The sequence below is a fragment of the Lagopus muta genome, chromosome 6 (genome assembly GCF_023343835.1).
Source record: "Lagopus muta isolate bLagMut1 chromosome 6, bLagMut1 primary, whole genome shotgun sequence".
NCBI classification, from domain to species: domain Eukaryota; kingdom Metazoa; phylum Chordata; class Aves; order Galliformes; family Phasianidae; genus Lagopus; species Lagopus muta.
This window is the reverse complement of record NC_064438.1, coordinates 21,530,637-21,652,059: the sequence shown is the minus strand read 5'-3', so window position 1 is coordinate 21,652,059 and position 121,423 is coordinate 21,530,637. Positions and strand designations below refer to the sequence as shown.

Genomic DNA, 121,423 nt, shown 5'->3' with positions numbered 1-121,423 from the left:
CGGGACTGTTTTCCATCTCACAGAGAAACGGATAATGCAGGTGCTGTTGCAAGCTTATCCATTCCTCTCACTTGCAGAAGAAAAATTCCTTCCCTCCCCAAGCACTCAAAGACAGATTCTCCAGATGTTGGCAAAGCTCTGACTATTGAGAGAATAAAGCCAGTTTCAGTAACATCCTGCTTGTATGGGTTTACATCAGAAATCGCTCCTGGCCTGAATGCTGCCAAAGAACTAAAAAGTCACCTCATTAACTCTACAGATGAGAAGCCCACCACCTTTTGCTGCAGCTACATTTTCCCACTAGCTTTACAGAAGTGGCTTATAACACACGGCAACATTTCTTGCTGGGAGATGTGGCTACAGCACCCAGGTTAACACGTTCCTTACCTGCTGAAGAATATGACTTTAAGGCAGGGCAAAGTTCAGGCAGTTTTAATGAAAAACAATTCTTTCTTCCTGTAAACTAAACAGATTTGCCATTTTTTTCTTCCTTTTTTTAAAAGCGGGTTATTAACCTTTAAGCAGATGTATGTACAATAATCTTCCCCGGCATGAAAGGTAACAGCCGTGCAAGGTGCACCTATTTATGGCCAGATGGAGCCCACATGTAAAGGTGTTGCATTTAATCTGAGGCAAACAAGTGTTTATTATTTGTGAAAGGATCTTCCACTTTCGCCTGCTTGTCAGTTCGTAACTTACTCACAGGGCAAAGACACATGCTCTGAATTAGCAATGAGCTCCTTCTGCTGCAGCCTCGCTGAATTCCTGGATCTCATTTCATGGTCCTTTCTGCTTCCAACCTTTTCCCCTGTCTGTCTTTGTATGAATTGTGGCAAATGGGGTATTGCTCCCCACCAGCCCTCAGCTGTAGGCACCCAGAACTATCTATAGCATGCAGCTGAGACCTGGCCCTCTCTTCTGAAGAAAGGTGCCACAAAGAAAGGCCAGTGACTTTTCAGATGGCCAGACCATCAGGCAAGAAGCAGCATTTCTCTGGACTATCATCTTTCTAAGGGAGTCATCTCCCAGATGAGCGGTAGAAAGTGAGATGTTCATCCTGGGCAGGTGAATATCCATGAGCAGCACTTTACCATCGGTCCAAGCTTTGTCATTAACTGTCCAGGTTCTCACTGCTGCACAGAATAGGGGCGGGGGTAAAAGAGCTAAGATTCATCCTTAAAAGCAACATTAACAGCAACAAACCTCAATCACACACCAGAAAAAAACTTACATGGTTCTGTATATTCTAAGCATTTCACATCTGCCTGTCAAATGATCCAGCTTTCATCTTTTTCCAACCCTCCAACCAACTGATATTTAGGCTACAAATCCAACAGATGATATCATAATTCTTCTAGTATTTTCTTATAATTCTGCAGAAATAGTCACAACACCAATTATTTCTCTTTACAGATACTTTATTCCCACATGCCCATCTTACCTGCTGTCTTTCCTGTTCACACAGCCTAGTACTGAGCACTGATTCAAGATTATAGCCTTAATGAAACCATGACCAAGTTGCATTGATCTTAGACTACAGTTATTGTAGAGCTGTTATTCTAGACTGAACAGGAACACTTCCTATTTAGGCAAGAAAACAGGCAAGTGGAACAAGTAAGAGAAATTTGAAGTGGAATTACTGGATCCTTTTCCAGACAAATGAAAACAGCAAATAGGCAACTTTGCAGGGAATAACTTTGAGCTGTGCTGTCTGTTTTCAGTCGGAAAACTCCCTGTGTTCTGCTAGCTCCACGCCACTCCACTTAATTGCATCAATTGTCACTGTTATCCTTTAATGGGAAACATAACTCACGTTCAAAGCAACCATGAGAAGCTGCAGACAGGGGAATCCTGAAGATCAGCAGAGGTGGGACTGCATTACAGCCTTTTCCATCAGGCTGAAATTACACAGAGTGCAGCAGGAATGTCTCTAAATGGCTTTAAGCCAGAACAGGCTGAAGCATGCTGACACTCTAAGTCAAGGCTAGCAGTCCACTACCTTGGTATTGAGCTACTCAAAACTCTAAACAAACATCCCAGACACTGTAGCAAATTTGCTAAAACAGAGGCTTAGGATACTGGTGTTCAACTCTGTTTTTACCCACACAACCTCCTAAGGCCATGGGTACACAACAGCTTCTCTCCATTTGCTTATCTACAATACTAAGATACTGGTCTTATTCAAGCAGGAGGAGCGCAATGCTCCACTTGTCGTTCTGCTCATACAGCAGTGATGTGCATCGCAGAAACAGCTTGCTTACACCGTGTATTTGTATGCTCACAACAGCATGAGATACAACCAAAACACTTTCAACTCATCAGTAAACCAGAAGGTTTCTATTTCTGCTAAGCAAATGCACGTCTCCATGTATACCAAGGTTTGCAAGAGGGTTGAAGTGACCACGTGCTCACAGGATAACTTTCAGGTGCTACAGAAAGACACAAGGTCAGAAACACATTTTCTGAACCTAATAGTTAAAAAAAGAAGTCAATATAGGTGGAATACTGTTTAGTATTTACTCTGCTCTTCTCAACTTTTCAAAGGCAGTTAGCAATTGGACCATCTCAGTTTCCAGCACACATTTCTTCTATAATGGCTTTGCAGAACTTTCTTTTTCCTTGCTCTGAGTACATGGCAGAGATTCTATGACAGCAAGAACTACCTGTACAGCACAGATGGAGCTAAACTTGTTTACAGACAAATTAGCGTGCTTTGCAGTAGCTCCAGCAAAATTTTAACATGTGAATCATTAAGAATTGTGAAGAAATTCATACTCACTCAGTCTTATCTCTGGCTAAGGCATTTAAAATCCTTCCTCTCATTGGTACTGTCAATTTGTTTTTCTTTCTTGTGCTGTAGTCTTGTTATGACAGTAGCTTCCATGTGAAAGGGCTGAACAGGAGACTTATGCGGTACTAATTAACCATTCTGAGATTCTTCCTGATCAAAACATGTTTTACCTGTTGTAAGTATGCAAGTTACAAGACACTCATTATGGAGCTTCCAATACAGGGAAGAACTAGTTGCTGCAGTAAGGCAACTAGTGTTTGAACTGCACCACCAGAAACAAGATAGGCAGCAGGACATCCAAGAGCAGGAGATGGCAAAAGAGAACAATGCATGTTAGGGCTTGAATTGGCACGTCCTGCAACGAGTCAGTGTGGCTGTGAGGAAGGAAAGAGTCCATACAGCACATGGAGAGCTGGTGATGCTACACATATACTCTTAAGACTTACCATGACTAGGAGGGCACACGGGGTTGTCCATCATACCCCCCTCTACGCACAGGTAGGAGGGGTGTTTCATTCATAGGCCATTTTGCACTATGCTCAATACAGAATGTGATGGAACAAAGTGCTGCTACCACACCAGTGGATTCCACCATTATGATGATTCAGTCAAAGCTCTATTCTTGAAATCACAACTCTTCGAAATTTGCTGTCTCTCTTCACGAAAGGAGAAAGGGTCTGTTCCCTATTTCTTTAAGATAAATGCTACTGTCAAATCTTGGCAGAAAATAAGAGTAACAATGATTTGTTCAAAGAAGGTGACGGGGATATATTCATGCAGAGCAAACTTCTGCTTCAAAGAACCATCCATTCTGCTTATGGGCAAGACAAAATACCAACAGGTCTTGATGACATACATGGTGGAAATTCAAGTTCAACATAGACCTGTGTAGCAAATTAGCTCAGCACTGCAATTCTCCATTGTAAATGCATTCATACTTCCTTATGAATACCAGTGCAGCTCTGAAAGTGAAATACAACAAATGCTCCTTGGATTTACCTTTTAATATATCAATATTAAACTCTTTTGATAAAATATATACAATGAAAAGTTAACAGTGATCTTAATTTAATGACTAGCAATAAAACCATTCCAGTTATGTAGGTACATCTTACCTTTATAGTTTTAGCATCAAGAACAATAAAACAATTAGAAATGAAATGAGGAAGTAGGTAATTTTACACCTTTTTTTTTGTCTTCGGTCAATTGCCCAATTTTTTCCATGGCATCAGCAGAGAAAAACTACCATTTAAGTGAGATAGAGTTACTGGGCATTTCGAGGACAGAGAATCCACTCTGACACTCTGGGATGCAGACACAAATACCTGCTGCCTTTTAACAGACCTGAGACCATAGACCAGTTTAGAAGGGTTGGTTAAGTTGTCCCCACCCAAAAATATTTGACCAACCAGCTGAAATCCTCCATGTCTTTTTACACTTTGAGCAAAATGTGTAATATTGGCATTCCTTAAGAAAAACCAAAAAATCACAGCTTCACAACTCTGTACAATGTGCAGTTACACTGCTAAGCTGAGATCCAAGCCCCAAAAGAAAGACTAAAATTCAAGTGACCACTACACTGTCACAGCCACCCTTTTGAAGAAAATTTCTCAGAGGAAATATGCTGTTATCTCTTGATGCTCAAGCACCATGACATAAACAGACAGAAAGATGCAGAAAGAAACTTCAGAACACACAAGACTGCAAAGAAGAAATAGAGAACAACAGACATTCCTATATCTTGTGATACCCACTGTGCAGCAGCAGATGTTGTCACTGCTAAAGCTATCCTCCTAACTCCCTAACATCCCTCTCACAGCAAGTCAGGAATGAAACAAAGACTACAGTGAAAAACATTTACTAGTAATTAAACGTTCCCAGAGATTTGGACGATGCAGTTTACAGGCACGTCCCAGCAGAGTTATGAAGTGAAGCATCCCCTCAGAGCTATTGTTCCAATATGATTTTCATTCACAGCATATCCACTGCGTTGGGCAATAAGATAAGTCTTAGTGGGGGTGAGACAAATAGGAGCAGATGTTTCCTGTTTCTTGCCTGACTTTCATTTGGTTTCTGTCATTGCTGCCTACCCAGCTTAGGAGAGGGGGTGAACTGTGATGCCTAACACTTGTCCTATTGTTTGAGGTTTGGCAAAATCTGAGAAATAAGGTTGTTCACAGTGGAATGGAAAAATGGCCCAAAGAGTAGGCTAACCCTGTAACTGGCAGCAGTGGACATTTCAAAAAAACAGTTAAATCACCCTTATCTGCTAACAGACATTTTATCTGTGGAGCTGGAAAAGAGATTCTTTTCTCAGCCCAACTTGAGATTATCCTTAATATCAAAGGACAAGAGGCAATAGTCCAGGCAATTTTATTTCTAACTTTACTGAATTTAGTTTTCTAATTCAAGTTAATTTCAGTGTTGAGAAATATTGCCAAGGCTTGCAAGAAATGTAAGGGATCTCCAAAGCTCTATATTTCAATGGCAGCCTGCAGCAATGGGTTCCTTAGTTAAATTACAAACTAAGATCCAGCAGTTTTTTTCCAGCAGGTTACAGTGTGCATTAATAGTACCTTGCACATGCACATAACCCTGCACATTAAAGCTGTGAGTGAGAATTTCTGAAAATTGAAGTGGTTTACAAATCAGTATTAAAACAGACTGTTTGCTGAAGAGAATCCAAACATTAAACCTTTACTTTATAGCTGCTGTTGCAACATACGACCATGATGTAAAATTGTTACCTGGTTGCTCTGCTGAATAATGAAAAACAAACATAGAGAAAGACACGTTTCTTTCTGTACAATACAACTAGTTTTGACATAGACTCCCAGTCTCTTGCATTGATGCAGCAGAAAACCTGAGATTTATGCAGAAAGGAAGGCTACAGCAAGTGGAGTTGTATCCTGCAGCTCTCTGCATTAACGACCATCCTGCTGCATGCCTCAATTTGCATAAAAAAGAAAATGCTTTTTTAAACCACGTAGCAAAATTCTGATTTTTGTTGTTGACATTGTAAAAGAAATAAACATTTGTCCCACTAACCAGAAAAAAAATGTTTGTTACGTAGGTATGTAAGACCAAAATTAAGCAGAAGTCCACCAACCACCCAGAAAATAGGCTCTCCCAAAAAAGCACCACACATGCAGAGACAGTTGCTTCAGATGGATGGATGCTTACAAACCAGAGGGCCATAGCACACTGAATTGAAGAAGACAGTCACACCACAGAGAGAAACTCAGTTTTATTCTCCCAGGTGCACAGCCTCCTTTGCTGTTTGTTTGACAGTTCTGATAGGACTTGTCAATAGATTCAATCCTCTACGAGCAACAGAGAAGGAGTTGTCCAGCTTTCCACTACATCTTAGTGCAATATAAAAGGAGGACAGTGCACCAGAATACATTAATTGCCATCTCCCTCAGATGTAACCCACTCTCTAGCTTTTTTTTTTCCTTTTCCTTCTTTCAGAGCCCTATATTCTTCTTAGTACCTCTTCTGCTGGTGTTTTCAGTGCTCAGGTTTGTCACACAGCTGCCTTTACAAGCTGCCGATATTGGGAAAGCTCTTCAGTTTCTCAGGAAAGTCATCTTTATACAGAACAGGATCAGCACGGTGCTCCACCACTTTCAGAGGCATGGTCCCAAAGACAGAGGCAAACTTATTGATGCATTCAGATCTGGTAAAAGGGAAAGCAGTGTGATTAAGAACCGCAACAACCAGGCTGGTTACCAGCTCCCACACCAACATAACTTGTAGAAAAATAACTCGGTAACCTTCCCTCATGTGTTTGGAAGTATTTTAGCCATGTTGGCTATCAGTTCTCTCATCACAGAGAGAACTGAAGAGAAGTTGGTGTTTTTTGATTTATCCATTTAATCACAGAGAAGAGCAAGGGGATGCCGGCAGCAGCACATGTGCACATGGAGGTCAAAGCTTCCCCTTTCCCTCCCCCTAGAATTCCAGTCATTCTTCAAGCAATGTACATGCTGTAAACCAGAACAGATTAACTGCCAACATGTCTCTTAAAGGGCCACTATTGGGTTGGTTTGGCTCCTAACGAGAGTTTTGCAAAAAAAACAAGTCTCCCTGAAAATGAATTTCTACAAAAAAATCTCATTTTTTTCAGACTTCTTCAGAAGCTTCCCAGAAAAATAAGCATGCTGTATTCTATATGTGGCATTGATACATATACTGCAACTCAAAGGTAAAGCTGAATAAAAACTAAAACAAAATCAACTAGCTTATTTTCCTTGTCTAAATAATGACATTGAGCAGTGAGGCACCACATTAGCACAAAGGAGATCAGATCACTGACAATACTTCCAGTTTTAACAATTTTAGGTGTCAGTAATGCTGTGAAAGGGAGCAGCCATGTGTTCCAAAAGCCAAGCAAACAGATGTTTAACCTTACAGTGCTCCTTTAGCTGTTTCACTGAAAGACGTGCTACCTGTGGCAGCAAGGCAAGGAAAACGTGGCTAATCTCACCTCAGTCGGCACTCAGCTAACATTACCTGCCTACTTCATAATGAAGCTCTTAAAAAATTCAGACAATTAGAACCATGATGACAGTCCCCAAGATGTAATACTACAACAACATTTCTGCTGCCGTTCGGAAACGAAGAGAGAGGAGTGCTCTGATTCAGCTGGAGAGGCTGCTGTGCTGCAGGCATCCTGGAGCAGGCCTCTCTCTCTGGAATCACTGCTTTCCCTTCCCGACCCCTTCGGAGGGTTAGGGGGTCACGATGGCTCCGAGATCACTTTCTTGAGCAGACCCAGTCAATCACACCAACTGAGTGTGACAGTTTTGTGATGGAGACTGCTCAACACTGATCCAAACACTCTTTTGAAGTAGATTGGGACAGCAAAAATGCTTTTCAAAATTAATTCCTCTGCCTCTCAGCCATTCCATGGCTCTCTCCTTAGCTAGAGCAAATGACTGAAAAACACAGAGTTCAAGTTGTTGAAGAGCTACATCTCCACACAGCTATTTTTAATCTCCTCCCTGGCCTGAGTCAGAAAACGACGTAATGGGCGACACATGAATAAAACACTTAATACAAACAAATACAGATATTTCCCTTTCTGCTATCTTCTTGTGTCCTCACACTTCTTCCTACTCTACCTCTGGGTTCAAATCCTTGTGCTAAGAAATAACCAAAAAGGAGCTCAGAGAGGAAGAGGAAACCATGCAGTGGCAAACTGCAGTCAAAGTTGTTTCATAACAGGAAAGCCCAGACTTCACAGGCTAGGAGGTAGATGTGCATATGAGAAGCCTGCACAGCTGCTGTGCCTCACTGGTTTCTGGAATACAAGGCCTTTTACTTCTACTCCACTGGTTCAAATCTGCCTCTGCCAAAAATGACTGAAAGACATTGTAATGTAACAGCTGCTTGGTGGCCTGTGTGAAATGAATTAGTTATCTCAGCCTGCTGCCAGGTTGGCAGGTGTCCATGTCACAGCCAACATTGTCACAGGCGGAACTAAGCAGCATCCTCCGAGCAGAACATAAAACCAATTAGACAGTGGAGATCCAACTGTTCTCTTCTCCCAGAGGTCACAAAACTAAATTGAATTTGAGGTCTTGGAGAAATACTAAGATGGACACCCTCTACAGCCAAAATCATTTCATGGTAAGACCAGGCATACCAGTACAACATCTTTCACCAATGAGAAATCAACACTTGGTTGTTAAAGAAATGTTAAAATGAAAAAATGGCAAAATAACTACATTCTAATCAGAAAAGTTAGTCCTCAAGAAACATCAAACTCAAATAGCAGAGGCAGTTTTTTGGGTGGAAGAAATGTCGCACGCAAACCACAACATGTGTTTGAAGGAAAGTTGCCTCTTTCAAGAAAAATTCATCTCCTTCACTGAACTAAACCACTTGAATGCTCAAGTATTTGCCACTTTCAGATAATATAAAACAGAAAGGACATCTAGCACATTAAACATTCAGAAACAGGAAGCCAAAAAACATAACATGTTGTCTTATATGGAGTGTAGGTGTTTTTCTTGGCTGTGTTGTTAGCTCTGCAAATTCACACTAACAGAAGCATCTTTTCTTCCCACAATTATTCATTTTTCCCTTGCTCTGCTGACAAGGTGCAGTTGCACTCAACAAGGAATTCAGTTAGTGTGAACCAAGAAACTGGGAGCCCTGTTGTCCCTGTCAGACTGGATCAACTTCGTACCTGTTAAGGTCTCCCAGCTTCCTCAACTTCGCAACTCAAACATTTTTGGTGAGGGTAACTCCACAGCCACACTCTTTGGGTCTACTATCTGCTCAGTTTGCCTCTTGAGGGAACGTTGTACTATTTTGACTTCAATAAATAGAACACCACAGTCATCTTTGCTGCAGAAGCACCTCAACTCTTTGCTACATTTACTGTACATACAGTTACCATCCAAGCTGCATTTTATAAAGTTCTTAATTTTTTTTGAAAACCAGGTGCAAAGATGCTAAATGCAGAAAATTTGTTGCTGTTTAAACAGCACCTGTACGTACAGGGATTAAAAGATCTTTCTAAAGCTTCTTCTTCGATCTGATGTAGAGGCCAACCTAGGGCAAGCAGGTGACTTGTTGTTCAAAGCTTTCTTGAGCTAAAGTATTTTAATGATGGAGCTCAATAACCCTGTGGTCTGAAGTCTTTTATTTATTGCAGAGAAATTACATAGCAGGAAGAATAGCTGTGTTGCCTTTCCAGTTATTCACTGTTAACAGCCATCTGTATTAGTGGAAAGAAAAAAAATAAAAAAAGAGAAAGTTCATCTGTTGTCATCTTTCCTTTGTCTCTGCTGGGAGCGACAAAGCACTCAACAGAACCGACCTTCCTGGACAGATCTCCACAACTAAAATCTCAGCCCTTTCTTCACTTACAAAACAATCACCAGGCAGTTGCTGTGCATCTCTTGCTATTTCAGAAACAAAAACCCATTTGTTTCACAAACAGCAGGATGATCCCTGGATATCTGGGCAAGAAACTAGCTCAGGCTACTCACAATCTGTGCATGATAATAAACAAGAGCCAGGCATTTGGAGAAGCTGCAAGTGAAGCTGATAACTGCTCTTTGCCTGATGCCCCAGGCATTGTTCTGGGTATCCAACATTGTAATGTACCAACTTATTGTTTCATAATATGACAAGTATTCCCTGACACATATACCTTCTCCATTTACCCTCTCAACTAATAGCAGAAATAACATATTTATATGAACATTACTCAGGAAATAAGCTATTAGGAAAATTTGCTTTAGAAGTCACTACCATTTTTATGCACTTTAAATGAAGAGTTAGCGTAGAAGATGAAAGAAAAATATAAGAAAAAAAGGAAAAAAAAAATTTCAAATTTTCGAATAACTTGCACAAATTGAAGGCAGGTAAAAATAGCAATATGGGATGAAAAGCTGCTAGGTGTAGCGTGTGCTCTTGGAATTATGATTTTCACAATGAAGCATGAATACATAAACCGTATACCACCAGCTTTCTCCTGCACCCAGACCCCATGGCAGTATTTGCACCTTTGAAAGGACGAATAAAACATGTGGTTGTGCAGTCAGTGTAACATTTCAGTTACATCTCAGTTACTGTCACTGTCAGAAACTACGGTGGAGAAGCAATGCAACAGTTTAAACATGGTCTGGATAAACTGTCAAAGATACTTTACTTTGAGAACACAAGAATTGCCGGAGACATGGAAAAATGACCTTTACCCTGCATCATAATGCACTCTGAGGAAAGATCGCTTTTTCATCTTCTGTTTTTATAGTGCTAACCTTAATGAGAACCTACTTCATGACTGAAATTCCTACACACTGTTGTAATGCTAATAGCATGATCATAAGAAAGCTTACCTGGGTTCTGGGAGTCTATTCTGCAAGCCAGCACAGAACAGCTAGATAAATGACATCCTCCTGTTCTTCTTTCAGCTAACATTTAAGAGCCTCCTGATCCTTTCTAAAGGAGTCCACTGCAGAATAATGTTTACTATCTCCACGGGTACCTTTTACAACTGACTTCCAGATTTTTATTTTTCATTTTTTTAAGCTAGCCTTATTATACATCCAGTCCAAATATCTAGGCACTAACTGTGGTAGTTACAGTCTTCAGTGCCTGGCACCACACTTGGTTATTAACCAGCCAAACTATGTTTGTACTTGTGTGCACTGTGCAATGCGTGTTTATACATTAAACAGATGCATGCATATACTCTTCATACAAATAGGCCTCCAGCCTACTAACCAGTTTTACATTAGTTCACTGGACACATTTCAATATGTATCAATTCTATATCCATGACAAGTAGAATAAACTACTTGTTTCACAAAGAGCAGGATGGTCCCTGGATATCAGCACACGTAACTAGCTCAGCCTATCTGCTCACAATTCCCCCAGCAATTGTATGGCTGCACAAAATTTTTCCACAAAGCTTGTGGAGGAGATGCTACAGGCTAAGAAGCTTGAGGGGAAAAGCCTTTGTCAGCTGCTGGTTAATTTTACCTCATAATAATTAATGTACATCTATTCTCAGCTCTTTTCAAACAGCAACTCAAAGAGCTTTGTGAAAGGGAGCAATGTTTTCCTTATTTCAAGTATTTAGTAGCCAGTGTAGAGGGAAACTTAGTGCTTGGCCGTGGTTAGGAAGCCATTTTACTATAAAGAGAGAAATGGAACTCTTACAGTTATCCAACTTACAGTATTTCACTAAGCATTCGCTGCCCTTTGCAAACACATACTTCATTTCAAAATAAAATTCTCACAAAATATAATATTACTGCCATTGTTAGAAAACACCACATGCAATTGTGCAGACAAATGCCTTTCATTAATGGAAACAATGCAATTCAGAAAGATAATGTACAAACAACAATGCAAATAACATTATTAGCAATTTATATCCTTGTTAGTCAACCATTCTTCAGTAAGCAAGCAAACTGGCTGGATTAAAAAAAAAAACACCTCATATTCATTACTGCTCCATGATACAATTACATTCCCTGACAAAACAGAAACGTGACATTACTGAAAACACTGCAAACAACCTGTATTTCATATACGACCAATACACTTTACAGCAAATCTGCTAAAAATAGTACCCTTCCTAAGGTTCTTTCTTGCATTACTCCACTTTTCAGTGCCCCATTATCCACTGTGGGAATGACTTATGTTGATCAAATCCAGGAGACATTCTTTAAAAATAGTATTTTACAGAAATACAATCAGCGAGTGTTTTTGATCCTAATTTAATGCAACTTTGGATAAGATTCTAGCAATCAGAGGAATAAAGAGTGGTCACTCACCTTTCCACCATGTGTGTCTGGTCCAGTGATAACCCATCGATTGCTGTGCATTCTGGACATTTGAACTTCTTCCGTGGGGTCACCTGCATAAAGGCATGCCAGATACCATCAAATATCAACAGAAGGGACATTAATCTCCTTGCACAGAGAGCAGTGCAATACTTCTGAACATGCCTGCAGTGTAAACTGAGCTGTCTCATAAAGGGAGGGGGGGAGAGGGGGGGGAATTAAAAAAAAAAAAAAGAAAGAAAAAAAAAGAAAAAAAAGAAAAAAAAGAACCACTCCATTCCCCCATTCAGCTCCATCTGGCCTGGCTGACTGCAAAATTCACAGGGGCCCAATAAAAACGGCTTGGAGGGGTTTTTCCTTCTGTAACTGAAAAGAAGTGGCGATGACAAGCTCCTTAATTCCTGTTTAATGACTGTTTTCTCACTGCCAAGGTCCCTGTATAAACACCATTTGTTCTTGCAGCCATAACAGCGATGAAATATAGCTTCCCATACTTCACCGTAACGTTAATCCAACAGACGCTCTTTTGCTCACTCCAGTTAATAGCTGACTGGCAAACTCTGCAAGGCTCTCCAAATCGCACAGAGGTGCCAAATTACTCTGCTGTGCCCTCATACAGCTCAAAAACTTTTTTCAGCAAAAACGCACGCTTTATCTTCTAAAGACTTTTCTAGGAAATGCAGCCACCAGTCCCAGTAAATGATGATGGACAGAAGGGAAAGCAGACCCTGCTAATTGAAGTAACGCCTGGTGGCCTCTAAATCTCATTCCAGGTTGACACACTTTGAAATGAACGTACAGAGTGAATGTCCAGACTTGAAAACGTGTCGAAACATGTCAGGAAATTAATTCAGGGATAAAAAGTTCATTTAAAGCTGATCTTGCAATTAACATTCTTGCAATTAACATTCCTATAAATCAGCTGTCGCTAGACCAGGACAGAGAGCTGCAGACAGTTGGCTGTTTTTTTCCTTCAGTGACCTCAAATAGTTAAATTGCACGCATGTTGGCTGGTGTGTATGCATATATATAGCTATCATTTAAATTACCTTCTTCATACCTCATCTGGTTGTTCAAAATAACCACCAGAAGCAAATGGTAAAAAAGAATTCTATGTTTCCAGTTAGCATACATTTTTTACTAAAAACAGCCTTTCCTGCTATGGAAGTAGAATCAGGAACCATACCACAGGCAAAGGAGAGAAGAAGATTGAGTAATATTCAAATTTCCTAAGTAAACTAAGAATCACAGAAACTTTTGAGTTGGAAGGGATACTTAAAGGTCATCCAGTGCAACTTCGCTGGAATGAACAGGGACACCGACAGGTAGATTAGGGTGCTCAGAGCCCTGCCCAGCCTGACCTTGAACATCTCCAACGATGGAGCTTCCATCACCTCTCTGGGCAAGCTGTTCCAGTGCCTCACCACCCTTATTGTAGAAAAACTTCTTTATTAAGTCCAATGTAAATCTCCCCTCATTTTGTTTGGAACCATTTCTCCTTGTCCTACCACAGCAGCCCTGCTAAAGATTTTGTCCCCTTTCTTCTTACAGCCCCCCTCTAGATACTGAAAGGCCACTATCAGGTCTCCCCAGAGCCTTCTCTTCTCCAGGCTCCAGACAGCTCTCTCAGCTTGTCCATGCAGAAGGGAGGTGTTCTATCCCTTGGACCATTTTTTCTGGATGTGCTCTAACAGATCCTCAGTACGTACTGAGAGCTCCCCATCTGGACACAGTACTCCAGGTGAGGTCTCACCAGCACAGAGCAGAAATGCGGTATCACCTCCCTCACCCCACTCATCACGCTTCTTTTGTTGTAGCCCAGGATATCACTGGCTTTCTGGGCTGCAAGAGCACATTGCTAACTCATGCCCCACTCACCATCTACCAATACCCCCAAGTCCTTTTCAGCAGAACTATGCTCTATCCTTACATCTCCCAGCCTGTACTGAGAGTGGGGATTGCCATGACCCAGGTGCAAGACTCTGCACTTGGATTTATTGAACCTCATGAAGTTCACTCAGACCCACAGCTCCAGCATGTCTAGGTCTCACTGAATGGCATTCTGTCCCTCAAATGTGTTGCACCATGCAGTTTGGCATCATCCAAGGTGCACTTGATCCCACTGTCAATGTCATTGACGAAGATGTTGAAGAGTACTGGTTTCAGTACTGATCCCTGAGGGACACCACTTGTCACTGATCTTCATCCAGACATTGAGCCATAGACAACATTCTCTGGGAACGATCTCACAATCAGTTCCTCATCCATCAAACAGTCCACCATCAGATCCATATCTTTCTAACACGGAGAGAAGGATTTATGAGGAACCAGTTGAAAAAACAGAAAAGAGTTCTGCTTCTCTGCTCATTTCCATGAGTGCCTGAGCTCAGAGCCTCAGCCTCTTTGTTCTACTGTGAAGGCTGATGCTTTTTTTAATAATCAATCTCAAAGATTAAGTTAGATATAGAGAAAAAATCTTTTACAGTGAGGGTGGTGATGCACAGGAACAGGTTGCCTAGTGATGTCGTTGATGCTCCATCCCCAGAGACTTTCAAGGCAAGACTGATAAGGCCCTGGGCAACCTGATCTAGCTGCGGTGTCCCTGATCACTGCAGAGGAGTTGGACTAGATGGCCTTTAGAGGACTCTTGCAACTCTAAGGATTCCAGGAAGAACCATGTCAAAGGCCTTACTGAAGTTCAGGCTCCTCTCTTGTCCACTGACACAGTTAACACCATCATAAAAAGCATTAAGTTTGGTCGGGCAGAACCTACCCTTGATGCAGCTATGCTGGTTATCCCATATCACCTTCCTCTCTTCTGTTTATCTAGCATAGCTTCCAGGAGGATCTTCTGCATTATCTTCCATGATCTTCATTTACATGAATATGTACATGTTTTTGAACTTTGTAGAGTTAAACTGTGGAAAAGTCTTACCTTAATGACTGATTTGCCAGTGACATTTGCCACTAGGAAATTCATGGCAATATCTTCACAGTTCATATGGGCATCCACCCAATTCTTGATATCTCCAGGCATTTTGTAGGTGTAAAGATAGTTGAAATACTGCAGAACAGATGGAAAAGGAGAAAAGATAATTTTAAATACAGATGCAGTAACTATGAGATACTAAATCTTTCAGTCTCTCAAACAGCAGGCAGCTAAGGATGGATTATGGACAAACTGTGATACCGCCTTCAGCCAAAGACTGCTCTAGCAGATGAGAAACATTTTTGGATATTTTAGGTTCATAATTATTCCATTCCTGAGCAGCACACTGATTCCTGTACAATTAATTGTGGGGTGGCAGTTGTGTGTGTGTTTTCTTTCCTTAAACTCCTAGTTACAAAGCTACATTCATTGCAAAATATGTTATGTTCTTACTGGTCAGGCAAACCAACAACAGTTCTTCTGTATCTTTCTGAAAGTAACAGTTGTTTTTTTTCATAGAAACAAACCAGTTGTTTCTACAACTACACGAAGAGTAGAAGTCTTAGGAAAAGATGGCAACTGGTTTTCTGTTTGTTGCAGAACACTATTATGGCACCACAAGACACAGAATACAGTTAAGGAGTGGTTCATGTTGTATACCATGAGCTGCATGTTACAGATACCTTGTGATAAAATGCTGCCCCAGTGAGCACCATTGAGACTTCATTGGTCCATTCAGATTCATATTTCCATTTGTTCATCTCATGGTCCCAAAGATGCAGTCGACCTGGATATCCAACCAACCTATCTGGGAACTCACGCCAAACCTAAAGAGAACAAGAAGAGAAGAAGAACACTGTAGTAAATTTTCTTGCATAGCAAATATGAATGTCCAGATGAAAATGTCTACTTCTGGGAGGGTGCCAGTACCGTGGGGCAAAGACCATTTCAAATCTCATAAGTCCTAATTCTTGAAATCAGAAGATGACTGGAAAAAGTACAAAAATCCCAGAGTTTGCTCTGGAAGGACCCAGCACTTCAGGGATGCTGTAGTTCAGAGCAAACAACCTCTAAGCCATATGACTTTCTTCTTGTAGAGAAATGCAACCAATTATTCAAAAAGATTTTAACACTAATTAAAACCAAGCACGACTAAAATGGAACTTCTGATGTTAAAATCAGTAGATACGGCTGCAGTCTAACTACTTTCACAGCTGGCTTTGGATCTAACCAACCTGCTTCCTTTAATAGGAATAGGCTTAAAATCAACTTATGTTTTAATATTTCTGGTGTTCTTTAATGGGTGCTTGGATGGATCTACTGCTACATGGAGGGCCTCTTTGCCCTTGACTTGTTCCAAACAGCTGGATACAATCAAAATACCATCCTTGTCACTTCATACATTATTTTGAAGCTGACTACAGGATCAAACACAGTAGACAAGAACAAGGAGAAGGGCATCATTAATGCAACCTCAGTTCTCTACACTTCTGGCCACATTAAATAATGGATAATTTTTGCATAAGAAAAAAGAGAGAAAGGATTATGATTGTTAAGAGGAGTCTGAATGCTGATTGCTTGCTAAATACACTGCATGCCTTTTAATAATCAATAGCAGAGTCAATATTTATCTGCATTATTTGTAGACGAATTATTCAAAACATGTCCTTTATTTTGATCCAAAGAACTGCTAGATTTGTTGGGAAAATGTGTGTCTGGACTCTTCAACACTCAGTGTTAAGCCACAAGAGTTTCTGTTTCAGATTGGTAATGCGTAAGTAAACAAACACATATCCAAATTTCACTGAGTATGCCAGATCAACAGCAACAATTCCCAAGAGTCACTTTACATGCAAATTTTTTTTTCTCTGAACAAAACACCAAGAAACCCTACAGTTGAATTTGCGGTAGAGAAAGCGTCATCTGGAATTCCACAATACTGCAAACCTAACTTTGCCAGCACAGTTCACTGAGGGCACTTGCCATGTGCCACTATGTTTCAGCTAGAAGCCTGGATTGTATAGGACTCTGTGCAAGCGTATCCAGTCAAAGCAACACAATAATCAGCATTAATTTACTGCTTCTGTATCTATGTTTCTATGCTTCTGCATTAATATATACCTTTTCATCTGCACATCTCAACACATTTTTATTGCTGTCAGTTAATATAGCTTCAGAATCCCGTGATGAGAGAGGTTATTATTTCAAACATACAGATGAGGAAACCTGCCAAAAAATTGCATGGGAAACAAGAATGGGAACCAGATCTTCTGACTCTCTGTCTTGTACTTTAACCAGAAATCAATCTTTCTGGACAGTTCTAGGGCACAGGTACTGGGACAGTATTTAGATAGGACAATCATCTAACAGATGGCTCTTAAAAGCAGAGACGATTTGGAACTCATGAAACATTGTTATGTTGTAATGAATCGTTGCCACCAACTAATCATAAACCAAGAAACAAAAATAAGAAAGAAATCCAGAGAAGACAGTGAGGACTTGAGATACCTATTGTGACAAGACATGACACTAACAAAGAGCAAAAAGACAAAGGTATAGCCACTCTCTTTTTTGAGATTTTATTCCTTACTCTCTAGGTCTAAAAATTTAATGGTTATATTTTGCTGGTTTTATTATTATTGATTTACTGTTAAAACCCTCATTTCACAGCTGTTAGAAGACACCACCACCAAAGCTACTGAGGATCAGCAAAGAATTTGACAGAACACTACAGATCTGTACCACACCGGGCTAAGAATCCTCGTAAAGGGAATGACACGCATATTAAATGCAGCTGAAGGAAAGATTAAACTCAGCTACTGCTCCCCAAGGGACTTCAGTGCCTTCACAACACTCAACAGCAGATTCATACTCTTTCCAGTTTTAGCTCTCAGTGTCATCTCAAAGAGTCCAAACAACATAAAATAAAAGCCGATAAAATGCATGTTACTAATACAGATTCCTTTGTATCACCATAAAGCTCAACATTACCCCAGCTCTGGCCTCTGAAAATTGTCAGTTTGATGCACTTTAAAATAACTTAGTTGTATTAAACAAAGATTCCTTTTAAAAGTAATGCTATCTAAGTCAGTGGAAAAGCTTGGCTTCTTCTTAATGCTCATCACTGGCTCATTCAAAGCTAACTCTGGGAAAGGCTCCAAATAGCTGCATCCAGCTCACTGCCCAAACCCATACAAATGTTTTGTGCCAAAATTATTATGTACGGCTACTGCTTATAAGAAAGCTTTCAGAATAGGAAAAGTGGTAATTTTTCTTATACTACTCCCTTTTTTGCAGTCAATTTTCTTGTTTGATGGTTGCCTATAAATTTTTAGTCTGTTAGGAATACATTCCATGGCAGACAGTGATCTTATTAGCTTTCACAGGCTAAAGAAGGATGGCTTGAGTTAATACTGCTAAGGGACACAGCCAGGGAAGAACATATTGCCAAGTGAAGAGGAGGTATACTTCTTTGCAGACAGTGCTATTCAAAGACTCTGCTGGACAACAGCAAAATTAAATATTTTTGGATGAACCATCTCCCAGATTAAAAAAAAAAAACAACAAACAATAACAAAAAAAACCTAATTGAAATTCTTAAATTTTCTAGTTGTATAAACTGAACACAGCCACTGTTTCCAACGCTACCCAGCAACACTTTAAGAATGGAACACTGGCTATCCTCCACAATTTAAAGAAAAATTGAGCTCTGAGACAGATAAGATCACTGAACGGTTTTGAACTAAAAGAGGGGTGATCCAGGTTAGATGTCAGGGGAAATTTTTCAGTCAGAGGGCTGTGAGGCCCTGGCTCTGCTGCCCAGAGAGCTGTGGGTGCCCCATTCCTGGAGGTGCTTTAGGCCAGGCTGGATGCAGCCCTAGGCAGCCTAACTTAGTGGTTGGCAAACTTTCTCGTGGAAGGGGGTTGGAACTGGATGATCTTTGAGGTCCATTCAATGATTCTACTTACAGTAGGCAAAAAGTTTCCAACAACAACAACAAAAAAAAACAGAAATGTAGTAATGCACTAAACTATTTTCTCTACAAGGAAAATGCACTCAACAATCCCAATTTTTAAAAGATTTTTTTTTTTTTTTAATATTGTTTTAATAAAAATACTTCGTAAGGATACCGAACAATAACTTTGTAACTACCTAATAAGATATCTTCATGAACTTCGTACTTGGAAGCCATTATCCCCTTTTTCAGATTGACATAAATGCCAGCAATCTGCCCTGGGGCCAGCTGAGGCTCAGAGGTGGGAATACTAGAATGCATGCTCTCAGTCTCTCATTCAAACACCAAACACTTTAGGAGCAGCCAACAATTCTGCTTTAATTTTTTAGGATTACGATATTTTACATATTTGCTCCTTTTCTTGGCTCTCTGATACTCTCTCTGTGAAAAACAAAGATTGGTAATTATGAAAAATGATCCAGCCCCAGCAGATTATTTCCAGTGCCTCAAGCCATGTCTGTGATTTCACTATGTAACGTACAGAAGTAGTCTTTTTTCATAAGTCAGAACGTCCTGAGTATTCTTATGCTACTTTAATGCAGCAGCACACAGGGACTATTTTTCTGCTTGCTCCAATAGATTTACGCTCTGCAATAAATCACTGTACCATAATAGCTCACTTTTAACAAGTAAAAAATGTCTGACACTTTGAGTGTTACTATAATTTTTTATGGCTGAAAGTGTACCGAGATCAAAGCTTCTGGTTTTTTTTAGGCTTGCCCTGTACATTCAGACAAGTCTGTGACAGAGAGGGTTTGGCCATATGTTTAAATGTAAGGTCTAAGGATGTCAGGAGGAGAAGAGAAAATTACAAAATGTCACGTTTCCAACCCTTCTTGTAACCAAAGCAGAAGCAGAAAAACTTTTAAAAGAAAACTTTCTAGTAACATTATATGCTGCTACTGTTCCCTCTGGATTCTGCTGCAAATGAGTCAAGAGTCTGAGAGATACTTTTCTGGTAACACACATAAACAGATAAATAAATTATCACAGGCTGAGGACAATTCAAACATCTGGGAGCCAGCTCAGGCTTGTCAAACAAGTCACAGACACTCAGGGACAGGAAAGATCAATCTTCAGCCCCCGATTTCTGTGCCAGAGAGTAGGAACTACATCACTCACCCTTCTTAAGAGGAAAACTGTATATTTATAAAATAATCCACTGTGCTTCTGTATTCAAAGACATTTTTACTCATTTATTTTACGGGGGAGGGGGGAGGAAGCAATCTCAAAATGTAAGAGTTTAAGCTTCCCATGGGTTTGTCTCGACTATCAATAAGACATTTCAATTTTCCATCTACGTGGCTGTGTACTAAGATAAATTCTCAAAATTAAAAAGGAATAAGATTTATAATAAAAAAGTTTTTATTCTGCCAGTGTAAGCAATTACGTGTCCAAGCAGACACCAAACACAAGGCCTGTTGCTCGGGCAGTGCCTGCAGCCAACAGGTCAACAAATCGGCCAGCACAGCCCAGCAGTCAGGTCCAGGGACGTAGCTGTCACCTTGTCACACTGGCCACAGGGCAATTCACTTCAACTTTCTCTGCCTCATCTTTTTGCAAGAGGATAACACTTTCCTGCTTAAGGCACCAGACTCAACATATACGAAGTCACAGATATTCTCGTTAGAGGATGTTCTAATTAATGTTTCAGACACCTGAGCATCACAGTACTAATTCATTACTTCTGGCTGACACAACTGTAACTCAGCTGCAGTGGTGCAGTTGAAAATTCTGCTTCAAAGCCCTCCAAACCTGTTTTGCCAGTAGTAGAGATTCATTTGTAACTACTTACATTGTTGCTTAGGTTTATTCTTATTTACTTCGAGCCAGCTCTAGGAAAATCAAACTGGAAATGGAGCCAGAATTCACACAGCATGCACGTTATGATTTTATTATTTTTTTTATCACACCAGTTCACCCTCAAAGTAGTAGTTAGAAGCACCAACATGGACAAAAGTAAAGTGGCTTGCAGAACTGCCAACACTTCATTGCTTTGCTGCTGTAATGCAGTGCTTAAAATGTTCTGTGGTGTGACCAGAGTAGAAAGAAGAGGCATATGTTGCCGCAAAAAAGCCTCAACTCAGTTGTCTTCCCTTCATTCCATCTTTCAAACTTCATGCACTAACTCATTACTATTAACCTGGCAAGGGAAGTATTTCCTTTCTTGAGACACACAATAGATTAAACCTCTGCCTCCTGTTCCTAACATCTTTGTTATGGTATCAACATACCTGCATTACCACACGCAAATTCCTGAGTCCAGAAACTTGTTGCTTGCTAAGGCTCTTTGACTTGAGAGTGAGAAGCATCTTACCACATAAATATTCACATTGAATACTTCCATCATTTCTGAAAAAATATCTTCTTTTGTTAACAAATGCATTTGAGTATTAGAAATGATACAACTATCACATTTCATTTGCTTTCTGCCCTTTTGGATAGTAGTTTCCATTATTACACTCAACTTACGTAATTGTTTTATGTTCTAGCTCTCATATACAAAGCTCAGTGTTGTTTTGCTCTTGATACTGCAGATACAGGTGTGAATGATATATTCTTAAGCATAACTTACATTCTGTAAAGTTTATGATTTATTCACAGAGCATGTTTGTCTTACACATGTGCAGGACAGTCATGTCGTATTATGGACTGTGTTACATACTCAGAAACTGAAGGCAAAATTTATTCCAGTCAAAGTTTTGCAAGGAAATTAACAGAGTGGCTTTCAGCAAGTGTACTTTTGGACGAACAACTAAAACGTGTCTATGAAGACTTTCACCTCTTCATACTGTTATGGGATTTGGAGAAACCTTCTCTTTGTTGACATCCTCATTACAACAGCAGCTGTTGAAGTTTTGCTATTTCAAGCATATGATACATGTATCTCCTTGACATTCTTCACTTCTTCTTTTCACTGCACTCCACCTTACTTTGGCATGTCCCCAAGAGACATCCTCTGTTCCCAACACTTAATCTCTCAAAATTGTCCTGTCTATCAATGTGATGGAAATGTACCCCTACCAACACAGAAAATGCTGCTTTACAGTAAGGAGGCCAATGAAAAGCAGTTATTTTTGTTTTAAGGTGTATGAATGTTAACAGCTTGATAATGGGACAAGCGAACAAATAATTTATTTTAAGAGACTACATCACAGCAGCCAGCAAGGCAGAGTCCAAAGGTATGGAACTTCAACCCTTGTAATCCCTGCTAAATCTCCTCTGAAATATCTGAAATATTAAGCTACACAGCACTAAAGTCATCATATCAGGAAACTTCTTGAAATTGACTAAATGAATCCTATTCACAGTTTCCAGACCACTTCCATTACAAATCTACACAACGCAAATTAGGCAATGCTTTCTAGAAGCTCTTGGTTTCACTGCGCCAATTACTGAATTTTTTCTGTTAGCGGGCAGTGTTTTCCATGAAGTAATTGCAATCTGTAAAAACACGTCAGAGAGCATTGAAATGCCACAATAAACTGAGATGCAACAAATTGAATCAGCAGTACCCTTCCTTCACTTTAAAAACACCGTGTTGCAATGGACAGTGTAAGAGAAGAGAAAAAAAAACAGAGTTCTCTTACCTCATAGCCAAATTGGAGCTCATCTGAGGTTAGCATAATGATATCATCATCAATAGCCAACACTGCTTCTGTTTCGATCTCATCATAGGGGAAGAAGCGGTTACTGAGTTTGTTTTCTGCAGTCCTAACAACTTTCAGAGGAACACGAATCTTTGGCCAGAGGGAATCTAGAGAAAAGTGTTAGAGGAAATATAATTCAATATGATAACTTACTTCTAAACAAGTCTGCACTTCTACCTTTGTTTCTCTTTATGATCTACTTTGAACTCAAAAATGCAAATATATGAAGGCAAGAGACAAAGAAAAGTCTCTTTTGTCCACTGCAGAGAGCTGCACTAAGCTGTTTGGGGGATAGCTTGCCCCAGACAGCAATCTGAGATAGTTACATAACAAGAATCAGTGAAGCCCCATATTGATTTAGGATGTACAGCAAGAAAACATTTTACTCATCTGCAGCTACTTAACCATTTGAAGAAGCAGTATACAATCACCGGCTGCAGCCCAGTCATAGAGAATGCAAAAAGCAATGTCAGTACAATTAAGTACTCACAAAATTAAATTTTATTTTAATAAATAACGACCTAGATGTACCTAAAATGCTAATCACTGTTAACAATTTAGGAGAAGATCCGTGTGTGTGCGAGTATACTTGAGTAATTTCTTTTATCTTCAAAGTTCTAAGTGACAGTGACAAGTAAGCTAGTAAATGTATGAAGAGCCTTACTGTGCCTGACATCATCTTTACAAGTAGAACATAGCACTAGAGTACAGAGGGATTAAAGACCTCAAGACAAATGGTGTTTTAATTAGTCACAAGAAACTGTAAATATAAAATTCACTCTAGAATGAGTTACATTTCCATTTCTTGCTGTTTTCAAAATGTATCACTTTTAAGGTTGCATTAATGGTCTCTGCAAACTATTAAATACATTGAAAAATTTCATAATCATATTCTATTCCTAAAAAAGCATGACTGGAAGCTTAAGTATAAAGCACCAAGCTAAAGTCAACAAAATAGAATAACTGAATATAAAATATTAATTCTAAATGCACTCATAATCATTTTCCAATACAAAATATAACAGTTTTTATTACAGTTTGATTCATCACAAAAACATCAGCTCATCAAATGGTAGCTTAATAAAAAGATAGACAGCCATCAAGTACAAGAGTGATACGTTGATTTCTTCCTGCTCTCATAGTGAACATTTATTTCAATAAGAGTTTGAAGGAAGAGAGCTTGGGTATGGTAAGAGGAGCCTAAGTATTTTGAAAGGTACTACTGCAGACAAGAGACAGATGAAGACTTGAGTTTCTCTCGCTAGTGAAATGGAGGGGCTGACAGAATGGTATATGAGAAGAAAAAAAAAAGAAAATACATTAAAAGAACTACAAAGAAACTACTAACAGATTTTGTCAGTTGCTCTCTGTGTCAAATCAAAATGTATATAGGTAGGGTCTGCAAGAACTGACACAGGGACTGAAATTTTCATCAGTGGTCTGAAATAAATATAAGGACTGGGGACATGAAAAATAGTGAGTACAATAAGGTCATACAGAGTACTCTGGACCACTTAGTAAATTTAGGTATATTTAAAATAATAATAATAATAATAATAAAAATAATTTAAAAAAAAAAAAAGCTCAACACAAGATTAAACAATTGGAAAGGCAACTTTTTTGGTTTTTTTTCCCCCCTCTAAAAGTAGCTACTGAAAAGAATTAAGAAGTCAGAATGGACAGCGTTCTCAGAGTGATCCTAGGGGAAAATAGACTGATGTAGCTCTTGTATGTGTAGATGGGTAAATAGTAGGAAATGTTGGGGCAAGAGTGGAAGGCAATTAAAAAAAACAAAAATAAATCTGCTTCTGTAAGAGTTCTTAGAAGAATTATCTGAAGAATTAAACAGGAAACACCAAAAATAAATGAACTACAAACTGATACTTCCAATTCCGTAACAACCCAGAATCAGTTCTGTGTCCCAAAAAGGTTCGCCCTGTTTCCACTGTCATCAGGAAGACAGACAGACAGCCATTTTTGGAGAAGAACAAGAGCTGCTTCATTCCAACACGTACAACTACCAAGGAGCAAAGTGTCCACACTCTCCCTGCCAGCAAACCCCTCAGATATAACTGCTTGCCCAATACTCTTCAATAAAACACAGAGCTACATGCTCCTTCAAGACTTTCAAGAGCTGCTTCATTAGGAAAACAAAATCCTCCTTCCAAACCACAACAAGAGTCTTCAAAAGTCAGTTTTTTTCGGAGCTGTTTTTTAGAAGGAAGGATTGGCCCGTGCGGGTGGCCAGAAGAAAAGAGAAGAAATTGATATTTAATGGCAATATTTTAATTCAGTTTCCTATCCTGGGGTTATTCCTGTGAGACTCAAAAAGTGACCATAAAATCTACCTTTATCTGGGTGGTTATGTAGACCATGGCTTCTACCTGACATGCATGTAGCCTCTTGTTGAGTTTTACTCGTGTATTTTTCCTCTAGCAGAAACAGAACATTGCTTTCTTACTGGCTTGCCATACAAAATGCAAGCTGACAGATCTGCTAGACAGTTACAAGTGCCTTACAAAGACATACATCACACCTCAAACTCAGTAGACTGTTTAACATTTGCAAGCTACTTAAAGACCTTAGGCTAATTGCCAGTAATTACCCAATTATCAAGTGTGTATTGATACAGAAGAATTTTAAGTAGCTTGTGAGATCCCCAAGAGATTCCCCTGCCAACTTTTCAGGAGCAATCAGAGCTGTTATAACCATGTATACATATGTACATATTTATTTATAAATACCAAAAACGTGTCTCATTAATAAATGCTAATTAATTTTTTATTTGGGATTGTTTTCTTCCTCTTGTGCTTTCTACACATACGAAGAAAAAAGAAAATGACAACCAAACTGCAACAGATCTTATTTCAGTGCAGGAACACTGTGAAACAAAAATTAAAACCAAAAAGCCAGTGAGAATGGGAAACAATAATTCAGAATATCAAGCAAGCAACAACACTTTAAGCTTTAAGCTCTTTGGAAAATCAGCTGCTTGATAACTTACTAACAGTTATGGCATGTGCATAAAAATATGGCAAAAGAAGGAAAAAAGAAAAAAAAGAAGAAGGTGAAGGTGTAATATAACTGTAATTGGCACGCATCTCAGATGTCAGCAAATCCTGTTAAATCCACATGATTTAGCAAGGTCTTGGAAAGTCTCTCAAAATGACCAATTCTCAAAATGAGGTAAGTTACTCTACAGCAGTTGTGCTTTGAGAAACATAATACAAAGTGTTCAAATTTGAGCTGAAATGAACAGAAAATACCAGCATTTTGGAGCAACTCCGAGGAATACATTAAGGTATCAATTACCCTGCAGTATGCAAAAAGAAAGAAAGGGTCAAAACTACTTGCTGCCTAGAGGCTGATCAGATACTAAATGTTGTACAGAGCTGGATGCATATGGGAGATGTCAAGACACAAAATAACTTGGGCTGCCACTATCCTAAGTACCTGAAGAAGAAGTATCATTACAAAGGATAGCAGGCTTCACTCAGAGATACAAAGTATTTCTAGTTCAAAATTAGCACTGCTACAGGAACTCCAATGTAAGTGTGTAATCAATAAAAAGACAACAGTTTCTTCAAAAGCCAAAGTTTCCGAATTCATCAGGAAGGTTAAATTTGTCTATAATTATCTTAAAAGACACCAAAAGATGAGTGTACTTCTCCTTTGTACACACAGGAGGAATGAGGCATAAGAAGTCTGAGGCAGGGTCTGACACCACACTTTTAACTTTGAGATCCTGCTTGGAAAGGCAGCGTCCTGAGAAACCTGAGCACTAGCAAAACACATATGGGAGAAATCCTCATTTTAGTAGGCTCTAATTACAACCTAAGTAAAAGTCTGTGCTTTAATTCTTATTGTAAGTGGGCGCAGTATCACTTAGCAGAGTAGGACAAAGACAAAAGAAGCCCAAGATGAGAAGTGATGGAAAAGACAGACGACACATTACAAGATGATATGAGGACCTTAAAGCATACAGAAGTAAAAATGCAAGTTTGCACCAGGAAATACTCTTACCTCTTTTAAATTTAGCGAGGGCTTTCTGTGAATACAGCAGAAGACAGAGGTAAAACATTAAAATAGAGCTCCCTGCAGTATACAAAGTTTATCTGTACGTGGAGACTGAAAAGAACGACAGGCACCTCCTGTTGTGTATCACACTGAAATAATTATGACAGACTAGTGTTCAAATAATACTCACACTTGCTCTTTGGCAACAAGACTCCGGGCATTCTTGGCAGTTTGCACTATTCAAGACTACTGATCTACTGACTGCAGAAGCTACCACAGAAAACAGCATGTGGTCTTCTGAAAACAAAATCAGCTCTTTCCACATTTTTCCAAATGCAGCTTCCACTTCTAATAGGCTTACAATCCCTAGCAATATGACTGCAGTTCTGGCCAGCCCACAGTTCTGCCATTAAGTCCTGTAACTCCGCATCTCACAGCAAATTTTTCAAGCATGATTTCAAGATGATTTCCACAAACTACAGGATTAAAATCAGTGTTTACCTCCACTACTCCAAGAAAGAAGTGCTGTAATTATGCTCCTGTTTAAAACACTCCATTAATAATGAAGAGCAACAATAAATAAATAAAAATGATAATTTAAAAATCCCCCAAATACACATTTTTCTACAATTTTCAATTACAGGAAAGAAATAGCAAATAGAAGGGATGACAGTTATGAGAGTCAATTTTCTCTCCCCCTATGAAGCTTCCTTTTCCATATCTCTCCACGTTTACCATCTTGCCATCAGATGTCTGTAACGAAAATGTACACAGGCTTGCAAAACGTGTAATAATGAATTACTGTTCTCAAATCCAGACCTGTTTCTCAGCTCAGAAGGAACTGTTAAATATTATATAGGAGAGAGAGATCATAAAAAAGATAACAGACAATGATATTTCCATCTAGAAGTATTATCTCTTTCCAAAGAGTGATGGCAACAGCATCATTTACTGATTCCTCACTTTTGAGAAACTGGTAAGTCTTTTAGCAGTACATATGTTATTTTCTATCTTATCCAGAGGGGAAACAAAAAAAAAAAAAAAAAAAAAAGACTGTCTGCATAGGAAATTACTTGCTCTAATTTTTAGGGACTATCTAATTTCTATTTTCAACGTTCAACCTAGGGAACAAGAGTCAGCTATTGTAAAGAGTTAAATAATATTTTTGGGACACTCACATTCAAAAATAGCAAGCAATATTTAAATGAAGATGGTCTATTGCATTTCCAGTTGGAAGGAGCAGACAGGGATAGTAAGGAGGAGCTGGAAATAGAACACAGTAAAAAGCACCAAGTGAAAAGCTCAAAGTAAAGCTCAAAGTAGAAAATTCAACACTTGTCAATAGTAAGAGCAATTTGACAAACTGAAATTTAAAAAGAAGAACTTATTGGGTAAAACAATGGCATTTTGATGACTTGCATAAAGGCGCTCATACAAACATGTTCATGCAAACATGCTCTGTTTTATTTTCTCAGTAAGAACAGCCAGGAGAATCTCATGACTGCAGATTACATGGCACCAGAGTATTAGTTCATACACAGCTCAGATTTCCCACAACTCCTAAGTAGTCCTCTGGGAACTGCAAAAAGGAAAAACCTTTCAAGTAGTTGTGCAAAGTAGACAAAGATCAATAAAAAAGCTGTCAGAAAACATCTCTAAACATGCTTCTTTGTATGTATCTGTAATTGCTCAGATGCTCAACTCTTAAATCTGATCTTTCACAAGATGTTTCAGTTGATAATCATTCTAATTGGCCTACAGTAGTTTGTGAGAATTCAACCACTTGAAGCTGATGAAGAAAGCCTAATGAAGAATGTTTTCCAGTCTGGACTTAAGGACAGAACTTAGCTGGTATCTGAAGTTTCAAAAAATTGTCAGAATTAGCAGCACGTTACAACTATTAACTACCAGCATTCCTTCAGCAATGGCTTACTGAAAGTCTGTTCAGGTAGTTCAACTGCTTAGACTTACAATAAACCATCTAAAAAAAGTTGCTTCCTACCAACATCACAGTTCCTGTGTTGGTCTACAGTAATGCGCAGAATTCCTCTCATATATAAAGAACAGATTACTGGTTTCTGGGACATTACTGAGAGCCTCTGCTCTGGTTTTGTTAAAACTAAATTTCTGGACCTCTTTCAGAAAAAAACAACCTTAAAATGATTCTTAGAAGACTAGAACAGTCCTCAATTAGTGACTTAGCTAATCAAAGAAAATGGCATAAAGTACGCTGTGAAGAAGACAAATTAATTTAAAGCCTAAAAAGAAATTCAATAGAATATTCCTACCAGTGCCCAGTATTAAAGGCACAGTACGATAAGAGCTGTCATTTAAGGCTTCTTCTTTTTTTTTTTCCCTTAAGATACAGTGATCTATAGGGCCCTCGGGATCTTTATCCCCAATGGTTTATATCAGTGTTGTCTATTCATACTATCAAACCAAAAGAAAGACATGGTTACTGTGGTAATATACAGTCTATACCTTATTCTGAGTTTATCAACAACTTAGGTCCAGGAAACTGTGCTTACAGAACTATGCAGAAAATACACATTCTTAAAATATACTTTTTATTTTGATAAAAATGAACCTAATGAGGAATCAAACTGTAGGACATGATTTCTAGCTTATTGTGCATTTATGAAGTGTAATGCATTTATATACCATTTATGTGGTAGACAAGATGATTTCTTCAACTGTCTGAAACGTGAAACACACGATGAAATGTTAGTGGAAATTACTATCACAGACTATTTTTCTGAACATCAGAACTAGTAATTTAGACAAATTCAAATGAAAGGGCAAAAGTATTTGGCTGAATTGAGAAAATAAAAAAACATCCTGTCTACACAAATATTCCCAGCAGCAGACACTTGGACCACAATGTTTATTATATTGGATGCAGAGTGAGTGAGAGAAAATCATTTTTTCCTATAGTATTTCAAAGCTTTTTTTTTTTTTATTAATATCATACATGGAGTCATGGGATGTTATGGCTGGGTTAACAGACTTCTTATACAACCCATATGGGTGAGTATATATACAAAACTGAGCCAAAGACACAGAACAGAGATCACATCCCCCCACATTTAGAAAACACTTAAGATTAGCAAATTTATTCCCTAAAGCACTAAAATTCTGGATTAAAATTATTATCATATGCAATACTTCCTCTCTGCTGTTTCACACATAAGATCCAACATTTTTACCGCTGGCTCTGTGAAAAATTTGAGATGCCTCCACAAGACTCCTGCATTGCTCATACTTGCCTCTGCTGAAGCTTTTTTTTCTTCTCCTAAGATACCACTCATATTTTGAGTCCAAACATAAAATTAGAGCCTTGATTTCCAGTCTCACCCATAGCACAGTGGTCCTATTTTGGTGCACACATTGAGCAATTATCTCAAAATATACAGTAAAGCTTCCACCTCTTCATTCACATCCACGTCTACATATCTCTCTCAGATAGAAAGCAGGGGAAAAGAGTGCTTTCTACCAAGCAAAAGAAAGACTTAATCACAAGACCTTCCTGAATCTCTTCATTGCTCTTGAGTTGAGTGATGGTGAAGATGTCACCTCTGTGACCTCAGTTTCTAAAGCTGCAAAATGGGAATAAGCAGTTAAAATAGATTTTTATTAATGCCCTAAAGGTTCTCAGATGAAAATCTTACTGAAAGCAGTTTCCTCTACTTCTTGATTTTGATGTAAAAGTAGATTACAATTACAGATTTCAGCATCTTCTTAATAATAATGCCATGAATAATGCTACTTACACAGCAGTTTTAAACTACGGATCTCAGTGTTGTATGGAAAACAATATTGTTGTATTCATTTTACAGCCACGGAAACTGAGGCACAGTAAAAAAAAGAGTTTCTCCCACTGAACAGGTAGAGCATGTGTGTCTGGTCAGTGTCCAGCCTTAAGAACTATATGCCTAGGAAAATTAATTGAAGCACTGTTATTCAGTGCTCACTAACTTATGTCTCAAAAATCTTGAGAGACAAGATATGTGTTCCTCATTGCATTCAGGTGCTTTTCCACATGGAAAAACAAACTGGATTTAGAGCAGACAGCTAAGTGGCTAAGACCAGTCATTCAAGTTTGTACTGGCCACCTTAAATTTCCTTCACACTCAGTGAAAACAAAAGGGTACTTCTGCAAGGATGCTTTATTTCATTGTAAAATAAATGTCATGCAGACCTGATGGAGGTGCTTTTTTTTTTCTCGTTAATTATAAAAGAAATGTATAGTTGTGAGCTCAGACTTGCACATGAAGCTCTTAAACATTTCAACTTAGGAGTCATCGTCACAAATTCATAGGACAAGGGGAAAATCGCTCTTTAATTGCTTGTGCATGTATGTGTGTATACATGTATACATATGTACACTCTTTATCTCCAACTTATAATTTTGTATTTTATTTGGGTGAAATTTTCCAGTCAAGTATTCAATTTATCAGTTGACCTCTGTTACTTACATAAGGCAGTGTGATAAAGAGTTTGCCAGTTTGTCAGCCATATCAGAGCTGCATTAGCCCCTGACACAATTAGATCTGAAAAGCGTATGCTTTATGTAGATCCCACACTCCTGCTTTACTGACAAATGTACCTCCTAACTCAAAATTTACTAAATATTGAAGAGAAGCAAAAAAGATTTCAGTCTTTATGGAATTATCCATTTCTTGAGGGGAGTAGCTTCTTAAATTTCACACAACGTTTTAATTCTCTTCTTAAGTTCTGTATTCACTGAATTTTGCTTACATAAAGGCATTATTACAAGCATGTAAGTATTCATTTTTTAAAAATTAAATACCAACATGAATTCTAGAATTTGCAGGTGTTTGAAAATCTCAATTCCCAGAGACAGATTCTCTCTGTTTACAACACATACTTGTTCTGATAAAAATATCAAGTGTAACTGGTGTCATTTTCAATTATAATACTATTCCTGTGATGACAAGGCGAAGGAGCAGCCCATGTCATACTTGTGCAGACTGTGCCAGCTCCATTTCAAGAGATTCAAATCCAATTCACAATTCACTGCCTATAATCAGTGCTAAAGACAACCTTGATGCTGTCCACTCAGCCCTCCCTCTTGTACACTTGGAACAAAAGCAAATCACAAAGTGTTGCAGTGCCAAAAGCCAAGACTTGCTTCTGTACAGAAATGTCCTGTATATGTAAATGATCAGGAAATACAGCTCTGGGTGCTTGAGGAGGTTAAGCACCTCAGCTTTACTACAATCAATTAAAAGAAAATGGCCCGAAAAGCGCAGATACTACTGTAGGGTAATAAACTAGACTTTATCAGTGACAGTGGTGCACATTACAAACTTCAAACTCATTCCTTGCCTTAATCCATCAGAAACTTCCTGGCTTTAACAGGCTATAAACAGCAGAAGCTTTGAAGTCCACGGATTAGAATCACTAATAGACAGACTGAAGGAGAGACTGGCTGAAGAGCCAAGTGGAATGCCCTGCATGGATCTGAAATGAAACAAGTTAATTTAATCAAACTGACCTCTCCTCAGCCATAGCCCAAGATAATAATGGTTATAACAGCAATAAGGAGACAAGAAGCACTGGAAACAAATGGTTATTTACTTCGATGCAATGCTTAGTCTAACATAAGGGCACAACTTCCTGGGCATTCAATTGCAAGTTTATGCTTAGAGGCAACAGCAGTTTTTTCTGAAGCTATTAGACTTCATAATAATTAAGATAGAAAAAATTAAACACTTCAATTCTCAAGAATTTCTAAGTTCAAGATTAATATGAATGATTTAACAGAAAAGATCTTGCCAACGTTTGTTTCAACTCTCCTATTCTTCTACTTTCCTTTTCACTCAAAGCAAAACATGGAAACAATCCATTTGGGTCAAATCCACCTGCACTCAGTAGATGTTCGCTCACAGCTTACATAACTGAATGAGTGTAACATTAAGCATTTCAACTTTCAGAGAAAAACTTCTAACTGCAAAAATTCCAGCATCAATTTATATGCAGCACTTCTCACTTCAAAAGTTTGCAAAGCATTTTATAAACCACTAAATTCTGAGATGTTTAGAACAGCAGTATTACAGAATGCTTTTCAAAGCAAACAATAAAGCTACTTGCTTTGAACTGCAACAAGATGCCAAAATGGCAAATGAGCCAAGTGGAGGGTTGCAATAGTTTGGCTCCAGAGAAGCTGTCAGAGCATGGCAGATTGAGACAAGTGGTCAGGGATTAATTTTTGCACTGCATCTTACCACTGTGCCAAATACCTAACTCTGAAGAGTGGAAAACTGCAGCAGCTGAAGCTTCTGCAAATACAGTTACAAAGCAAGGAGTCCTAACAGACTTCATTTGCTCCAGAAGACAGATGAATACACAAAGTTCTGCACCACCAAAGTTAGCATTTTTGAACACACATTCCTAGAAGAAGGCATTTATTCTCCCAGAAAAATATCACCTACATTTTCAGATGAGAATAACCAATTCATAGCTATGACATACAGGAAACAAACTCATTTACAAGTACTGTAGATACAGGCTTTCATTAAGAATGAGAAAAGAAGACTAACTGCCCAAAATAATGCTCATGTCTTTAGTACCAGTGTTTAGAACTTATGAAGATGGTGAAGGGCCTGGAGCATCTCCCCTATGACAAGTCTCCCCTTGAGACTGAGAGGGGACCTGATCCAGGTCTATAAATATCTAAGGTATGGGGGCAGAGTGGCGAGGCCAGACTGTTTTCAGCAGTGTGTGGAGACAGGACAAGGGGAAACGGCCAGAAACTGCAGCATAGGAAGTTCTGCACAAACATGCGCAAGAACTTCTTTACAGTGAGGTGACGGAGCACTGGAACAGGCTGCCCAGGGAGGTGGTGGAGTCTCCTTCTCTGGAGATGTTCAAGACCTGCCTGGATGCCGACCTGTGCGACCTGCTGTAGGGAACCTGCTTTGGCAGGGGGGTTGGACTCCATGATCTCTGGAGGTCCCTTCCAACCTCTACGATTCTGTGATTCTGTGAATGTCACCCTACATAGCAATGAGCACAAAATAAAGGTCTGTGAATGTACCCTCATTTTAAAATAAACACGGATTTCAAAGTTGGAGGGATCCTGCAGCTTCCATCAGATTCTGTTGTGCAAAGAGAAACACAGTATCATATGTGTTGGAAACAAAAACATTTTAATCAAGGCCCATATGTCTTTCTACAAAGAAATAAAATCAAGCATTGACAAAACAAATATGAGTTTCTCTTTACCTCTCTCCAAAACAAAGGTAAGGAAGCCAATGTCTCTGCAACTACTTCATGTTACCTTTGACATTAAGCTGGCAATAGAACAACTGGAAGGTTTCTTTTCATCTACTTTGGCCCTTCTCATTTCACTTTCAAAAGCGTTGCCACAAAAATCTCGGTTTACTGTTTTGAAAGTAACTACAGAACAGTTTTTGAAGGCATGTTACTCCCAGTTTCACCCTCCTCCACTACACCTAGACCAAGTCTTACCTTCAGGTGGATTCTTGTTCTGGTTGTTCCAGACAACGAGCAACTTGGACAGGCTGGGCACTTTGGACACCTCGGTGATGACTCGGAAAAGACTCTCCACCCTGTCATAAGTCAGAACAATTGCTGTGAATCCTTGGGACTGTGGTGGGATCAATGGAAGGAAGAGTGGATTGCTCACACTGCTCCATTTCTGTGAAGGAAAACAATAAAATAATTCAAATAAAAACAAGTGTTACAGCAGGGAGTAATTCACATAGTCAGCATTCAAGCATCAGAGGTGAAGTAGGCTCAGAGTAGACAGAATAATTCTCTAATTTCAGCAGAAGTGAACTTCAGCAATTTCTCAAAACTTTCATTCCAGCTCCTCTGTTAATTCAATTTTCATTTTTGCCTACAGGCAAAATTGCATACAGGAGTGGTTTTAGGGAAAAATCAAGTGGAAGAGACAGACAGAATTTGCAGAGAAAGAAAACTATGGTAAATTTTGAACTCAGACACCAAGAATCAATTCTCATTTACTACTCACTATTTCAAACACTTATATTTACAGTCAGAACTCATTAAGCAAACAGAAACCTGATCAGCCACACAGCTTCAGAAGTGAAAGCAAACAAAAAAAAACAACCAGCAAAAAAACATAAAATGGGAATCAAGGAAAAAAACACCAAAACAGACACTAGGAAGAATAATGTACTAGCTCCCACAAAATTTGGTTTGTTAAATGGGCTGAGAAAACCTATTCTGCTTAAAAAAAAAAAAAAAAAAAAAAAAAAGCATGAGATACAAAGATGAATTTCAGAGAGTTATTTACCCTTCCTGAATTTTAACTAGGGCATCCCTCTTAAGACTTTAAAGGTCTTATTTCAATACACTGCCAGCATAAGGAAGCCAGCTCAACTGGCAAGAGACAAGACAGTGAAATTCTCACTGCGTGTGCCAACCTCGTTTGGAACCAACAACGCAGGGGAGGAAGCAGTGAAGGGACTGCTCAACAGGAATGAAAGCGTCGGTGTTCTAGTCTCAACTTTTCCATTCCAGCTGACGTTCCAAGCAGATACCAAGGGTCAGAGAGAGAAGCAAAGGGAAAAATAAGACCCTTTGGGATGAGGTGAAAAGCAGAGTTGGGAAAGCAGAAACTGAGCAATGCTGTTTTGCAGGGAAGTTCTGAACGCCAGCCTGTAAAAACTATGAACACTCATAAGCAGCCAGTAACTGCCTGCAGGTTACAGAAACCTTGTGAGGATCTCCAGCTAAACTCATAAGTCTGTTTTTGTTAGGAGGAAAACAAGTTCTTGGTTTTTGTGTGTGTTTTTTTTTTTTTTAATTTGTAACAAATCAATAAATATTGCAATTTTCCATGTTCTGATTTTGTCTTTGGGCTACTTTTCTTCACATGCTCTACAGTCACCCTCCTCGTGCTCAGTGGTAAGACATTTCTAACTAGAATGTTTTCTAACTACGAGGACAGGGAGAACTGAGCCTATTTTGCTCAAACAGATCATAGCATTTTTGACTATTTTAACAAAGGAAAAAAAAATACAGTGTGAATACTATTTACTTCTACATACACATCAGCATGGAAGGGAGGATAAATACATGAGATAGAAAAGCAATTTTACTTTAAGCACAAATATTAGCACACTGTTTTATCTATGATGGTCTAAGGACATGTTCCAGGCAAGAATCTGTCAGTAGGAGTAATATCAATTACTAAACTTCTCAAAACAGCTGGAAAGACAGATTAGTCCTCAGCTGCAGACGCCCTTTATCATGTCTCGTGCAAGTAGTATTTGGTATACAGTGTTGCTGAGGTTCCTAATGGAAAAAAATGCAGTTTTTAGCCCACAGACGTAATAGAAATAGTAACAAATATATTCAACTTCAGTTCACGAAAGGGACGTGGCTACCTATGATAGCAGAGTACTACATTCAGTAACTCAGAATATACATATTCATTGTTTTAACAGTGGATACATGCTGAGACAAATTTTGCATGCCAGTTATACAAGTGGGCTAAGTGTCTGATTTTATTCCAGTTTCAAAAGTTCCTACAGCAAGTCACAATCACAATGCCAATAGAGCACAATCCATCCCATTAAAGCTTTACAAATTCATTTCCACACAACCAACCACCACCCCAAAATGATACTTGCATGTTGAGAAGCTCTTTGAAACAACATTCAGAACCCTCTTTTCATTAATACTTGTAGCAGAGGTTTAATTTCATTGTCAGCAGGCTACCAAGAAAATCTTATGTTTCTGCCCTACAAGGAGAAATTACTGGTAATCTATGTATTTATTCTGTATTCTATGTATTTAATCTGTATTTATTATTTACAGGTGAGTATTGCCACTTAAATTAATAGTCCCCGCTTTTTCTGTGGCCATAGCATCTGCTACAAAATTACTTGCTACAATATCCCTTGAAAAGGAGTATACTGTTTATATTGTTCTAAGACTATTTCAGTTACTCAAAGAAAAATTAAAGATGCACATGTACATGTAGCCTACAGAAATTATCATAATTTCTCTTAAAAACCTGTGTTTTATGTACATTTAAATTCCTACTTTTACTACTTTCAGAAAGGCACAAACATTTTCCCCTGTTGTTTATAACTTAGGAAAAATAAGACAACATTTCAGGTGTTTTTGCTCATGCATCTACTACTAGATGATGGAAAGGAAAAGCCTGTAGACCCACACTAATGGATGGGAGAACCAAGCCGCTCATTTGAGAAAAAACATTTCAAAAAGGCAATTAAGCATCTCTCAAGTGCCATTAAGAGCCAACCCCCTGCTGCCTGCCTGAAGAGTGTGTCTACAGTCTGAGACCTATTGACCCTGCTTTCTGCAGGAAATCGGGCAAATTCAAGCCTCCATAATTTACTAAAGTCTTCCAGATTTCTCCTCGGGAAAAGCAAACCATGCAGGCAATTAATTCAACAGCAATCTAATTAAATCTCCATTATGGCAGCAAAGTATGAAGTGGATAATGACACAGGGATGGGTTTTCCTAGTCGTTGATCAAGAAACCAAGGGTGAAAGAACATTTGCTCCAGACCCATCTTTATTAACACTCATGATGGAAATTCATAGGGACTTTCACTCTCAGAAAGAAGAGCAAGCAGCAGCATTGGACTGATTATCCATCACCTCTCCTTGACAAAGTGCTGACATTCAACTACGGATAAGACAATCCTTCACTCTTGCCCTCACAGCTAATATAATTAGAGGAGCCAGGATAATGAATCTAAGATTAATAGGTTGTTTGTTGTGAATCATTTTTATGGGCAAAACAGATCAAGTTCAAACACCAGTTTCCTTAGAGTAATTTCATGTCACTTAGGCTTGGCGGCCCTTTGCAGATCACATGAACAGCCAAAGTAGTGGGACCTGAATAACAGCAAGAACTCTGAGATGGCTTAATGCTGGGGAGAGAGGAGATTTCAAGCTTGGATAAGTATTACAAGGAAGGATTCAGGCTACTGCAGTTGTGCATGCATACTTGTATCTTAGAAATAAAGCAAGAACTTCCCAGACATTTTTTAGTGGGAAAAATCAGTAACAGCAGTTTGGAATGAAATTTCACTGTTACCATGAACAAGACAGTGGGTTTTCCTCCCTACATATTTTATTTTCAATAACCAGATTTAGTTCTTGTTTTAGTCAACATATTTTAGAAATCATACAGCTTGAATGACTACAATTCTCAGTTAAAAGCATAGAGACAATGGCAATAGAATGCTGAACTTATACAATAGCTAAGTAGTCTGTCTATACATCTAAGTAAAGCAGAGATGCATCCCTTGCCAATGTAAGGCTTTTTCAGCTGTGTTGTTCAGAATATCAATCCTAACCTCAATGTGGTTTCAATTATGAATCACTAGACCAAAAAGGCCTTGATTTATTCTATTTTTCTCCAATTATTCATGATAAGCTTTTATTGAATACTTTGAGAAAGTATTTCATCATGCTTCCCATCCTTGAGTGGTCATAGGGCAAAACCGAAGGAATTAACCTCTCTCCTTCTCTGGAGCCAACCACGGCACTTATGCTCCGCAGAATCACAAGGCAAGTTGCATGCCCAACATTTCACATTCTGATGAAGATTACAAACCTTCCCCAAAATCATTTTAGCTATGAGGCACACAGGAGTTTCTATCTATTCCTACTTGAGTGATGAAATGTGATACCACGTGAATCACAGATTACAAATGCCAAAATATATCATGCGACTATAATGCTAACTTATTCAGCATCTTTTTTTGCTTAGCTGCTTAAATTTTATTAGCTGTCCGAGCCCTTCTGACACTGAATCTATTGGCTGAACACATCTTTTGACATAAAAACTTAACTTCAGGTTCATTTCTTCAAGTCTTTAATTTTAACAATTTTCAGTGAGAAGAAAAGAATTATCAAGAATAAAATTTGTGTTCATGCTTTCAATAAGGCAGGTAGGTTGAAGAATCAAAGGGTGACAAAGATGATTAGAGGGCTGGAGCATTTCTCCTTTGAAGAAAAGTTGAGGGAGTTAGGCTTGTTCAGTCTGGAGAAAAAGCAGCTTCAGGGGGACCTCACTGTGGCTTTCCAGTACTCAAAGGGAGCTTAGAAACAGGAGGGAGACCAACTTTTTACATGATTTAATAATGACAAGACAAGAGAGAATAGTCCTTAATTAAAGTAAGGGAAATTTAGATCAGACGTTTGGAAGAAATTCTTTAACTCAGAGGGGGGTGAAGTGCTGGCACAGGCTGCCCAGAGAGCTGTGGATTCCCTATACCTGGAGGTGTTCAAGGCCAGGTTGGATGGCAGCCTGGGCATTTCTCATTTACAGGTAAATAAGTTCTATAAAAGTGTATATTGATATTTGGTTAATGTTCTGAAGATACCAGAATGTTAGTACAACTATAATATTGGCATCATCTGGGGAGTATGAGCTATAACATACTAGTCAAAGAGCTTAAAAGTAGTTTTAGAAATCATTTATAAAGTGTGATCTGCCTGGTAATTGGACAGAGCCCACAAATGAACATCCAGCATAGGATTTTCTAAAGCAATGGCATTTGTTGCACAAAGTTGTCTATTTGTTTTAGTTTAAGCCAAACGATGGTTCTGTTTCCTGTCTCACTGGGAAAAACTAAATCTAGTATGTTTAATAGTATGTGAGGCATGGTGATATTCTCAAGTGATTTATTAAAGTCTGATCTACATCACCCAAGGTCAAAACTCAAAAGCATCTACTTACAAACAAAACCTAATGTTTTATAGGCCTATGTTATAAACAGGCTTAAAAGAATTTCAGCAAAAGCAACTAAATAAAAACTGGAAAAAACTCATCTGACACATTTTCCAGAAACCATATATGTTAGGAAGGTATGTAGTACAGTAAAAGGAGAACTTAAATAATCACAAAATAGCTAGTTTGTGAAGTGAAAAAGTAATTTACCCCCATTAGTGCACAACAAAGTTCTTAATTGAAGATAACAGATCATGTCTCAAATCCACATCATTAGTTCTAATCCAGCCCAAATTGGTAACAATCAGAATGAACAGCATATAAGTAGCCATTTTCTGGCTTATTTGAACATAATAGATTGCTGCTACCCCATGGATAATGGCCAACCAATACAAAACACCACTTGCCCTCTCCTCTAAAAGGCAAAAACATAGTGTATTGCTATTGAAACTACTACTTCATTATGTATCAGCATGTTATACACTCACTGCTCTTCCACTTCCTTAACAGTATGAGTAGGAAACTACAAGTAAGAAAATCATCCGCTTTTCTTTAGAAAAGGACATCAGCCTTCAGTCAAATGATATGAACACATAAAATTGTTTGGATCCCATTGCTCACTCAGTGTATTAATATGCAATTAACTGCACATGCATTTATCTTCTGTGTACCTTATATCCCCTTCTGCTAGAAAAACACCCTCGCACTGCTGCTGTGCCCACATGGTGGTGAAGATACTCAGGCAACAGCCTCACTAACATTTTGAGCCAATATAAGCCAAACTCATGCCAAACAAAGCAGCCTTCCAGACACCCACTCCCTCCTTTGTTCCTTCCCATCTTTCTTTTATTTTGCTGGGTAAGTTTTACAGAAGGAAACAGATTTCAGTTAATTCACCACAAGTGATTTGGAAAATTCAAGAAGGAGGTAGCACAGGGAGAGGAAATCATCATCCAAATGTGGAAGAATGCAGGACTGCTTCTTTTGGCAACAGTATCTGCTTGGAGCAGTTGGAGTGTTTGGGTGACTACAGATTGAATACATGGTGGTGGGATGGTGTTTCTTTGTGCCGAGAAAGGAGGAACACCTGAGGGTAAACTCATATGCGAACCTCGTTATGAGCATGCCTCATTCATTTTAAATGCATGAACATCACTTCCATGCTGACTGTCCAAATTAACAGCCATCCCCTCAGATAAAAACAGCAAAGTAATTTTGCTAAAAAGAGAACATAACCATTATTACGTTTGTGGATTTTCTAGTTCCTGATACCAGTTATCAGTCAAGGTAAAGCAAAGAGAAAGTCTTCAGAAAGCAGTTGCAAGTCCTTAACAGTCCTGCTTTGCAAATGATGTCAAACTTGAGGCAGCCCTCTGTGAATGATGCACAGCTTCACCTTTACAGCTACTGTAGTTCCAGACCTAATCAAGTATATCAGGCCCCCAAGAACCTTTTGTCTATCATACTTAGAGGCTAACTCAAAATAGGCTTCATTCAACTGCACTATAATAAAAACAATAAAAGGCCAGCAATATATAAAATCATAGGAAATAGACCGAAATTAGATGACAAATCTTGTAACAGGGAAAATTCATGAGTTTGCATCAGCTCAACAAAATACAGAGCATAATACATACCTTGGACAGTTATGAGTTACTCTAATTGTTGAAGCAGAAATGCTTTCACTGCTTTATTTTACATCTGAAGCAGTTGGAACAACTGTGCAGCAAAATAACTAACAACCAGGGCATTTTATTGAGCTCTAACTCTCTGTTAGTTTTCAGGACTTTCTGCTAGAAAGGGGCCATTCTCCTAGCAATTAAGCACATGTAACAATTAATACAAGCCATTTCTGTCTGAATATTCCATAACCAAACCTATGCTGTCGTTTTCAAAACCTTATTGCTTTGAGCTCATTAACAGCTTTGTGCTGATCAGAGGAATCTCTAACTGAAGCAAGCCTGTTGCATTAAAATTGTGATTGTACCCTCTGCACCTCCTGCTAATCTGCCTACAGCTTTTACATACTCTTTCTGCAACTCTGCACTCTATTCCTATCTAAACCGTGTAATGGGAACAAGAGAACATATACAAGCACTACATTTAATCCTTACTAACCACAACATCATGGTGAACAACAAGGAGAGCTAGAGAACTGCATGCTGAGCCAGCCTAGTTCAAAGGGAAAAAATAAATGACAAGTTCTGGAGGTACAGTTCTGGCCAATAACACAAGAATTTTTGGCACTGAGTTACTTGCACATTTCACTGTGATATTAATGTTAACTTGCAGGTGCTTCAACAGTTACCTATATCCTGACCCTGAGGCCAACGTGAAATAACTTTTCTTTAAATGTTTCAATCTTGGAGTTTACCTAGATATGAATATGGCAATTTTCTTGCAAATGAGGAACACATTCAAGTCATCTTTAGTTATTTTGTCTTCTTATCAGAGTTTGAGAATACAGTTAACATCTTCGACTACCCCAAAAGCACACATGTACATTCTTTCCAACTACCATTTTTCATCCAGGCTAACTAGAGATCACAACAGTGCTATGAGTCCACATTAGGCACAAATTTAGATGAGAAATATACTTGGGCTCAAGTAGATTCCTTTTTCTGCAATGAGCAGAATTCTGACAACTGAATAACACAATTATTTTTTTTAATGTTCTAAAAGATCTCCACAACTTATTAAATTTACTAGCAGATATTGTATATATCATCACCTTCTAAACTGTCTGAATTCAGAAATATCTGAGTCCTGGAGAATATACTCCCTTATAGATCGCAACTGCAATACATTCTCATCTCAAAGAGATAAAACATAATATATTCAACTAACAAATAGTCTCAAAAATGGGCTGGAAAAGGCTCCTGTTATTCAATTCCATGGAAAGAACATGGTTCAAGACCCAACAGCATTAGCTGGCTAAAAAAAGAAAAACACCACAAAAAGAGCCTGATAAAATGAAATTTTCATGCATGCACAGAGCAGCTATCAAAAAACACAGTTAAAGATATCACAGGGTTGTGCACTTCTGTTCTACAAATTTAACTGCTTTTGAACAATTCCCAGTCTGAATTCTATTTTCTTTAACTGACCCCATGAGAAAGGGTCACAGGCACACTGTGCTGCTGGCTAATATGGAGCTTACACAGCCCATAAAGGAACTTTTTTATGATGTTTCTGTTTCATATTGAAGTGAGAAATGTATTCATGCACATATTAAGCAATTTTCATAGACTAGGATAAATATCAAATTCTTTCAACTAAGACATAAAATCACCAAGGAACTGACCATGTATGGCACGAGACTCATGATATGAGGTGTTAAACTCCAATATGCTGGACAAATTCCAGCCTGTCTAATTGCAGTCAGCCCTCTAACTTTTCTTAGCCATTACATATTGATCAAACATTCCTGCTTACTCCCCTGCTGCCCTAGCATGACACTGCTGTTATGTGTTCCACCGCAGCTTCAGTGCTCTGCTCTACACCATGCTCTGTCTGTGGCAATAAACCTGCCTAAGAGAACCTCTAGGTTGAAAAGCTAAGTATAAATATCTTTTTTTCGAAGAACGTATTTAAGAAGGATTAGAAAAAGCCTGCTTGTTGCCCAGACTTAAGTATAACTTCTCCAGAAATGGCTTCCAGAACAGAAGAGAACCATAAGAGCTTTTTGTATTCCTTTTAAAGCCTCCCTAAGGATATCCTCTTCATTTTACTAGACGCTTCTAGATGCTTGACCTGCTAGCATAATCTGAAGGTGTTAAGATACTTTGACTCCCCATTTATAGAACACATTCTTCTTCTGCAGCTAATTTGTTGCTTAAGAACTGACAATTGTCACATTTGTTCTCAAGTCAATGACAAAAGTAGACCAATGCCTTTGGCTAGGCAGCAGAAATTTGTCTTCTAGCCCTTCCTAACAACTCTTCACACTCAATCAGCCCGAGGAGTTCGAAGTAAAGCACGCTACTCTTGAGCACTCCTACACAGCTTCCAGAGAGACTCTCTTTAACTTACCATAAAGAGAGACAGTTAACAAGTTCGTTTTTATTAGTAACACAGAACTATTTTTTTATATTTTAACACAGAGAAAATTAACTGATTATGAGTGAAAATCATCTGCAGCCTTTATATGGTAAAAAATCAGAACCAGCTGCCTGGTGCAGAAGGTTAATTAATTCTCCAGCATTTGTTCTTAACAGAGGGAGGTTCAACCAGTGACACATTTAAAAAATAAAAATAAAAATAATAATAATAATTAAAAAAAAACCCCACAACCAACACCCCAACAAAACTTTGATCATCGGTTTCTGTTCAAGAGAAATTATGTAGAAAAAAGCACGGAGAAAATTGCAGGCACAAGACTAATCAGCTATTTCAGCAAAATTACGTTAAGGACTCTTGCAAATTAAGATCGTCAGTATTTCCCCTGACTATTTCCACTGCAGTTATTCAATCTTAGAGCTCTAAACTGACCCTAAATGCAAAATAAATAAATGTGTGTACGCATGCATGAAAAATAAATAAATATACAAATAAATAAATAATCAAGCATGCAATTTGGAGTGCAATAGCCAAAGTTCATATTTCACAGCCAGGACATAAAACAAACTGCTAGTTATTTTGCCAGTTGTCATAAAAATATATTAACTTCATCTGTTGGAGTTACCAACACAATGCATACACAAACACACACAGAATTATTACCAAGTCTCATTCCACATACCTCTTATACGAGGAAGAAAAAGTCATTTGTTTTATGAGTGAATCAAATGAATTTACTTACCACAGCTGGGGGATCATTCCATTCTTCATAAGAAATGGCAGCATATGGATAAATTCTATCATTGATAATCTGAAGAGTAGCAAGAGCGATTGCTTTCATCGATCGAAAATATGCTTCCCAGAACCACCTTGCCTGCAAAGAGAATAAAATTCACTTTCCTACTGAACAGATCCAGCACATAATAATCAGTTCAGGCTTGACGCACACTATCTGCTCAGTGTAGCCAACAAGTCAGGTGGAAATTAAATTAGGAGGCATGCTTACTCCTACTAGGATATTTCTGTAGTGCCAGCAGACTTCAAACTCAGATCCACTTCCATGTAAAAGAAGACTTACGGCCAATAAAAGGAAGCAACAGCATTACTTCGCAATTGATTAATAAGAATGAAAAACCTTGCAAATCCTCAAAGAAATCAGTCACTTTCACATTCTTATCATCAGTTTTCCTCTTGAAAAAACATCAAAAGCAGTTTGACCACTGAAAATAAGTTACTGTTATACTCAATTTTTCCAAAGCAGAGGGACCCACCGTGCAGCTAAGCAGCCTAATAAAGGCATGGAGCATAAAAGGTGGAACTTAAGTCACTTTTTAACTAGATCAACTGGAGAATTTTAGTATTCATGATCTCCATCAAATTAATAAGTCCCCTAAACTGCCAAAAAAAAATTATAAAAATAAATATCAAGATCTTTCATAACAGTCCATGCACTTTGCTTATTAATAACAAACATTCATCTGGGCCAATTTACAACAAAGGAAGTGTAAAATTGCATGCTGAAATGAAGCATGCAATTTCCTTGTACCCAGGCACACGGGGTTTCACAGAGAAGCCATTCTCAAGCCCTGTACGGTAAGTTTAAATCTTATCCCAGTTTCCACATAAGACACAAACATTTGAAGAAAAATAGGGTTTCAGAATTGAAAATGCTCACTTCTCTTATTTTCTATTAGAGATAAAAACATATTTTTAAAATGCCTAGAATCATCAAATGATCCTGAAGGATCACTTCCAACCCAAAAGGAAATAGGCATTGCCAATAAAAATAGTTCAAGTGTTTTGGCCCAAGAGACGTGACATTTTCCAACCTGATTTTTCTTCAGGAAACTCCAGCACCTTGAAGTGTCCAGAAAGTAATTTAATTTAAAATCTCCCTATGGTTCAGTATCAACATTTGTATCTAGATGGTAAAGCAATTAGAGGAAAACAGAGCAGAATGCAACAACTGAAGGAAAAAAATGTACTAAGTTGGGCAAATGCTATTTTACTGTTACATATTTCTTAAACTGCACAAAAACTCTACAGAAAGGCCAGTTTTAGACATGTGATCTGAGAATATTATTATTTAGAATATTGTATTACTGAAGCAATACCAAGCTTTTGGAGGTACAGACTTGAAGATATAAGAAAACTATAGTTTTAACTATAATTGTAAGTCACTTGTGTGTTTCTTTATGCAGGCTGTTGCCTTTTAGTAGAAGACAAAGAGTGGTTCCTGCTTGTATAATTTGTGCTTCAGCATCCATCAGCTAAAGAGTGGTGCAGAAGAAAGATTATGGAGAGGGAAAATGCAAAAAAATCTTTGGCCAGGATAGTGGCCCCAGCACCCTGCTCTGTGGGGAGTCTGTAAGACAGGCTCTTCAGAATAGTTTTGGTAAATATTTAAAAAGAAAAAAAATTCACGTTCCAATTTTAAAGAACAGCAACAGCAAATCTGACAGGAAAAGGGAGAAGCGTACTCGAGCACTGCCTTTATCACGAGAAGACATAAACATACAAGCGTGCACCACAAAAGATGATTTCAAAGTTTTACTAAGGAACATATCCAAAACGTTACAATTCTCTCTGCAACTCATCATCCAGAGAAAATGCAAAGCAGTTTCACTCCAGAACAGAATCACTCTCTCTCCCCTTGGTAAGGCTTAGTAGCTGGGTAACAGCCTGATAGTCTGACCAAGAACACACTTCAAAACAAATATTATATCCAGCTGTAATAGCAGAACAATTAAATGAACACATTAGAATAAGTTACATCTGAACCCTTAAAATATCAAAAAGACAGTAAATAAAGCAAGCACCACATTCTAAGAAAAAAAAAAAAAAAAAACATTCTTTTATTCCTGCCCCATTTCTTAATAAACCATATTATACACAACTCACTGCATGAGACTCGGAAAGAAAATAAAATATAAATTGAGAATTAAGAGTGACCAGATCAGCAAACTGAAGAAACTGAAACACAGAATGAATAGAGATTCCAAATATCATTTTCATATGAAACAACAGCTTGAGAAAACTACTGCTATAAGCAGTGCTGATCATGAAGTGGAAAGTGTTTTATGGAGTCTTTCAATATGCAACTTTGTGAGTAGATGAGAATGTGTATTTCACTGTTACTAAATGACAACATTCCTAATCAGTTCTGAGATTATTTGTATTGTAACTATGATTATTCAGCTTTGTAACAATCAACTCTTTAACTAAACTGAAACTCCTTTAGCACAACTAGGATGGATCTGATGTAGCATCTCTTTGCTGAAAGAATGTTTGTAATGTCAGGTAAGACTACACCTTAAAACCAGAAGCAACAGTGGAGAAGAGGGCAGAGGGTATTTATCTTTTAGGGACTAACATATATATAATTAATTTTTTGTAAGGAGCTAGAAAATGTTCCCACAGTTGGCGGTAATTTTTTGGAGTGTGTTTCTTTAAGGCAGAACTCAAAACCTTCTAAGGGGATTCTAAGTCCCCAAACAGATGTTTCAGGGTCTCATTACTTCCTCCCCACCTTGTTTGCTTTTATAAAGCAGAATTGATTAACATGGTTTGCCAGTCTCTGCTGCTCAGCATGGTGAGTTGCTAAACATTTTGGGAAAGTTCTCTATTGGGAAGATGTGTGTCAATTCCATTTGAAATGTATTTTCTGCTCTACTTGGTGTGGTTGAAAAGCTTATGTTGGAATGTAATGAATACCTAGGGGGAATAAAAATCCTATGAACGCAGACAGGGATATGGGAGAGAAAAACAAGAAAAGCAGCACTGAGATCTGTTCCTGCCTCCTATGCCAACTTCCTCAGTATTCTTACACAGTTTTTCTGAGCTGTCCATTTATCTTTCCCTCATCTGTGAATTCAGGAGGACAATAGTTACGTTCACAAGAGTAGCTTTAATATACTGGGAAATAGTTCTAAGTTTTAACAATTACAGTGTGTTGATTGTTGTCACAGCTGACCTGAAAAGGCTTAGAGAATCTTGCAGTAAGTGATCCACATTTACAGATCTTGTCTTTCACACAGTATTGATTATACAAGGTCTGCAACTAAGATACGGTCAGGATACTATTCCTTTCAACTTGACTGAAATCAACTAGTTCTTTAGGAGCCTGCTTGATTAGGCTTTGGAACTTTCTGAGAAAACACCTTATGTGGACCACAGACTTGGAGGAAATGCTAAATTTGTATACACCTAAATATTGCTCAGGTCACAAGCAAGCTAAATTATGAACAGAGATCAAACGTGTACTTGGTAAAACTGCCAAAACAGCACAGTTGAACACATGCTAACCTATAGCATGTTACTCTGGGTGTACAGCTTATCTGGAATTGCAAACAGGTATTTGAGAAACACAGCTTCTTTTCCTCTTCTGAGTTTCTAAATAAATAGAAAATATGGGATAGATGCAACACAAAAGATGGAAAAGTACTGTTTTCTTTAACTGTTTTACCAACATGCGGAAGAGTCAAGGAGGGGGGCTGAAGTATGTGAGAGGTCCCTTCCAACCCCTACAATTCTGTGATATGGAATGACTGACTCGATAGGGAATGAGGAATACAAGATATTATTGGGTTGCCTGATGGGTTTGAAGTGACTAGCACATCATATGAGACAACAGATTCCCCATTTAACTAACTCGTCTGAATCAGGAGAAAATTTCACAAAGCCAAGACCAGCTCACTGTAGAAGCCAAACACTGAAGGTACTGGAGACCAAACCCTCACCACTCTTATAGAGGTAAGATCTGCAGACCAAAGTCACAAACACAGGCATGCTAGGAAGAAACGGCTTTAAATTGTCTCTCTTTCCCCTTGCTTCTTTGAAGGATAAAAATGCTTCCTGTAATGTAGAGGTATTAATGTATCTCTACAGCTACATGTATACACTTTGAGTAACAGTTGCAACATCTGTAACAGTACTTAGGTTCTTTTAAGAAACTTGCAGATAGACTGAAAAACGTGGCATTTCATCAAACAAATCTTGCTGTCAGCTGCAGAGTTTTGTACAGGTGGGATATGAAGAGACCAGGCAGAAAATACTGAGCATATACTGATACAGGCAAGAGCTTGGGACAGAGCCATTTGCAGCTTTTTTTGTAGGAGACAACAGGAAAAGTGCAACAGGCATCAAGATTGAAGCCTAATGACAGAAAGTAACATTTATTTAGTTAAGGTGTTATTTTCCTAAGAAGTAAACACACTTGGGGGCCTAGCATCTCTTTATAAGCTCTTTACAAGCCAGCACAGCATCAGGTTACAGAGTCCATTCATATAATGTTTATAAGTTCTAGTGTTAATGCTACTAATGGTGCTCCAGAGTAGAGTGCAAGACAGATCAATGTAAATCTTCTGATTGGTTTGTGGAAAGAAAAACACTAGGAATAAGGAAAGGAATACTTTTTGTAACGTTTAGATTAAAAGGAAAAATATTCCTCTAAGCAAACTTTTTAGACTTGTTTTTTTCACAGCCTATGACTTGGTGGGAGTTAGGAAAATTAGTAAACAAGAAAAAACAAGATTCACAAAAGAACAGTAAAAGTTAACTGCCTATAAACCACTACTTTTCTCAGCTTCTAGGTCAGGAGCCATGACACCGTAAGATTTTGCCCAGTGCAGGAATTCAGTGTTCCCAAAATGCCTTGAAAAGGTTTATGATGCCTTTGAACATTACCATTTTCATACTACCTGACGTGACTCTCCTTCAGTGTTTTCCCTTCTTGATGGCTCCTAGTGTTCCTGGTTTTCACACCCTGATCAGTTGACTTAGTGAAGTTCTGGTGAAGAGAACATGATGTAGCTGCTGCAGTAGTTCTGGCCTTGAAAATCATATCCAGGTGATATGTGATTGTCTTTTCCATCTTGGTTCTGTTAGTTACTTTCAGCCAAATGTTTCACATTCATTTGATCCTTTTCCTCTACTTCAGCATCTCAGCAGTGTGTCTAATATCCATCTTAGAGACATATTGAGATGCAACTTTTTCAGACCTTTGTAAATTTGGGATTGGATAGAACCCAGCTTTATCCTTTCATTATTTGTAAAAAGAAACTTGAAACTAATAAAAATTATGTTAAGCCAAGCAATGCTTCCAAAGCAACTGACTGCTGCAGCCCACTCACAAAAATTGTATATCGGCAGCAAAAACATGCAGCACAGTCATAAAAGGCATTACAAAGAAATACCTACATCTCTGCTGTGTATCTACCAGCTCTAGTCATGGAAGTTCAACCACAAGGACCTTCAGGCTCTAAAGCTGCACAATACTGTGATAAAACGGAATGCTTTTTAAGTTACCAAAATCTAACTAATTATTGCCCATTAAGTAAGCTATTGTAACTGCTCACATGCACTTCATACCCTTTCTGTTGTGCAGTAAGATCAGATAGATGACTGAGGTTCAAGATAAACTGAATTATATATTTGCCTCATAATAAAGATGCATATGAGCATAGCTGATGCTATTTAACAATCAGATAGAAAGCCTGAGCTCTCACTCCCCCACTCCAGTCTATTCACTCAAGGTAAAATGGGACTAAAGAGATAAGACATAAGATCTTTTGCAGAAACAATCATTTAGTGCATAGTTTTCTAAATGAGATCTTGGGTTCTGATGGAGGACTCCAAAACCCCAAATTCACACATTTTTGTTTCCTCTTTCTGGACTACTACTTCACTGTGTCCACAGCTGGTTCCCTGCTCCAAAAACTGTTTTGCTACTCATATATACCACTTCTTCAGCAAAGCTGATACCAGCTGGGTCTCAACTAAAAGTAGAGACATCCTTGCTTCTTTAAATGGGTTTACTGAAACAAACTCAGAAGACTTCATGCAACTAAGAATTAGATGGCAATGTATTGTTACTGTACAATGATAATGATAGGAATTTGATTCTGAATGAGTGCTTGTTTGGTAGGGCCCTTGGGAGCAATATCATACAATCAAATTCAACAAGTCTAAAATTGGCTGGATCACTCTTCCCTCTCATCAGTGGGGGAAAAAAATGGGTTCTTCTGAGAGAAAGTGAGAAGTCTGGTGCTTTGAAATACATCCTGGACAGTCTGTGCCTCTCCTTTTAAATAAGTAAGAGAGGAGGACAGAAGTAAGCAAAAAATTCAAAATTGCAAAATTTATCAGGACACCTTTTTCCCAGGTACACAAAAAGATTTGACGTGAGGAGAAACAACAATGCATGTTTGTCAAGCATAATTTATGGAAGAGAAAAATCAAGCCAGCTCTAAAATCATGGGAGTCTTTTGGAATGCCAGTATAATTATGCCCAAACTCAAGATAAACCCTTTAGAAAACACAATCTGAAAGTGAAGATTTGATTACTGTCTCTACAACCAAGAATTTTAAGGAATTCTGTGGAATACTGGTAAGCAAGCATTCTTTTATATCAAATTGAAAAACTGTCCAGATGATTGTTATGTTTTATAGCAGATTGAATTAAATGCCTTTTTCAACTCTGACCTATTCTTATTGTATAGTTGCCATTTGCCAGCAAGTACCTATCTAAAAAAGTAGTTGTGTGAATATCATATGAAAAGCACTCACAATATCAGCATGCCATTTTAAAGGATAAGGAGTGGTTGAGAGCATCTAATCATTTCAGGCAAAAACTAATCCTCAATTCAACACTGAGTTTTGCCAAACCTCAAACTAAAGGGTTCTTCAGAAGTAAAAAGACAAATGAATAGTAGGACAATGCAGGGCACGTACATTTGTTTCCAGATAACTAAGGTTTGCTTCTATTGGAACATGATGTTGTTCCTTTAATATTATTCTGAAATTCCATTCTACTTTTGTTTCCTAATTGTGCTTGACTCCCAAGTAAACCTCCTCAAAATATTCATCTATTTAACTCATATAACCTTTATGATATGCCTATGGAGAAACATTTGTTAATGAAGACACTTCTGCAGGCTCACCAAGCAAAACGTTTATATCATTACGGTCCTACATTTAAAGAAAGAGATTCTGGATGGACATTTTGAGGTGCTGCTTGTCTATTGTAATTCAGTCTCAAAAACCATCTCTTCAAAAGTAAAATAGCTTGTGAATTTAATCCCTAGATTAATACTCTCAATTGTAGTAATTTCAAGTCCTAAAGCAAGCATATTTGCCTACTTCTGATACACTATGAAAAGTAGAACTAAATCTTTCCACTATCCAGATTTTTTTTTTTTTTTATTATTATTATTTTTTTTTTTAAGCTGCCAATTCATAAGGGAACAGAGGCCAGAGTTCAAAACGCTAGTCTTACCCTTCAGATACCAGCCACTTGGGAGAAGCTCACTTATACAGACTCTCAGTTTTATTGCTACTAAACTACTTGACAAATGCTGACTCACAGGAGCTAACGGTAAAGGAAAATGTTAGTGCAAGAATAGATACTAATGTTAAGCTTCTTGTACTGCAGTTTTCTTCAAATTCTCCTCTTCGGTGCTTTGAAAAGAATCGCTTATTACTTATAACCTATATGTAGAAAAAACACTATGCATATGTAAATGGTTCTCTGATGCACACCTGTTAAAGTTAAAATTTTAAGTCTTGCTTCCATACTTGTAGATAATTTGTGGCTTGGCTTCTATTTCTTAAAGTTTTCATCTGCTGTTACGAGCAACAGCCTGCACTGCTTAAAATCTCACTCAAATATAAGACAGAGAAGAAGCTATTCTAATAGAATGAAATAGTAACATTTTACATGGTTTTGAAATCCTACATTACTAAATAGATTTCCAATATTTCTGGTCCCAACAATAGTAACTGGATTCTAAAATAGCAAGAACGCAAAACTTACGTAGGTAATAATACCACTCAACACTGATATTTTTCCCTCCTACCGCAGATTTCTTCAGTCCAAACTTGCTTTTTGACTAAGGATTATGTCAACCTGATGAATCTCTTGAAGAAGGCAACATTGCACGAGCCAGGAAACCTGATTTTTCTGCCCTGGCACCCTATAAAGCCATTGTCAAAATAAATTTCAATGATGGAATCAAGAAATGGATATCAATGCTATGAGCAGCACAGAACCCATTCAATCTCAGCTGTAATTGGGAATACTGTTGCAAAGCAGGGAGACAATCAGTAAAGAAAGGAGCAGGTTTAAAAAAAAAAAAAGTTCAGATTAATGAAGCACTTAGAGCTTTAAAACAGCATGATGCAAAAATAACCACCATTTATTCCATTCCCTTTGCTCACAAAGAGTGTTCAGCGCTGTCCTCCTATTTACAAGTCAAGATGTGTTGTCATAACAGATATGAGAGAATAATACAGATGCTCAACTGGTTTCTAGATATCTGTGTAGTCATTGATAATGATGTAAAGACAATCAGTTCAGTTTCCCTTCAGTTTCCAAGATTTTGTAAGGCTCTCTAATGACTCCAATTTCAACAGGCTGTTACTGTGAAGGGGCAGGCATACCTAACCTGAGGAGCAGACAAAATGACTTGGGTGTGCGTATCATCCTTTCTACAACAGCTGGTCCTTCGTACACTCCCTGTTAACTGCATGAAACCAAACAGTGGTAACTTAGGTTTATGCTACCATTGATTCTACAGCAGTCCAGAAAAGAATAGAGAACAAATATGTGTATGCAATTGTAGAGAATGTTCAACTACACTATGTCCAAAATTTGGGGGCTGCAGGAATGTTTTAGCTGCGTTTCTTGACAAATGATGGACAGCTCCTGAAACTGAAAGCAATAGGTTTCTAGTCCCAGTGGTATTGCCTTCAAATATGTCTATGTTCTCAGGGTGGATCAGTTTTCCCTGCTGCAGGCATCCTGCTGAGAGGTGAGGTCCCCAGCAAAACACAGGAATCTGACTGCAAGCCTTTGAGGTGGCAGGAGCCAAGGGGGGTTCAAAGACAAGGCTGGCTGGTGGGCAGCACCTCTGAGTATTGTGGAGGTTAGAGGTTAGTAAAGCAGGAGCCACTGGCCAATAAAACAGTGTTTGGAGAGCCCACTCTACAGATAAATTGGGGATCTGTTTACACCTTTCCCAGCTTTCTGAGTTACACACACTGACGCTTCCCACTGCGATCTTGTCCTACGTCCACTAGCATCTCCCCTTCTCAGCAGCTGCCCTGTTCTCTGCTGGTTGGCTTTGTAACATGGCTAAAGGATGCTTGGAAACTTTTAATCAGCATCCAGCATCAAAAATAAATAAATAAAAGCACAAGCGCTTTTATTTGTGTCAACTGCTGCAACAAGATCTGTCTTGTTTGATATTTCCCATGACTGCTGTACTAATGCTGGGAGAATAGAAGCTTAAATTCCCTTGATTAGAGAATTTAAACATAAAGCAAGCCCAATGCCAATCACACACATGAAAGGACAGCTTTCTGAAGCAAGAAAAAAAATGATCTAGGTAGAGTTACCACCACATTATAGCATTCAAAAATCAGTGCATACCTCACTTCAGAGCTTAAGCCCTGTATGAGGAAGAACATGTCCTTTTGATGAAGACACGTTTTCATGTTTCCTGTAAGCTATATAGCTCTATTTTAAGTGAGCATAAACATATATATACCCCGCTCAAACAGTTCTAAACACTGAGCAATTTTAAGTGAGCATTACTGCTTGCTTTGATTCAATACAAATGTGTCTTACTAAATTCTATGAGGATAAAACCTGAAGGACTCGTAGTCGTGTCATTTTTTTTTTTTTTTCCCCACTGTGCATCTATAGGAAAAAAAAATCAGTTTACAACTTGGTGTTGACTTCTTCCTCAACATCTTAAAAATTAAGTGACATAACCTTAAGCTGTGTAAACACACTTCATCCTTTGTGACTCCATAATTGCTGGCTGTGTTAACACTGTCAGATGGTCACATTGCAAAGGAAAGGGGTTGAAAATAATTTTACATAAACAAAAGAGTTGATAGACACCAACTAAAGTCTTTCATTTAATCTTGGAGAACATCTGAAATAGTGTGCTACAAGAGGAATGTTCCTTACTACATGAAGTGGAGTTTGGAGAAAAAAAAAAGTAATCATAAAGATAAGCATGAAGTCTCTTCACAGAGTCCCTGCTATCTCAAAATAAAGATGGAAAGTACACCGCTGACCTGTGTTTGACTATTCATTCTGTATTAGTAAGAGTGTCAGGAAGTAGCTATTGTTCCCCTCTTGACAGATATGTAACGTAGCATCTGCAAGAGATGGAACTCAATTCTCAGGGGATTCCATAAAGCACTGGTTGCTAAACACAGGTAGCAATAGATCAGAAACAAATGAGTAGTAAGAGGAAGAGTGCACAGCCCAGGTTTGGTGCTGCTAGCTTACTGAAGTATTTCAGACAATTGGTTAACAGGTTTTTCACTCATTCTCAGGCTTAACCTAATCACCAGATTCAGGATCAGGAAAGTTTTTAACCAGTATCTCAACCAAGGACCATTGACATTTTCCTGTTACTGTTTGCTACAGTGTTGGGAAGCATCTTACAGTAGACTGTGCTGTGTGAGGGAACAGAGATGATGTATTCCATGGATCCTGTGAGACTAGAATTCCCTTACCCAGCTGAGTCGAGTTGCAGGAAACTATTTTTGAAGCTTAACAGCACTTTAACAAGAGGAAAGAACCAACCCTCACAAGTATATAATACAAGTTATACTGCTTGTCAGCTAAAAGGCATTACAGTATATTTCTAGCACAGTCCACTTCTTCAGTCCTAACAAAGATACACACACAGACATCTAAGTAGCTCTTAGATACATCTGCACAACTTAGGAAGACTAAAGGAAAAGGTATTTAAAGATTATCTGGCAGCAGGTTGCCTCTACAGAACATGCAAAGCCTTTGTAACTTAAAGCCAAACATTTCCACTGTGTTGCAAGATACATTTGATGTAGTCATTAAAACTGGATCCAAGACTTTTAAGTTCCATTATTAACACTGTAGTTTGACCTTGGGAAAGTTATTTATATCTCTATCCACTCATCATGAAAATGGATCCAAGACAAAGTTGTATTTACTATTAGCGTTTAACACACTCAAATGCAAATACTACAGTAATACAGAGCATTTACATCCTTATAACAGTTTGAATAACGAAGGAAAGGTTTAGAGAAGCAAGGAAATTTGATAAAGAAGTGTGATGTGATATAGACTATGCAGAGGGAGAACAGAGAGTAGTGAGAACCAGTGGAACAACTAATCATGTATAGCTAGCTACTTTATTGGTACAAAACAAACCACTCTCTAATACACTTTTAAAAGAAGTTCACGCTTCTCCAATTTTTGGATCACCTGGGTTTTCTGCAGGATATTCAAGCTGTGTATAGTGATCTGCAAGGGGTAAGTACCACAGGCCTACTTTACAAAAACATAAAGACAAACTTTTTTTTTTTTTTTTTTTTTGAGTCTTAAAATAGCATTATTTTGCTTCTACAGTTCAAGTTTAACCTTTTTTTGTTCAGAGGCTACAAACCTAGATACTAAAGCACCACAACTGCATCCTAGAGAAATTACTCAATATGGTGTTGACGGCTCTCAGTTTTCAGAGCTCTTTGTCAGCTATGCCATGAAGCCCACTCTGTAATAAAGCAAGATTAAAAACAGTTTTCTTCGTTCAAAAAAGTAATGGCAGAAGAAACAATAGGAAAAAAAGTCTAGGATAAGAATACTCGCTACAGCAAGTGAAGGGCAGGGGGGGAGCAATGAAAGTCTCATACACAAATGCCAAGGATTCTACAACTCCCCTGGTGACTCTGGCAGTAATCCAGGAAAAAGTTTTCTCTTTCCTTTGCTGTTTGCAGCAACAAATCTTTCCTCTGGAGGAGGGGTGAGAGGGCTGCAGCTAACTTCACTGCATCTGATAAGATGGCAAATTGTCCAGGTCTGACATTTATGGGGGACCTGGAGCTCCACTGAAGCACTCTGGGAGGATTAATGCAGGGTTAGCCTCTCCCATCACACTCCTTAAAATGCTACAAATGGCAGACAGATGAAAGTTCATTTAAATTTGATAATGATGAGTCTAAAGAACCCGAGACAGAAGTTGTCCCCTCTCAGGGAAAGAGCAGCAGCTGGAAGTTGAGCATTCTCACTAAAAGAGTTGTAAAACCTAACCATACTTGAAGAACTTCCAGTGTTTAGATACTGAAATGAGGTTCTGATTAATTGATTAATAAGAACTAAATCCCACCTCCTTCATGTGAGCTGTACCACCCACAAGAGAATTCCACCATCCATTTGCCTTAACTCTATCCAGGACTGTTTCACTTGAAGAATGGGAAATTTCACGCGCCTGCACTCATTGCCTGGAGCCAGCAGAAAGGCTCATATAGCTGTCAGCAAGCTGATAAGAGCTGAAATTACTCTGCAGAGCCCTCTTTAAAGAAGAGCCAAAGAAGTACATTAAATGAAAGGGAGGAGGGGTCAGAAAAGCCAGCCACTCATGTTGTCTTAACGTGGCACTAAAACAAGTCATTGATTTATGGATGTGTCTTCAGCTCTGCTTGACCTGGAGTCTGAAATTTTCTTTAAGTCAGGGCTGTGGGACATGGCACAGGCACCACAAAAAACATAATAGCTTGTCCAGATATTCTGACTGTGGGAAAAAACACTGCAAAATATATGATTCCTATTCCTAACTTCCCTTGATTATTATATTATTTAAATTGCACTTTATTTAAAAACTAAACTTGTATCTTTTATGAGCTTTTAATTGTCTACCTAGGCTGAAAAGACAAAAGATTGGAATCATCTAAACAATTAATCAAAATCAAGAATGTCATATTGCCATTATTTGAGGAAAATACCTTGAGGGACTTCAGGAAAGTGAGTTACTGATTTACGCAAAGGAGGAAAACAGACATCACAATCAAGATTTTTTGTCACTGAAGTGCCTGACAGTCACTGAAGTGGAGATACATTTTTTTTTCAAAAGAAAAGCACACTGAAAATCTGCAGAAGTTATTCCACAAGGCAACACAGAACCAAGGTCTCTGGCAAATCTGAGCCCTGAAGCTGGATCAGCTGCAACGCATCCAGCTGTTCCCACGTTCTGACAGCAGTCTGCAGCAGGTAGGAGCTCTCACCTACAGGCATCCCAGGCACAAGCCACCACTTTCCTAAGTACTCTCTAACTGCCATAAGTTTGCAACTTATGTCCTCTGGCTTAGGAAGTTCCTGTCTTTGCATTCATCTCGATTGATTTTCCTTCCCTGGATTTTTTCATTCACTCCCCTAAGCTGATTAAAATCCTTCACTCACAAGGTACTGAAGCAACAAGTCCCACAGACTACACTGAAGTTCTGTGACAAGGCCATCTCCTCTCATGTTTTTAATAGAACAGATTCTCAATAGTAAAATCCTAGGGCATGTCAGATGAAATTGTATCAAACAGTGAGTAGTCTTGGCCATTCACTTTACGCATGGCACTATATTCTAGCTCGCTATCTTATCCCCTATCATTCATGTTCAAGATGAAGAGTCTGGACTACTTGATTATCCTCTCATGAAAATTCTCATTGCCCCTGCTCTCATCCAGATGGGAGAACTGTAACTACTGCAGCCTATTAAGGGTGCAGGCATTCAACAGATTTATTCTGTGGTGTTCTCTACCTCTTTTATAAAAATTCTTCGTCATTTTTTTTTAATCACAGCTGACCATGGAACTTGTATTTTCATTGAACTGCTTATCATAGCTATAAGAACTCTTTCAAATGACTGCACCCAGCTGAGAGGCCAAAACTGCATATATGAGAGCTATTCTTCCTTGCACAAATATTCCTTTTTAAATCTACACTGAATTTCATTTGTCACTTATCATTCAGTTGTGCTGTACTCTAGCTTCTTTGGCCTAAGGAGGTACTATTTCCAAATAAAATATTTCCCAAAGAACAGCCATTCATGAGGAGGATGTGCAAAGAGCTTTTGCTATGAGCTTGAGCTGCAAGTTTTTCCTTAAAAGTAATGTGATTCCAGGATGCTTACCTTGCACAAAGTTATACAATTTTGTGGAATTTCTTATCTCCAAGATTTCCACCACAAAGTGAGATTGGAAGAAATCAGACAACAACAGAAATCCAAAGTGGAACGAAACAGCATTCAGACACTATGATCATGCCCTTGTTTCCTCAGGAAACCAGGATGAAGAGACTTCCTTCCTTCAAGAGCTCTAGCTAGCTCTTTGTTCTTGTACTGTTAGAATACATGAAGTCATTCTGCCTTCCAGACTGGATATTAATTCAAAAGTTTTACTTCTGGAAGGTGGAAAAGTGTTACAAAGTCACTAAAGAACACACTAAGCCTTCTCTGGAAAATAATCTCTTTACCTGAAAACCATTTTCCAAGAAAGAACATCTAAATAAATGAAGGAACGACTCTTCTATTCCCAACACTTGACTATTTTCATATTCTGATCTCTTAATTTAATGAGGCTTTCTGTGTTAAAAGACTTCCAAGTAGGCTGATATTCAATGGGGAAAAACATTAACAAAACACCTGTATGCTGGGACATTTATTTCAGAAAAAGAAAGGGGATAAAATGAAGATGGTCAGATTTAAGGTGTGGAAAACTGTTATACAAGTTGAAGACATTTCTGTATCAATGACAGTACTGAGGTATGTTTCTGTAGATTAGCAGACTTTCAAAGCAACAGGTTAGAAATACCTTAGCTGACAGGGAAACTATACAAGGCATGGGATAAGCAGACATCAGCCAAGTTTATTTTTGCCTTTTCTTCCCACCTATGTCAGTCCTACTGTTCAGGACAAAGAAACTTCTGTTCTCACTCTATTACACACATCTACAACATTCACTTCTATTTCTTATCACTCCACTTCTAGGACTTCGCTATTAAGTGGGTGCTGCTTTGTGGTGCAGGCAAAATGAAAGCATAAGGATGTAGTGTCAAGTCTGCTGGGTCAGTAGCAGTGCAGCTGAGTTGCTCATCAACTTGCCTCTGGGCATTTCAGCCAGTATTTCAGATTCCATATGGAACTACTTGTGAGAGGGGGACTGTTCAAGGAAGCTTCAAAGAAAACGAGTATGACAACATTACTGTACAAAGGAGACAAGACAGCAGTCCCAAAGATGGGCAGATTTCATCCAGACTGCTATTAACTTCAGAAGCTCAAGCAGTGGGGACTTTTTTCTGATGCTCAATGCATTGGAGAACTAAAACATGTTAGCTTCCAGTTTCTAGGAAATCAAATCAGGAATTGTTGACAACAAAATGTTCCACAAGTTCAAACAGTAAAAGCATATGTTAACATGGTTAATCTTCAGAGAACTCAATACAACCATGTATAATTGCAAGATTTCCCACACAGTAAGCTCTGTTCAAATCACTAAATGACATTTACTCTTTTTCTGAGCTGATACTACACACTGCCTTACGAAGCAACTGGACAAATGAAGTTGTTCTATAGGAAATCACAGCCCAGGTCATACCTGCAGTACATCCTCGCAGGTAGCTCCAAATCTAAAGCACCTGCATTAAATCCTTTCCATGACAGTACTTTCTGATGCTCATGGATCAGTGTACAAAGTGCAAGAAAATCTTTTTGAGTACGGGTTCCTATATACTGCAGTGGCTTATCTTAAAGTGTCTTCTTTACTTCAGCAGATGCATGGCTTAAAGTGCCAAAAACAAAGCAAAAAATACTTTACTCCCTAAAAGCAGTCAGTCTATTTTAACCTGGAAAAACAAAAAAAACAAAAACAACCAACCAACATTTGTATATATATCCTTTTGAACTAGCCTAAGCACCGGTCTCTTCAGAAGTTTCATTCCAATTCTAAATTCTCTCACCTCCTAGCATCATTTCATCTTTAGACTATGAATCTTTTTTGCTTTGTCCCTGTACACTGTCACAGAAATAAAGTCAAGACATTGAAAAAAACTGGCTGGGTATTTTGGCCAGTCAAAACACCCTACAACATTTTTTTTTTTCCTGAGTCATTCAAATTGTAAGAGAGTAAGTAAGACATGCAACTGCTCCCTATTGTGAGGCTGATGAGGAGGAAGGAAACAAATCTGTAGCACAGGTGGAATATTACTGCACATTTATCAATGAGGAAAAGCAATCAAGTTATTGGTAGTCAGCACAATATCAGTCCATAAGTAGCTTTTCACCATATGAGATTTCTAGGACATAGAACCACGTACAGCAAGGGAATTTCACAGGTACTTAGACTGAGATTCCACCTTGTAAATAGTGCTGACAGTGCATGAAACATATGGATAACATGCTCAAGTATTCTCAGTATACAGTCAGAAACAAATTGAGGAAGACAAGAGGAAGACAGACCTTATAATTTCATCGCAGTATTCTCAACACCAAAACATAAAACTATATTCCCAACTAAATTCATCAAGATGTGAGAGCAAGCTTTAGAGGTACTTCTCACCTCCAGTCAATTGAATCAGTGTTTCTGTTATATTCAGTGATGTTTTGGATCCAATGACAGTGACCAGTACAAACCACCTACAGTTCACAAAATTCTCTCCAGAAACAGACCAATATCATATTCTGCTTATTAAATATCTTCTATTTTAGCTTAAATTCAGGAGTTACCAATGATACAGATAATTTACTTGAATTAAGGTTGCTTAATTGGTTTGCTACAAAGCATCTGAGAAATATATATTGTGAATGCAAAGGGAAAAGTGAAAGAGAAAAATATACAAACTAGTGAAGTTTCCTGATTTCACACTTTAAATTTACTGTTTAAAGCACCTTCTCTGTAGGAGAATATTATCTTGATCTGATTATTTTATGACATTAGTAAAACGGACAAGAAAATCAATGTATGCTTTCATGAACTATTCATGTCAGTTCTAGTTTTATCAGGCTAAAGACCCCTGCGTTAGTATTTTTATGTTCAAGTCACAGAAAAACAAGAAAAATCAAGCAAAATATTGTTTCTAGGAGTTGCAGTTATGAAGCTACTTCTGCACTTCTCTGCAGCAAATTAGTGCTGCCAATGGGCCCTACCAAAACAGTTCATTTGTCTGTAGGGACTAAAGAGAAAGGAGACCCCTGATGGCTGATACGATATTTGCAGACACTCAGAACAGAGAAGTCAAGCTGGCAAAAAATCTCAGGCATGAAATATAACTACATTTCAGAGTAGTTTCTTCACCCATATCCATTATTAACGTAACTATGCAAATTTTAGCACTGCCTAGGTAGAAACAATTACACTAGTATTACAGGCCACAGCCTGAGAAACCATGCCTTGGGCCACCTTTTACAAGAATCACACAGAAGATGACTTCATCAGTGACATGCAAAGGGATTTCAGAAACATCTCCAAAGCCTGTGGAGAAATCTGAATACAGAAATCCCATGCATCTTTAAAAGTCATCTGAAATCAAGTGGTTTACTTTTTTCCCCACATACCCAGCACTTAATTATTCTTTGCCTCAGCTCCTCATCACAAAACCAGAAGCCCCCTACCATGCACTAAACATCATGCACTAAACATCTATCATGCCAATAAGGTGACGAGGATTACAGATCCTAGTTATGCGTTTACAATACATGCCAACATCTTACTGTATTCATCTCTGGCCCCAAAATGTGATCCATATAGCACAGCGATCAGAAGAACATGGCTGAATCCATGTAATTTGACAACAAAACTTTTCACACCATGAAAACCCTCACAGTGCCAATTCTGTTCAGTGTTGATATGTACGAGCTCTTGAGTTAAAGGAGCTGATGATGGCTGTGTCCACAGAAGCAAAGTTTTGACAGTAACAAACAAGAATCAGCATCAGCTGGAGCGAAATAGTTTCTTTTGCCTCCAACTACACAGAATTCAATCACAAGTTTGGACAATTTAAGATCTCTGCTCTTCAAATCACAAAATAAGTAAAGTCTCCCTCTCACAGCAATCATCAATTTAGTTAAAATATTTAAAACATTTTTCACTTGATATATCCCTCACATTTTGGAGGATTAAAATTTATCTACAAGACAAAGCTCCTGGGACACAGGTAGACTCAAATACTGTCTTTCAGACAATTTAGTTACTATGTAGAAAAAATACATATATGCTATAATTTCATCAAAAACATGTTAATAAATTAGAGTAGGTATTAAGTCTGCCTTCAGGCAGAGCCTCCAGCCCAGTGTGTATTAGGAAGCAGAAAGGAAAACAAGAAAGAAGTTTCTGAAAGTTTAGTTTGACTGGATTGGTAGGAACATGCATTCCCCACCCACTGTAAAAATCTTCATATGAAAAAGCAGGTTGTCAAAACATCAGTTTCAATTTCAGATGTGCTGCAACCCAGGATGGGGAGGCTTTGATCACTGTGGATACTGAGAATCCTATAATATATTTCACAATAGCATGTAAATTAAAATAGGTTGGTGAAATTCCAATCTGAGTAACTGGAATCTGCCTACTCAAGTGTTCTTCTGCAATTGCAATCACATGCAGTATTCTTAACTTCCTGACCTGAAGGATAATGTAGTACCGCTCAACAGCTGCTGTTTAACAGATTTAGCTGCATCAGTGAAGGGTAAAGATAAAATATTGAAAAATAATGGTGAATGCATATGCTGAGCATAAAGAAAGAAGGTAGAATAATCAAAATATTAACATGAGAGAACAATCAATGCCTCAGCATTCCAACAAATTACACAGTAAGGCAGACATAAACCCACATTAACTGCAAATAAAGGATAATCTAAATACAGTTCATTATTTTACCTGTCTTTGCATCTCTTCAATCTGTCGTTGGGGAACACTTTGCAGAATACTGTACATTTCAGGCATTTTTTCTTCAGGAATGACTACAGAGGCCCTATAAGCAAACAACCAGAAAAACAGTAAGATGAGAAAAAGTACATTCCACATTAAAAGAGATCAACAGCTCTTTTAACACAGAAACTTGTTCCACATCTAATATGATGTGCTCAGAAGATATCAGTAGAAATAAGCAGTATTGTCCCAGTGTAACTTATTATTCTGTAGCAACTCCCTCATGACCACAGCCAGCCTGCCTACAGATGACACGACAGAAGTCTATGGACTGATCTGCAAATCAATTTAGAAAATATGGAAGGGACGGAGACACAGAATTCCTGAAATCCCATCCCTGGACTGCCACTGACTCACTGACACCTTCGATCTTTCAGAGTGACAACTGATAGCACTTACAGTGTTATGCATACTAACTAGTAATTTTGTATGTATTATCCTAAGATCACATAACTGAACATTGTGCACATATGGAAAAAAAAAATCTAAACTCTTAACACAGTGTACACAACTGCAAAATAAATATGCTTTTCAGTCTCAAATGAACTTAAGAATCATGATAAAGTATAATAAATTAAGCATCCAGATGATGCCATTTTTTGGCACATTCTGTTCTTAAGAGTCTAAATGCAGATCAGTCATCATTAAATGCAAGCTTAAGAAAACAAAGCTAGTCTGCCTTGGAAAAGACATCATTGGCTACAGGATAAACAAACAGCTCAATCAACTCTGCCTCCTTTGTTTTCCTCTCTTGTTCTCAATACATGAATACATCAAAGGCCAAGACCACATTTATCTTATTCAGTATTCTCTTCACTGTAACTACCAGTGCTTTTGACTTATTACAGCGGTTTCACTCAAATCACTGAATACAATGGATGTCTCTTAGGTGCAAACTGGATGTACAGCAGTTATGGTACAAACCTCTTCCAGTCCAGAACCTCAGAGAAAGGCAGGATGTAGGAGTCAGCAATAATGACTGGGACACAGCCGGCTTGAAGAACATCACTCAGTACAGCCTGTCCGAGGCGGGCTCCACGTAGAACAACACAGAATGTAGCTTCCTGTCAACAAATGACACCCAACACAATGATGAGGGAAAAAAGAACAGTGTTAGAGTTGAAGTAGGTATGTACATATATGCCCTTTAAATTGTCGGGGGGGGAAGGCAAAAGGAAAACAGGCTTGCACTTGCACTGCGCTACCAATGTATTCTGAGTCACCAATAAATTCAAGTTTATCTACAAGTGGCTCATAAATATTAAGTGGAAAGCAGAGAAATCAGCTAACGAGATTATTCTAAGCTTTACTTTAATGTTCTAATTTCAGAATTCTAGTTGAGAAAATTCAGGTGGAAAAAATAAGTTTGAAAGTTGGCATAGCAAGATGAGCAAAAAGCAGTGCGAACTTATCAAGTGCAAAATGTACAATGCCAAACCAACTTTTTCCACTAAAAGGATAACAGGGACATAACAGATTTCATAGGCAATCTTAAAATGCACTTAGCATCTGATATTTTCATACGGAAATTAAAAAAAAATATCATGAGATTGATAAAACCCTTAGAGGCTTTATAGTTACAGAATTCTACATAAAAAGCAGTTAGCAGTGGCTCACAGGTAAAAACAAAGTGATGAATCAAGAGTTCAAAAAAAATTTATCCTGGTTGCAGCATCCAAAATGTCTCTTAGTTAAGGGAGGAGCAAAATTAAGACTACACTACTTATTATATGTGGTGATGGTTGACATTTTTTGGAAGATTAAGAAACATAATGGATAACAAGATTAGAGTTTGACACTACATGGAGAAAATGACTAAAAATACACATATAGCCTTCAACATTTAGGTAAAAATCAACAGCACAAATGTAGAGCATGAAATAATGGGCTATGTTTTGCATTTTGCAGAGAAGGATATTTCATACAAAAGGTATGAAGAATATTTATGTGCAACAACAATGTTATGCTACTGGAAAAAAAAAAATTTAAATCGCTCCACCATAGGTTGTAAAAGAATGTAGAAAGAAGCACAATCTAAGAGAATGGCAGTAATCTCTCACTCTGTTCAGTATTGCAGAACTCCAGACATCGCAGCATATTTAGTTTTAGGCAATGCACTTCCAGGGAAAAGAAGTATGATAACTTATCTCAAGAGCGTGACCAACAAGACTCAACAAGACTACTTATTCCAAAGGGGTACAAATGGGAGGAAGGTGGCTAAAGGGAGCTTCAAAGATATAAAAAGATTCCACAAAAAAGAATATTAGCAGCTTATTCATGCCCACGGCACACAAGATGAAAAGCCACAAGCTGAAACTCCAGCAGAGAAGGTATCTTGGCTATGCTGCAGATACGGTATTTAGTTCACTTCAACATTACTGAGGAAACTTGCTACAGATTCAAGATGACAAAAAAAACATACTTAGAGGGTTTAGCTCTACAAAGAAAAACTCCAAGTCAGTATTATTGCCAAATCTAAGAAAGAGAAATCAAAGTTGACACAAGGGCTTGCACAGATAAGAAAATATCTTTCCAGTTAACATTCTGTGGCCTGATGAAAAGGAGCCAGGAAGGCAGGGTAGAAAAACATGAAAATGAAACTAGGAAATACAACAGAATTTGCTGGATCTTCACTCGCTTCCTAGTGCAATTGTGAGCCTTGTGCTCATATTTGTAGAGTACTGAAGAGTCTGAGAATCCTGACCAAGAGAAGAGTGCTAACAGGAGGCAATCCAGAAGTCCAAGAGCCTGGCTAGAAAAAAATCTGTACAGGCAGTGCTGGAAAGGATGAACAGGGATCAGTCCTCAGGCTTCCTCCTTCCCCTACTCCCAGACAAGAACAGAAGGAAAAGAAGGGTGGGGGAAAATGGAAGGAGCAGAGAGAACAAACACACTTTAACCATTCACTTGCTGGATCACAAAGAAACAGGTGGAAGAAATCCTAGTAAGGTCTGGGAGAAGGGGGTGGGGAAGATAAAGAAGAGCCCAGATGTGGACACAGATGCTCATCTGCCCAGATAACCATTTTTCCTGTCTAGACAAAGGTTACTATAAATACATCTCCTCACATCACCACTGTTATCAGCCAGACATTCCAAAGGGAGATGCAGGGCTCTGCTAAGGAAAGTATTTTAACAATCTCTGCATGTGCCAGCTCTCTTCAGAGATATAAAATAATACATAGCAAGATATAGATACAGATCCTCTGACTTGCTATCCTTGAGCTATCCAGTCAGTATTTAAAGAAATACAGCAAAGAGATTTTTTTCCTCCCCTTTTGATTGGAAGTTTAGGACTCATTGTGACCCGTTGTTCCCTCTCCCTCTCCCCCCCCTCCCCAAGGAATTTTAAACATATTTCCTTCAAAACATAACAGGAGGGGTGGAAACTTTGCCTTTCTTCAGCCTGTTTGTTATTTTATCATCATTTGTTGAAGTTCAAAGACAAATTATGTGCTGGTGGCCACAGACAGAGCACAGTGGCCTATGGCATAACTCACTTCACCACACCACATGCCAAAGCACCTCTCTGTTAGAGAATTGCCAAGAGACCCAGGGGTCTGAGAACGCTACCTAGTTTTATCTTCACTGACACATCAAAAGGCCTCTGGAAGTTGGGCCAAGGCCATCAAACACATTTCACCTAGATATTTTCATAGTTGCATGCTGACAAGTCTTCTAGCTCAGTCCATTGTGTCTACAGAGAGTATTTTGTAGAGTTTAACTACTAAGTTGCATACAAAAAATGCAACCTGATGAACTGTATTTGTAGCAGTCTTTTTTTCCCCCCCAAAATAAATATATACGTAAGCTCTGCAAAGTTCATTTTAATCTGTCCTGCAACTAACAAAGCAGGCCACTGCTCTAAGCTCGATCTAACAAGACCCGAAGAATCGTTAAGAAATCAATTTCAAACTCATGCCTACTGAAGGCCACCTTACCAGTCATTCTGGAGGTGTAGATTCTAAAGTTCTTCCCTAGTTTTAAAGCAATCAATTTTGCCTGACCTTCAAAATTTTCACCTCTCATTACAGCTGGATTTTGTGGTATCTGCACATCCTTATTTAAGTTTACACCATGTTATCGTGTACTACCACAACCACCATGACCAACCCCATTAAGTTGTTACACTTAAGCAGTATTTCAGACTGCAGTGTATCCTCTATACCAGCTTGAGTACACGGTTCTTCATTCCCTTAAAAATCAGAATAAAGTTGGGATATAACATCCCAGCTCATCTAATGAACTGTGCATTTGCAGAACATTAAATGAAATATAAGCAAGTTCTCTATCAGGGCTAACTAGGAACAGCTCCACAGCTAAGACAGTCACCAAGAGAAAGAGAAATCTGCAGAAGAGACAGTCTTACCTGAAGCACTTGAGGATAATCAAAGATTTGATTGTTGTGACAGCGTTTGCGAACAGCAGGGACCCCATCTGACAGATTTGTACATTTGTCAAGGAGCAGCACCGATTCCCCATTCTCAGCCTGAAGAGCTTCCAACTCAGACTGGTATTCTGGGTGCAGAGACATTTGAGATGACAGAATGAAATACCTGCGGGGACTGAGAAAACACAGCTAGTTTACTTGACAGCAATGCAAGTTTACTTCCAAGGTGCTCGGCAACACCCCTTCCACTCTAGAAAAGTTAATCTCATTCTGCTAAATGTAGACATAGTGCCAAAATTGGATTTTCAGACAATGCAGGAAAGAATGCAATATAATTAAATTTTTGATATTAAATGACTTAGCATTATTTACAATATCAAATAAAATCATACACAGAAAAAGTGCTTGTATGAATAGGCACTTGCATTATAACCTCTTTTATAAATTGAGATTAATGTTACTTGTCTACATAATAAAACAGCTTGCTACTGATGCTTGATGTCTGTGCACTGTTACAAAGCAGACAGGACACAGAATGCTGCTACTGCTTTCCCCTCCCATATTATTTTTCTTTTATCAATTTTAATTGGAAAAAAAATGCTGAACTGTCTGATCTTATTCCCTCTTAAGTCCTACCACATCCCAAAACCACGAATATTCAAGATGTGCTTCAACACTGAATTATTTCACAGCTTTAATTAGACCTGGAGGTAAAACACACAACAACAATGACAGATTAGAAGCTCTCTCTTTAAAAAATGGGATTTGTTAATGCTGGAATATATCATGTCACACAAATGTTATACTCATTTAGTCTGATTTTTTTTTTAAGCAGATCGGATAAGTCAAACTACTCTACTGCTTCCCATTCGAGGGAACACGCAGTGAGAGCGTGCCCTCACGCAGCCAAAATAACGCAGGAAATAGGCGGCCTGAACTTAGGATTCCAATTCTGCTCCACATGATACTATTTTTAATTTACAGCTTTGAAAACACACACAAACACACACTTTATAAAGTCAGACCTTTCCTGCTGCTCTTCTCACCTCTTTTACTTATTTCCCTGCTGGCCACTTCAGCGGATCCAATTAGCAGAGAAGACTTGAACAGAATTTTTTTAAAGCCACTCTTGTTCCTAAGCCTGCAGCTGCTACCATCTTGCTACAAACAGTTTTAAAGAACATATGTTTCTTGCAGAGTTGGATTTAAAATATTTCAAATTATCCAACTCAAAAGGCCAGTAAATCACAAACTCTCTGTTCAACTCTGTAAGAGGAACAAAAATAGGATTTGCCTTTAAAAAAGGAAATGCCACCACACACTAGTGATAATGGACGTTTACGACCAGTGAAAGATTGTGTGGGATTGATTGGGCGTTTAAAATCAAATTTTGCCTTTAAACCTTCATCATCCTATGACACCCAAACCCAGCTATCAAATCTTGTTACAAAAGAAAGTAGATTGCAGCTAGCAGGCAATAACACTTCAGTGTAATGGAATGTGATTACTTATCCCAATCAAGCCTGAACCTGAGCTTTGTTCTCTTGTCACTGTCTTCCAGCATAAAGCAAAGAAACCTGTGAATGTTTCAATTAGTAACGCTAACTGGCCGCTAGATGGTACTCTGGAGACTGCAGTCTGCTCCTCACAAAAAGTTGTGTGTGTTTGAGAACACAAACCTCCCATCAAAAATGGGCTGACACAGCATTTGGTTGACTATATGGACACAACCAGTATGACAGCATCTCTCTCTGCAACAGATTCTACACATGCTGAAACTTATGATCATGTTTATACCTTCCAGATAGAAATACAAAGCATGCTCTCAGTCTACATTGGGCCATAATACTTGAGACGTGACGAATCAGTTAGGATTCAACCAGGTGTCCCTACACCTGCCAGGTCCAGAAGCATTATAAACAAGAACATAATGTGTGTGGATAAAATAAATTTCTACTGTACAGCTTTGTTCTGTAACTATGATTCCTTGCTCTGGAGCAGCCCAGAGCAATAGCAAGAATGTTGCCCTTACCAGAGGGGACAACTGTAGCCAAAGCTCCAGTTTTTGTCTGTTATCAGCAGCACCCTTTCAACAACAGTTTTCAACTCTGATAAATCTGTATTCTTTAGAGGACGCTGTTAGAAGAAATCCCTAAAGCTTCTGCGTTTCCAATCTTGAGATTCATAATCAGTAAGAGCACATTTACCCCACTGCCTCAATCTGCTCAGCTTTTAAACCACAACACTGGTAAGAACCTGCTACAGGGAAGCTTTCAGCTGTGTAATTAAAAGGCTTATTGAAAATGCTTCTTTTGTCTTTGCTATATATACAATTTATTGTCATTAGTTTGCTTTTAAGTATCTTAAGTGATCTGAAGGTATAATTTACTAGGGAATCAGTGCTACTTGGAATTACAGCTCTGCTTTACCTAAACTTTAAAAACAAACATTAACAACTATTTTTATTTATTTTCTGTAAGTTGAAAATATATTCTAGGTATATTGAATCTAATGCTGCTAGAAACACTGTTGTCCTGTTTCACAGTTCAGTTTCTGGAGTGGATCACCAAGAAACATTGTCAGACTATCACCTACCACACTTTAGTCTCTGAAGTGGGAAGACAGAATCATCTCCCCTATACCCCCAGCTCATAGGTAACCCACACCCTGGCAGATTAGCCCAGGCTACTAGCATCAGAACCATCACGTATTTTAACAAGAAGAGCCATACATGAGCCCAACACTTACACAAATTGACCCAGCCTGCCAAGATGCTAGCAGATATGTTTGTATTTTATTTGTATCCATATCACATGCAATATTCAATGTACTTTGCCAATTCATTGGAATCACTTTACCCTGGTCCTCTTTCAGGCAGATCCACTTCTGCAGACAGAGGGCTGTACACAGGAATACTGACATCGTAGCCTTGCCGGTAAGTCCACGTGGAAAAGCCTCCACCAGCTAGCAGAGCTCTGAAAAATACAAGAGACTATAAACAGAGAATGTAAATCATTCAGACTCAGAGCATGATTTACTGGTTATCATTACCAGAACAGCAATAACAGTTACTGAGATAACAGTTTTTCTCCCAACTTCTGTCAGTGGAATTTTTCATGCAGTTTTTAGATTCACTTCAGCCTTCCTGAACCAGGCTTACTGCCAGACTGGATACAGTCATCAGTGGAATGTTTGCAGTGGCATATGATCACTGAGGAAAGGACCATTTTTGCATTCTTATAGGGAAATGGAATCTATTGCTGTCATTACAATCACCCTACATTTTTTCAAGCTTACATGTGTCAAGTCCATTTTAATTTAAGGAAATACTTTCTTGATTATTTATATCAGTTAACATATTCCTCAATGCCTGCCCTAAAACAGTGCATAACACAGCTCTCAGAGTGTCAGACAAGCTGTATTTCGGGTACAAGTCCAGATAAAATACAGCATTTTGTCAGCTTGTAACAACTCAGGACTTCTATGGCAAATAAAATTAGTTTACATTTTGTTCTCAAAGCAACTGCATAAACTTTTAAGTTTCTTTTCACCTATCACAAGAAGAAATGCTGTAAGCAGAACACACCACAGCGAGAGCTCAGTATGCTCTGAATCCAATCTCCAAGAGTAGAGGCAGCTTGGGACACTGCTAGAATGCATGAGAATAACCAAGGATGGATAAATTAAGATCAATTTTAACTCTTTAGAGAGATGACTCTGTCTGTGGCCTTTCCTAAATGGGACAACCTTTCATAACATAGAGAGAAAGAGCTTTCAGAAAAAGAAGAGAACCATGTGTACAGAAGAAAGCAACGCACCATTCACAGTGCCAGAAGAAACTAATGTGTTATTATCTCTTATCCCAATTCCAGCTTCTTTGAACAAATGATTAGAGGCCAACAGCTTTTCAGTTACATTTCATCCCCAGTGACCAGGTGGCACACTGAACACATCATCTGATTCCAAAATATGCTCTCATCCAGCTTCTTCTGAGACTCCTGAAACGTCTGATCATACTTTTAGTCCTTCGTCACCAACAGCAAGGTGAGCTATTCCTAAAGTTGCCCTAGAGATAATGTGTTTGTCTTAATTACCACTTAAAGTAATTTGCAGAAACCTGTCTCCAGGCAAAGAAGACCAACACAAATACAGCTCTACTCTAGGCAACACGGAAAGGGGCTTGAGGAACGGTACCCATTGCAGCAGCTACAATTACAGCCTGCAGCCTTACCACAACCTTGCCCACTGTCACAGTTGAGACCGGAGCAGGCAGGTCTCATCAGTAACATGAGAAGAACATCAGTATGAGACCAGATGAGATGCTGAAAATACAATAGGTGAAGTAGTTTCCAGCTATCACTGAATTAAATGCATAGTATAGTGTTGAGAGCAGTTTTTCTATTGCTCTTACACAACAGATTATGATTTTACTTAGTTATCATCCAAGACTAATTATTTTTTCCCCTCAGAACTCATCAGCCTGGTTAAACACCAACATGTTCTGCCTCTTCTAACTCCCTTCAAGGTGTTCTGCAGGATAATTCACTTCCCGCTTTAAATTGCAGCGCAGCCATTTAGCATTCCTATATCCCATTTTGGTACAAATAAGACTTCACTAAATGTCATTTCAGAAGCTCTTGGAAAACCGTAGGCTCTGGATTAGAGACATATTTCAGTTCGATGACAATTACAAACTCAAACACTTGCCTTTCATTACTCTTCACTCAGAACACAAACCACTTGTAGACGCAAACTATTTGTAGCAGCAGAAATCAACTTGAGAACAGGACGATAAATCAAGAACGCGTCGAGTGAGAATTTACGATCCAAGTGCTTATTTGGGATTCCTTTCCAGTGCCTCCCCTTTGGTGACATATATGCGTTATGTGTATATTATGAGCAGGTCTCACCCTTGAAGCTACATGTTCCAGGGCTTATCCATCAACTCAACTACCAGCCAGGAGAAAAAAAACTGGCTTACACATTGCTGTTCTTGCACTTTACAACCTCCTCTTTTTATAACCCCCCTAATTGGGAAACTACAACCAGATTGTTTTAATTGGATCCGGTGAAAACATGACAGCACCTCATCAGCCCTGAGAAAGCAGGTGTGTCATACAGACATTTACTTAAATAAACCCGCAGGGAACCAACACCAGCTAAATAACTCCTCTCAGATTTTCATTCTGTGGTGCAGTGAGGGAATAGAGATATTAACTCCTAATATAGTCAAGGTGAATAACCTTCAAACAGCACTAAGCAATGAGCCTGTTTCAGAGCAACTTTTCACCACTTCTCAGATACTGATCCTGCTTGCTCTCCAGGAAGTGCCCCAACCGGTCTGCACTCAAGTGTTTCTGCCCAGCTGCCAACATCACCAGTTTTCTGCCAGATCTCACAAGTCACTGAAACCCAATTTGTCAGCTGAAGCAGAAAGAAAAGGTATCATCATCCCTACGTTCAATTCTACGGCTACAGAGTGGGTCAGAAAAAGAAGTCTCTTCAACCACACTACTATACTAGATTTAGTAATACTTATTAACAAATAAAGGGCTTATCTTTTAAGCTTTATGGCAGGAGATTACATATGTTACAGCAGCTAATATCAGCAACATAGGCTCCACACCCTCAAGGGAGACTTGCATTGTGGAAATTATGGAATAAAGCGCTTTTATCTGTCTCCTAGTAATCAGATTTAAAGATTTAATAAACAGTCAACTTCTCAGTGAGCTAGCTTAGCTAAAGACTTCTACAGACATAAAAATAATACATAAATCAATTCCCTTTTGTGCATAAGGCCTTTACCTGGATTCACATTCTGCAGCAAATCAGCAGAACATGATTCTATCACATCCATGATCCATTAGCGCTCAGTATGAGAAGGCGGGCCACGCTCCCTTAGGAAACTTCACAGATACTACCTGTGTATTTCACCAGTCACCCACAAAATCCCACACACCCACTAGTCCTTATGGAGCTCTATCTGTACAGTTCAGGCCTGTCATTCAAAATCCATCAAACTCTGCCAGAATACATGTATTTCAACCTGCAGCCTCACACCTCACAGCGCTACCAGTGCTGCATACTTTGTTAACTACCCATTCTGTACTTTGTGGATGTATTCAGATGAAGAAGGCATGCTGGGTTCTCCTGTTCTGTTAGATATGAGGTGAGACCTCCAGAGGTCTCCAAAACCATACTGTAACCACATGTGACAGCACTCAGGCCCTTCCAGAACTAGATCCTCACAAGTGATTTTGTCACAGATCATTTATTTTCACACCTGTGGCCAGGATTTACACTTAGTACAGTCTGACAGCTGGCTGCCTACAAAAAGGTATTTCCACCTTTTCCACCTCTCAAACATTGTTGCCTCTCTACTGTACTAGAGCTAGTGGTTATGCAGCTGCAGAGCAAGTCAACTCAGCAAGCTATGGCAACAGCCGCTTCAGAAAAAAAAGGTGTTCTTTGTTTTTTTGGTTTTTTAATTCAAATGACATGAATTCCTGTAGTAGCTTGGGAGACACTTACAAAAAACATCTACCAAAATAATGTATTTTCTGCACCCTAAGCTAGGGTCAGACATAAATGGACATTTGACAGAATTTTATTTTAACTGCATTGTGTAGTAAACCTCCTGCATTCACTTAATAAGTCAGCTTTTCCTATGGACACAGGCAAGCAGTCCAAGAACAGTCCATCCTGCTGAAAAGAACATTGTTAAATGAAAACCCTTGTTAAGAAATACAAATCTTAAAGAGTTTTGTAGGAACAGATTTACAGGTTTGGTTACACAAGAACAGTGCTTGGCTGCCCTCTTCAGGATAACCCACATCCATGTAACATATTCCATACGCTGGCAAAAACTAAGAAATCACTTCACAATCAGTGATGTGATTACAAAGAGTAAACATACTCTTCAAACATGTCAAAAAAAAAAAAAAAAAAAAAAAAAAGACAACAACCAAATGTATGTCTTCTGGTATTGGAGGATAATGTTTTAAACCATCTTCGGTGCAAAGAAATCAAGATAAGCTCTACACTCAACATTCTAAGTTACAATTCCATATCTCAGGGAAGATTTTGTTGACAGAGCATTCAGCAGAAGGCAGCTAACCTTGATCTTCAAGGGAAGGACTGATTACATGGGATCCAAATCAGCAAAGCTAAACGTGCATAAGCTAATCCAGTAGAAACATATTCAATAACAGCTTCTGAACTAATAAAGTTTCTCTTATTCCAACTTGCATTGCCTTACAACTTCCTTTTCTCCTTCAAAAGTAAACTGTTCTGCAAGTGAAAATTAAGCTCAGGAACCTTTTAAGCTCCTGCCAGATATCTTAAAAAGACAGAACAGCTACAAGAAATTGCCCAATTACTAGTGCAGTGTAACTGTTGAGATAACAAACGTTAATGAAAATCACCATAGTTTTAGTTTTGTCAAGTTTTATCTGTTTTAGAACATCCCATGTAAACGTTCTGACTTGTATCAGAAAGTTGAAGCTAGGGGCAGTCTTTGGATTTCTACTTTGCATCACATGAGACATTCTGTAAATACATCAGGTTTTGTAATACAATATACAAGCCTAAACTGAAAATTCTCCATCGTTACAGCAAGCAAAAGAGCTAAGACAAACAAATGCTACAGATCACATTGCCTGTAAAATTGAGAATGGGAATAAACTGTTGGAGCAAACACTTGGCCTGTACAAGACAGGGACTTCTCTACTTCTCTTGACAAAGCCATATTTCAGCTTTGTAAAAGCTAAGGAGCTATCAGCTCCAGTTCTGAACTTGCTGCTTCTCCAAAGGCATTTAAATAGAGATCTCTGCATTCAAACACAGTAAGACTCATACCTATCTCTAGGAACATCCAGCGCAGTGTTGTAATCTGGTGGCCCTCCAGGCAGCATATTGAAGAGTAAGTGATTTGTGCCTCGATCCCATCTAAAGCAAAAGAAAAAGCAGACAACAATTAGAAAGATGTTCTCTGTAAACAGATGATAAGTTCTGTCCAAGACTAGCTCCAGCACTGACTCACTGGATCCTCCCTCCCCTCCAACATAATTTTATTCCACTTGAGTTCTGCAGCGTCCTATGTGGAAGTTTCAGCAAGTACCTGGACAGCTGTGCCAAAGCCTGAGCTGTCTCCTTGATACGGAGTGTGTTCTGATTGAGGACATCTATGGATGGCACAAAAAGGCAGGCTCGGTTGACATCATCAGTGTAGTATTCACTGTCAGAGATGGCAGTCAGCAGCTCATTGTATTCCCTGGAAATAGTATTGCTCACTGACGTCCCATACTCATCCACATACTTTTTCAGTGAGTAGATGTATACTTTGATTTTGTTTTTGGGATTAAAGCCGCATCGATAGACATCAAAGCAGGTGTGCATCCGGCAGCTGAGGTCTCCCCGCTCAGGAATGGGGCTGTCAGCAGGAAGCTTGACCACAGGCACATCGTGGACACTGCGTTTTTCAACAGTCCAGTCACTGGACGACTCGATGGAGTGAGGCCAGAACTGGAACACTCCTGTGGCAATTAGGCCAAGCAGAACTATGGAAAAGAGAGTGATGTAGTAAATGCGATGCTTGGTTTTCATTCTTGGGATGAGGGCTGGACCCCGGGTGTTATATTTGGCTGACGCACACATAATGGCATCAATTATCTCTTGTCTCTGCAAATTAGAAAGAGAGAGATTTAAGGCTGAGCTCTGGAGGAGACACAAAGTTATCACTGTGCAGAGAAAAACATTAACCCATTCAAGACAAGCTCTTTGCCTCAGCAGATTTACAGTAAAACTCCTTCAGATGCTCACGTCCCTCTGGAACATAAGATGCCAGTGGTTGGTTATATGTTGTGACTGCCACTTGGCAACGACAAGAAGCCCACCTGAAGCTCTGATTCTGCACAGGTGGCACTCTGGAGTGTACACACAGTGAACACCAAAAAAACCATCACGCCCAGCTTAGATGTGAGTGAAGAGACACAATGTGGATAGCATGTAACAAGCAGAACTTGGTATCAGGATACTGTTTCTAACACCAAGTGACCTTCAAATCAAATTGCACGTGATCGACCAGAAAAATGCCAAAGAAATGGCATTTCCTAGAATGGAAACCAACTCAAAATGAAAAAGCTTTGCAGAATTCAAACTAAATGATTGTGTTCTAAGATCCTCATCCATGGAGACAGCCAGGTACACAAGCTTATTTACCCATAGCTGAGGCTACCTTAGAACTGACATTTTATCTCCCAAAAACATCCGATTGTGCAAGCAATCGTATTCTGGCACTGAAATAATTACTTCTGGATATCAGTTAGGAAAGAGGGAAACCTTACACATTTTAACAATCTCAAACCTCCACTTCCCCAGAAAGAGTGAACATGCATGCAATTACTACTACAGGCATTATACCAGCCAAGGGGGTTAGTTGGCTGTAGTCTTAGTGACACTTTTTTTACAATAAATACGACGTAACATAAAGTGTCACAAACACAGTCACATCACTGCTGCCACTGCTGACTGTTCTTTAAGCTTTCACATGCAGAATCACAGTTCCAGCTGTATGACTGAAGGATCAGCTACTTGTAGCATGCTGAAAGCTGCTCAGGTCATCTGCTCCAGCTTCCACATTAAGTAAAAATCCACGGCTCCAAGCTGCACAGCTGGTATGCTTCCATGCTTGAAGAAGAATGCAGGTGATGTAATTATACATTCTGGACAAAGATGGGACATTTTCTTGCCTTGACAGCAGTCAACTGCACAGCAGACAACAAATATGAATAAAAGAAGTACCACTAAGCACAAACAGTCATAATGAAATCGGTTGACACACTGACCTAGCAGTTGTTGACAAAAGGCTGTCAGGACAGAGTAAGCGAGCCGCGAAGCAGCTGTTAAAGCCCACCGTACAAAGTAACATCCCCGCGACCCCCCGTCTCGACGACCTTCGCAACCAAAAGCTTTCCGTATGCTTCTGACCGCTCATCCCGTTATCCCACGCTGGCCGTACCGCCCTCGTTACCTTCAAGGCCACACGTCTGCAGCAAGCTTTGCGTCACCCGACCCCACAGCCGCGGCACCTCCGCTGCTCCTCGCCCATCCGCGGCTCGGGGACGCGGGCGGAGAATGGCAGGACGAGGCAGGCCGCGCCTCCGGCCCAGACTCACCTCCGCCCGCAGTCTCTCGGGTGCGAGCAGCCAGCCCGCCGGCTGCCCCTCAGCGCCGGGCGCGCCGCCCGCCGCTCCCCGGGCCCGGACCGTCGCCACGCACGCGCACGGGCCGCCGCCAACTCGGAGCAAGAGAGGCGCCGCCCTGCCCCGACGCTGTGAGAGCGCCTCTCTGTGGCGGGAGGGCGCCGCTGCAGCGGCAAGGCAGGCTGCCGTGGAGTTCGTTGAGGCTTGCGAAATTGGTAGCGAAGAGCTGCCGCCGCCAGCCTGCTTTTAAAGCTGTCAGCTCTTGCTCGCACCTTGTCCAGAAGCGTATCGTGCTTCTCCCTCAGGCATCTGGAATTGTTATTAAGCACTGAAATAGGCTCCCCAGGGTGGTGGTTGAGCCACCATCCCTGGATGTGTTTAAAAACCATCTGGATGTGGTGCTCAGGGACGTGATTTAGCAGAGGGTTGTTTGAGTTGGGGTAGAATGGTTAGGTCATGGTTGGATTCGATGATCTTTAAGGTCTTTTCCAACCTGAGTGATTCTGTGATTCTATGATCTTGCAAAGGAAGGCCTGTATAGGAAGTGAGTGGAACAAAAAGCCCCTATCCCAAGGGAAACCATGAGCTCTCCTCCTGACAGGGCATGATAAATCCGTGGCACAAAACTCTGTGCCAGAACCACACACACTGGTGGCATGCCAAAAAAACAGGTGTCAATGAATTGCCCCTTTGCCAAAAACATGTCAGTGCTGCTATATCCCCTCGCATGATCCCCCTTGAGACCCTGTCACCACAGAGCCGTGGGGACAGCCCCTGGCAGAACCACATCCAGGCTTTCCCCTCACCCCCAGTGCAGCCTGCTGGGGCCCTTTGCCCACCCATTCAAAATGGCAGCCCAGAAGCACTTGCTGCAGCCCAGACACATGCCGGCATGCTGCCAGCCCCCTGGGCCGTGTGCTGCAGCCCATTCCTCCCTGTGCCGGGGGACATCTTGACATGCACGGAGGCTTCAGCACTACAGGAAAATTTGGGTGGTAGTGCCATTTTATTGAGAGCTTAGATTGAAAAGAATGCAAGCAGCATCAGCTTTTTTTTCTATCCAAACAGCAAGAAAAAATGGAGGACGTAGTCTGTCTACCTCAGGGAGCCCATTCGTATGCTGGTGATGCTGCTCAGCCAGACAAGTCTGCAGCACGGCACTATTTTTAGACTCTGTTGCCATTTATATCCGGTAAAAATATTCATCAGCATCTTGGGTAACAGGCTATCAATTTTTATAAATGTAGAAGAGAGGTGGGATATTTTACCTCACTTGCTTTGCCCTCTTCTGTCTCACCTTATCTGACCCTCCTGAGGTCGTGTGGGGATTTGTTGCTGAGTGCTTTTCCATCATGCCATACATTCACTGTCTGTCACACAGCCCCACGGATTTTCTGCTGGGACAGAAAGAAATGGCTGCAGAGCCTTTTGTGCTGGGTCTCCTTTCACTCAAGGCAGCTGCAGGAGAGGCTGCGAGGTACCTGGTGCAGCCAGTGCTGGAAGCAGCACGCTCTGAAAAACACTTCTCAATAAAAGATTGTGCTAAAAGGGAAATATGAAACTCAGTGTCTTGGGGACATCTTTTCCATCTTTGCTTTCATTCTATGGCATAGCATAAGTAAGTCATAGCTCATACTTCATTTCTGAAACACTCACTAACGGCTACAACAAGGAATCAAGGACCTGGGATGAATGAAGCAATTTGGCTCTGGTGTAAGAAAAAGCAGGATTTTGTACCAGCCAGAGCATTCCCTTTCAGCTTATGTCAGAACTGAACAATGAGCTCAGTGACAGCATTCAGCTGATGCCTGGGCTGAGCAATATCTGCATCCAGCATCCACCCGCACAGCTGCAGCCTCCTGAGCCATCGCACACCTCCAATGGGGCTGTGCTGTGCCCGGTAGCACTGAGCAGCTTGTAACATGCCAACCTCTGTAACCTGAGGTCCAGCCTTCCCAAACCCAAAGAAGGAAACGTGAAGAGACTCCAGCAATCTGCTGCTACAGCTCCCGCAGCAGGACGCGAGCCATGAGGAGATTCGTTCAAGCAAGCGTTCCCTGCAAAGAAACCCTGCTGTGACAGAAGCGCATGGATAGGGATGCTCTCCGTGTGCTTCCCTGTCCCCAGAGCCCTGAGATGTCATGCCGTGCGGAGGCATTCATGCTTCACCGAGCAGCACTCCCTGCACCGCGCTGCCTGCCTGCTCGCACCTCACTGACCGGCAGCGCCGAGGGGACGGAGCTGCTAAAAACAGCATTTCCTCACGGTGTTTTTCCAGACTATTTTTGATTCCCCATTTTGATAAGGTCGACTGGCTCACTGCTAAAAATAACCAGTCCTGGCAAAGCGAGGACAAAAGACAGAGTATTTATAACCACCTCTGAGTGAAGTGCATTTGTCGCTGGCCGGTTGCTGGTTTTATGTAAGCTGCACAGAATTAATTGGAGTGAAGAATGAGCACACCTTGCTCCTCCGAGCTTCTCCAGCAGGATACGTGTGTTTTGGTACATATCCTCGTAAGCTACCTTGTGCTTCACAGTGTGGCCTGAATTGCCTCCGGAAAAAATCCAAACCAATCCTCTCTTATGGGAGCCTCTCTCACTAAAATGGCTGCATGTATAAAAGCAGCTGGATTGGTTTGCATGCTCAATACTTCAGATGCAGGTATGGCTGGGGAGGGATTCACACAGCTTACTCCATGAAGAAGGTTTTTTTCACTATCTTTCTGATGAAATATAATCCTGCCAATGGCAGAAAGGTGTACCGTGCAGGAAATTACCTCCTCTAGCTGGAAAATTCTAAACATCTCTGTGGGATAAACGTGCTGGGAGGGGGGCTGAGAGGCTGGAACTGCTCCTGGCAAAGGCCAGAAACCATCCAGCATCCTTTCTCTGCTCAAATGAGTGGAAACAGGAAAACAGAAATTATAAGCAAAGGCAATTCTATCACTTATTAGAATTACAGTGGGTATAAACATGAAGGCTTGTACTCATCTTAATGTGTTATACTCAACTTGATGGCCTTGCATGTTTTATATTAAATGTTGCTTTATTTATTTATTTTAATGTAGCTCTGAGCAGCTTTATCATTTCAGATAGTGCTCTGTTTGCCTATTGCTGGAAAAAGAAACGCAGGGGGCATTCAGACCTTACTCATTTCTGTATGTATTTATTTATTTATTTACTTCTGCCATGCAGAAAAGAAACCAAAAAGTGTTACTGATGCTAAGGAGCAATAGCGTGCACAGCACGTATCTTGCGGGGAGGCAGCAGGGGGAAGGAAACAGTGACCAAGGAGCTCTTGCACAGAGGAGCCCTGCTGCAGCTCCCTGGAGCAGCAGCCATCCTGGCAGGGCGTTCAGGTAGCAAGCAGCAGCCTGCCATTGGGATGACTGAAACCTACTCCAGCAGTAGGCTCCTAATGCCACATTTCTCTACCCTCATTTCCAGTTATATTCCGAGTTTCCATTATCAAGCTAACTTTACCCAGCAGGGAGTTCCTCAGGGAGTTAAAGCTGAAAAAAAACCCATGAAAAACAGTCCAAGCAACAAAATATTCATCTCCCCTGCTAATTTTAGTTGCCATAAGCTCAGATAGAAGTGGCTTTGCATTGCAGTATGATAGCTGTGAGAATCTTGAAAATGTATTGCAGCCTCTGCACTGCAGAGAGGTGTGTGTTACTAGTCTTTTCCACACGGACAGTACAAAAAATCCACTTTCTGAACAGTAAAACTCTACATCTAAGTGAATGCTGGATAGCAATACACTCCAACCATTGGGATGAGTGGAAAGTCTCATGAAAAGAAAGGAGGGGGCAATTAATAGTTTGAATTTGTCCTAAGAGTCTTCTAAAATGCAGTTTCAGCAAATGGCCGTACAGTCTGCCTTTGTCATTTCAAGGAGCTTTCTCTGTACGTTTTTGTTGCTCAGATCCTCCACAGGATAAATAAGGGGGCAAGTCAGTAAGTCCATTTGCATTTTGGCTGCACGTCTCACCTCCCACTCGTGTAAGGACAGCTGCTATGTGCTGTATCTTTCTCTGTGGACAGTCAAGTGCAAATGCAAAATAAATGATAATAACCTCAGAGTGTGCTTAGAACCATTTTACATGGAAATGTAACAAACTACTAAGCAAATAGGATGATTCCATCTCTCCACTACCCTTGCCTCCCCTCACTGTTGTTGGAGATGGAGCAGTCCCTCTACCCACAGCACTGCTTGCTCCTCAGCCCCTCACTTTCCCCATAGACACATCACCAAAGTGCAGCTGCAGCACTTATTTGCTACCTATGCTGTGGTAACTCAAATTACGATACAGACACATGCTTTTGTCACTTTGTCTTTCTGCCCAAACCTACAAAGCCCAAGAACAAAATCAACAGAACCATAGAATAGTTGATCACTGACACATTATCTCACAAAATAATTGTAAAAGGAAAGCTCTTTTCCTTGAAGACTGGACCAAAGAATAACTTGAATTATTTTTACTCTGAATTTTGTCTTTCACCTCTCTAACTCATTATATTCAGGCTCCATAATGCTACCAAGATATAACTTGGTACTGCCAAGTCACAGGAGGAGTCATGGGCTTCCATTCACCTTTTATGGACCATTTCCTTTAACTCTCAATTAATAAGTATGCAGAAAAAAAACTTCCTTTAAGATATCAATAAAAGTAATATTCAAGAAACTAAACATTTCTGCATCTGAGCAAGAAGCTTTCCAACAAAAGTTCTTTGTCATCATCATACAGTGTCCTTCAGAATGGAAAACAGAGGAAGGACAGGAGACCAGAGAATACAGTTTAGTCAAGAAGGCTACTTTGCCAAATGATAGACTTAGTAGTTCAGGTAACAGTGGGAGATGCCACCTTGAAAGCCTGTGGGCATCAAGTAGGCACATCTAACACAGAGGTATAAGGAACATTCTCAATAGTGTCCTGTGAATAATCTCACTGGTAACCAGAAGGGATGATCTCAGGAGTTGAGAGGCTGCAGAGAGAATATTGTCTTTCCATCATCTCTCCACTCTTAGTTCTTTTGTGGACATAGTGGGCTAAGAAGCCAATGGGCTCTTTTTATTTATACAAAGTGAAGGACAAAAACAAAAACAGGCCTTTTACCAGCCAAGGGGGTTAGAGACTGTCTGACCTGAGAATAGAACGGAAACCAACTCAAAATGAAAAAGCTTTACAGAATTCAAACTAAATGATCGTGTTCTAAGAGCCTCTTCCACGGAGATGGCCAGGTACGCAAGCTTATTTACCCATAGCTGAGGCTGCCTTAGAACTGACATTTTATCTCCCAAAAACATCTCTTTGTGAAAGCAACCATACTCTGGCACTGAAATAATTATTTCTGAATGTCAGTAAGGAAAATGGAAACCTTACACATTTTAATCTCAATCTCAAACCTCCACTTTCCCAGAAAGAGTGAAAAGAGAAGTGTAAAAAAAACGACACCACAACACCACAGGACCTTATAAGAGAGTTAAGAGCACATTCATTAGAAATGAAATACAAAATACAATGATGCAGCAGGATGAGGGGCAGCAGGTGAACAAAACCCCCATCATTCCCTACCCTCACCCCAATCCAAGGAAATCACCTATATAATACAAATCAGAGACATCAAGTGGGGTAGAGGAGGGGTTTTACAAAGTGATTTTCTTGCTATACAGAAAATATATTATTTGCTGGAAGTCAATGCTGAGCTGCTGTTAGGGGCCCAGGGCCATTAGTGCTCAAGAACATGCCTAAAGGTACACTGGCCCCTACTGCTTTCCCATGAGTTTGTTGAACATGCTGTACATCTCTGGCTTTTTCTATGCAAGCTGTTCTGCTGTGTTTTTCTGTAGCCAATCAGATGAACGCATCTGCTGCTGCAGGAGGCCAATAAGGTCACTGAGATTGGAACTACCAGCACAGGAAGATTCCTGGTGGCGGGATACGGAAATGACTTCATCTGTGCTATGGGCTTTGCCATCCTGATCTGACTGACAAGGCTGCTCCTTTTCCTCAGACAATATCTCCTGCTCTCGTTCTTCCAAAACCTTGCGGATCCGCTGCATACCTGCCATGGTAAAAGGAAGGGAAACATTAGTGGGTAAGTCTAAGATACAAGGGTCTCCAAATTTCTATCAGATCCAGAAAAATTTGGAGAATTGAAGGGAGAAAAAATGGAAAGACAAGAGGATAATAATTATAGGGTAGTTTAGGACTAAGGAGAGGAGGAAATGGTGCTGCAGATTCTCTAGCGGAAGGAAAAACAAAAGAAAGCATCACTCACCCAGCTGTAGCCGGTGGGTCTTGTCAGCAAAGATGATGCGGAACCATCCAGGTTCACTGCACTCAAAGGCTTTGCCACACGACAGGAGGACCTTGTTATCAAGAAAACGCCTCCAGAGCAGCATCTCCTCCTCAAATGTTCCTGTCCTAAGGTACTAGGAGAGTCACCAGAAGGGCCAGAGGTTAGTCACCTATAGGCTAATTCACAGACACCCTCATCAATCTGTGATTCCCATGAGGTCTGCAGAGGCCAGGGAGACACCTTTTACCTCTGAAATACAGCAGTTGTGATAAAAAGGAAGAAATGGAAAGGAGAGTGGCTTGAGAGCAGTAAGATTCCTGCAAGGAGGGAAATGTACAGGCAGAAAAAAAGGAAAAGCATGCACAGAAATACCAGGCCACCCGTCCCTCTGCTCATCAGACAACAGATGGGGCTTTAACAAAAAGCTTATCACAATATTGAACTTTCCCCTGGACAAAGCTGCACCATGAGGCTGCCCTCAACCCAGGAGAAGCCTCCTTTCCTAACAGACCAACCTTTCGGAAATCAATCCAGACAAAGAAGCCTGCATTACGGTTGAGGAAAGGAACCCCAAGTGTCTTCAGCTCATCTGTCACATACGTATGGGCAGCTTTCAGGCGGGCATGGTTGGCTCTCAGGTATACCTGGTTGATCCATTCTAGCCAGGAGATTAAAAAAAATTAATCACAAAGTGACTAAGGATAACAACCACAAATTGACTAAGGTTTCTGAAACAGTCACAGGGCCTTTTTACATTTCAACCTTTTACAACTCCTTTTCTGTTTGCTCAAAAAGCAGAAATGGAGACAAGAATTCTGTAGCAGTTTCATGCATGTACATATCTTCTTTACCACGCTGCTGCGCTCGTGGCTGGAGCGCTAGCACCCCAAGACCAGGACAAAGCTACAAAGTCCCCTCCCATTTCCCTCTTCATAGAAGGTTGAGTTCCCTGCTCGGTACAACATCTGCTGCTTTTACACATATAGCTATCACACTTCTTCAGAGCTGCTCTTCCTGCTGATCTGCTGATATCTGCTGATGAAGAACTCTGCTGAGAGTTCCTCTGTTGTTGAACTGCCAGCCACAGCTTACAGAGGCAGCTTCAGGATAATGGACGGCTGCTGAGCACACAAATAAGAGAGCATTGGGAAAGTAAAGGGACTGAATCTCCTGAAGTACTGAGATAACAGGATGGCATGAGGATCCTACATTAGCTACCAACTCACCTCTGTCCCTAAGTAGCTGTGCAACTTTGTGCTGGACTGGTCCACAGACCCCATGGAAATAACACAAGGAAGCCACTGCATTAGCAACATCTTGGTTCTCTGTATACAAAGTACCAAAACGAATCCCAGAGACAGCAAAATCCTGCAGAAGACACATAGAGACTACTGTACTGAACAGGAAGTTCAAGTAGGAATGGGTTCCTACCAACACTATTTTCTTCCTTATAACCCAAGGAGCCTGAGGACAGCAGTAAGGAAGCCAAAGCACAGCAGCAACTGGCACTCACCTTACTTATTCCCCACATCACGTGAGTCCTCTGTGGATCAGGCAATCTGTATGTAGAAGGATGCAGATGGGCAATTAGTGTCATGGGTGCTGAAGTTTTGGATCACCAGTGCAGCATTGCAAAAATAGAGAGGCAGCATTACACAGCGGCAGTGGAGCACAGATCATCAATCAAGCAGGGAAAATCCAAATCCAACCTGTCCTTAGAAGCAAGGAACACCCAGGAACTAATTTTAGACACCATTTTTAAGTATTTCAGATGTAAGTACTTCAAATACTCACGTTAAGCGCTGTATTTTTTGCGCAGATTTCCTGCACATACAGAGTTTGCAAATGTAATACTAAAAATTGATACATTTTCTAAGATTTTGAAGTAATTTTCTTTCCTTCAAACAATAATACCTTGAAGAAGGATATTCATAGTCACAGAATATCCCAAGTTGCAAGGGACACACAAGAATCATCATTAATACCTAATAAAACCCATTCTCAAACCTCTAATAACACTGTGATCAGTCACTACTCTATGAAAACAGAATGTAAACAGCAACAGAAGGTCTTTACAGTCATCAACAGAAATAAGAGAAAGACGTAGCAATACTGGGGTAGGAGAGAAAAAGGCTCACTTTCAAGGAATGAAACAGCCATTTCCAATTTTTTGGGGACTGTCACAAGTGAATACGAAAGCACACACACACAAAAAAAACAAACAACAAACCAAAACGTACCATAACAGAAAATTAACCCACCTTTTTCTTGCTAGAATTTTCCCTGCACTTGAAAAAAACGCATTTGCCATTCGGAAATTATGAAAATAAAAAACACAAAAAGAAGCCCACGATATAAGGCAGATTCAGAATTTGCTAGCTCACGACTTAACTTCCAGTCACAAGTTCTCAGCAAGGCATCATGTTGAATTGTCACTGGAAGATGGCCAGGGAAGTAGGAGCTGGTTTTACCTGTCCATGCCCAGGACACTGTGAAACGTGGCTGATTCATCAAAAACTGACAGCATGTAGATCTCATCTACTATCACATGCAATTCGTGTCTGCAAAAGGACAAAATGGAAGTTAGAAAAGAATTCTCTGGCTGAGAAGCAAAGAGAAATTCAGAACCCTGCAAAGGCTACCTTTATACATCAAATTCTGCAACACAGAGTATTTTTTCACAACTCAGAAGGTCTATTATATTGAACTATGCACACTGAACTGATTGGAGATATATCCAGATAATTGTCACCCACTGCAACTGTATAATGGGATAAAATTTCAGTCATTTCCAATGTACTTGTGAAAATTAACTCCTATATGTACGACCCCTCTAAACTACATTGTGTTGTTGTCCATTCAGAATTGGCCAAATTGCAGAGAGCATCCAGTGGTGAAGATGGGCAGCCATATTCAACTATTTCTTATTCTCTGCACATACAGAGAAAACGTGAGGAAAGAAAGTCAGTTTCCTACCAAATAGCACCACAGCATTTGCTAGGACTGTCAGTAAACCTGGTAGTATTCCTTGATGCAAGTCGCCTTGTCCCTCCAGCCCACTGGATGGTCTGCACTCCCTTCTCCCCACCAGCCCACTCTCCTCTGTATGTGAGGAGAACAGGTGTTTTTTTTCTTGCCTGACTGAGAAGATATTCACAGATAGATTAAGGTACAGCAAGTAGACCACCAGGCTCTGAAAGCCATCTCTGCCTCTGGTTATCTCAGCCTTCCAAACTGGCATACCTTTTAGCAAATTCCAGGTAATCCCATAGCTCTGACAAGGAGTAGACGTCCCCAAGGGGATTCTGGGGATTCAGAAGAATTAAGGCCCTTACAGTTACACCCTGCAGAACACAAACAACACGATAGGAAGAGAGCATTCACCATGGGATAAACTTTCAGTCTCTCCAAGGCGCAGTGAGCATATCACAAGATTCCCCTTCAGCCTCTACTATGACTTTTCACCTCAAAAGTGACATTTGTATGAAAAAGCTGAAGGCACAAATGACATTTTATAATGATGGCACTTGCAAAATGAACTGAGGAAAATATTATAGAATGAATCTGTGAGTTTGAAAATGGTGAGTCTGCAATCATATGAGAATATGCCTTCTCATATTCTCAGCATAAAAGAGAATTCTCTCTGATCTGTATCAGCATTGTTAAGTAGCAGATTACTGAAGATTGCCCATTAACAAGGCAAGAAAAATAGCAATTTGAGGTACATGGATGTGAATTGCTCATAGATAGAGCACAAGTGGCTGGAGTCAGAGCTGCTAATGATCTAAAGATGAAGCTAAACATACACTGAGTTTAGGATAATCTCAAAACTTACAGACTAAATATTCAGATAGGTAGCACACATCTGAATTTACCTTCTAGATTTGCCCCTCACTACCTCCTGCAATTCGTGCTGTTCTTAGTGGATAAATCTGCACTGCTGAGTAGAGCAGCCCATTTTGGGTAACCCAGCTGGCACTCCTGAAGGAAAAACCCTGCAAAGACCCTACATTTTAGTATGCATGATACAGTGGGATTCCTCCAGGAAGTGCTGCTGAATATTCTTCCACAAGAGCAGGCAGGATTTGCAAGCAGCCTGACTTCAGGTCTATAAGGACCACGAGAAAGCCAGGTGCTAGGTTTTGAAAACGTTTTGCTCTTCAGGTCACATCTGAGACCAGCCATCTCAAACATACTGTAGCCTTGACCAGTAAGGTGAAGCTCATCTATGCTCACCTCTGCCTGGGCATCCTGCAAGGCCTTTTCCAGTTTTTCCACAGTAAGCTGGAAAGGCCGAGTGCTTGTTCCAGTAATCTGAAACACACCACAAAGATAAAATTAAAAAGGCCAAGTTATTTCAACAATCTGTCTCGAGTCATTTCACAATAAACAAAATAAAAACCCGGCAATAATGACTGGCATCCATCCCTTTATCCCTTTATACTACAGAGAGAATAAATACATAAAATCAAAGACATTTTCACCATAGACTGGTCACATTCAGAGAATTCTCTGGGAATCCTTAATGACTAAAGCAATGTCAGACAGCCATGCGTTCTTACACCTCTGGGACAGACCATCTCCTGTAGGACAATACATATGTCTGACACCAAAATGGTCATTTTTCCCCACCAGGAGTCATTATGAGATATTTATAGGGACAAGACACAAGAAAAGGACAAGACTGGAAACTAGATGTACGGCCTTCAACAAGTTTCTTGAAAACAATGTGTCCAGTTCCCCAACCATAAATGAAACCACAGGCTGCTGCCTGGCCTTGTTTTCAGTCCCCAGAGCTTGGCACTTTCCTGTGCCAATTGTTTTTTAACTGCGGAGGTCGCTATTCCCGTTCCTCAACTCTTACCTTGCTGTCTAAATAGGCATACACCAGCTTGACGTTGCCATACAGGAAGACGCTCTGGGTGATGCCACCATAAAAAGGAGTAGCAATCAGAACAGCTTCTGGAACCAAGACAACAAAACTTGTTAGCAACAGATAGCTGTCCTTCCTTCTCCTCTAACGGACTTCAGCTGAGCATGAAAAGCTTTTTTACAGTTATGCATTTTGCAAATATTTTAATGTCACTGTTCTTTTCTCCAATTTCTTTCTATATCAATTCTACAATCTTCTGCAAAAACTGGGACACTGTACACCCACCCTCAGTATTCCAAGTAAGCATAAGCGTAGTCTACATTTCAGTAGATCTGTGCTAATTCCACACTACTTCACCTCCACAAAACAGTATTTAAACTAAGTAACACATTAATTTCCGAGCAACAATAACAAAAAAAACCATTAAAGATATTTTCCAGCAAACCACTTACCCCCTGGATCACACAGGACTGTAGCTAATGCAGAAAACAAAGAGCCACAACCGTTCAGAACAATCACCTAGAGAAGAAAGGGAGAGGCTAGTGATAAGTATGTCCATAGAAACACCACCGCAAAATTTCTCACAAAACCAACTAAATATATTCTCTCCCTAATCCTCTAGCATGGATGTTCCCAGAACTTTCCTGCTGACATCTCACTTCTATCAGAAACAACATCAATCCTGGACTCTGTTTCATGATACTTTGTCCCGTTGCCTTTTTATTATGTGTTATCTTCTCTTTGTGGTAATAGCAGCTCCTACCTCCCGCCAAATTTGTGCAATAGCATAAACAGAAGCACAGAAAAGCAAGTCTGTCTCCTGTTTCTAGAAGACTGATGCACAGAGGCCCCAGGAGTTTCAATCCAAGCGTCAGGTAGAATCTGCTGCCTTGGAGAGGCAATGATCAGCAAACTGATCAGTGATGACTTCAGTTCATGTGAGACAACAGTTTCTGCTGAGTTACTGCAGCCAGAAGAGCAGCAATAGTACTGGATCCTGCTGCCTCTAGCACCCAGCAAAAGCAGGACTCATGCATGCACCAAGCCCAGCCCGCAGCCCTCCCAAATCAGAAAGTCCTGCAAAGACTCAGGTGTTGACACCTTCCTTATAACACCATCACAAGTTCTGAAAATATCTGTTCTTGCCAGGTGAAACTACCGTTGGCTCAATGACAGATTTTGCCCTGAGATGCAACAGCAGAATAGTATGAAAGTAAAGTCATCAGAAACAATGGGCACTCTTTGTCAAGGCTGAGGGACATGAGCGCAGAAGGTCCCAGAGCTGAACGGGGAGATAAAAACACAAAGCCTCACTGGGAGCAATGGAATGAGGAGCTGGCACATAGAAGCAAAGAATAAGGCAAATACGCAGTAGAACTGAAATGTTTTCGCTGATGTGTGCATCAAAAGCAACTAACATGGCTATGATCCAATCTCATTTACATGATAAAAGGCTTCATTCTACAAAATCATTTGTTTAAAAAATAAAATGAAATTGTTTGATAACAAATGGCAATACATTAGAATATACACCAACGGAAAGTGGGTTACCCACATTTTCTGCCTTAAGAGGTGCAGGGGCCTTGCAGTAATAGGTCAAAAATCGAGCCACTTCCTCCCGTAAACTGAGAAAGACACAAAAGCAAATATTGATTCAGCTTATTCTCCAAGAGGCTGGGCTTCCCCAGGTCCACATCTCAGGAAAATAAAGCCAGGGCACATTAAAGTCTGATGCAGACAGCCCATGTCACAGATGTGACTGCTACACATGGCAAAGGCGTCACAGACAATGGCTATGGCTGCACAGACATTTCTGAAGAGCACTAAAGAGAACTGAAGGATTAAAGTCCTCGATGTTAACAGGGCTTCAAGGAACTTTCCTGAGTTAGCTCATCTGTTAATGTATAGAAAATTAGCATCTTCTCTTACATAAAATGATTTTAAACTGGATTTTCAAAGGATTTTAGGTTGGATGACCAATTACTGTTTTGAAAATAAAAATATGATTCTATGACCTGGAAGAAGTTTTAACTACTATGTAAGAGAAGCAGTTCATACTCATCCATTCTGTTTTCAGGCAGGTACTCAAACAGAGAAGCATTACAGAAATGAGAGGACTTACAACATGTGTCCCTTCCAGTCAGGATACTGAAGCAGCAGCGGTTCCATGAGGTTCATATCGGTCTGTGTCAGCTGTGAGCAACAGGAAGACACATTAAAAGCACAGTCACCAATTTCGGAAACAGAGAGAGACAGAACCCAGGGGCAGGCACATTTCTGCATGGACATGCACACACAACACTTCAAAGCCTTAAAACTGGACTGAGAAAGCCACTGGCCATCAGAATTAAGGCAGCTCGGAGGGGCCAAGAACAGCAAGCTGACCAGTGATAACTTCAGCTTATAGGAAGTGGGGGCTTCTGCCAAATTATTGTAGCCAGAACTTCACTGCACAGAGATCTACAAAAAGGATGCCAAATAGTTCATTCTGTTCTTAAAGTCAGAATCACCCAAACTGTGTGAAAGCTCCACAGCCCCTTTTTATGTTTATGTTTAGATAAAGTATGCACATCGCTTTTATCTAAACATTTTCAGGATTGTAATTTTCAGGGTTTCACATAATCCAGTTCTATGAAGTTGCAAGAGAAAGCGCAGTCATGATCAGGGAATAGAGAAGAGGACATTTTATATGAACAAAAAGGGAACAGACAAATGTTATGTACAATGTACCTTGCAAATATTTGATAACTACCAAGTCTGTGAGTTAATACTAAAAGGACATGACAAGTAAGTGACGGTGCAGAAGGGGAGGGATATTTAACATGCAGTGCAAAAGTCTACCACGTAATAACAAATCCACAGCATTCTGTATCAGTGTTTAATAACTTGTGCTAAGCTCTAGTGTTCAAAGACACTGTCCTCATCCCATCCCATGCAGAACTGCAACCCGACATATGAGATTAAAGTTCTTTCATTCACCTGCAGATGTTCTTGATACCTGTGTAGCACAGAACTACTCCTTAGACTTCCCTCCTAAACTTATCTAGATAATGCAACACAAAACTATCAGCAGACTTGGCCAAAAATGTCTGTGCAGTAATGAAGAGGAGAACCCTTAAGGATAATTGTCTAAGGACTAAGAAACCAGATGGGCCAGATGGGATCAAAATGAAGATTATCTGAGATCTCATACCACAGACTGTTAGCCAATTTAAGGGCCAAAAGTTGAAGGCAGAAATCCAATACATTACTTTACTCTGTGGAAACTGAGTACTTACTGTCCCCAAGAGCAACAAATTATTTCTTCTTACAATCTCAGCTGATGCTGCACTCAGTGAACCCTTTCTGTAACTCTGGGCTGTGATGAAGAAACTGGAAGCAGTAACTTCTTGCCATCACGCTACAGCTCATTTCCACGACAAGGCTAATGAAGACAAGACTTGCTACTGTCTCCCTCTGCACTACTTGCTGCAGACACTGTGTTAGTTTAGGGAAAGGATGGTGAAGGAAGGAAGGCACAATCTACGCAGCCCATAGGGCACCTTCTGAGAGCACAGCCACCAGGCAGCAGCTCTGCCTTACCTGTTCCTTTAGCTGGAAGGCCGAGCGGTGGGGTAGCATCCCCAAGTCAGTGGTGTGGGGGGAAGGAATAAAAGGAACATTTTGAGGGTGGGAATTGGTGGAATGGGAGTCACAGTGAGTTTCAAACTGCAGAGACCAACTGTCAGACACTCGGCTACCTTCCCCCCCTCAGGCAGCTGCAGCAAGGAAAAGGGCAGCCTTCCCATCCAGGGGGCTGGATCTGAGTAATAATCTTAATGAAAAATCAAGAAACACCCCGGGAAGGCACAGCTCTGTTGTTGTCTTTTGCCTTTTTTCTTAATAAGTTATGCCATTTGTTTCATGGAACTGAACAAAGCGTCCAAGCAGCAGCTCCCCAGTACAATTTCAAGAGATATCATGAGATATCACATTTGCTGCTGCCATCCCCTCAAACTTTAGCTGAGTTGCGAACTGGGTGCTCAAACTGTGTACCTTCACAATGGACAGAGTCAACGTCCTCTGTCCCAAGCTGTGAAGATTCTTGAAATTCAGCAGAGTCTGAAGTAGTTATCTCCGTATTAAATAAAATACTGTCAGTAGGAGAAAATGAAATGCACCCTATCTTCATTTAAGTACTGTCTTAAATATCTCAATGAGCCAAGTACACCCCTCCAGGGAAACGCAATGAAAGGGAACAGAAAACTCCCTGTTTCTGTTCTCCTGGGAAAACAACATCAATAAGTGTACAAATAGCTGGATTCAGAAGTGGCTTTCAATAGTAAGAAATTCATGAGGAAAAATTTTATCAGAGAAACCTCAAGAGCAGCAATAACCCTAGGAAAGACACTGAGGAGGAACCACATACTATATTTGGTATTCCTCTTAGGAACAGGACTTACCCGTTTGGACATCAGGTCAAAGCAGAGCTTATTCTCACTGGTGCCAAAATTAATTATACCCTAGAAAAAGAAATAGCGTGTCATTTATGGACACACACACACAAAATCAACGTGTATGTACACCATCTTAGCTATCATTCCACTGAATTGCCCCCAGAAAGCCTACCAAGGAAAAGTCACAGCACAGTTCATGAAATAGAATATAATTAGAGAGGTATATATGCAGGTGTGTGCTCACAGACTTAGACACTCCAGCTCTCAGGCAATAAGCTTTCTACAAATGGGAAAGTACTAACAGTTCATTCTTCTTTACAGAATGTTTAACTTATTCTTGAATTCACTCATCAGTGTGCATCTACCTGCAAATACATGTGAAACAGTTCTGAGAAAACTGAGGTTGATGCTTCTGCAGTGGTTTAAAGAAATGGTTTTGAAACATTTCTTCACCTAAATTTAGTTGTTTATCAGTCCTGTTCCACTCCACTCACTCTTTCAAATGTCACATAGCACACAGACATGAAGAGTGGTTAAAACATTAAGTTTTCCCCTCTGGAGAGGCAATTCTGCAACTGCAGGGCCAGGGTCCGGCTCTGCTTATTTAATATGGCATTGGGTGCTGAAGAACTCCAGTAAACCAGCACATGCTCAACACTGGAAGAAGCTGGATAAACAAATTAAAAATGTACATAAAATGAAGATTAAACAATCGGACATGAATGGTTCTACTAAAAGTCGAGTCCAAATTTAGGTGTTTATCTACTTTTCACATCGTTAGTAGAAGTTAGTAGAAGAGCTAGCAGTTTGTGCCTTATAACACATCTCTTATCAAATAATTACTGTGCTTTTGGATCTTAATCTAGTTTGCACCTCCTCCCCCACACACACCATGACTGCAGTTAGGGGTCAGAATAAAACATCTTGACATTTTCAAGTTGTTCAGGATGGAATGCTGGATCTGTTTAAAAGTAATCCCCAGATAAACCGCGATTTCCATTCACTCTATTCGTTACTCATTCAGTACCGAACGTTAACATTCAGCCTCTGTGCCGCCAGGGGGTGTGCGAGGAGCTGCGTACCGAGCAGCGGAGCTGCAACAGGCAGAAAAAGTGCCGAGCGGTAGTTAAGAGACACACTCACGTTGGGGTTCGTGTCTTCATCATACTTGTCAGCGTGGTACGCTTTGTACCCCTCGTCGTCAGAGCCCCGGAAGATGTTGGCGACGTTACCGCGAGCGGAGAGATACGGGCTGCGCCGGAACCCCTCCGGAGGGCAAAAGCCACTCATGTCACCCCGGCTCACGGCCAGCCCTCCAGCCCTCGGCCCCCGCTGGTCGCCTCCTCCCACCCGGCCCGTCAGTTCCGACAGCATTTGGCTGAAGTCCAGGCCTCGAGGCACGGCAGGGGAAGGGGATGCGCCGCCGTGGCTCCGCTTCAGGATGCTGAGCATCTGGGCGAAAACGTTGAACATGCGGAACTCGTGCTCCCGCTCCAGCTCAAAGCGCCGCTGCTCCAGCTGCATCCGCCGCTCTTCCACATCCAGGTCCCGCTGGAACCGCCGCTCCTCCATCTGCAAGAAACGCTCCTCCATGGCCCGCTGTGACGTCAGAGTCTTCAGCAGGAGGTCGTCGAGTGGGTCCTTCACGCGCTGGCCTTTCCGCTTCTTCCGCAGGCGGCGCAAGGCGGAGAAGCCGGGCCGAGGAACTGTGTTCTGCATCCGGGATGAGTTGGCCATGCTGGGCTCACTGAAACCTGTGGTTGTGTGAAAGCGGGAAAAAATGAAACACGAGGCAAGTTAAATGGTGGGGATGTGCTTTGCTGCTTCCCACTACCTGACCTAGAACACACTACAGCAGCATCTTTAGGAAAACAGTGAAATCAGTCAAGTATATCTTGGAGTTTGTGACTTTGTTTGCCGTCTCTGACTTCACATGGCAGGCTCAGCACTGTGCTGCAAGCCACTGATCTGGCTCTCACTTGCTTTCTCAATTAACCCCAGTGATCACTATTGGGGTTAATTCAAGGATCCTGCCCTTGCCTACCCACGCACTCGCCATGGTGAGGAAGACATAGCTCAGAATGACTTGGGTTGGAAGGGACCTTAAACAAAGTTTGGTTAAGATCACCGTAGCTGCTCTTCCTGATCTCAGAAATGAGCCTCATACTGACTATCACTTCTCTTCTTCCCAAGAAGGCTGTACTCTTCCATCAACCTATCCTAGACCGGTTGGAAATCACCACAATCTCTACAGTCTATCTTTCTGTGCACCCAAATAACGGCCAAATGTACTACCAGCACAGAGCTCTCATCTCCTCTAAACAGAACAGCTGTTTCTACCAGTGATTTCCAAAAGTGTCTTCTTTCCAAGTGCTAATTAGCAGATTAGGAAGCCAAGCAACGATTATTCCCAAGTATTCTCTGTTGCTGACTATCCTAAAAGATGAGATGCGGAAAACATTCAAGTAGAACATATGAGAAGTTTCACCTGCAGGTTTACAAGTTGCAATGGAAGAGGAGGGTCTCCTGATACAATTCAGCATGAGGACTGCAGACAGCCCATGTCGCATTCAGTCAATACCAAAAAGCTTATAATTTTTTTTTTCTTTCTTTTTTTTTTTTTTTCTTTTTGAATAACACATGTACTGTCTGCATTACACAGAGAGATCTAGCACAAATGCCTATCCCAGCTCAGAGTAGATGCTCCAGTCCTTTGGAGTTCATATGCAGTATTTAGCCTAGAGCAGTAATTTTAGATTTTATTTACCTGCGCCAAGACACGTGTCAGGAACTGCCAAAAGACAATTAATGTTGTTACCAGCATTCTACTTTAAAGCTTTTTGGGGCACAAAAAACAAGGATCAGTGAAAAAAAAACACATCTCTCTGTGCACCAGAACAAAACCCTCTCTTTCTGGGAAACAAGGCAGCAACCGTATGCTGGAATGCAGAAGTCTATCCCTACCTGAAGGTGAAACACTGGTTTCAATGGGGATCTCCACCCTGGAGATGGGAGAGTCATTCTGGGCCCTTTCCAGGAAGGCTCTCTCCATCTCGTGCTCTTCAGGGCAACCCTGCTGGTAAGAAATGGCTGCCGGGGGCTCTGGGCTCAGGCAGTGCTCATCAGAATTCACCTCCTCGCATTTGATCTCCATCAGTTCGGGGTGCTGGGAGTGCCCAAAGGGCAGGGCAGGGGCAGCGAACTGGTGGTGGTAGCCATCCACCATGCCGCCTGGCAGCACCTGGCTGGCCATCACACCGCCGCCCATGGGCCCGTAGGCCAGCGCTGGTCGGTTGTTGAGCACTCGGTCCATCACGTCGTAGAACTTCCAGGTGCGGCCGCCCCGCGGGGCCTTGCTGTTGTCCTTGATGCGCCGGTACTCCAGCTTCATCTTCTTGATCTTCTCGCGGCACTGGTCCCCGGTGCGGTGGATGCCCTTCTCACGGAGCACCTCGGCGATGCGGTTGAAGACGTGCTGGTTGCGCAGGCAGCTCTCCAGCTCCAGCTGCACCGACTCGTCCGCCCACAGCTGGAGCAGCTCCACCACCTCGGGGTCCGACCAGTTGCTGCCGCGCTCGTACTTCTTCCCTCGAAAATCCATCCCTCCCGGGGCCGCGGGCTCGCCCTTCCCCCCGGCTCTCGGCGCCCCGGGCCGAGAGGGGCCGTGCCGGGCGGTGCCGGGGGTCGCTGCCCGACTCCTCGGGGCTGCCCGTTGGCCGGAGGAGCCTCTCGCACCCGTTCTCTCACGGTTCCTGCCCGTCCTGGCCCTTCGGTGGCCACGTACGGCCGCCGCCACCGCGCTTGGCACGGCTCGGCTCGGCACGGCTCGGCCCATCCGCTACAGCCGGGCGGAGCGAGCTAGTGGGGAGCCGGGCCGGCATGTTCACATCCGGGGTGACAGCACATGCGTGCAGCCTTATTCCGGGATAACTTTAGTCCGTGCCAGTCTCTCGCCGTGTTCCCGAGCCGCGCCGGGCTGAGCGCAGCGGCACGGAGCCTTTTCCACGACCCCCGCCTTCCTCCCTCGGCTTGGCTCGGCTCGGCTCGGCACGGCTCGGCTCGGCACGGCTCGGCTCGGCTCGGCACGGCTCGGCTTGGCACGGCTCGGCTCGGTTCGGCACGGCTCGGCACGGCTCGGCTCGGATCGGCACGGCTCGGCTCGGCACGGCTCGGCTCGGCTCGGCACGGCTCGGCTCGGCACGGCCCATCCGCTACAGTCGGGCGGAGCGAGCTAGTGGGGAGCCGGGCCGGCATGTTCACATCCGGGGTGACAGCACATGCGTGCAGCCTTATTCCGGGATAACTTTAGTCCGTGCCAGTCTCTCGCCGTGTTCCCGAGCCGCGCCGGGCTGAGCGCAGCGGCACGGAGCCTTTTCCACGACCCCCGCCTTCCTCCCTCGGCTTGGCTCGGCTCGGCTCGGCTCGGCCCGGCCCTACCCGGCCGGTAGGGGCTGCGCTGGGTCGGGCCGTGCCAAGCCGTGCCGTGCCAGATCCGCCCCGCCTCGGGGAGGTGCCCGCTCTCCCAATCCCGCCCGCCGCCCCGCCCCTGTGGCCCCGCCCGGCCGTGCCAGGCACGGCTCGGCTCGGCCCGGCCCCTATGGGGTTGTACGGAGCGGCCCGTTTTGCTTCAAAAAGGAACCCGGCGGACATCACGGGGAGCTCCCAGAACGAGCCGCGCCGTCCGCGTTGGGGTACGATGGAGCGCGGAGTACAGAACGGCGCAGAGAACCCGCGCGGCACCTGGCCGTGCTGCTGGGGCACCGGGTGCTGCGGCCGGGCCCTGCAGGGGGTGCTGCAGCCCCGCCGCGCCAACCCCACCCGGCCCGGCGGGATCGCAGCGCCCCGGCGGTGCCCGCGGCCGCCGTCAGTGCCGGGCTGTCCGGGGCTCCGCGCACTGCCGCTGTGTTAGTGGGCAGAGCTTCTGACCGAAACCCTGAAATCACAGAGAATCCCTGAAATAAAGCACATCGACCAAAACGAATGCTGGACCCGCGTCCCCCAAGGCAACCCTTCCTATTTTTTCACTCATTCTTCCATCTCTGCCACGCAAACCTTTACAGCTGCCTTCTTCTAAGCTCCTTATTACGTCGGAAGCCAAAGCAGGTGTACCGTTTGCCTGGTGCTACCAGGTGCCTATTTTAATAAGCAGACTCAGCATACGGCCGTGAGAGACGCCGAGCTATGGAAGAGGCTCTGTTCCCGACACACGCCTCGAGGCTGCCCACAGAGGGCAGTAGGAGAGCCTCCAGAAACCTTTGTAAAGCAGAGCTGGGCAAGGAAGGGAAGGGATAGAGAATCGTGGTTATTAAGCACCTTGTTATCCCGAGACAGACTTCGGGGGGGGGGCTGGGGAGAAGGAGTTAATTTTGTAACCAATTAAACAGCACGTTGGGTTTTCCGTAAGTTGGGGCAGGAGCGCAGGATGTGCCCAAGTGCTGGGTGTTTCCCACCCTCACACTCAGTGCCCTGTCTGCACAAAGAACAGGGGAACAGTGTTTTTCCCATTTTCTGTGGGAATGACCACGGTAAGAGGCAGGCCTGCATACTCACACAAAATCCCATTAGTGCATCCCACTAATGGGGTTACCTGGAGCAGGAAGCAGTGGTGCTGTGGGGGACTGTGTCGAGGGCCTTATTGGAGTCCAGCTAAGAGACATCAGTGGCTCTTCCCTTCTTCAAAGACATCTAGGTATCTCTTTCAAAGCTACCTGGATTCTTGTCGGTCCAGCTGTCATAGCAACATTTCTGTGGGTTGTGACTGACTACGGGGGAAAGCCATGATGAAGAGAGTGGAAGAAGGTAATGGCTCTTACTGGTACATGAGCACTCTAAGCTACTTCCCTTTTGACAAGCTGTTTATATTAGCCCCTCGTGCATTTTTATTTGTTTGGTTTCTTTGCTTTTTGGCCACTGCTTCTTCTCAGGCTGGATCCGGTCAGTACTGCGAGTTCTTTGCAAGGAGACATGCAAATGTTTTCTCCCTGCCCACTGCCAGAGAATGATGCGACCAGGTCAGGGCCCACAGACACAGCCAGAAGCTCCTCAGCTGTCTGCAGGCCTTGAAGCCAATAGCTGGGGATCTCAGAAATCCCAGCTTGATACGATAATTTGATTGCTCTCATCACAGAAAATTGTGTTTTCTGATGTGGTTATCCTTTATTTGTAAAGAGACACTAACACACTAGGAAATCGCTTTGGGAACAGTGACAGCCTGCAAGGATATACGTGTTTCTTTGCTCTGCAAAGTCACGACATGCTCACACTAAAACTGCATCACTGAGGCAAACTCAAGTGATAAAATTTCATAGGCAACCATGCAACAAACCCAGGTCTCAGCCTTTCTCCCTCTCTCTGGCTGCACTGTCACTCCACTTGCTGCAAGATTTTGCCCCTCCAACTTGCAAGTAATGCATACTAAGGATCTGTCACCATTTGCCTTAAAAGAGAAAAACGAAAGGCGAGGAAAGGAGCCAACTAACTGGCCCTTATCTAGTGGTAAATATAGACACAGTGATCTTCCTTTTTGGTCTGGTAGGGAAAGCAGTTAGATATAACCATGGGTGAGAATCCTCCTGTATTTTCATTTATAACAACAAGCAGTTTACATAGCTCACGTAGTTATTTCAGGCAGAAGCTGAAACTGGGATCACGTTTCCTGTAGCACGACCTGAGCAGGACCTGTTCATCCATAGTCTTTCCTAACCGGGGGTCAGAAATGCCAGCAGCAAATATTTTTGCAGGGGAAATTAAGTGTTTATGTACAGTGGGAAACTGAATTCATAACAAAACCTTTCCCACACAGCTGTAACGCTGCCAAGGGTGTCCTTGCTTTGCTCACGGCTCAGTGCAGCTCAGCCCCATTCTGCTGCAGCCTCGCTGCGCTGATGGTGGATCGTTGTCCTCATCCTGACATTCTTTTCTGCTCTGCCAGGCCTGAGAAGAGCACACTACTCATATTTATGGGTAGCTTTGTGCCAGAGGCTGAGGCCACAAAACTCGTATCACTGTTTACTCACTGAACAGAGAGCTGTGGCTGTAACATGCACGTACCCATCAAGCTCAGCTGCACTCGGCTTCTTCCTGATCCAGGTGCAGTTCCCAAAAGGTAATATTCCCCTCACATGTTGTCAGTTCTGGCTACCTTTCTGTCTTTTTCCTTTTTGCTTGTATTTGTGGCCAGACAGTGAGAGCTGCAGGCCTTTCTGTTCTCCCTCCCTCATTCTCCACATCTTGTGCAACAGCTTCAGTGATGTTGCCCTTCTGCAAGAACTCTGCAATTGCTCTTTGGATTCTAGGAACATGGTCTGTCCTCCTGTAACTATCAGGGCATTCAGAAAGCAGTCTGAATTACAGTGAGACAACATGGTCCTGCTGACCCCATTACACCATCTGTACGACGTCTTGGTGCCTCATCCAACTAAATCATGTTTTTCCAAACTTGGTGTGCAAATTCCAATCTTCATAAGGCAAACTTTTCAAGGAGGTTTGGAGAAATCACTGCTGAGTGGTTGTGCAAAGGACAGAATGACAGGGAAGCTTCTGAACTGCCTGAAGTCAATTTCTAAGCAAGCATAAAGTTTTTGCCAGCTTATCATTTCAGTTCAATTAACCACACTGAATTGATTGCTTTCTGGAAAGTAGACATGACCAAGAGTTATAACAGCATCAGTATCTGATGCCAGTAAGTAGATGTTTGTCAGTCTGGATTCTTGTAGAATGCAGATTCTGCTAGAAGCCTGTATTCCCTTCAGAGTAGTGTGTGAACAAAAAAAAAAACTGATTGTGGAAGGAAACACAGAACTGGACAGGATGGAAGACAGTTCTGTCAAGACTGCAAATCCTTCCACTTTTCCTTGTGGATGCAAAATCTGAACCTGACATTCTTCTAAAGACAGGAGCTTCCAGGCGCTTAAATTGCAGCAGATGAGAGGATCCTCTTGCCCTGATAGACATGCAACCTGTAGTTACTATTTGGAAAGTAAAATAAGGCTGAAGTCATCAATAAATGCATGCAGGTACCTCTGCTATCTTTGTTTCCAAAAGAGCTGCAAAGCTTCTCTCATTACAGAACATCATCTCTTTGTTTGGCATGGACCTGCAGTGGCGCAGCCCAGACCACTGCAAAGCCAGATTATCAGCAGCTTGAGACTGGAAGTGGAACCTTTTGGCCCAAAGGACCGTCTGGTTTTTGCAGCTATGCTGTCTACACTCTCTGATGTGCTCTCTTGTTATTTACTTCCCTACCTACAGCAGCATTACTGTGACACAGTTCCTGGAAGACACAGGCATTTTGTATCTTCAGTTAAAAACTCCCCGGTCTCCCTAAGCAGTGTACTCCCTGCTCAGTATACTCACTATGAGAAAGGTTTCCTAATGTCCAGCTTGTATGTCCTCCACCACAGCACAAGGTGTAAGGGAAATTTCTTGTCCTATCTACCACCAAGTGAAAAAAGTCTTCATTCTTTTGCAGCAAGTGAAGAGGTTAGCATGCAGTTTTCTCAGCAAACTCAAAAAAAAAATAATAATAAAATGTAGAGATAATCCTCTCTAGACTTCTGATTATTTTTGTTTTTCTTCTCTAAGCTCTCTCATAAACCAATCTACAGCTTTAGGGAAATGTGGTTGCTACAGTCAAGCATAATACTACTGACAGAGCTGCATCAGTGCTAAACAGAGAGAAGAGGCTTTTTCAGGGACTGCACTCATGTCCATCTGTCCAAGGATAACACTGCTCTCTGAACAGAGAAGTACATTCATATTGTGACCTGTTAAGACCATTAAAATCTAAAACCTTCCTACCTGCTCTCCTACAAGCTGTTCTCTAACTTGCATTTCTTCAGTGGATTATGTACTTCTGTGCTGTGCCTGTCCGTATCAATTCCTTTCCTGTTTGGTCCCCCAGCTTCTGAAGACCCCTTTGACTTCTGATTCTGTTCCCCATGCATTCCCCATTCCTCCTAGCATGATACTTTCATCAGGCTTAATGAACATCATCTCTGTTGCATTTACAAAGCCACTAACAATAAGACTGACCAACCTGGGAGGGTCCCCTGCAGCTATCTGATGCAAAACCCTAAGGACTTTCTTGCAATTAGGCTTCTCTTTGAGGCTGTGCATCCATATTCCACCAGTTTTACCCAGAGCGTGTATATATAGCTGGTTTGTGAATATCATGCAAATGAGTGTGAATAGCCTTACTGTAGTGGGAATAAAGGACATCTCCTTTTTCTTCCCTGGTTGCTTACTCTGTACGGAGGAAAAAAAAAAAGAAGAAAAAAGGAAAAGGGCAGTCTGTTCTGGTAGGATTTCTTCTTGACAGTCCTGTATGCCTGCAACTTATCACCTTGTTATCTTCAAGACTCTTACGCACAGATCGTTTGTTCTACTTTTTCCAGGAACTGGGATGACTTCTGTTAGGTTCCTTTTACCTCTTTCTCTCTCTTTTCTTCAAAGGCAGTTATTATGTGCATCCTTTTCCTACATTTTGGAATCTCATTCATTTCCCATTATATCTCAGCAATAATTCCTAACACTTATGCTGATGTCTCAGCCAGTTAGTTCCCTAAACACTGGACTTCATCAGGTTCAGTGAATATGAAATATCTCAGCAAGCTCCAATCTGTCAGAGATTGTTCTCCCCAGTGCTGCTTCTGAGCCAACCCATTCCTCAAAGCAGAACACCACACATGTTGGGTCTGACCTCGTTACCTTTTCCAGACACCACTGTTCCTTCACACTCGCACTGCAGAAGCGGCACACACTGATTAGCAAGCAAAGACTTTGCATTACAGTGGTGCAAACCCAAGCAGGAGGTTCTCACAAAGTTCTGCTGATCCAACAGGCAGCTCCTGCACCCCAATACCCAGTGTGTTCCCCCCCACCAGCCAGATCATGGTGAGCTGATTAACAGTCATCTGACTGCACTGGTACAGTTCCAAAAAGAAGAAAAAATTGACTCAAAAATCTAGCTAGTCATCCCAGTATTGACTTCTACTTGGAAATACCTCATGAGTACTTACGAATGTAACCCAACAACACAGCTGTGCAGCTGGTTCCCAGCTTACTACTATAAGAAAGAAAGGCATGGAACAATTCAATCGCTTTCCAAAAAGGACATATACAAAGAAATGCTGATAGAAGATGCTGGTTGTTTTGGCCAAGTTCACTGCCCCAACTACAGCAGACTCAGTTATGAACATCTGGGCTACACCAGAAATGAGCCAGACCTGTTATCTAAACCTAACTTTATTAATATTTCTTAACAATTGGAGCTCTAAAGCAAGTCTCCTAGAAAAGGGGAGGTCAGGGTGAATGTTTGTAAACATTTGCTAATTTGTTGTCTAAAGCAAACCAAAACATTTCCCAAACCTTATAGCTGAAGCAAAACACAGCTGGAGTAACATTTTGCGCTTACCTGTGGACTTAGCCAGCAAAAATAGGCTTTCAGTAAGTCAATCAGTCAGATGTTCCCCTAGGATCCTAGGCACAGCTCCTGTTGTATCTCTGACAAAAAGGCTGAGGAAATGCTCTTTTTCATAGCTGTTTACTTTGTCAGGTGTGCTCATTAGACCTGGATTGCATCAAGGAGCTCCCAGAAAAGCATGTGGGAGAATCACACCCTCCTCACAGGCTTTTCCCAACCAGAGGGCATGTCCTTGTGCCCTCAGCTAGAGTCATGTGCCTTGCCCTATTAAAGAGCAGTATGTGCATTAGTTATCAATCAATGGGCACAAGCTTCCTGGGGTGAAGAGAACACTTGGAAATTACAGCTATTGCTAGAAATTTCTGAAAATGATTCTTCTCAGGCTGACGGGGGGTTTTATTGCATTAAGTAAGAGGACAGAGTTTGTGTTGCTGCTTTTGGCAAACCTTCCCTTTAAGAACTCTGTTTCAGTTCAAGCTGTACTGTCTTCAGACATTTTAACTGGATGATGTTTACTGAGCTGTTCTCAAGCAGTGATTCATTCTGAAGAACTTCAGAAAAGTTCTAAAAACATTTAAGAAAACATTTCTAGATTTTCAAGTGAAAGGCAGTTGAGCTGTTCTCTGGTCCAGACATCAACAGCAATCAGACATCAGTGTCCTGAGGAACTCCAGCACACACTCTGCTTGCCACCCCAACATTCAGATTTGCAGCGATCTGAGGGTTTCTGTAGAAATCTCTTCCTAGCCTGAGACTGCCCCAAGCAAATTACTGTTCCAGAGGTTGAAGCAATGCTTGAGACCCTGGCTTCCAGTGCAAGTTGAGGCTTCTTTGCAGGGGCTCTCAAGCCTGCTGAAAACCAGTCCTCACTGCTGACATGCTGACACTGTTTTTCCAGTGCAGTACATGGTGGCAAAAGAATCTGCTGTTTTTGTAAGTGATTTTTAAAAATAGTTTTTCTGTTAGTGAGTCAGGGTCATCATGCCCCAAATACACCCAGAGGAGGTGTGCAATGCTCAGAAGCAAATGGAAACTTTCCCCGTCATTGCTGCTCATCTTGGTACGGGTAGGTGACTGCAAGAGACGAAAGAACATTTTCAGTCTCTATTTCAGTCTTCAGTGCATCTGGCAAAGCTTCTGAGAGGCTTTTGTGCCACTAGAGTTGCACAGTGGGCACGGAGCAGAGGTCAGCTCCACTCAAATCCCCTGTCTGGGCCACCAGGAGGTGGCCAAGATCACCACCAACTTCACTGGCCCAGAAGAGGGAAAAGAGAACACCAGTGTTAAGAGGTGAGCTGAGTGGCCTCAACATGGGGCAGGTGTCTATAGCTAAGCCTGTCCTCACAGGCCTTCATCCTTCCTAAATTAAGGACAGGTGAGGAGAGAAAACAGTCTGACTCACGCTCCTATCAAAGCCTTGCAAACAAAAGCCTTACATCACATTCCCACCTTCAAATCCTTTGGTCAGACCTGTGCACATCAGGAGTGTATTCCCCACCTTTAAGAGACCTTGCTTTAACGTAACTCACATTTGAATTGCCCTTAAAAGATCCCTTGCTGGCTAGACTTAGTTCATTTCCCTTCACCCTGTCACCTGTGGTTTTGAGTGCATTGCAACAGGCTGAAAAGTATAGTTATCAATAGGGTAATTACACCTGCAGACCTTCCCTTTGAAATGTGTGTGTTATCACCATCTTGCTTTCCTCTGTTTTCCCATGTTTCAGTTTGGCTGGAACTGCTTTAGTTCAGAAGGGACCAAGATTACAGTAACTTTTATGAAAGAAATTAGTTACATTGCAAGCCAGCTATTTAGAAATGATGAATACCACACAGAAGAACCATTAAGACTGTTTCTGGGCCAGAGGTCGTAACTGAAACAGGCTGTTTGTCCCACAAGGAAACCTGTTTTTTTTCCCACTGGAAGCAAAATCTATTTTGGCAAGCAGAGGCATCATACATGGAAAGGTATCCTGCCTGTGCCCACACTCCTTCAGTCTGATGGATGGGATTTTACTAACTCAGTCTCCATGAAATTCCTTAAAGTTCACTGTATTACAACATGTGAAAACAGAGAAATCAGAGTATAATTATGTTCAGAGAGACAACAGTGTTTTTCAAGCCAGCTCTCCTCACTAGCATACTTTGAGCCTCTTTGCAGACAGATGGACACATTTTTCAGGAAGCGTCGGAGTCTGTTTAAGCTACCAGCAATCTGCTTTGATTAGCTGTAGCCAGTTATAGACCACTCCAAACCCCATTTGCATCACCAACCTTTGAGGCAGGAGTCTTTGCTGAAGGAACGTCAGTAGTTGCTTGGTGCTCAGGAGGCAGTGTTGTCTCTTGCTTACATGTCTCCAGAGGGCACTGGGGTGGCAAACCTCCCGTCACGCTGGAGTCACCTCCTAGCCATGTTGGCTTTTGTTCCAAGCCACTGGGGAAGAGTGAGAGAGAGCAGCCTCCCTCCCGAAGTCAGGTCCAAGCCACGTGGCTGTCCCATGTGGAGAACACACCAGATGCTCCCCAAGTGATGCTGGGGAAAAAGCACAGGTGATCTGCTGAGTACACAGTCAAGGTCTAGCCTCTGGTCCAAAACCAATCGTAGTTATTTATGGAACAATTTCCAAGAAGGGAGGAGAGAACCAAGTTTTACTTATAGCTTTTTGTCGATTTTTATCACCTCCACTATTAAAATGAAAACTGTAGATATTAACACACACAAAAATATGTCATTCCCTGAGGTCTGGGTATCATCCAGTCTGATTCATAAAACCAGAAATTAAAACCAGCCTGTTTTCCACCGAAGACTTTATTATCAGTATTACTGAATTAGCAGATGTTTAGAAACAGTCATCTTGACCCACCTTTTTCCAGAAGACTTGCTTTAAATTTCCTTTTTTTGGGAGGGGTGGGAAATGATAATAAAGTTGGGTTTTTAACTCAGGATGTTAGTGATTTTAGGCTCACTCAACTTCTACCTTCATGCTGCAAATACCAGAACTAGGAAGGCACTATCATAAATATAAATTAATACACACTGATATGTCTACGGAATGGGGGCATTAAGAAAAGTGGCAACAATCACAAGGATGACGGAAAAATCCAGTCTTTGGCAACCCAGAATAGGCCTGCTTCCTTTCCTGCTTGTGTTCAGTCAGGCTGTTGACTTCAATCTTGTTCTTTCCCTCTCTCTCATTCACTGGGAATATATGGTTGTGTATCAACAGGCTTTAGAGACTAACCCAAAAAACTCTGGGAAATTTTTCAGAGTGGTCTGGGGTTAGAAATGAGTTGAGTAGGATGGTGGCACCTTACCTGGAATGAGCATAACTGAGACGGTATGTTGATCACAAAAGTTGATGGTTTAAGTATAGGCCTTTCTTAGCCTGCTCCAAGACTGCGCAAACTAAGTTCATCTCATTCTGTTCTGAGAGATGCTCTGAGCTTTTTGGTGACGCATCTTCATTGCTTTCTCCTAAATATTTAGCTGTGCAAGCTCATGTTCAGCTCCGGAACATCTCAAGATGGAAGAGGGAAATAAGCCTGTCTGGAGATGAGCCCAACGTTTCTCTGGCAGATGTACATCAAATAAAACAAAGCATTTTCAGACGTAAATAAAAGATGAGAGATCAGAAGGGAGGAGGAATGGGAAACCCAAATCTTTCTTCTGCTGTGTCCAGCTTCAACTCAAACGTAAATACTAGAGTGGGAGAAAGAGAAAATGATACACAGGCAATAATATGAAGAAGCTCTGTGTTCCAGCACAATCTCATACTTGCCAGGAAGACCATCGAGAATGAACAGGTAACAGTGTGGTGTTACTTCTAATGAGAAATCTTCCATTTGTAGGAATTCTCTTACTTTCTGTATGGCCGTGTCTACCTGGTCTTTCCCCCAACACTGGCTGATTCTGGATTCACAGATCCTGCCTACAACTAACCACAATTAATCAGAGTCATTTTGCATCTCACACAACACTGCAGAAGAAACCTAAGACAGGACTACCAGGAAAAAACTCAGAGCTATGAGATTCATTTTAAGAATAAAATTATCTGTTTTAAACCAGCATGCTTAAAGCAAGTGGAAAATGATAGAGCTGCTCATCCACAGATCAAAGGGGAATTGGTTGCATCTGTCTTTCGAACTTCACTTTTCATTCTGATGTGGTGAAGAGACAGCAGCTTGTGGTTTTGGGTGGAACATCTGACACTCAAAAGTATCAGCAGATAACATGATTGCCATCACCTCAAAGCAACAGTCAAAGACATGACAGAAGAAAAAGGATCTGGTTTCACTTCACAGCTGTCCTAAGATAACAGTGCTTTCATGGACTTTGAGACAATGTGTTACGTTCTTTCAGGCAGTTACAGCTCTATTTTATTTCATTTTTTTAAAAGAAACTAAGACATCACTGTTGCCATATTCCTACTAGAGAGCAGGGATGGGATGTTGAGGAGTTGCTGCTGCAGTGCTTCCCAGAGATATGTAAATTGATGATGATAATTTTTTTTGGTTTCCCCATAATTAGGTGAATATTGGAATGGGAATGCAAATCCAGATACGTTCAAAATACCCATTTCAGCAAGAAGGCGACGTGGGCATCTAGAAAAAGCAGTCATTTTCAGCATGGAAACAGGTAAACTAGAGCTGGTGTAATTTACTCAACACCCAGATAAGCCACCAGTAAGAGCCTCAGAAGATCTCAGCTGAAGAGAGAGCTGTGCAATGGGTGGCTAGGCAAGATGTCTCGAGTGGCAATTTAAAAACAAAATTAAATCACTTGTGAGTAATCCAGGAGAAAAAACAACATCGTTTGGTTCGGCAGCGGCCAAAAACAATCAATCTCAAGGCATGTTGAAAAGATCACAAAATGCTACCACAAATACAATGCAATTATAGAAATGATAGCAGTCCGTCCTGTGTAACAAATGTCTTCAATTTTCTCTTTCAACAGAAACAGTCAACTAAAATAGAAAAGAACCAAGGAAGCATGAGCAAGTCTGGGAAACACAGAAATATATGTCTATACAAAATCACAGAGAGGGCTGCAAAGAAACAGATCCAGAAGATAAAGAAGGCAGGTGAGCAGGGATATGGGAGGGCAGATGCAGGAATATTTGTGAAAGAGATCACTCAAGTGTACCTAGTTCCCTCAGTATGCAATTTAAGAACCATGGAACATTCAGAACAGCTCCAAGCTGAAAGCTGATTCCCATGCTTGGTTCCTGTTAGGCAGAGCCTACATTGAGAAGGTGTGCTACACTGTGGAAGACAGCTCGTTGCCTGAGCTGCTGGATCTCTGCTGCCACAGCCTCACATTTTCAGGAGATACTGCCTTATACATCAGCTCTGTTGGAGGGAGGGGCTGCCGCCATTCACTGTTGGATTTGAATTAACAAAAGGGCTTCTCTATTCATCGTTATCCAGCAACGTCGGGATTGTCAAGAATAGAACAAATTGTAATGATTGAATTTCTGCATTCATGATAAACTAGCACTAGTGAAGGGGGTAATTAGTCAGACGAGTGTGTCTAGGGAGAGGGAGCCAATCTGGGACACGTGTGCTTGTCAGAGCAATCGCAGAGCTCCGGGATGGTGGTGGGGATGTATTCCAGGAACTGGGAATTATGGAAACACTCAGAGCAGTGAGCAGCTGCAGTAATAAAAGCACATACCAGATGCCAGGCCACTTGAACTCAGGAGGAAACTTCAGGCAGGAATGGGAGAGCAAATGAGGAGTGGGGAGCTGATGTCACCAGGGATGCACAGGACTGCTTCTGACCCCCGTACAGGCCCACCACCATCACAATTCCCTCTGCAAATTCCCTGTGACACCCACCCCAATCACTAGCCTCTCATGTTAGAAGACTGTAAAAGGCCATTCTCTGCTTTGTGTCCTCTTGCACAGATTCCCTCTTCCACAGCAATTAGGCACAACCAGACTGTGCTGCTCTGAACACAGCAGCGGAGCAGAACAGAGCCTGCTGAAGCTTTGCTGGTTTGGGCAGCAAAGGCCAAGTCTGCTCGAGTTCACTAGTGCCTTGTCAGTCTGGGCTGTGCTTTGATCTTAGTACTGCATTTTGACCAGAGCAATTGAAAAGAATCCATCCAAAGTCCCCTTCCACAAAGGCCTGCATCAGGGTGGCAACAGAGCCTTTGGAGAAGGGTTTGAACTCAGCAAGCTCAGCACCACCTCTAGGTTCTGGTGTCAGCTAGCCCAGACCCTGCAGGAGGTGGCAACTTTACCACAGCACTAAAGTCACAGGGGATATTATCTCTGCAGAGACTGAATTCTGTTGAGTGCATTGCATGCAGGGCTCTGCAGAGCTTACCGCAGAATAAACAGAAAGCAGCTGGAGTCTGGGGTGCCCATGAGACTCTTCCAGCTGGCAGTCTATGGGAACCAAAGAGGAAGCAGTGAAGCTGCTGTCCACAGGAGACCTGCCACAGCCCTGTCACCACTGCTCCGAGAACCTGGGGACCTGGGAAGAGGAGCTCAGCCCACAACGCTCAACCTTTGCCCTGTGGGATGGACAGGTTGGGAAATTCTCCCTCTTCTAGTCCTTTCTCAATAGCCCAGCCTCTCCTGTCTCATTTCTGTTCTCCTTCCCTTCTCCTCTGCTTTGGACATCACCCAGATGTTCTGCTGCCCCACAGCATGCATAGATTCATGCTCTCAAGCAGCAGAGATGTACACAGGCAATGCTTATGCATGTGCACTTCAGTTTAGCAACAGAGACTTGTGCTATCTGAGGTGCTGACTTTAAGCTCAACAATTTCTTCTGCAAATGATACACAAACTTCCAGAGAATATTCACACACACTATGTAGTTGGGCAAAGCTAGAGCTTGCAATGGCAGAAGCTACTCTAGATCTTCCAAGTACACCAGTTTCAAAGGGATTTGTACTTAAACCAAGAGGAATGGTTATTGTGAGGATTCAAAACACAAGAAATAGGACATAAAAGAAGTGAAAAATGAAAAAGTGGGACAGGCATATACTTGACCTACTGTATTATCTAATTGCTCGGAAATTAGAACATTGCAGCCTTTGTAATCATTTGCAATGCTCTCCAAATATTGCACAAAATATAGTGCTATAGTTTTCACCCACACTTTCAGAAGTTACAGTGAAAGAAAGGCCTCTGTATATAGAAAGTGACATCCCAGCCAACATGGGAAAAAATCTCTGCACCGTGGGAAGATTGAGCTGAATTTAAAAAATAAAAAAATAAAAAACAAATTACTGACTCTAGAAAAGAGGGACTGAGCTGCTTTTTCCATGAGAAAATGAATAGAGAAAAGGGAAAAAAAGAAGGAGAAGTAGAACAGAGATCACAGGGGAGCACAGTAGCCAACCTGCCTTGCCACTGCTTTGGCACAAGTGCATCAGAGGTCTGGGACCCAGTCTGCTGTCCCCAGGGGTCTCTTGTCCTAGATCTGGCCAGGTTAAAGCCTTCCTGAACTACTCCTCAAAAATGTCAGATCTATGTCAGCATAGCGAAGAGCGCTACTCTAACAAAATACACCATGGTCCAATGGAGAGAGGGGGTAGTCCTTCTGGCTGAGGTCTGTGGATGATGACCTCTGGGACGTCGCTCAGTAACAGGCAGCACATCACCAGGAAGATGTTGCTGAAGTGGGAATTCAGGAAAAAGGGAAAAACCCACACAAGAGAGATCCGAGCAGTCAGAGCTGAGTTGTTCCTGCCACTTGGCTGAGAGACAAAGCAAGTGTGCTGGTAAGCTTGCAAATATGGCAGAAGAATTTTTTATACACGTGAAAAGAACACCTAGAAAGAAAGGGGAAAAAAAAAAAAAAAAAAAAAAGGTAACAAAGAAAAACTATGAATACAGTAATTCTGAAAGTTTCATTATGGGAAAGAAAATGTAAGACCAGCACTGTATCCAGCTTCCTGCTCTCCAAAATCTGTGTGTTCTCCCATTCCCAGGGTGCCCAGTGGATGCCCTCTCTCTAGCCCAGCCTGTGTCCCACTCCAGCCTGGGGTCACTGGCCTGCTCTAGGGCTCTAATAACGTGGAAGCACACATGACCAAGGAAAGGTTGTGTGAAGGCATCTTTCATCACCAGCTCTGTTTGCATGCCCAGTACTTCTTCGTGCACTTCAATCCTCTGATTGAATCCTGACCTGCCATAAACTGTGGTGTTGTTTTTTAAGATCTTCCAACCAAACAACACAAGTAATCCTGCTGATTTCAGCATACAGGAAGGAACCACTCAGTGCAAACAACAATTGGGACCTAAAAGTTCAGATGGAAGCATGTCAGACTGTGCTACTGACTGACTCAGCTAAGTGACTCCTTGGTTAGGACACGAACAGTGCAGTACTGCCTTCAGATGATCTTTGCGTGTGAATGCTTTAGGAGAAATGATGTGCTATAGCATCTCACGGAAGCACAGAGAAAACCTGCAGCATGTCAGTGTAATGGGATAGGAAAGTTTGTATGATGTGATTTCTTTGCAGGGTTTTAATCTCTGTGAAATCTGCTGCGCTGTGCATCATACCAGCTCAGTCACATCCAGAAGCCTGCACTCAGAGTCACTGCAGAGCAGTGCAAACCCCATATGTTCAAGGTTTGGGGCTTTGGAGAACCCAGATAGCAAGAGGCTGAAAAAGGAAAAGACCTGGGAAATATGGGTTACAATACAGGGCCTCCAGCAGAACATATTAAATCACACAGGTCAGACGAGAGTATCATAATAAAATAAAATTAAATCATTAAATAATGAACGGGGGAAGGCTTGGGCAGCCCTGCTGAGACCACGGAGCAAACAAAAACAAGGAATCCTTGGCACAGGGCTGAAAGTACAGGCATCCCAGAAGCAGTGTTTGGGAAAACGAGACCCACATCACAAGAGAGCAGGCAGGGTGGTGGGTCCCCCAGCCCTGCAGAGGCCATCACACACTGTGCAACCCTACAGTGGGGATGGGAGACGGGAACAAGCAAAGCACTGTGCCAGCTTCCACCAAGAGGGAAGAGAAATGACAAAACGAGAGCCCTAATTGCAGAGCAGAGACGTGTCATTCCCTCCTCTCCACACCCCATAAGGATGTTCTGTGCAGCTGTCTCTGGCTGGAGTGTCTGCCAGCAGGCTTTGCAGAGGCATTGTCCCTGCATGGGGACTGTGTGCTGGCAGAGAAATTACATCTTTCATGCACTTATTAGCTGCAGTCACAGCTTTACGTGCCTCGCTTGTTAGAGGACAGTTTGTTCCTCCTTCCACATCTATCCATTCTGAGAAGAGCTTTGTCATGGGCTGAATAGCAGATGAGGGGAGGAAGGATGGATGAGTAAAAGCACAGATTTGACATTCACAGCAGAGGTGAGAGCATCCCTGTAACGTGCTCATCACAGCCACAGGGCAACTGGAGAGCCAAGGACAGCAGCCGTGGGAGGAGGAAAGCAATCAAGGGCAGACCTTCACTACGGCCTTCCTTGGGCTCTTTCAGCAGTGCCATACATCCCCATGCCAGTCTTCCCAAGGCTGCCCTGGAAGCTGAGACTGCAGTCATGCTCCAGAGGAAGGGCTTTGACGGAGGCAGCACTGTGATGCTCTTCCACCATGCCTGCAGCAAGAGAGGGGGTGGGCCCAGGAGATGATTAATTCATTTCCCTTGTGGAATTGAAAAAAAAATGCAAATGTTGTTGCGAGTCCCTCTGCGATTGACGTATGTTGGAATGTAAGGCAGATTGAAAACATTTGGCTTCAGATGAAGTGGTTGATTAGGTGGGAAACAAGTGGTTTCCCTTCTGGGGGGGGGCATTTTCTGCCAGAGGAATGAGAAGAAATGGCTGTAGTTTCTCCAGCTCTGGGGAACAGACACAATCCTCGGAGATGCAGAAAAGGAGGTGCTGCAAAGCCTGTCTCAAAAGCCTCATCTACCCAGACCCAGAGAGTGCTGTGGGGCAGAGCACGGGCCCCTTCAGCAGATATTCACTGATATGCTGGCGTAGCCCTGGTGCTCGTTGTGCACTACAGATGGAGGAACCCTTTTCCAAATCTGATGTTTGTAAGCCAGAACGTGCAATTTTGTCAGCTTACATCTCTCATTACCCTTCTCATTGGAGATTCCCTCATCAAAGTGGAGAACGTGCTGCCTGTGCTTTTCAGTCACATCTTTTGGAGTCATTCCACCATTTCTATAACAAAACCCAACAGAGACAACAGAGCATGGCACCAGGTGGTCGAAGCATCCAGATGTCAGCTCTCTCAGAGGGAGGCTTGGGCATGGCTCTCATACACCAGAGGCTTCTTCTGCCTAGGGAGCAGATGGTAACCCTGCAGTAACAAGGAGACAGTTTCTCTCAGGGTCCCGGACGAAATCTGGAACATTTTGTTACAGAAACACCACAAATCAATCAGTGTGCACCTCACGCCACAGATGGCTAAAACAGTGTTTTTATCTAAACTAAATTATTTTCACCAAAACTAATCAATAGCTTTGAGTAAATGGATGCTGCAATTTTTGGCAAATGAATGCTACTCAAAAGGAAAACAAATCTGCTAAGATAAAGCTGTGAGATCTGGTACCAGGCAAGGGTGCTGCAAACCCGAGAAGGAAGGCCAACCATGCCCTGCAGAAACAGCATCAAGGTCCTTTTGTACCAGCAGCCAGCGCCTCAGAAAATTACCTTGCGCCAAGGATTTTGGGGAGAGGAGCTCAGCACTGCTTTCTAGCTTCCTTGACGTAAATGCTTGCAACACACGCTTACCGAACACGCTCTCCTCCTGGGTCAGTTTGTACTTGTTTTAATATTTTTCCAAAATATCTTACCAGGGTCATGGGAAGTGCTACGCAGCCAAGTCAAGTGACAAGCATCAGCATGCTGTCAGTGCATGAAAGCAAAAACAAACCTCTCCTAGATAAATTAGAGATTCAAATAACTGAGCTAGCAAGAAACAAAGCCAGACATAATGGCAGTGGATGAAGGAGAGAAACCTGAGTGTTTCACCTCTGTCGGTGAACCTCACAGCACCCCAGTGTGCCAAGCCCAGAGGAAAGCAGCAGGATGGCCGATGCAAAACACACCATTCCCAGTCTTGACCAACCAGCTTGTAATTTCTTGCACAGCTCCAGATAAAGCTGGATCCCTGCCTTGGCTCTGCAGGAAAACAGGTGGATCTGTTGTACTTCCAAACTAACACCAACCACCTGACCAGCACATAAAGCCGGCAGCAGAGCAGCTGACATGAGCCCAGCTGGTCTGTCCCCAGGCCACGTCTTCAATCCTTAGCTCTCTCCTCCCAGCATGACAATTTAATCTAGAAGGTAAATACTAAGGGCTGTGGGTGAGTTCTTCTTTTCTCTTGTGCAATTGCAGTTCTTGGAACTTACCTCTCCAAGATATCTCTTTGTTTACAACAAAATTGCTGCACGGAGAAACTAAGCATCTCACAGCTGTGTAATTTCAATACCTCATAAAGACACTTGGAAATGGATGTGGTATGCATGCCATGGCTTTAGAGATGTAATATTTCAGATCTTATTCTAGACTGTAATAGAGTAAAATTGTGTAAACTTGTGACATTGGGTCTCCGAAGGTAATACTCAAAATCCTCAAAAGATTTGGGCTCTTGTGGGTGTTGTTTTTTTCTAAACTTTAAACATACCTGTGACCAAATTCCCAAGAGAGTAACATCTCCTGCACAAGAAAGCACTAACATTTCTTGCTGTTGATCTTTGGGTTTGTTCTGTAGATGCAGAACAGAGAAAATGATTTTACAGGCTCTGAGGAGTTATTATTATATCCTTAGACAGAGTTCTAGAAACAGCCGAACCTATTTTCCACTGGACGAGCCTCCAGAGCCTGCGTGCAAAAAAGGCTCAGAGTGCACTGTTATTTATGCTGCAGTACATAACATACATGACAGCCACTGCTATCTAGGAGCAGAGTGGTTGTCCCCACAGCTCCAGTCAAAATCTCAGTTCCAAGGGGGCAGGTGTTTGATCTCAGGATTCCCTCCTGTAGAAATTTACAATTGCTTGAAACGCAATTTCAAACAGGCATAATAAAAGGTTTGCAAGTTTCCTATGAAACATAAGTTCCGCGAAATTTAATTTCAAAAACGCTGATGTGTGGTATTTACAAAATATAAGAGGTAGCTCCAGCCATCAGTAGCTGTTAAACAAAATTGCCAGTTGTTTTTTTCCCCCGGTATCACTGCAGCTTAGCGCAAATAAAGGCAGCAAATTGATTTGGGAGTGAGCAGCAACAGAACTGAAGAGTTTTATCAACGTTATTGAAGAGCCAAGCTTCCAGCTTCCCTGGACCAGGAGGAGTTCTATCTTAGCCAGCCAGAAAATGCCAGGACCACAGGGCAGTAACAGAGGGGCAAACCCTGGAAGCTATGTTTCTGTGCACACGTAGCTCACACATATGGTACAAGTGAGCTGTCTAGCAGCAGAATACTGATGATTAAGATTAGTCAAACCACGTATGTTTCCACAAAACATTTCTGCTTTACAACATACACATTTTCTAACTGCGTCATCCTTGCTGAAACATTCTTAACAAGCTCTATTCAGATCTTCTTGCTCCAGAAATTACAATTACTCCCCAAACAGACAACACAAGGACTGTCATTAGGACACTGTCAATGCAGATTCTTTGAGTACACAGATGGACAGTCTAATTCTGTCACCAGTAGCATCAGCTGTAGCAAATCATACACACTTGCTTCCTTCACTGATTTGTGACAGCATTTAGAAACACACTGGGCCACAGTGAATAGATGGCATCAGCCAGCTCTGTGTGATGACTGTGGACCCAGTGTAGGTAGGGAGAGGGTATACAGAGGCCAGCTTTGCTTTGAAAAAGGCACCTGAATGGTCCATAAAAGCTAAGACAGACAGATACATTTAAAGGAACAGCTAACAACTTATTTCCATGGTGTTGGATGTATTATGCGGAGCAAAGCATAGCCCAGAGGCTGGAGCATTTAAACAAAAACACAACCCAGCACAATGAGAAGCTATGAAAGGAGGCAGTGCATAAAAAGCCTCATTTCTCTATCCTATTGCAGTATCATCTATGTCATCTAGGAACACAGAGTACTTGGTACGGCCACGGCTTGAAGGCCGTTGAGCTCTCAGCTGCATGAAGTGTCCGAGGAGGCAGAAGGTCCTGAGCAATGACTGAATTCTCTTATCGCTTATTAAAAGTAGGCACCCTATTTTCCACACTCAGAAGGGTCACATCAGTGGGCAAAGATAGGCAGGTCCCCACTGTCACAACTGTCAACTGTCATTGCTGGCAGCCAGGGATGTTGGGACCCAGAGAAAGGCAGGACAGAGTGGTGAGGCCTCCCAGATGCACGGCTACACCTTCAGATGGTGTGAGAGCACCTGTGAGCACAACCTGCCCTAATGATCTCTCACAGACAGCCCCAGCCTGGTTGCAGTGGCCTAAAAACCATCACCATGGCATCATTGCCCGACAGGATAGCAAGCTCCACCCGCACACACTGGTGCAGCCCATTTGAGGCACTGCACTTCATTCCACAGCAGGAAGACAACTGCCATGAGATATTTTCTCTTCTACAAGTTCAAACTTACAAGAGTTAAGGGAGAAAGGGCCTCTGTCCCAGCTGCATAAATAAAAGTATTTCCACGCAGAACAGGGCTGAAATGGAGGTTAGATAAGCAAAGCCTTGGCAGCAGGAAAAACAAACAAAAGCCAATCCCTGCTACACCCACCTCAAAGCAGCCTGTTTTGCCATCAGCAGCTTGTCACATAAGACCTGCAAAGATTCACAGACAGACAAGACCAACTCAAGGAGGTTTCTCCAAGCCCTGCCAGGAAGAGAAAGGGCTGTCGGTTGGGTGATCTCAGGTTCGATGTTCCCAGCATTGAGACAGTGCAAGGCTGCACCCCCCAAAGCCAGATAGTTTGGCATGAAGAGAGAGAAGCCCCTGGCTCTCACCTGGAGGCCACCCCAACTCCCGTGCCAAAGGCAGGCAGGTAGTGTCGGCTGAGGACAAGGAGCCTGTTCAGCTGGACCTGGCAGGATCACAGTTCTTAGCACGCTTTCCTCCACTGAGAACCCATCTCAGCCTCAGCTGGTGGTGTGCAGGTTGGCTCCTTCTGCTGGGAGCTCAGCACTGTATTGAACACGAGACACTGGGGTGTCTCAGTGCTCCCTGCTACACTCCTCTCTAAGGGAACCAGGGCTTGCCAAGCTCAAGGGCAGAAATGACACAGCCACACACAGGAAGCTGCAGCCGGGGCCACCCATGGTGCTGGCTCTCCCCACGTGGACACCCCAGCCCTTGAAGCGAGGTTGGGCTGAGGAATGTCTTTTTGGCTGTGGGGATGATTTGAGGCAGTTCTGGTGAGGGCTGTGCTCATTCTACCAGAGCAGAACGGAGAATCTGCTGCTGAAGCCTCTCTCTGCCGCCCCAGCTCTACCCCTCTGATTTTACTCCCAGAGTCCAAGGACTGCTTTTAACAAAGACAGTTGAGTCATTTCCCAGCCCTGATGTGCCATCTACCAAATGCTTCAGATGACTGATGCCTTAAGAAAGAAACCAGCCTGTTCCCTCGCTGCACTTCTGAAAGCAGCTGAAATGGAGCAATTATACCCGATTTCTGTGACAAAGAACGAGGAGTCCTGTCATTATCTTAGCTTCCCCTCAGAAAGACGATGGGTGAGAGGAAGAAATACACAAGCAGTGTCACAACAAGAACAGGCTGACGCACATGGTGCCTGCAGCAGGCTGAGCCTGCAACGGGAGGTGCCTGCACGTGTGTGGAAGGACTGGAGCCTGTGAGATTCACCTGCACTCCCATATGACTCACAGCGATGCCACGTCCTCTCATAGCCTCCCCCTCTCCCCTCCCCCCGGGATCCTTTCTTCCACCTCAACCCGTGGTTGTTTGAACCATGTGGCCTGGTTACACCTCAGTCAAGTCTCCCTCCATCTCCTGGCTAATTGGCTCCAAAAGGCAGAAACTAAAGAGTGAGTAGAAGGGGCTGAAATGGAAAGCGTAAATGTAAGCAAAAGAAAGGTTTAGACACACACTTCTGTGCCTGGAAAGCTACATGTTGTTTATACTATTGGCAGAAGACTGACTTCATGAACAAGTCAGTACGTTCTTGTGTATCCAGGGTAGAATATAGACTACATCCCTTGGATGACACTCATGCAACTCCCAGCCCCAAACAACAGTTCCAGAGAGCAGTTACTGCAGTCACTTTGTTTCCTTCCGCAACAGGAATATCCTTGGAAAAAAGTCACCATCTCTGCAGCAGGGTCCCTGACCCAGCCTTGCCACACCCACAGCAAAGCTCTCTTTAAAGCTGAGAGCTTCTCTCCCTGGAGCAATTCCCTGCCCCTGACACCAGTGGCTGTCAACTCATCTCTCTGCTGTCATCTGAAAGAAGGAATAACATGTGAAAACCATAAACCGGGGTGGCCTGGGAACATTTTGACAGCCTGACAAAAGGAAAGCAGAGGAAGTTTCTATTTGTTTATACTTTTTCAGATCTTAGAATAAAGATTTCACTGAAAAAACATCGTGACTTCCTCTAGCCAGATGAAGAAAATGAGATGTCAGCTTGTATCTCATCAGATTTTTCTGGTATAAAAGCTGAACCAGATATTGAGATAGATGATGCCATTCATTCAAAATAACGTCCCTTTTGTGAGGCACAACCTGCATTTAAATGCACAGACTAAGCTAAGCCTCTAAAAGAACAGAGAGTACAGAAACCTCCAAACCACCCACTCAACCTTGCAGATGCAAAACAACACAGCAAGCAAAACAAGCAGGGATAGCAGTTGAAGACACAGTGGTCATGCAGAGGTGGCCGAAGGGTTGCACAAACACTGTCCTGGCTGCACGGTCCTACCCCTCACCCCCAGAAACCACTTGGGGAGATGGTGGGCTTCAGCTCCTGCAGCAGCTGCTGAAAGTGAGACCCACTGATGCCCATCATGCCTACGTGCCCCAACAAGGTCATTACCACAGGGAAAGCACGGGGAGCAGCGGCCTCCTGCCTCTGTTGGGCTTCTCACCTCCAGCTCCACAGCACATTTCCCAACATGTAGCACAAACAGAAGCATGCTCACAGTGCTGCAGTGCATCCCAGCCTCCCTTCATTTCAGTGAGTGCATGCTTGGATCCTGCTAATTTAAGGACTTTAGGACTGGCAGCAAGACGAATGAAGGAAATGGAAGGGAAACATTGGACTAGAATAAGGTAGATCTCAATAACAGATTCAACAGCAGGATGTGATGTCATTGTTGCAACATGCACCAAGGGAATTTCCCCTGGCTATTAAGCCAGAAGACAACAGATATGGGTGGCCAAGTAGTGCAAACAGGCACCTGGAGAGGCCATGGGATCACTCTTGTGGTGATCCTCTGGATAGAGGCTCGAACAACACAATATAACTTTGAAGTTTGCCCTGCTTTGAATGTAGGGGAGGACCAGGTGATCCTCAGTAATCCCTCCCAATCTAAATTGGGCTCTATAATGGTACATGATCGCAAGTTACCATTAAGCATTGGAATAAAACAGAAACATAAAGATGGGTATTTAGGAAGGGAGCATTGATGAAGCTGAAGAAATCAAAGGCAGGAAGATTCAGCGCCCAGAGTCAACCCTCCTGTTCCCCACCACCTCAGAGGCCAGGACAGCTGGGCACAGGAGTGACCTCTCCTGGAGACTGCCAGCCCTGCAGTCCCACTCCTTAGACCTGCAGCAGCCACCCCAGGCTTGGGTCACCTCCTCTTTGCCAGACTATTACAGAAAACCCTGGCAAATCTCATCCCCCACTGAGCCCATCATCTCACAGCAGGCACCCTCGGCAGAGCTGCCAGCCCTCACTGGCAGGAGAAGGAAATATTTTTCACTGGGTTTGTACTTGGCAAGAGCTGGGTCATCTGATAATAAACTCCTTTCTCTTTTGCCCATGGAATTCTTTAGGCATATGCTGGTATATAAAACATTTACATTTGCAGAGTTGACTCAGTTAACCTGTCAGTGGAGCAGGGTGGAATGCAGGAAGGTGAACATAAAGGACAGTGACAAGCATTAAAAATAGCAAGATAATTAGCCACGTAGTTACATAATTACAGAATAATTTGGGTTGGAAGAGACCTCTGGAAGTCAGCTTGTCCAAGCTCCTTCCCAAACAGGGCTGATTAGATTTGTCTGTTTGGGGATTTGTCCAGTTTAGCTCTGAGATCTCTGGAGACAGGGGTTCTCCCTTCTCTCCAGGAAGTCTGCATGGTTTTCAATGGGAAGCAGGCCTTGTTAAAACACACGTGGTCCCATATTTGATGAGGCCACACAGTCTTTGTGACGAGGATCACTATATCAAAATGTTTACCTCAAGAAGCATTCTACAGCCTCACTCATTACTCTCACGTAACAACAGCATTCTGCAAAATCAGTATTGCTCACAGGAAAGAGGTGTCATTTGAGAGCAGTACAAAATGGGTGGGCTTGGAAAGACAAGGAGCACGCTCAGCTGTACAAACCCATCCACCATGACAAATTCATTTCTGCAGTGAGGCTGTTC

General features: G+C 41.5%; 2 protein-coding genes across 3 annotated transcripts; both read right to left on the bottom strand.

Annotated features, from left to right (window-relative positions):
• Window positions 1-5,153: 5,153 nt before the first annotated feature.
• Window positions 5,154-77,913, bottom strand: EXT2 (exostosin glycosyltransferase 2). 2 transcript variants are annotated; one of them, XM_048948470.1, is made up of 14 exons: window positions 77,810-77,913; window positions 75,754-76,313; window positions 75,492-75,581; window positions 70,493-70,609; window positions 67,614-67,809; window positions 64,170-64,309; window positions 63,195-63,288; window positions 44,246-44,377; window positions 34,209-34,398; window positions 22,638-22,804; window positions 15,715-15,858; window positions 15,038-15,166; window positions 12,094-12,176; window positions 5,154-6,470 (listed from the first exon to the last, which is right to left on the bottom strand). In XM_048948470.1, the coding sequence occupies exons 2-14, from the start codon at window positions 76,287-76,289 to the stop codon at window positions 6,332-6,334; spliced, it is 2,157 nt and encodes a 718-aa protein (XP_048804427.1). In that variant the 5' UTR covers window positions 76,290-76,313; window positions 77,810-77,913; the 3' UTR covers window positions 5,154-6,331. The 2 variants fall into 2 exon arrangements, with proteins under 2 accessions (XP_048804427.1, XP_048804426.1); XM_048948469.1 differs by having other exon boundaries at window positions 77,665-77,909.
• A 3,172-nt stretch (window positions 77,914-81,085) lies between these two features.
• On the bottom strand, window positions 81,086-97,490 carry LOC125695155 (probable inactive 1-aminocyclopropane-1-carboxylate synthase-like protein 2). Its single transcript, XM_048949287.1, has 15 exons — window positions 96,418-97,490; window positions 94,597-95,207; window positions 93,460-93,519; window positions 91,140-91,210; window positions 90,573-90,642; window positions 89,470-89,536; window positions 89,009-89,106; window positions 88,381-88,458; window positions 87,388-87,488; window positions 86,616-86,705; window positions 85,658-85,703; window positions 85,371-85,512; window positions 84,660-84,802; window positions 84,124-84,277; window positions 81,086-83,907 (listed from the first exon to the last, which is right to left on the bottom strand). The coding sequence occupies exons 1-15, from the start codon at window positions 97,286-97,288 to the stop codon at window positions 83,660-83,662; spliced, it is 2,850 nt and encodes a 949-aa protein (XP_048805244.1). The 5' UTR covers window positions 97,289-97,490; the 3' UTR covers window positions 81,086-83,659.
• Window positions 97,491-121,423: the final 23,933 nt, after the last annotated feature.

What these genes read in the sequence shown, in the direction of transcription:
- EXT2 (XM_048948470.1), bottom strand. Translation starts at nt 76,289, where the DNA reads ATGTGTGCGTCAGCCAAATATAACACCCGGGGTCCAGCCCTCATCCCA. An exon ending in CTGCCTGAAAGAGGACCAGG is followed by an intron (nt 67,810 to 70,492) that starts GTAAAGTGATTC and finishes GTGTTTTCTCAG; the next exon opens with TCCCCGCAGGTATTTCATTC. An exon ending in TTGAAGAGATGCAAAGACAG is followed by an intron (nt 44,378 to 63,194) that starts GTAAAATAATGA and finishes TTCTCTTTGCAG; the next exon opens with GCAAGGTGGTTCTGGGAAGC.
- LOC125695155 (XM_048949287.1), bottom strand. Translation starts at nt 97,288, where the DNA reads ATGGGCCGAGCCGTGCCGAGCCGAGCCGTGCCAAGCGCGGTGGCGGCG. An exon ending in TACCTGGAATTTGCTAAAAG is followed by an intron (nt 86,706 to 87,387) that starts GTATGCCAGTTT and finishes GTCCTTTTGCAG; the next exon opens with ACACGAATTGCATGTGATAG. An exon ending in GACCCACCGGCTACAGCTGG is followed by an intron (nt 83,908 to 84,123) that starts GTGAGTGATGCT and finishes TTACCATGGCAG; the next exon opens with GTATGCAGCGGATCCGCAAG.